Source organism: Gallinula chloropus, assembly GCF_964237585.1.
Source record: "Gallinula chloropus genome assembly, chromosome: 1".
In the NCBI taxonomy this organism is placed as follows: domain Eukaryota; kingdom Metazoa; phylum Chordata; class Aves; order Gruiformes; family Rallidae; genus Gallinula; species Gallinula chloropus.
The window spans coordinates 28381800-28525978 of NC_140085.1; the positions used below are offsets into that span (position 1 = coordinate 28381800).

The 144179-nt window shown below is 39.0% G+C and overlaps 1 protein-coding gene across 1 annotated transcript; it reads right to left on the minus strand.

The window, feature by feature from the left end:
* Window positions 1-10457: 10457 nt before the first annotated feature.
* On the minus strand, window positions 10458-100159 carry LGR5 (leucine rich repeat containing G protein-coupled receptor 5; the record flags this gene model as incomplete). Its single annotated transcript, XM_084279566.1, has 18 exons — window positions 10458-11548; window positions 13074-13157; window positions 14837-14982; window positions 19813-19938; window positions 21898-21969; window positions 22873-22944; window positions 23173-23238; window positions 26558-26629; window positions 26778-26846; window positions 26953-27024; window positions 27759-27830; window positions 30796-30864; window positions 33353-33424; window positions 36166-36381; window positions 47078-47149; window positions 48838-48909; window positions 63204-63275; window positions 99948-100159. 18 exons carry the CDS (start codon window positions 100157-100159, stop codon window positions 10458-10460), a joined length of 2727 nt encoding a protein of 908 aa, XP_084135692.1.
* Between the last annotated feature and the right edge of the window lie 44020 nt (window positions 100160-144179).

Consider the following 144179-nt stretch of genomic DNA (forward strand, 5'->3'; position numbering starts at 1 on the left):
TTAAATTATGAAAAGTGATTGTTTGAATGGAGCAATGAAAAATGGCTTTCTTTCACCGAGTATGTAGATGGGTAGAGAATACAGAGGTACAAAGCTGGGACCTGAGCCCACCCCTGTATTGTACACACCCTGATTTCTGATGTGGTGGAAGTCCTAAATCGTGCTTGGGACAAATGGCTGCATACAGAATCATCCATAGAAACTTGTAGTCAAGAAGGCTTGGTCCAGTCACAAAGCACCTGCTGATGGACCAAAAAATATCCAGAATTGGTTTTTTGTGTTTTCTAGATCGCAGGAAATTGGATAACAGAGCGGACTGTGAAGTTTCTAAGCAAAATCAGAAATCAGCCTCATTGCCTGGGATGTATATCATTTACAGGTGTGCTGGACACACTGATAGGATGCTAAGCCTAAACCCTGGACCCTGTCCCTCCAAAAATTTTGCTGTATTAGTGTGATTGGGCAAGATACGGACTTGAGCACAGGCTAGCAGTTCCACATGCAGGCTGTCTGGCATGGTTTTGGCCCCTGCAGCGTGTCATAGGTATTCTGTGGTGAATTAAGGTGGACCAGACACTGCTCTTCATATGATTAATGAACAAGATCACTCTATTTTGAGGGAAAGAGGGATTGGAGGGACTGCAAGTGTGTAGATCTGTATTATGCTATGGAGGCAGAGAATAGCCCCAGGCTGTTTAATTCACAGTGCACATGTAACCACTGCAACTAGAGGCATGAGTCAGGCTGTGTGCTGGTACTGTAGAACCAGAGGAGCTCCTAGAGCCAAGAACACTGAGGAATGTCCTGGCTTTTTGATTGATGGAGCTGGGGTCCTAGAAGTCCTCTATGCCCAAACTGCCAAAGATGGGATCACGGTGCCTTTTCCTGGAGGCAGTGAGAGGTAGCAGCTAGGCTGCTGGCACTGCCTGAGTGCCCTTCCAGCTGAGGCCCTCCAGTGCATCTCATGTCTTTTCCTGCAGGTCCTTGAGCCAGCATGAAATGTCAATCTTCTCAGGGCCGTAGTCATTAAAGAACAAGTATGTAAACAGTTACTTAGGGTGATAGAGGAGATACTTTCATAACAAAGTGATTGTTTTTCAATATGGTTTATAGAAACTGTGGTGGTGGCAATACAGATCCCAATTTGACTGAGCAGTCAAGTATGTGCAGCTTGTGGCACATTCCAGGGCATTTTCACTTTTGAGGAGTGTTTAAGTGTCTTTTTATACATCCCTGCCGTAATTTGCCCACCTGTATACTTACTTGGGTTCAGCAGTTAGATTGTCCATGTGGTTTGGGAGACCACTGTCAAAGTGGGCTGCAGTATTGACTGTTTTCTTGGCTTCTCCAGCACATTTTCTAATGTCCCACCTGCTTAAGATTTTGGAATTGGGATCTGTAACACCAACAGATTCAGTACATCCCGCTCCCATGTCCAGCCTTGCAATACTTTGGATTTAAAGTTTACCTTTTTAGATAGCTGAAGCAAATAGGAACATGTGCTTTGTATAGAATAATAAATGCACAGCAAAAGTAAGTCCCATTACACTAAGTTTCTTTGATTTCCTGACTACACTTCTGTACAGACATGAGAGACCTCTCTGCATGATTTCCTAGTCCTCATTTTCCCTTAACTGCTTGGTTGGCATCTTTTTTCTATGCCTTTGGCTCTCCTGCTGTTGTTTTCCTTCAGTGTGGCTGATGAGATTCTTTTCATTTATAATGCTGGAGCTCTTGATCAGTTTTATCAGTTGGTTTCTTTATTGGTTATTTCCTTTCTGCAGTTCAGAGTGTTTTGTCATGACTGGCAACCATCTTGCTGATCAAGGATGCCATGTTTTGGATGGAAAACCATTGAAACCTAAGGGCTGCCATTGCCAGCCTTGTACCATCTCCATGACCACTAATGGTGGGAGAGCCTGGGAACATCCCTTTCACCAGAATTCCCAAAATCTGCACAAGGAGTTTCCTCAGATTGTCCTTATGAGCTTTCTGAAATAGAGAGAACTCACTGACCCAGAAAAAGTTTTTCACAACAGCTGTGAGGTCAAAACAAGGCGAACTTTCTTCAGATGACCCTGACTGCCTCTGATGTCAGACCTATGTCTCTGATGGAAGAGAGAAAAGCCCAAATGTCACACAGCAAGACCAAGTAAGAAACCTAAGTTTCCAATAAGATGTCTGGGAATACTCTCTTAGCAAGTGTCTTCCCCCGTCTGTCATCTGCTATATGGATTCTGCTTCTGGTCATATTACACCCACAAATCCCTTGGGGCAAGTTTTTCCTGCGATGTTTTCTCATGCTTCCCTTGCAAATAAACCCAGGACACATTTCTGCTACCTTATTAAAAGATCTATGACATAGGTATCTAAAATCTCCATCTCACTAAAAAACCCCTAGTTTTTTAAAAGGTGATGGCTTAATTTTCAGTCTTTTAATGGTTGGTTAACATCACATTGGCAGCCTAAACTTCTGAGCCATAAATGTGAAACTTTTAAATTTTTTCCTTATGGCAGAGGTATTTGGAGTAGAAAATCTGAATGACACGAAGGGAGAAATTTGCCAGGGAGCTCTAAGGGGGAAATAGAGACGAACAATCTTTTTCTAATTATCCTAATAGAGTGCCATTATCAGGAATGCTCTGTGCTCCATTGGGAAAGAAAGTTATGCTAATAGGAAACACAGATATTTGATCCTTCGTAGATCAAAGCACTTTTATGATGCTGCTGTCATTATGAAAGACTCTTGGTGTAAGAATGGTACTTGGTGGACAACGGCTCCATTGTTTGTCACTTATTTATCTTAAAAAAAATTGACTTAGTGTATCATTTATGAGGTCCTAGATTTGATGAGAAATGCCTCACTATCGCAAAGAAACAGCTTTTAGGACTATTCTGTTTTTAGAACACTGCCTACTAACATTAAAAGTTCAACTATGCAAAAAGGAATATTTGGTATGGCCTGGCTCTCTTTCCTAGTATACTCCTCCAGTAAGAGACTAATGAGGAATAACTCTTCACAAAGGATTGAGACAATGTATTAGTTGCAGTTACTTTGTTATCTGACTTAGTCCCTGGTTCTGATAACCCATCTCCCTTTCAAAGTAATCAGTTTTGCGTACTAGAGTTATTTCCCAAGTAACACTTATATCCAGCCAGTTAGGATCAGTTTACCACCATTGTGTTCCATGACATCCCCTGCAGATTGATTCTTTAACCGTGCAGTTTGCAGATTATTTCAAGGCAGGGGTGTTTGACCTGTGCTGGCGACTGCCCCGTTTCTGGGAGATTTGACCCTACGCTGTGCATTTGAGCAGGCTCTCCTGAGCTGATCCCTGCTTGTGCACTCCTTTTTCCTATTAAGATGCTTTTTTTTTTCAACTGCAATAGTCTGTGCTAGTGAGCAAGAAAATTTAAGCTGTTATGACTGGTCTTCTTTATATTTTAATTTACTTGAAACTAAGAGGTGATCTAGAGCCCCCTTCATCTGGATTAATGCAAGCAAGAGCTCATGTCCCTCAAACTGCAAAGCCTTCTGGAATCTAAGCGGGTGATCCAGAGGCACATCTTGGGTGTTAACCAGAAGTGTGTGGGGAGTGGGACAGAGAGGCAGGTACAGGTGACAGTGAGGCTGCACCAGCATCACCCAGAGAAGCTGATTTTTTGCAAACAGGAAGGTAACAGAGATTTTTGGTGAAATGGATTGAGTTTTCTTCAAGGTGATGACATTTTGGAGTGTGTGGTAAACGAATGGGACAGCCCCAAAAAGGTATCTGGCATCTTTATTCTCTGAGGATGTCACTGTTTGAGCTTCCTCACTGGGCTTACACAATCAGGGCATTCTATGAAATCAGATGTGTGGGAGTTCCTGAAGAGGCATGTGGGGATTCCTATTCTCCTAACAGGATGCCTCCATTGACTTCAGACTGCTGGAGTTAGACTGTGCCGTAAATCAAGTGCCTAAACGCTGCTCAAGGTGGGCAGAACTAGGCCCTAGCACTAAGAAATTCATACCGAAGGGGAATGAAATTAAATGGACTGTAATGAATTTAGTCTTATTTTTGCAGACTTCATCCTGATTTATACCCTAGAATTAATTCCCTGGCTGCTCAAAACTTTCATTTTCTTGGTTAACCAGAAAGAGGCCTAGGAGGATTTCACAGAAGGTTGTGGTACTTCCTACAGGAGTCAAAACTTCTGCTTTTAGTAGAACAGTCTCCCCAATTACTTTTTTTCTTAGACAGTCAGGAGAACTCCTTCCTGCTGGAAAAGGTCAGTTCATAAACTGGAAATTCTAATAATAACCACAATGACATCTATAGATAGTCCTGAGAAGCTGATGTTATGCGTGGAATGAAATTAATAACTGCAGACACCTGTCAAAACATTGATTACGTATCAAGAATGACACTAGATGAAAAAGGAGATGTTCAGAACTTCCCTCAAATATTAGTTTTGGAGTACTGAGACTTTCAAGGAAAGTTGGAGAGGACTCTTGGTATGCACATTCATAATGCTTAGTGGAAGTCTTTAGACTCACAGATGGACTGCTTTTTTCCCTTGTTAATGAAGCATAGTTTTTGCTTGACAAGTGGAAAATGTTGCCACCTGTGAAAAGATTAAATGGGAATTTTGAGTGGACTCTTTGTCTGTGACTGTGTTTTTCAGAAATCCTGGCTGTGAGCCAGGTCTCAGGAGAAATGCTCTTAGTGTTTGTTTTTTCCTATGACTGAGATTGGATCCTTAGATAATTTTGACAATGCCACAACAAGTTTTTTTTTTGGAGGGAACGTACTCATATTTCCTATGTCTCCAGAGTCACTGGAGCACAAGTCTGTGATTCTCATTATGCGAACAGCATGTTCTTAATGTTGATACTGCCTTTTCTTTCCAGCATGCTTCTAAGTGTTAGGTGTAACACATGGAATTCCTCCTACTTTATTTAGCATGGGTAAAGTTGCATTTTTCTTTACAATGTCTAATCTCATGTAACTGCGACTCTTAAAGCAAAGACAGATAAATGGTTGAATCAATTTCCTAGGCTTAGTTTAGATAATATACAATACTCACATTATTTTTTACAGTAATATTGTTGGAGAATGACAGATTTTGTCCCTTGATTGGCACGTGTTCTTGAAAGAAAGAGAATAAGAAGTGCTTGTTGCATTTGGTGGAGATTCTGGTCCACCCTTTGCTGGTGGAAGAAGTGTAGCTCTGTGGAGGTTTGAGCCATGTTCTTGTTTAGCACCTGAGCACGTGCACAATTACGGTGCTTCATGGGTCTGGAAAGGATTTTCTAACTCTATTTTTGTGTCTGCTGTGGTCCTAGTTCTGGTCTTTTATTGTTAGCTTTCCTGTATTCATGTCCACTTCCTTGACTTCCAATGCTTTCCTGAAGAAAGACCAGTAACTTTGCTATAAGAATTTTTAATTTTTTTGAGCCCTTCTTAGGTGGTTGAGTAATGAAGTTTTCAGCAAGACCTTGACTTTCATACAAGACCTGTATAGTGTATGTGGGCATCTAAGGTGGAAAGCAAATGTGGAGCAGCAGAAACAGCAAGTGGTTGGTCTCAACACAACAAGTTTGACTAGCAGATTACCCAGGGATGTTCTCTCCCATTTTGGGAACCAGGTATGATGACACATGCCCTTCTGATGCATTTCTTCTGCAACACCATTCTCTGTGCTTCTCTGCTAGTGTCTGCTAAGGCTTGGCCTTATCCCTAGGTACTTGTATTACAGGTGATTCCATCTTCTTTATGGCTTTGACTTACACCTCTGATGAGAACTTTTTACTTGGCCGTTCAAATATTGGCAAATTCCCTGAGGCCCGAGTTCCCAGGTAAACCTCCATAATGTATCTAATGAGCAGGTGGTGTGCTCTGTCTGCCTTACCTACATGACTCATCACATAAGCCTGCAGTAAATTTTCCTTTAGCTCTTATTGCAGATAACATTGCAAGTCCGTGGTGTGAGTGCTTTAAGGGAGTGGTCACCTGTATTTATGTATGATAGCACATTGTCCAGGACACCAAAGTTGTGACCACAGGCACTACTGCTCACTATTCGGTACATAAATTAATAAAAATCTTGCTTTCACATACCAAGACGTATAACCTTGATGTCTCTTTTTCCCTTCTGCACTGAGGCTTTCACTAAGCAGCCCATTCTTTGCAGTTACTCTCTTTCCCATCTATAGTCAAGCTGTAGTACTCTCCTCCTCAAATAATGCAATTTCATTTGTCTCCATTATGGCTCGAATACTGCTTACACTGCCTGGTGCAAATCATTGCCTGCTTTCTTACCATTTCAGTCTCCTCACCCATTACACCGCTACCATCCTTTTGTATCCACTCTAGGCTCTTCATCCTTCACAAAACTCCACCACCCTTCTTAATATCCCATAAAAGTCCCCTGTTTTGCATCCTGTCTCTTGAAGCCCTCTCTCCTCCCTGGTTTAATGCACTCCACTATGCTATCTTTGTCATAGTTCTACTTTTTTACAGTTAATTAATGCCTTTCTCACCCCCATTCACTGCTGGTTCTGTCCCTCCTCAGGAAGACTATTCTGAAAGTCACCCACCAAAATTACTTTTTCTAGGTAGTCTCTTGTCTCTAGCTTCCTTATCTACACTGAGAACCTGCACACTCCTTGCAAAAATCAATTTACATATAGGATGGTTTTGCTTTCTTTTTTTTATTTTTAATCATTGTAATTTTTTACTTACTGTATGGAGTGAATTCCTGACTAAACAATTGCTTTCTTGGAGTTTTTACTTCGTTGGTATTTTGGTGGTTTCTTTCACGTGCTGCACAGAAATGACCCACAAATCACAGCCTCTGGAAAAACACTCGCAAGTAACTATCCTATGCTACAGTCCCTCCTAAAAAGAATGCATCCACTGTCTTGCCTTTCCTCAGTGCCTAGATGATGACAGGACTGCTGCTACCTGTCTTTAAAATTCAACTGAGCTGTAACTTCCAGCCCAGCCTGAGCAAGCAGACTCTTGCCAAGCCCAACGTTTTGGGCCCCACCTTTCATTTGCCCTTAGCATCTGCATCCTAGGCATTTCATATGTGATGCTGCTGCCTCTCTGCCGTGTATCAGATGAACTTTCCCAGCTCTTCAGTAATCCTGTTTGCTTTGTCTGCCACATAAGGGATTGGAGAGAAAATAAGGAAGCATGTGGGAGAATTTGCTCTCTTGCCAGAAGCAGCAGGTTAGTGCAGCAGTCTCCTCTCTCATGTGGTCTACTATGGTGTGAAGCCTGCTGGTAACTCCTGCATGTTCATCACCTGACACGATGCAAGTCTTTGTTGCGTGGTCAGAGATACAACTGTGAGACGTCATCACTGAGACACGGACAGCGTGCACAGGGAGCAGGATCAGTCCATTGGGGTCTGTGAGTGAAGTTTGGGTAAAAGACTTAGCCTGTGTTGAAATTAAACACTATTCTTTTTTTTTTTTTTTCTTTCTTTCTTGGCACCTAATGAGTTCACACAACCTGTAATTTATACTTTGCCAAGGGTTTCAGACATCTGGGGAGGTTAGTGTAAGTATTACAATAACTTGGGAAGGATTAATTAAGGACGCACGCGATTTTGTGAGGTGTTAGGTCCTGATTAAATGCTCTTTACTGTTTAGTCACATTTTATTACAACTTACATATGTTTGGAACACTGATAGAAAAGAAAGCATGTAATCTATTTACAGTCACTACACATTTACATTATATTATTTACAGATAATGAATTTAGTAATATATATGAGCAGAAAATATAGCAAATATCAATATGAAACTGTACAGGGCTTAATCTCATGTCCTTTACTGTGGTTGCATTTCACTGTAATAATAAATACAGTTCTATATTTACACATTTTACTTTAAAAATCTATTAAATGAATTTTAACAATTTCAAGTTTAAAATATCTGATCAAAATATTTCAAACATGCTTATAAAAATAAGACACAAAGCCTTTAGGACTTTCTGGAAGCTAAAAACATTCTGATAAAAGAAGCTTTCTTTAACTGCTCTTTAGAATTATAACATTATTTTGCTTCTCAAATCACTTTACAAACTTCTTAAATATAGCGAGCTGAAAGGAATTTCACTGACATTAAGCAGTGCAGCACAGATGGACGCCGGTTAAATTAAAGCTAAGTAAACATGGTAATAGGTATTGTGCAATGGTTGACTGATCCTCTGTTTAATCCAAAGTGGTTTCAGGCATCGTTCTCCAGCTGTAGGCTGCACTGCTTCAAAAGCCACAAGAGATAAAGGATTAAGATAAGTACTCAGCTGACTTTATCATGCATAATTTCGGCATTGGTTCATTTTTTTTTCCTGAAGGATGAACATGTCAGCCAAAGTCAACTGATGCCATCTGTAACTGCAAAACTGAAAATATGCCAGTGTGAATGGACAAGAAAATCAAGGCATAGCCACTGCTGGCAACAAATTCTTCCTTGTGAGAATCTGTTCTTTGAGTCTCAGGAAGTTTTATATAGTAACAGATGAACAACAGAGATCATCTGTAACTGATTACTTTAATTACTGGGCTAGCCTAACCATGGTAATGTTAAAAAGTAGTCTCATTCACCTGGAGGTTCAGTGGCCATTAACTGAGCAGTGAGTACTGGGCCTTTAATGTTACTCCTCAGGGAGCTATTTTTAACAACTAAAAACGTAAATCTGTCCACTTTTGTGTCTTAAATGATCAGGACACTCGAGGAAAAAGTGCCAGCTCTGAGGAAAGAATATGGGAATATTCTCTGATTGCCAAGGTCAAAGACTGCTGTCCTGGGGAAGTGATGGTGACTTTCTTGTCTGAGAGATTTTGCAATGGACTTGGCAAAGACCTGAAGTCTCTTCTCTCTAACTGGGATGTTTCTGATGTGTAAACATACATATCTTGACTCAGCAGAGTACTAGCAGATTTAAAGCCAGAGAGGAACTCTGTGTTAATGTAATCTAATCTAATCTATCCTTGATCTAAACTAAAGCCATTGGAAGTCCCTGAATTCCAATAGCTGCTCCAGTAGCTTTTTTGGCAATATATCCAATTTGAATTTAACCATTTTTGGTGACAGATAGTTCCGGTAGCTAATGACCACCACTGCCAACAACTTGTAACTTTATTTCTGTGCTGCATATTCCTGATCTCAGCTTCCTTGACTTTAGGAGATTCTTCTCTTGACAGAGGGCTCCTCTACTTTCACACTTCTGTTTCCTAGAAGTAGCTACTTAGAAACTGTGACCAAATTAATTTTTAGATTTCACAATGTTCTTTACAGCATGTCAATGCAGGAACAGTTTGAAATATCCTGGTAGCACCTACATCAGTGCTAAGCACACAGATCACGAAAACTCCTCACTCCTACTTGATACCGCCTTAGCTAAGGTTATTGCCTGTCCTTTGCCCAAAGGACACAGTGGCCTCTGACTCTTCAACTGACTAGTGACCACGGGACAGACATCATGCCGTGAGGAAGACTACACCTTTTGTTCCTAGACAAATGACCTTAAATGAATGTTTCTATGCTAGTGTCTTTGGTGTCCTTTAATTGCCTTCAGCATGCCAGTCCTCTTGTATTGATGACTTCTATGTAGTATTTTCCACCCTCAAATTATATGAGTGATCTGCTAATTTTATCAGCAGGTACTTTATTCTGGGTGTAATTCTACTGGTATGGTAGCAATTCAAGACCAAACTGTGCAGAACCTCAATAGAATAATATCCATGTGATAATGCCTTGCTATTTACAGTTATACTTTAAGCACTTAACAGGATCTTGAGTAACATCTTTCATACCATGTTAATTTTGGGGGTTTAGCTGACAATTAAAAATGCTTTGTCAAGCCAAATGACTTCTGAAAACCAACTCAATGCCAGTTAAGCTATTAAGCTTTACTATATATGGAATGTCCATCAAAGTCTATTCTGCATAAACTTTTAGGACTTCAACAGGACTAGTCGACCATTTAGGTACCTTGCTGAATGAGGGTCATATGTAGACATTTCCAAAAACAATTACAGGACCAAAAAACCCTATTATTATAACAAAACGAAAATAAATGGGGAAAAAACCCAACCCCTGAAAACAAACTGTACCAGGTGATGCTTAAAAAAAAAAAAGTAGTGATTTAAGACGGTGTTTTTGCACTTAACCAACTGATGCCCTTTCTGAGAAGTGCTACTTTAAAAGAGAGCAGCTGACACAACTGCAGAGACTGCAGTAGGTTTCAGTTTCTCTCTTCATCCCAGCATATCGGAAGCAGGCTGAGAAGGCTCAAGTATTGAATTTTCAGCCTGTTGCAGGATTTGTCATTGTCTGCTTTCTGATGTGTGTAACAATAATTCAGAGGCACTCCCTGGCTTGTATACACACGCCCATACTTAGTTTTGGGATTAACAAAATTTGTAAACATAGGTATTTTCTGTATTGTCACTGAAACTAGCGACATGGAACAAATGCAACTGATGAAAGATTGCAGCTTTCTGTCATTTGATAAGACGATGGCATTAGTGAATTGCTGGTAGGCATGTCATATGATATGCTGGCACTTGTGAAGGTTACCAATGCTTGTGTTGAGTCACAAGACTGCTTTTCTATGTCTTCTGAATTCACAGAGATCAGGCTAGCATGTTTTGATGTCCTCCATAACAAGGTTTGCTTTCGCAGACTTCCCAAGTCCTCCTTAAAGTGTGGATTGAAAAGGATATAAAGGAGTGGGTTTAGACATGCAGGCAGTGGGACGATCACCAGCAGTATTGACTTAATCACTTCTGGGCTGATAAAAGTGAGGTTTAGTAAGGAGGAGAAAGATAAGAAGGCCACAGGGCAATAAAGAATGCAATTAGTAAAAAGTAACAAGGCTATATGTTTGACCATAGAGCAATCCCAAATGCTGTCTAGTTCTCCCTTTTCTAAACTACAGTAGAGCTTTGTATAAGCAATAGTCATTACCAGAAAACAAAGGGAGTTCAGCAACACCAGTGCTACCATGTAGCCCATAGCAGTGGGCTCTCCAAATGGCAGTGGTAAACAAAGCGGGGAAACACCATACTCACTCCCAGTGAGGAGTGGTATCACTGCAATGATTAGTGCCAACACAAAGCAAAAGAAAATGGCAATTTTGACGCCAGCGATGGAGGATTTTGTCTCAAACTTTGTAGCGTGCTTTACGGAGAACGCGCGCTCCAGCGCAGCTAAGGTGAGGAGGAAAATGGAAGCCTCTGAAGCAAAAATGGAGAGAAGCCCAGTGATTTGACAGCCGATCCCACTTTCCCACTGTGCTCCATACTGAGCGAAGCTACCAAAAGTTGATGCATCCACGCCAGCCAGCACTCCGCTGGCCAGACCCATCAAGGCATTTACAATGGCTATTAAACTGATCAAAAGTTTTATGGAGGACATGTACAATGGAGATCGGAAAACTGTAGCAGACACCAGTGCATTGCAAGTAAAGGTCAAACCCACTATGGTCCACACTCCAATTCTGATCAGCCAGCTACCAAACAGATGGTCACATGGTTTGAAGGGACCTGAAATGACAAAATAAAAAGCATGTTGCATGATTGGTACACAAGTCCTTGTCCCTCAAACCGAATAGTCCAGAAGTACAGCACAATGTGAATGTCCTGTCTGTAGTTTCAAGAAATGCTGTGATGTTTGTCACTCTGTGAAAAAAGCTGAAAAACATGCCTCTCACTAAACTAGGACAGGTTGCTAATGAGTCCTGGTGAAGTGCAATCTGACACGTATTGACAGATGCACTTTGGATACCTTATAACACAGTCCAAAAAAATTAAGGCTGTCTTTGCTTTTGGAAGTGCTGCCTATTTGGAGGGGCTGAATTTGGGTCATTATGATTGAAACCTGCTGTGTACACTCACAGAATTGAGGTTCATATGCTGAAGCTGAATGCTCTGCTGTCTGAGAAACATTATTTATCTTGGTATGAGCCAGCTATGCTCTCTCAAAGCAAGTCCTTCACAGTGATCTGTGCTTTTCCATGAAGACACAAACCCGGCAACTGAGATATGCTCCATATGACTACAGCTGTTGCCATCAAGTTGGCATAAGCATCTATTGTGTTAGCTTGAAAGTTTTTCTAAGGTACCATTTGGAAGATCAACAAGGAAACTAAATTTTCTCATGGGTCTGATGATAACTGACCTTGACGACACCAGTGTTTTCATGAATGTGGTAATTATAGTAAGGCCATAGAAGAGTATGTGATGGTCAAGTGGTTCATTTGCTGGCTTCCTGTCTTTTCTATTCCTCTTCACTTAACTTTAAAAAAATTATTATTTGCTGTTGCAAACAAGAATCTTGACTTGGAATGAGTGTTGAAGTACTAGCTGTGATGTGAGTCTTTTGTTCATGTTTCACAATGAAAGAATGGCTAGGGAAAATGTTTGCGGAATCAAGCAGAACTTCGGGCCATAGCTGCTAAATCTAGCGGCAGCCTACAGAAGTAATTTCTTTCCTTGCCTTAAAAGAAACTTTTAGTGAAATTGGTGGCCTGTAGCATGTCTTTAATCAGTGTATTTCTTTTTCCTTTCTGCCACAATGAGAAGCCAGGAATGCACTATTCTATAAAGAAAATGATAGTACTGGGGGGGATCTTTTGGATTGGATTGTATTCCTAAACACTGAAGCAAACTGTGTGGTGTTCAAGAAGCTCAAGTCTGGAATAACTCAGTGAAGTTTGGAAGAATCACTTGAGCAAGCAAAGATTCTGCTCTCCTTTATCATCTGTCAATTGGTAGAGCAGTCTTTGCTTTCTCATTCCCTTGGTAGAGGGATCAGTTTCTGTGAAAAGAGACTGGGAGCAAGGATCTGCCTGACGACTGGGTAAAACTCTAGTTGCACTCATAGATGAGTTTAGTAGCTGAATAGTTTTCTGGACTTCAATGTAAATTTTTATATTATTGCACAATGTATTTGTATTACATTTTTGAAAACATCATGTTACTTGTGTAGTTTCAGATTCAGAGCTTGTTCTGCATCTAGAATGCCTGGTGGTACTATGCATGAATTCCTATCTGGCTGGCAGTTTCATACCTGGAGAAGGTGAGCATTGCACTGAATGATGAGCTTTCAAATCTTCTTCAAAGTCAAGGAAAAAATCTTCAAAGTCACGCTCATCTGTGGAGGAGAAAATGCCCAGATCTGATTCTGCAATTTTCAGGAAAACTTCTTTTTGAACAAATTGCAAAAATGTCTGTGGCATTTTAGGCCTGGTCTTGTCCCTGCCAAACCATGAGCAGAAGCAGACTTGCCTACTTGGTTTTGAATTACTGTACTCAGGATTATTTAAAATGTTGGCACCATCACTTCTCTAAAAGTAATGACTTACAGGTACATTCCCCATTATGTAATTCGTAGTTTGATGATTGCCTAGGAAAGAGTTTAAAATAAGGCTCTTGGTATTGTACCAGGCTACTAAGAATTTTTTTGCATTTCACAATTCATCACTCTACCATGTATTCTTGGCATTATCCTTGCTGGGGCTAGCCCTGAACTATAAAACTTACTGGTCTGCAGGAGCGGAGATAGCACAGAAAGCAGCAGGATGGTATAATATCTATGTGTGCATCTACGTAACGGTTTACAGGTCAAGTAACACACCTTTTAGAATCATAGAATGTTTACGTTGGAGTCTTAAGTCCAACCATTACCCTAACACTGCCAAGTCCACCACTGGACCATGTCCCTAAGCACCACATCTATGCTTATTTCAAATACCTCCATGGATGATGTCTCAACCGTTTCCCTGGGCAGACTCTTATAGGTCTTGACAGCCCTTGTCAAGAAGAAATTTTTCCTAATAGCCAATCTAAACCTCCCCTGGCACAACTTGAGGCCATTTCCTCTCATCTTATCGTTTGTTATTTGGGAGAAGACACCAACCCCCACCTGGCTACATCCTTTCAGGTAGCTGTAGAGAGCAATAAGGTCTCCTTCCCTCAGCACCCTTTTCTGCAGGCTAAAAAAAACCCTGTTTCCTCTGCCACTCCTCAGATAACTTGTTCTCCAGACCCTTCACCAACTTCGTTACCCTTCTTTGGACATGCTCCTGTGCCTCAAATGTCCTTCTTGTAGTGAAGGGCCTAAAACTGAACACAGTACTCAAAGTGTGGCCTCACAAATGTTGAGTACAAGGGGATGATCACTTCCCTAGTCCTGCTGACCACACTGTTTCTGATACAAGCCAGGAAGTCACTGTCTTTCTTGGCCACCTGGGAACACTGCTGGCTCATGTTCAGCTGGCTATTGACCAACGCCTTCAAGTTCTTTTCTGCTGGGCAGCTTTCCACCTAGTGCTGAAAGGGAATAAAAATACACTAGTTGTCTATCCTGGAGAGCAGATGCACTCTGGTACCCAGGAAATGTCAGGAAAAAATATTGGTAGCCTTGCCAAAGTAGCCACATAAGCTCTGTGACTCCTCCTGAAGCATGTGGACAGCAGGAGAGCCAAGGATGCATTGCTACTTCCGAGGTTGGCATGAAACTGGATCTCTTCTGGCCTGCTCTTGTATGGGGTTACATACCAGCACTAATTCCCTGTCTCTCAAATAAAGGGATGATTTCCCTTCCCACATCATTATATTTGTTATTTGGACAGAAAGATGAGCGAGTGAGATTTTTTGAAAGGCAGACCTGAAAAAATGAGTTTGCTAAGCATAGGAATGCTTAAATAACACATTTTCGGGCAGGAGAGAGGGAGAGGCTGTCTCTGTGATGGTAAAAGAGCATTGGATTTGTTTAACATTAGTTTGCTTACTAGCCTTCAGGTAGGTTTAAAATGCAAAGGTGCTGATTACCTTGAATTTGTAACAAGCCGGCATCCTTCCTGTGAAAATCCTCAATGCTGCTATTCTCATCTTTGCTCCACTGGCTGGAGATTTTGTAGTGGCTCTCACAAGCCCCAAAGGCACAGCACTGATAGGCGTAGGGCATTTCCATGACCCTGTGGCAAAAGAAAGAGGCATGCCATCATACCGGTTTAGCACCAGCCTTACTGCATTGTACTGCTCCTCTACTCTGAACACAAAGGAACTGGTTTAAATAACCATGACTGAAAGTAAAAATGCATCTGGGTAAAAATCACTCATGATAATACAAAATGAAGGCTCACAAATAAAATTCCACATCAGAAATGCAGAGGATGTCTAGGCTAATTCTGGTAAAGGCACAATGAAGTCTTCTCATGTATTTTCATGGGAGATATGATAGTGGGAGATAGGTGCCTTGTGGTTGACTGAATGTTACTCTTACATCTGTATTTCTATTATATTATTTTGAATGATTTTACAGTGTAACTCAACAGTTTCTCCACGTTACTTTCTTAACTTGTTCTTTCGAAAAACAGATCCAATAGATCACATCTGCATCTTCCCACCTACACAGGCAAAACCAACACATCACTTCCCAGTTTGGGGAGAATGGGACCTTTTGGGATTCAAACTTTATGTCCACATCCAACTCTTTTCACAGTAAGATGGCAAAAAGGAGATTGCCTTTCATGCACAGATCAGAAAAGTAGTGTCCTAAACCAAAAGGTGAATGAACTAGAAGGGCAATGTGCATGAAAATAGATGTCACTGCGGAAAAGGTTTTACTTTATTAATTGTCTTAGAAAGGAGCACTGTCATTGCAGGACACTGAGTGCTCATTCAGAACTCAAAAGATCATTGGTATTCCTAACACCTAACGAGTATAGGTCAGTGAGTTTCAATGATTTTGAGGTTTTTTTTTTTTGTCAGAAAATTGCTCATTTCCGGTATGTTTTGAATTTAACACCTTTGGGGATGTGCAAATTCTGGGGTTACATGGGAGAACTACATATATTCAGGCTCTATAGACTATTTCTATTAATTAGAAATATTTTATGTTAATTTAATTTAATTCGCCAATAGTACGTAGTAAAACCTAACAACTCACCTTAATTCCAAAAGTGCAATAAACCAAAAACTTCAAAGATAAAGAGGTGATTTAACTTAAAAGGAATAAAATAGAACTATATCCTCCTATCAGATTACTTTCAACAGGTTAATCATGTAAATTAACATAATGAGCCTTTCCAAGCAACCTCTAACCCCCTGGGAAATCTGCAGAGAAGTCAATCTGAATCAGGCCCAGTGCCAACAGGACTTAAACTTGTGCGCTAGCCAAAAGCTTGGTGCAAAGGGGAACAAATGGAACTCTAAGCTCTGAAGTGATTTATTAATTAGTGCATTTTGGGGTACTTAGATTCTGTATACTTACATTTCTGTTGGGAATTAGCAATGATAATCTCTACCCTTGCACCCAACATGAAAATCTACATGAGGTATTTTTAAGATACTCCAATAAAAGTTCAATGGAACCAAGATCTAACTAGCAAGCAACCTCATGCCAGCAGATTCAAATGTTTAATTTCTAACTCATTTCTGTGCATGCCATCCTTTAAAATAAGATTATCTTGATTAAATATTTTTGAACACATTTCCCAGAAGGTCTTCTTAAATAAATTATTATTAAACAGATACATTACTAGACTAGTTACCTGGTCTAACACCTAACCCAATCCCCAGATAGAAATTCTCATTATTTGAAAACTGACCGCACAAACAACAACAAAAACTTAGCAAAAGAAACACTGATGGTTCTGCAAGGTGGTCACTGCAGATTGTGGCTTCAGATCTTTTTGAAGACACTGATACAGCTGTGGAAATGAACGACTAGTGGATATTTTAGGCTCAAGGGACTAAATGAAATGTATTCTCTGGATATTCAAACAGATCTATGTGCTTAGTAATGACAGATTTCCAGATGCTGTCGGGCTTCTAGCAGCCTCCTGACCTGTCATATAGCAGAAATATGGACCTCTTACATCGTGCTGGTCCACTGGTTTGATGCAGCAGCCAAAAAAGCCCCAGCACATTTTAATGATCTTTAATGAGCAAGACTCCCATTACATACCCTCTCTGTAGGTCTTGCATCCTTTGTTAGACCTGCACTGATTTTGTTTTTGTGGATTTGTGTTTTTTAGCTGTTTGGTTGGGGTTTTTTTCCCTGGGTTACAGGACACACATATAGACCTCAAATTGGCAAATGCTTCTGACTCTGTGTGCAAAGTGTAATTGTGCAGAGTGATTGAGCACCAGAACACAGAGGACAAAACACACTTTTAAATGCAGAGAAATCAGTATCAGCTCTTCTTGGTGATGGAAGAATTTCTTTCTTGCAAAAGCAACTTTTATTCCCCCACCCCCCCAAAAAAAAAGGCAGTAACTCTCAGCCACACAGTGCTGGAAGCAGTCCTCTTTATGGCTGGTGCTTATTTGATGTGGATGATTAGATTTGGACTTTGCCAAATTAAACTCTTTCAGAAATGCTGGCTAAATTTATTTTTATATACTCCTTATCTTACTGATGATACCTGTATCTTTGATAATACTTTTTTTTTTTTTCCTGCAGCAATGAATGCCTCCTTTTTCTGCTTTTAGATTAAGCAGCAGAGAAGACAAAGTTGTTTTCTACCTCACAAAGGAATGGAGTTGATGGTGATTGGAAAGGTACAGTTACGATGGATGGAGCAAATCACTGAGCTCTTTGGAGCAAATCACTGAGCTTTTTGCAGCGTTAAATCAAAGCATCAGATAAAGAAGGAAGGAGTGGCTGGCAGCCTGACTTGACTTCCTCATAGCTTGCCACAGCAGGCTGGGCTCGGCTCTGTAGAATGGTGTTGTGCCATTGCTGAAGGTGGGGCAGAGGATGCTCAGCTCTTTGAAGTGTCTGCGTATTGAACAGCAACGACCCATTTAGATGAGCAGGAAGCTTTTAAGTAGGAATTTGTCTTTAATGTTGTAACCAGGTTCTAGTTCCAACAATTACAAAGGGTGAAATTTCATTTTGTTTTAGATCTCTGTTCAAGTTTGGTGCTTCATTCATTGTCTGTGCAGTGATCTTGTGTGAAGTCCTGGACTCATTTTGATTTATGGTGAAAGTCCTGCAGACTCCAGGTCAGGATCTGACCCCATTCTCTCCTGACTGCATATAACTTATTCTTACAGCTGTTAATCAGTACTAGACATATTAATCATTATTTTTATACCTTTTTGTAAGATTCAAGCTACTGCCTGACATATCCTTGTTAACTATTTACCCATAATAAATGCACTGTAGCTGGAGTTGAGCAATGTACATCATTTTACTGGTGGGAAAATCATATAAAGTATAATTTTGGCCAAAGAATTAAAAAAATTAGCTGTATATAATTCAGTTGAATAGTCAATTATTCTAGGACTATTTGAGAACCTCTTGTGCCTCTAAGCTATGGTATATCATTGGATATTTGCTAGATTGGAATAATCCATTTTCCTGCATTCACATTGTTTTAAGGAACCTTCAGGTACTTCAGAATTGTCACCTGCCTCAAGACATGGGCAAAGTCAATCAGAGAAGAAAAACTGTGGCAGTTCAACCTCAACCCTTCACAATTTCTTATAGTACTTGCTTCTTGACCTCTGAGACCCATCTAAAAGTCTTTAGTGTGGGAGAGGTGTAATGCCTCCAGTACTTTGAATGTTTATATTTCATATAATGTTATGTATTACTGTGTACTATTTATGTCATGCATATGCTGTGATGAAGTCACTGCCCAAGTTCCTCTGTGAAAAACTACAATTTTGGGGTTTACGAAGTCTTTTAAGACACTGTTTCCTAACCTTGGAAACATTTTGTACAGCTCTCTTTTTTCTTTCTATCTGTTGCACAGATAGTGCAATCTAGTGGATTCCTCCAGTGCTGTATGCAGAGGTTTAATAATTTTCACATTCTACTCATGACTCCCTTATTGATAGCTCCAAACACTCCAGTCCTTTTCATTAATGGTAACATGTCCTTGAGCTGACTTCCTGCTAAGACCAATGAGAATTTTACAGTGCAATCTAGTGAGGACATAAGGATGGAGTCTCCATCCTTGGCGATACTCAATAGCCATGTGGATATGGTCCTGGGAAACCTGCTGTAGGTGATTTTTCTTGAGCAGAGGAGGTTGGACAAGATGGCCTCTACAGGCCTCTTCTAACCACAGTCATTCTGTGACTCTGTTTAATTGTTTCAAATTTTACAGTAAAACATGGGAAAATGTATGTTGCACTTAATATCCTCTAATTAAACTATAAGCACAAAAGGAGAGTTAGGGGACACTCCCAAATACCCTGAAGTAAAAGGCAAAACTCTTTTTACTGTGATTTCTTTACAGTTATCCTGAAAATGATCCTTAGTGAACATTTCCTTCCTGTAACACAGAGTATCCAGCAGTACATTCCTAGCATCAAAATGTTTTAGAGATGATGGCAAAGTATTATTTGAATATTAATCAAAAGATTACACAAAAAACATGTTCAAACAAAAGAGGGCAAATATTTTGGTACTTCAAGAGTATATTCTTCCCTTGATATTTGCTGTGTTCTCATTAAATATAATGGAGGTTTTGTAAACACAGTTAAGTAGAAGAACATATCGCTAAACTTCTAGCAATATTGTTTTAACAGCTTTTGAAACATATCACCAGGAAGCAGATGTGGCTTGTATTTAGCAAGTACTGGGGTTAATATTTCAAAACACTTCATAGTTTCTTCAGTTAAAAGTGAGCATAATAAAAGAAGTCTATCATTTTTATCATATTTGCTTAAGTTTTAATAGCACAGATCAAAGACTGACAATATGAAGGAGCATGCGTTACACACTGACACACCTTCCATTGCACATGAACACAAATGTGGCTTATTAGTTTTAATGACATACTCACTTGAGCTCTGGAAAATTTTCAGATGATATCAAACTTTGTAGGGCATGATTTCCTGTTAATTTTAAATGAGTTAAACCATGTAGCCCCGTCACAGGAAAAGAAGACAAAAGGTTGGATGACACATCCCTGCATAACAGCAAATAAAAATCAGTTTATGGATTTTCTTTTTTTTTTTTTTCTTCAGCACTAGAAGTGTCATGTTGGAAAAACAGGTTAGATATTTCTAACTCAATCAAAAATGACTGCATTAAACAGAGGCCCTGGTCAGCAAAGCAAAGCTGCAGCACTATTCAGAAGCATGCACCTCTGAGCCTAGCAGAAAGCTAACAGCAGTACCTTAGAAGTTAGCTAAGTCTCCATTGTAAAATTTTGCCTCCAAACATTCATTGTACTGGTTTTGAGACTAGCAAAAGAATTTAAAATCTGTTCATTGGATTGTTTTAAATAAAGGGAGGCAGTACCAGAACAGCTTCCCACATTTTAAACAGTTTGGTGGGATGCTAGAGGGCATGGCTGCCCTGAGAGCTCTGCAGGTCAGGTGCATGGGGAAGACGTGTGTTTCAGGGTAGGACTGGTCTGGACTGCAGCAGATAAAGGTGCCAGCTCTAAGATGAGGTTTGTCAGGGGAACTGAAGAAAGACATTGATATTAACAGGGAAAGAAAACCAGTGAATCTAAAAGTGACTGTGATCAAGGAGAAATGGTGAAGCAATCGAAGTGGGGGATGTCCAGAGGGTTTCTGTTCTCTAATTCTCCCTCTCTTCTTTATTCTTGAAAAAAGTCTTTTCAGCACATTTCATTTATCTACATGCTTAAGACAGTGAACAGTCAAGAAGGAGGAAGAAGGGGAATCTGATACTGCTGAAAGGCTTTTATGCCCAAGGGTTAACAGCAAAGTTCCCATCTCTTGGACTATCTACTGCGATCTGAGGGTCTAGATGTAGCACAAGAGGTATGTTAATGGACTGGTCTTCTGCCTTTTCTGGTCTAGTGTGTGCACGTGTGTGCCCTGCTCACAACAGAGTTAAATACCATAGGTGACACTCTGCTCCTACTGAAGAGTAAAACCAGTCATTGCCTGCAGTCTCATTTCAGGAGACACTGGTGAGGGGAGAGGTCTGTGTGTGTGTGAACATGTACATGTGTGTGTGAAAAGTGTTTTTTTTTCTTTAACCCTCTCTGACTGTTGTGTGCTATTGATCATAGCTACAATGTCCTGCTGGCAGCATGATGTGCCCTTACATGTTCTTCTGTAGGAAAGTCCTGAGGATGACCCCCAGAAAGGGATGTTATAGGCAATATTCACCTCGTGGACATTTTTCAGTGCAGCATTCAGAGGGAAGGCTTTGCACATCCACAAAAATGAATACCCCTTTCCACATGTATGTTTCCCTGCAGCTACTAGATTATCTGTGAGCAGATACACCCAGCAGTGTATCTTTGTGGATGGGGCAGAATGTCTCCAGAGAAATTTTCTTTCACGTCTTTCCCATACACCCAATACCTCAGGGATTCACCCAACCCAAAGCATTCTATGATTCTATGAATACAATGACAGTGGGGAACAGGAATAAATTAATAAGGACTGAGAAGTCCTTGTGAACAAGGCCTGCAAAATTGGACTGCCAATGCTCTGACCACTAAATACTCTGGCTGAGGATGCTACAGATAAAAAAAACCTATTCCATCAAATGAGGAAGGATGAAATAAAGAAGCTCACTGGAAAATGTTTCTTATTTATTTTTGAATCCAGTTCCTTAGTGCTGATACACAACAGGAAATATTCCCCACTGCTGAGGGAGACTAATCTGCTAACAAATTGAATGAAGAAAGGCAGATACATTTATATGCTTCATGGACCCCAAATCACTCCGGCTACACAGCATTATAAGCAGATTTGCCCTAATACCTATGGGAGCTGAACTACAAGCAACCAGGCATTTAAATATGGATTCAACAGACCAGAAGATCAGGACAGAGGAAGCCTCAATTTCTGCTGAGCAGGGCACTACATTATTGAACTGTTTGTATGCTCTTGCAAGAAAAATGTGAAAATTTGAATGTAGAAGGTATACAAATACTTACAGTTTGATCAAAGATGGTAAAGAGGAGAAGGCATTGGGGTGAATAATTTTAATTTTGTTCCAAGCTAAATCCCTACAAGAAAAGTGAGTGGAAAATTACATACCCACTGAGTGAATATGGAAGTTTTCATACACTTGATTAGGAGGCCTAAATATGAAAAAGGTATTAATTACATGCAAATACTTTCAATAAGCTTCTGTATATCTCATAATGCAAAATATTTTTCAGTTTTGAAATTATATTAGTCAGTTAATGATGTTAGTTACTAAACCAACAACTTTCTGTAGAACTTTTTAATGCTTTCTGTAGTCTAACAGTTATTTTTCAGCCTGTTCCACATGTCCTCAAGGCAACAGAAAGAAGGGTAGGGCATATGGACTAGAGGTCCTCATGATGTGACTAAGAACAGCTAATGCTTTGTCAATAGGCTTAATTTCCTAATCTCAATCTTCACTGGCTCTGAAAAGCAAAAAAAAACAAACCCTGAAAGGAACTCTTAAAAAAAATGCATGTTTTTTTCTGTTTCTGCACAAAATCACTCTGCTGGCATATGCATCTGCGTGAAAACTATAAACTGACACACGATCAGAATCTGTTTCTTATGACACTGCTCTCTATAAAAAGATTTCATACTCCCCAGAGCTGATTATTACCTAAAGCTGCCAGCAGATACTAGCTTCAGCTCAGTATGTCTCAGCAGAGGAAGCAGAATAGAATAGTTCGGTTGGACGGGACCCCAAACAATCATCTAGTCCAAACTACATTTAAATGTAACAGCTTTTATAGCCCTAAGTTTACATCTTCAGATTCACTGCTGGGGACACTGAACTTCACGGCTTTGTTCTGCACTTGCAGTTACAACCTAATGGGTGAAAGATCAAAGAAAACCAGAAACAAGCATGTTTTGGGGCAGAAAGGGAGCAGAGAGCGCATAGCCCGTGTGTATTGAGAAGCTGGGTGAAGGGCTGTACTCACAGAGACCGAAGAGCAGCCAGCTGCCGAAACGTGTCCGCTTTGATTTCACTGATTTCATTGTGGTGCAAGTCACTGAAATAGCAATAACAATCTCTTCAGTTTCAAAGGCCCCTAAAGGAGGACACTTTGTGGTGTTTTAGACTGTGTAGAATGAAGGTGTGTATTTGGGATATGACAAACTTACTAGCAATAACCAAGTTAGTGATGCTCAAAAAAATCTGTGTATATATATATATATATATATATATATATATATATATACACCTCTTTTTAGGCTTTTTAGGATAGTTTGACTCTTACATTTTTTGGAGCTTTTTACATGCAGTAAAGCAGGGTAAATCTTCCAGCAGGTTGTAAGAGAGGTCCCTGTAATATACAAGGGGAAGAAAAAAAAGAAGAAAGTTTAACATAAAAGTAATGTTCTTTCATTGTCTACCTTCACGGTCAATTTAAAATAACTTCTTTTTATTTACATTCACAGAACAGAAATATGAAATCTCATCTACCGTCTCTCATCTGTCATATTTTGATTTCTAACTGAGGAGGGGAGAGGAGGAGAAAAAGCAAGATGTATTAACTCATTGTCCTATGTTTGGAAATTCCTTGCATTGTCTGAAAATTTCCTGCCTAAAGTGTAGAATTCTGAGTATTCTACAGTAACAGTATTTGCCATCTGCTCTAGGGAATACTGGATTTGCATCACAGACTTCATATTCATCATGTTTAATTTCTGAAAAATATTTAAACCATTTAATAATCTACATATCACGGAATTGTAGGGGTTGGAAGGGACCTCCAGAGACTATCCAGTCCAACCCCCCTGCCAAAGCAGGTTCCCTAGAACAGGTCGCACAGGTAGGCGAACAGACAGGTCTTAAATATCTCCAGAGAAGGAGACTCCACAACACCCCTGGGCAGCCTGTGCCAGTGCTCTGTCACCCTCAGGGAGAAGTTCTTCCACATATTGGTGTGGAACTTCCTGTGCTCCAGTTTGTGGCCATTGCCCCTTGTTCTGTCCCCACAGACCACTGAAAAGAGGCTGGCCATTTCCCTTTGTCTCCCACACATCAGATATTTATAAACATTAAACAGATTCCCTCTCAGGAATATGAATATATATGAGAATATATATGAATATAAATATATATTCATATTTTCCATATATATATATATATATTTTTTTTTTTAGAAAAGATCCTGTGTTTTTCTGGTAATGATAACAATGGACTGTAATCAGCTTTTCATTCTACACTTTTAATTAATCAATCAGTATTGCCTCTGATCCTTAGACTGTTATATCTTATAACTGAGGGAAGTGGTTAAAAAAACTGTTGGAACTAACTTCGAAATCAATCACTACATGGAGGAAAAAAAATTTAAAAAGACTTGAGCCAAAACTCAACAAATTACAGAATAAGTGAAACATCTGGACTGATTTATAGTATAACATAACTAATCAAAACCAAACCCAGGCAATTTGTAGAAACTGGAGGGGAAAAAAAAAAAAGGGAACCAAACAACCGCCCCCACCACTCAGCAGTCTCATCCTAAATATATATGTACATCTTGCTCAGGGAAAACTGAGTGGGAAATTTTATAATGAGAAGAATATAGAAAAAAAGCTTGTGCCTATTATTAGGAAATATGTCCTTTCACAGTTATCCAATATTATCAGGTAAAAGAGTAACCTCTTTTCAATCCTGTTTCAAATGTTGTAAAAGTAGTTCATCTCCACCCGTTTACTTCCTCCGAGGAAATTTATTTTCACTGTTACTATTCCAACAGGGGCATTTAGAATATTGCATATGTGATTTGTGGAAGTGGTGCAAGTAACAACCATGTGCATTTTTAAGGCATTCCACTCAGCTTTTAATATGCATGAAGGCTACCATCAATATTTGTGTCTTTTTTGTTACAGCAGGAAACATTACAGCCTCTGGTTTTGTATTTTTCACAGGTACTCTGTGTTCCAAATCAGAAATGACAGAGGAGACCTGAAGTGAGCTGCGGGCTTTTAGGCCAAGGTAAAAGATGTTTGGTGTGTCTGGTGGAGTGTGGCTATACTGTCATGCACAGGTTTATAACTTTAGTCTTCTTAAAATATATTATCAGCTTGAAGTTCGTACAGACTGACAGTCACTCTTCATACTTGGGGAAAAAAAATAGCGCAACAAAACCCAAAACCAAAACCCTCCTTCCCTGTTTCTCTTAGAGCTCCAGGAAATATTTTACTTCTTTATTTTTAAGGCCCTTTTCCCCCATTTTGCTAACACATGAGGCTCTTCTAGCAGCGCAAGTAGTTTTGCTTCCTGTTTTGAGGTGCACACCCAACCATGCTGAGGGTAGTCTCTTGAAGACTGCTGTGACCTTTGCCAAGGGTGTGCAGACACCCAGGGAGCCTCTGTGTACATTAATTCAGGTTTGAAAGCATGAGTGGCTAGATAGGATGCACAAATTGCCTTTTCAATGTGGTGTTTGCACTTGTGTTCGTGCCCATATCTGAGCCAGAAAGCCCCTTCCAGATCGCAGTGTCCAAGTACCTTGTGAGGTTCAGCACACCGTTAGATATCATTGGCACAGGGAAAACTGATGTGCAAACCTAAATGTGGGTTTGGTGGGCTCCGTCCAATCTGATGGGAATGGGGAAAGTGTAGCTCTGAGTACATGAAACTGCTGCCAAATTGGTTCCCCACCCTTTTAAATTTCAGATCAAATAATACAAGGTGATACTCAAAAATAAAGAATGTGAATTTCCAATGGAAGTCCTATGCTACTATGAACTGTACAAGTTATTAATTACTACACTATTTATTTGTCTTCTGTTTTCAGATTATTAATTGGGTTTGAATAATACAGGACATATTTAAACTGAAGTCTGTGTGCAGACTTTCTTCTGGCAACAGACTCTGTTTCTGTCTTTTATCATCCTGGAAACGATTATTCTGAGTCCATCAACTAAAACTTATTTTTTTCTGGAAATGTTCATGACATCCACGCTGGTATTCAAACAATGTGTTATAATTAGTGCTATTTCAATGCTGGCCAGAGAACTAATACCAAATACATTCCTAGTGATGTAATACATAGAAGAAAGTGCTGTTGGCTCATTCTTAAAGAAGCAGACACAATGATTACTTTCATTAGTGATTAAGCAAAATCCAAGGAAATTTCGAAGCTAAAATAATATTGATACTTATTACAAAAACTATGCCCCGACTATGCCAAGAAATAGTCTATTAAAACTTCAGTCATCTACTTATAACTGGTTGGAGAAGAAACTGAAAAAGGACCATAACAAGTACTGAAAACCTCACTCGGTTATATTTTCCATTCACTTCACTGAATTATCTGCCTCAGTGAGGAAAAAAACACCCTAAACTACTGTAGAATGAATGAATGTAAGGCAGTTCTGTTGGGTTTTTTTAAAACAAAATAAAGAACCATTTCACCCTTTCCTAAAAATATGCAAAGCAATTATCTTTTTCTGCAATGTATAGGAAATCCTGACTGATAAGCGGGTTGTGAACCTTTTGAGTAACATGGGGGCCTGCTCCCTGAGCTGAATTCCTAAGTAACATGATACATAGAAATAGCAGTTAATTGGATAATTTTGAAATCATAATGATTTAATTTGTCCATTAATCTCTTGCATTAATGTAATATTAATAATCTTACTGAAACGTACAGCACTTGGAGATTAGGTAACTGGTCACAAGCTGATTTGGGGAGAGAGGTGATCTGTGCTCCTGTGAGTGTCCTGTTGAAAGTATGTATTTAAAAAAAAAAGAAAAAAAAGACCATTTTTTAAAGATTGCAATACAAATATATTTTTAGGACATTTTTTAGAAAAAGTCAGTACGTAAATAAAAAACCCAACAAAGCAAAAATATTTCTCTAACACTTACAAACTCTCCAGACTTGTAGTCCCTGTCAGATCAGGAAACTCTGTTATCTGTGAAGCACCATTTAAGGTCCTAGAATTTAAAAACATCATTTCAATACAACTGCGGTGAGGGAAGCATGCAACAACTCTAATACTGCAATATATACCCAATTCAAATAAAAAAAGTAAACACATACAGAGTTCTGAGTTCTGGCAAGTGTTGAAAAGCAGATTTTCCAACAAGTTGAATAGGGTTATCATAAAAACGTCTGCAAAAAGAGGATAAAAAGGCATTATAGGGAAAAAAAATTAAATATTATAAATACATCACATGATTATGTTAAAAGTAAATGAGTAAATTCCCTATAACAAATCACAGACTGTGCTCCTTTGGTTGTAGCAGTGGTATACTTCTGGGTCTTTCTCACCCTCTAATTGATATCCATCAACCACATTTTACTTTTTGAATATTCAAGTAGTCATTGTTTTCTAGGTTTTAAAGCCAGAAGTCAGTCAACAAAGTATTACCTCTTCCTCCCATTTCTGCAAAGGTAGAAATCCAACTTTGTTTTGACCTGAGACAAATTTAAGGTTAGCAGGTGAAGAAGTCAGAACATCACACAGTCAGAAGAGGTTCCCTTGCGTTTTTGAAGCCATGTGGCTTTTGCTCATAGAATAATATTGCTCAAGATGAGTCACTGTTTTTCTTAAATTTACAGTTTAAGCCTGGAATCCATCAAGAGTAATTTTTGCTAGCTTCTACATTGCCAGTACTGCCAAGAGACTTAGAAGGAATAGTTCAAATCAAAAGCCAAAGGCCAGAGACCACTACTTGCTTCCCTTAAACAGGCCACGCAAACAAAGTTGGAAAGATATGACCCTGTTTGCTGGGATAACGATGTGTTAGACAGTATGCTGACAAGACCTATTTGACAATTAGGCACAAATACAAGACTCAGTTCCATGTTTTCTAAGAGTCACTGAAAAGACTATTAGCACTTACATTGTAATAAGGGATGGATTACCCACAAATGCACGCTCAGGTATTGACTTGATGTTATTGCTGTGAAATCCCCTACAAAAGGGAAAACAGGTTACATAGTAAGAAAAAGAGTGAAGGCACACACTGTATTCACAATGCACAGCATTTGGGGGGATTTTTGTTTGTAACAAGGGCAGTGTCTGTATGTAAAGGTATGAATTTTTTTTGTGGAAAAAGACAGAACTGAAAAGAAAACCCCAAGAAAAAGAAAAAAAGCAGTTAAATAGCTGGAATTCTGCCCTTTTCTAAAAGGGCAAAACGATTCAGATGAAGCAAACTGCAAAACAGCATTTTAAAATTTCGATGCCCTCAGTAGGAATCTGCTTTGTAGCTCTATGTCATGTATCTATGAATCTGTATGTGTATGTATATAATGTAAATTTACACACACACACACATGAACTAATAACATTATTAGTTAATTATCAATAATTAAATGAAAAACAATAAAATAGTAAAATACATATATTTCCCCCTGTGTTCATTAAACTGCAACTATTTCTTTTGCTGGGATAATAAGGGATTGCACAAGTTTATCAAGTAAGTCATTTTATACATTACACTGTGATATGCTGAGCTTCCCACAACCACCTTTTTGTTGAAATATTTTAAAAGTGGACATGAACAAGCTATCCCATGTATTTGTGCCTGCTGGATAGAGGGCCAAATCTTTGTCTCATCATTAATTACTGGATTTTATTCATATGAGTAATTCTCCATTGTGAAAAACAAAAGAAACAACTAAGATTTCAAAAGAACAATGATGATTTGTGTGGGAAACTCCCATTAGTTCAGTCGGGTATGAAAAAGGCTTCCCAGCTTAAATTTATGCATTTAGAAAGCCTCAAATTGTTCACTGATGCAAGCACACTTGGCCATTACTTGAACAGGTCCCACATTATTGGTTTTACTTGTTTAGGCATTTTGCTACTGCTGATGAGCTACAGAGCAAGGGTCTAAATCCCTAGTTCATTTGCATGCAATAAAAACTGCACCCATGCAGATGCCGACTCTAAGCATTACGGGCATCCCATTTAACCCAGCACAAGTAAACAGAGTCTTTGTGGTTGAATTGCATGTGACTCCATGGTAAAAAGGCTGTGGAAATGGCATGAGTACTTCCCAGGGCAGTACCCGGCCCCTCATCATCATTCTGACTTGAGTTAGAGAGAGGGAGCAGTCCCATCACCAGCCAAGAGCAAACTCCAGTACATTTATGCTAAGAAGAGCCTGAAGCACATCTGAGCTGGTTGGAAGAGGGTGTGCTCATGGGTGCAGCCTGTGTCCTGGGGCACTGTGCCCAAGTGATGCACCCCATCTGAACTAAAAGCACACAGTTCACATACTGAGAAAAAGAGCAGCAAAATCGATCTGCACCCCTGGGCAAAAAGACTATATTAAGGCCACACTGGGAAAAATGCTTCAAAGGTATCTTCAAAATCCAGTCTGGGAAATATTATGTATGCATTAACTTTGGGTAATAGCTATATCCACTTTGGAGAGATAACTACTCCTACAGCTGAGACCTTGAAGTGCAGAGCATCTGGGACAATGATGTTTGTCCCTGTAGCATCAAGCAGATATGGCCTTGACTCACTGGCCACTTGCCAGAAGATCTCTAGCTCTGACTGTCTTTCTTGGATGCCTCCAAGCTGTAGACAAAAAGTCAGAGCCTGTGTTTTTCAGCCCAGGCACAGATGAGATCCCCCCCCTTCCTAAGGTGGCCCTGCAATGAGCTGAACCTCTGTGGGCCAGGAGTCCCACTTGGGTGAGAAGGGCAAGGCTCCTAAAACCTCACGGGGGCCAGTCTGTGCATACAAGATCAGCTTCCAGAGCCCAAACAAAGCACTGAAGCACATGGTCTCATGGTCTGTGCTGGATTTGGGACGTCAGGATGCAATATCACCCTCCAAAGATTTCTTGCACTGAGGACCTTATCTGAAACAACAACATTGAGTTGAAGCCCTACAGGGCCAGTAAGTTATCTCAAGCACATTAAGCAGTTTGTTGGACTGGACAAGGTGCATTTACTGCCAACCTGGGTTATCCATGTTTGGCTAATGACTCCAGAGGTCAGCAAAGAGGCAATCCTTCGAGGCCACTGGTTTCATATGAATTAATTTAGCTGACGGATGACATAACGACAGCTGAGAACAGTTGGGCTGAGAAACCCATAGCCCCACTCCCTCCTCCAGAGCCACACTTTTTGCCAGCACTGGAGGTGCTGAATTGCAGTCAACACTGCCTGGGGATCCCTGTTTTGGAAAAAATCCCAAATAGTTATTTAAAGGAGCTTTAGGATCAGTTTATGATATAGCAGGGGCACAACCACGTCCAATTACTGCATCATTACCTAGTTTTTTCTAAAATTTATGCTGATGGTTCCAGTAACATGGCAAGTAATTTGGATGGAAAGAATTCTGAACATTTGCACTGATGTGTACATTGTGTGTGAGATGTGTGAATGTCATTTCATTCACTTTTTTATAATACAGCTGTTTCTTACAATAAACTTGGCTGATTTCTCTTTCACTGTTGATTTTTTAAATGCAAACTATGCCTGTGTATAGAGAAGAGCTTTATTTACAGCATTACCAAGGATTATTTGTACTGAAAAGAAACTGCTTTAGTTTAAAGGGGGAAAGGGAGGGAAGAAGTCATTTAAACCTGAATGGATTAATAATGTTGCCACACCTTTTCTTAGACTGTGTTACACTGGATTGTTTGCAAAATCCAACTGTGTTCAATATTTACTGTATTCCATGGATGAAGTTCCTGGAAAACCTCACTGCACAATGCCATAGAAAAAAGTAAAAGTTTCAGAACTAGAATACTGTAAACTGAATGTTGAAAGTGATATTTTACACATGTTGGCATGTTTATTAGTTGTTCCTAGGATATCAGTTTTTAAGGATTATTGATAAAATCACCAGCATTAAAAGAAATAATTACACACTAGACAAAACATCCTCCTTCCTAATGTGAGCTCCGTACTTACAGTTCTTTTAGGTTTGTTAGTGTCCTGATAGCAGTGGGGAACTCGTCCAGATTGTTGTAATTTAAATCTCTGTGTGAAAATATATGTTATTATTTAGGTTATGCACTGCATAACGGATAACATTGCTGGCATTTGTAATGAAATATCATCTCCCATGCACTGAATAAATACATACAGTCAAAAGCCAGGAAATCCTCAGAAGTGTATGGATGTTTTCCAACAAACTCTATTTAGGGCACATTATCATTCCTGTTTTTTTATCAGCATCATGTTTTTAGTTATATCTTAGCTATTCTGCAATAAAAAACCCATAAGTGGATTCAGATACTACTAAGGGACTTGCTGTTTTGTAAATTACCCATCCTTTTCATAACCTGAAAGTATTAACGGGGAAAAAAAAAATCTTTCAAACAGAATATTCAACAACTTTGTATGGTGAGATGCATTTTACATGGATAATAAATCTCACTATAAAGGTTACAATTGCCTCTAACTCACTATCCAGTTGTATTAGTCTTTGTCTTTTCTGATAAAAATATCTCTTCAGATATTTTTGCCTATTGTTAAGTAGTAAAAATAAGAGATACTGGAGTTTGGAGGATAAGAATGATTGGGGGAAATCTTACTCTACTTAAAGTAGTGGGAAGAGACAGAAAGTATTTGACAGTATTTACATGGAGAACATTTCAAATCACACATTGTAAAAACAGTAGTTTAGCTTGGGTAGTGATCTCTGCTTTAAGAACTGCTTATGCTGCAGCAGTAATTAAACTTAATTCTGGTAGGCTGAATGGACAATAAGCCTGTTTCTGCCCTCAGCATGACATGTGCATCCTTTAGCATTCAGGAGGCACTTGAAACTAAAATTGAGACATGACAGTTTACTGTGATGCTTTCTGGCACTGCTTTGTGAAGAACATAGTCTGAAAAACTTCAGCAAAAGCTTTTTTGGACAGGGAAAACACAAATCACAGTTTACAATAGATTGAAATTGAAATAGTATCGGGCTGAAGTAATGCAGGCAGGAAACTGCTGTCTGAACTCAACAAGGCTTTCCTTCCTGCTTGTAAATCTCTCTCTCCTGCTTATTGACAAAAAGAGATTACAGGCATGTACAGTTTGGTTTTGCCCTCCAGTGCTATGTGATTTCCAGACCTATGCATGGATGCAAACAAATGTTCTTAAAGCCGGTGTCCATCACTGACACAGAGATCTCTTTAGGTTATCTTGAAACCGGTCTGCACAGAATGCAATCTCTGCTCCGGGCAACGCTACATCCTCCTACTGCAGTGATGTGACTGCACTTATTCCCAGGTTCATGACTGTCCTCTGTGTTTTCACCTCTCTCATGCCAGGTGGCTGCAACTGGGTTTGCAATTACTTATTCCATTGTTCTGTTTTTCCCAATTTTTGACCAAGTGCCACGTGAATCTCACTTGAAAAAACAAAACGAATGATTACATTTTCCTTCTCCCTTTCCCGTCCCCCTTTCCGGTGCTACACTAAGGGACTTCCTCTCAACTCACAGCCAGCTAAAAGTCAAAATTATAAAACTGCAACTCAGTGCCAAGGGATCAATGTAATCAAGGCTAGTGATTCTGATCGTAATGAAACACGAAAGTGGGCAGTGTATAGTTTTGTGGATGAGAAAGAAAATAGTCACCTATTAATCTTTCAAACTTTGTTCTTCATGACAGGCCTTTTAGCCTCTGTCCCACTTGGGGAAAATATCTAAAATCTCTGAAAATGATGCAGCCGATTCTCCGGGTGACAGGGGGAAGGATATGCAAGGTTTTAATGTCCCTTAATACATTTTGGGGGTCTGTACTCTAGGAGACAACATCTTCATGTGATTACTCTCTAGCAAAACACTTTGCTAACTATCAGCACTGTGTTCCTGTTTGGCATTCTTCTGTAGGATTTTTTTTTGTTAGGAAATTTGAGAAAAGTTGAATTTGTCTTAATAGTACTACAGTGAAAATTTTACCAGTGCCATTCTTTATCTTTAAAGATAAAAACTCAGATACAACTGAAATGTTCCTCTTCCCCCCTCGTAAAAAACACGCATCATTTGGCTAACTGGCACTTTTGCTTTTTCCAGAGACAAAAAAAAAGAAACCCACTTAATTTTATAAAGTTCCTCTATGACAAGACAGTTTCTTAATGTTAAAGCTTTTCATTGTGACAATTTCCCAATCTAGCTATTAGCTTTAGTAATTAAATAAGACAAATAAATTGTACTAAACTAGGCAAACGTAACTGTTCATGAATACCCACTTCTTTTTCAATGCTCAGTACAACTTTTAACTGTCCTTCAAACAATTTATCCCCTGACAATGCTTATTAAAAAGGCAAACTGATTTTATAGTCCAAAATAGGATTTGCTACATAGAGTCATTGTAAATCATCACTTAGATCCTGTAGCGATTAGGCAAGCCAAAACCCACATTTGGCTTTTACGCCATTTTTATTCTTTCAGAATATTAATGCAAACACAGGGGAAAAAAAAAAGAAAAAGAAAAAAAAAGAAAAGGAAACAAATAAGAGGTCAACTCACAAAGTCTCTAGGCTGTGGAGCCCATCAAAGCATTTCTTTCCCAGGGAGTAGATTCTATTGTTATGGAGATGTCTGCAGGGGAACATTAAGGACACAGTCAGGAAAACACAGTGTGCACAGTGGACTTAAGCAAAACATTTTGATGGTTTAATCAAAAGGAACTTATTTTCAGGCATGCACTGATTATATGCAAGTCATGCTTTTGCAAAAGCACATACAGGCGGCACCTCCACCGCCCTCAATTTTTTCCCCCAATACCTCTCCAGCAATGCAGGCTTCCATTTGGTCTCATAGAGGGGATTTGTTTTAAAACCACCTAGATTGTTTAAAAGGGGTGTATGCTGGAGTTCCAGGTTGGGGTTATCATACTGGGGAATTGTAGACATACCCTTAGTGGTAGTTAAGTTAACAAGCAGGCTTAAAAAGTGGGCACGGGGTGTGAGGTGTGTTTTGGGAAGATGTATATTCAGAGGGTGTTAGAGAGTATTTGCACAGAATAGGAGCAGGAGAGGAGATGGGTAATACAGCAGAAACGAAAGGGGCATAGGGTTTGGGGAATGAAAGAAAACATGGTCATAGGACAAAAAAGTCATAGCTTCACTGAGATAAGTAAACATCTTAAAACTGCTGTAGCTTGCCTTCCTTTGAAACTATAAAAATCAGCAACTATTTTCTCAAACATTTGGCAATTGAAAGTATTTTTTTGTTTCGTATTTCAACCAACCGCTCTGCGCGAAGGCTCACAGTGCTGCCCATTTCTCTAAGTCTTTTAGACCAACATGGAAAAAAACCCACTTTGTGTGAAGCTCATTAACGAGAGTAGATACAACTTGGAGCCACTTCAGGGTATTTTTGAAGAAGAATGGCCTTTTCCCCAGATTTTTCTTTTATTTTATTCTTGACCCTCTAGCATTATAGTGGAGAGAAACTACAGGAGTAGCACTTTAAAAGAAAAGAAGGGCTGTGAATGAGGGGCTGCCAGGCACTTCCCCTTCAATGCTTCATTCTGCTTTGAAAATAATGTAAAGGTTAGAGGCTCTCTGAATGCTCTGCAGAACTGCAGAACCTACAGAACTCGAGTCTACCTGTCCATAAAAGGCAGGGATACTAATGGCAAAATGCAAAGGTTCCGGGTGGTTTTCCTTTCCTAGGGAGAAAACTAATCAACATTTTTATTTTCTCTTAATGACCTTTAATGCTTTTGTTAGCATGAAGAGTGCATCTCCAAATTCCAATCATGTTTGATCTTTAATGATATAGCTTCAAACCTCCTGCAACTGACCATGAGTTTCTGCACTGAGTTGAAAATTTGCCAGACTGAATAGCATAGCAAACACAAGAAAGCAGAACCACACACAACGTTTTTGATGAGTCAAACACATCAGATGTTATATATCATGATGAATGATTCAATTATTAATCAATATGAAGCCTGGAAGATTAGAAATAAACAAGCCAGATCTAAAATAAGGGAAGCTAAGCAAGCAGATGCAATCAGGGCATGAAAAGAAATACTTCCCTCCTGCATTTCTTAACTGTCCTCTTGTTGCTACATTCTTGGTAAGGATCTAGAGAATGACATTCAAGACAGTCTCTTGCCTTTACCGTTACTGAGTTAAGTCTAGAAGCTCAGTCAAATGACAAGCACCTCCGCTCTAACTCGAATGGGATTGATACTTAGTATAAAGAGAAGGCAAAGGTTTTGTGTCACAAGGCAGCTCTTACCCTCCAATTTTGGTCCCTATACGTTAATATTAAGCAGTAGGCAGAGTTGGTGATTGTAACTGTCAGTGGTGAACCCTGGCATGTGCCAGGTCCAATGCTTACACTGGGGTAAGAATATGCTCAAATATTACAAGTGACTTACGAACTGTGCTTTCAGACACCTTGTAAAGCTTGGATACATTGTTCTCTCTTTAATAATACTAACATTTTTCTAAGCATACTGGAATAACTTCACCTCAGTTCTCCTCCACAATTTATCCAGCCAGTCTAGTGCTTTTTCCACTTGGTACATTCCCAGAAGATAAAAAGCTGAAACTGCACTCCATAGTATTCCTTCCAGGTTTTGGTGCGAGCTACGCATGTTTCATTTAGTTGAACCAGTATGTAAAAACAACAAAATACAAAACTACATACAGTTTCTATGAAGGGAAATACTTCTTCTGCTGGACGGCATTCTTTCCAAGCCACCTAGACAGCTTTCAGTTAATTTCCTTTTTCTAATCTCACTCAGTACACACTGCCTTAGAGTCTTATAGGGCACACGAGTCATCTTTTCCTGTTTGTTTTGCTGACCAGGTAGGATGATTTTTTTTCAATTCCCTGATGTAGTTCTTTACTGGAGATGGAAACTTTTACGCTAGATCAAAAAAAGTGATTTAGCAAATGCTATTTTAACTGTAGGAAGATGTTAAAAATCTGTTTAGCCAAGATAATTTTTAAAATGTTGGGCTGTACTACATATACAATCCCCAAAATTTATTATTCAAAACCAAAATTCGTGCAACAAGTGAAATTGACTTCTTGGTAAAGCAGTATCACTACGCCTAGTGCAAATGTAGAAGGGAAACAGTAGATTTATAGCCCCAAGTTATCAATACTAAAAATGCAAGACAAAACAGACATTTAATTAACCCGCATATATATCTCTTTACGTATTTTGCCAGCTGGGATGGGATTAGGGGAATACTTAATTAAGTAAAGGTTGTCTCAGGCAATGTTTAAATTAAACATTGCATCTTCAGGTAATTCATCACAAAGTCCTGCAAAGAAGCAGAGATTGTGGCTAAAAAATAATCAGCAAAACTTACAGAACTACCAAACTAGAGAGGTTTCCAAAAGCATAGTCCGGTATGTAATGAATTTTATTCAGTGCCAATGTCATTGCCTGAAGTGCTGGTAAACTTCTAAAAGCTTGGACAGGAATTTCTGTCAAAGAATTATCGTCTAGCCACAGATGTCTAAGGGAGACCAAGCCATTGAAGCAGTTGGGGGGCACATAGTTGATGTGGTTGGCATCCAAACGTCTAGGAGAAAAAGAAATAGAGAAAATTGACTCTGAGAAAATAACAGTGGACTTACACAATGGATATCAGAAGTTATCACCAAGAACACAACCCCGAGGATGAACATGATTTGCCACATCCATTTTTCATTTCCTGGAGAGTCTACATTTCCACCTTTTTTTTCAACCTCACCCCTGAGTCTTCACAATGTGTTTACTAGCATCCTTGGTAGCTGGCTCTCTGAAGACAGCTCTCCGTTGGAGCCACCACATCACTGAGAGGGCACATTGATCATTTCTGAGCAGAGCCTCTCTACGGACAGGGTATGAATTTGTTTCTTTTCCCAATTATTTGACAGTATGGAATAAAAACGTGTAAATAACTCAGCCAGAGGTTCTTGTTCAGAGCCTATAAATCTGCTACAAGCTGATTCAGGTTTCCACAGACAACCACTCTAAGAGCCAAAAATAAAGCTCACCTCTGAGTCTCTGCTCCCATTTTACTTTTTCTTACATATTGCTTGTTCCAATGGTTCTATGAGCACTGAGGTTCACATTTTTTTAGCAGCAGAGCAAAAAGTGTTTTTTAAATAGAGATTAGTATTGATAACGAGATGCATGTATGCTGAAAGAGAAGTTAGTAAACACTCCTCAGGTGCTACAGAGCCAACAGAGGGAGCTCAGCTGCGCATCCTGCCTCCTCAGGGTTTGCAGGTGACATCTCACTCTCATACTCGTGCTAAGAAGGTTTAAATCTGCTGAACCTTCTGCAGATGTGGCGCTAGAAATATGATGTCATATATTCATTGGCTTGTGCTTTATTTTTCTTTCCCATTCTGATCCTTCCAGGGAAATATTTAGAAGCGTACTTCAGATTTCTGAAACTTTGTGAAAAATCCAGACGGTGATCTGTACCCCAATAGGTTTTTTTCTGCCTTTAATGTGCCGTAGTGACTCATACCTTGTTCAGAACATGAAAGTCACGCTCTAAAACTTCTCTTGAAGATGTCTCTACAAAGGAGTAATTAAGTGAATGGTGAAACAGAAATAAATTTAAATAGATGTTTGAAAACATTACAGAACAAACAGACACACCCAGGGTACAAAGAAGTAATTCTGTACAACCTAAATTCGGTCCGTTTGAGAGAAATGCAATACTCTTTGTGGCGGGCACACTAATCTCTTTATTTAAAGCTGCTTCTTCATTTACAATCATGTAAAATGTCAGGTCCATTCTATGTCCTGCTCCATTCTGCTCCTACCTACTGCATGAGAACACATAATGACTGCTAAGGCTCCGTGCCAGGCTGGCAAATAACTGAGACAAGGTCAGTTGGAACAAATTTATAAAGTTCAGTGTCAAAGCCCTTGTACAATTAAATTTTCAATATAATAACTGACATGGCAGGCATTGGAGACACAGCTTCCAAAATAACTCAAGGGTCTGTCAACAAATGGGTGAGGCTGGAAATGTTTAGAAATACCCATGCTGTACCTCCCCCATTCCCCAGGCAACAACCATGCTGCGCCTGTTTTCAAATAAGGTATAATTTGAATGAGTAGATGAGGTTTCTTTGCATTCAGTCAGAAGTAAATTTCTTCCCTGGGTGATGCTGGTATGTAAACTAAGAAGTTACAGTTGCCTTAGTTTGACAGTTACACTGATTAAAGAATGGAGGCTTTATTCAGCCTAAATGTGTTACTGTATTGCAGCTAACATCTTGCTCAGTACAAAGCTTGCCTGTGCAGCTCCAACGCCCCCATCGACTCCACGGGAGTTACTCACAGGATGCCTGCCTGCGTGGCGAAGCCAAGAGCCGGTTGTTTATATGTGACCCTGTGGCTGACATGGCAATACTTCTGCTGTCCTCAGCGAGACCAGGATTTTTGCCTTACCACTATTTGATAGCCAATCAAGGAACTGATTTTGTTTATAGCTGAAGTTTCCAGATATAAACCCACCACTGGCTATGTAAACAAAATACACAACATAGAAAGCAAAACGGGACTGCTGCAATACAAATGAGATTCCAGGTAGTTGGATTATTGCTTGGATAAACTTTGGAAGAAATCAAGACGCTACGATGATTTGTGCTGCGGTCCTGTAATTGGATTACATATCCTGCAAGTGCTCCTAAGAAGCACTGCCTCAAGTGCTCAGTTGTTATCTAATCTTTATAAAATTTCCAAGTACCGTTTTCCCCCTTGCAGATATTAAAAGGTTCCAGCAGCGGTTATGTTTCCTGTCATGCTGTAGGTAATACACACTGATGTATAAAGCATTGATCAAAATCGCCGTTTTCAGCCAATTGTTTTACATGCGTTGATCAAAGTTTTGGCACTTCCAGAACTAAACCCATTAACTCGCAAACATGACCCTATTTATAATTGAAATTATATAGATAACACGTGGCGAGTTTGAAAGCTGCTATTATATTCCAGAGAGAGCCAATTTAGGGAAACAGAAATGCTTGATCTCTTCTGATAGGCAGCATGTAAATAAAGCAGCCAGTATGAAATTCACCATGAGCTCACTTTAAATGTCCAAAGCTTTCAAAGGAAATGCTTGAGCTCTGTGGACTGTATCCCACCGGTGCTTCCTGTGACTTACTGTGACTGCTGCAACCATGTGCATAAATTATGAGCAGATATAGAATTGTAAGCAGGACTCATTCATCAGTATTCTGGAACGAGTGAACGTAGGTGTTTGAAAAATACTTGATTTGCATTTGTTCTTTTCAATTCAGTATGACTGGATACTTGGTTTTACACCACTGGCAGGTTTCTAAGGGAATATGTTTTTTTTTTTGCTCTTTCTGAGTCTCATCTCAAGAGCAAGCCCAACTATGACCTGCATGTACTTGTGGTCAAGAAACTCCTTAATGTTTTGTTGGTATGTCTTGCTCACGCATTCAGGGTTAAATCAAACACTAGATATGAGATCAGGAAGGAGATTTCTCCCAGATCATTCTCCCCTCTGAAATAAACAGCTTCTACACAGATAGCTCCTTCTTGCAAAGGATGAGGGTCTCAGTACAACAAAGGGACTGGAGGAGAGCAAAGCCACAAAGTCAAGGGCAAAATATTTCTTCTGACATTTAAGTTTAAAATATGAGAGGAAAACCCAAATGAAAAGGAGCTCTATTTAAGACCCAGGGGAGGCAGAGAAGTGAGACCACATGGCAGATTAGAGAAGAGGTGCTCTCCTCCCTTTCATACCACCTCACTCCTTTCCTGACCTGGCTCTGTTATGCAGGAAGCCACAGCCAAGCCTCTCCATGAGGTAAGGAGCAATGATGGACAGAGGCTGGGGTCAAGGGCTGTCTTGGGAAGGTACAACAGCAAGGAGGGGGTCACCTGCACCCCCCCATCTTTGCTAGCCTCTGGTGACATGGACTCTCTCAAGGGTTTGTTCACTGGAGTTAGGCTAAAGACTGAATGAAGTAATGGCAAGTGACATCAGAACTGTCTCTGAAAAGTGGATGTAATGAAAATACAGCTGCCTGTGACCTATGTTTTTCAAACATGGCCTTTTACACAGGATATCCCCTTCAGTGCTGGGGAAAATGCTAGGACTATTGTAAAAGCTTAATTACAACACACCAACACAGCAGTTCCCACAGCTCATGTTCAGCTCCGCCTTTGCCTGGGCTTCTACAGGACAGATAACAGAGAGCCCTGTGTGGCAGCAGCAAGTGTGAAAGTCACAAGTTTAGGAGCATTTACTTCTGTCCCAGTGCTCAGTTTTACATGTGGAGGTCTCTGCAGCTCTGTGCATTTCAATCCTTAGTGTTTCTCTTCATAGCCAAACATGCTGCTCAGGGGGTTTGGTAAACCTGCATCCAAGATGGTGAGACAGGATGTAGCCCATTACATCAAGCACAAACAGGCAGTTAGCTGCAATGCAGTTTCTATACAAAGAGTGGCTCTGATATTGGCTCAATCCCCACAGGTGGGAAAAAGTGGGAGCCAGCAGGAGCAGTTGCGTTATGCTCAGATCAGGAGTCCACAGCTAGACCAGCACATTTGGTGTGACTGGGAACGCTCCCAGAGCCTGCAGCCAACTGGCTCAGAGCGCGCCATGCCATGCTAGTGACCTCTCCTAGCCTCCCAAAAGAGGTGGCTGCATGCAGAGTGCTAACTGGGGATGGTCCCAGCAGTGCATTAACGTCCCGATGGCCCCAGGGAACAGTTCAGGCAAACATTAGTTGGCATTGGTCAAAAGTGTACCAAGGACCCTGTTAACTGCAGGAGGACAGACAGTCATGGCCAGTGCCTGGTAGTACTCTGGAGCACTGCTTGCTTTGCTAGGCTGGCTGTGGCAACAGGCTACAGCTGTATGGGGCTCGGGATAATCCTGTCAGAAATAGAGTGTGAGCTCCCACACTGATAACCACTCCAGCAGCAGATTCTTGTCTTCCTCGTGTATATGGTGTATGTCCTGGTGGGCTTCTGCCATGCAGGATGTTTTTTAGCTAGCCAGCCCGAGGTTGAGGAACCACAGAGTATCCTGAGTTGGTAGGGACTCGTAAGGATCATAGAGTCCAACCTCTGTCTCTACACAAAATGTATCTGCCCCCTCTTTTGAGATTGCTTAGAAGGCAGAAAAGAGTCAGATTCCTAATGAAACAAATCACCCAGTGGACTGGAACTGCCGCTCGAGGTCAGCCTAACAGCTGGTTGAGTTAGGGACTGCACCCAAATAAAATACTTAGCAGATGCATTTCAGGAAGCCTTGCACCCCAATCTTCCTTCAAACTGCTTATGAAGCTAGAAAAGTGTCTGTATCTGAGAGGGGTGGTCTGGTATTGTACTGGTGCTCCGTGATTCAGTCTTCTGTTATCTAATGCACCCCAGGGCTCTAGTAGCTTAGATGGCTAAGATGTGCAATATAATGAGGGGACTGCAATGGTGATTTTTGAGACATCTTTGTGTATGTGTACAGACACCTGCATTGGTACATACAAACTTGATTTAAGCTGTGGGAAATCCCTCCTCAGGGAGTTTGTGGGTACCTGTTGAGGTACTGGGTTTCCTAAGAAGGAAAATGCCTTCTGTAGGCTTCATTATCATGGGGTGTGACATAGGAAACCACAACTAAAGCTTCTGTCTTTTCATGAAATCAGTTCTCTTGGGAGAATGTGATTTCATCAGGTTTTTTGTCTTTTAGCTAAAAATCAGGATTGTTAACACAATCATATAAATGTAAAAAAAAAAAACCCAAACAAATAAAAAAAGTTTAAAGTTAATATTTTCCAAAAATGGGGGGTTTAAATTGAAGCCAGAACTGGGAGCATTTCAGAACTCTGGGCTCTCAAAGTTTTCAACATTTTGTTTGGATTTAGGATGGAAACTCCTCTTGAAATGTGAAATATTTAGAGGAGTAGGGAGAAGATGAAAAATCCATTTGCTGACCTGTTGTAGCTAGGCAATTACTAAGAACATCTGGGGAGATTTATAGAGAATCTTTTATGTAAAACTTGGTGTCACCATCAAGTCCTCTGCAAATACCGAAATATCCTAAAAATAACCTTCAAGGGATTTACAAATTCTGTTAGGAAATCTAACCCAAATTTCATTGATACTACTTTCTTATCTTGTTACTTGTCAAGACCATTGAATTTGCTTTGCTAAATTCCAACTTTGCAGGTTGTCAAGGGAGAAAAGGTGGTTTATTTTTCCCCTCTATCAATTGTTTCCAGCACTGTGGAAGATGAGCTGTGTTGTATTCTGCCCTATTTTGTACTATTAATGTAATAGTCCTCTTAAATTTTACATGAATGAAAGCAGGTAATACAGTAAATGATGCTTGTTTTTGAACGTCCTTCATGACTGGTTTGGTGTGGGCAGTGAGATAGCAACCAATCCTTTTCTTGATTTTGACTATTTCTGAGTCTGAAAACACAGCAGTAAAAGCTGTTCATTAACACTGATTTTTAAAGAAGAAAATGAACAGGGAGGGAAGTTTCATCCGTAGCATTCTCTGTGAAGGGTTGTGTTACAATAGTCCCAATAAACAAAGAGCAGAAGCTTTGTTTTGCTGTCAGCAATGCCAATTAAATTTTCCTCTGTTGCAGCTTATTGGTTGCTAGTAATATAAAGTTTGCGTTAAAATATTCAGGGGAAAAATAAAAAGAAATTATTGATATGTCATTGCCTACTTTACCAATAACTTTGTGTTCAAAATACTTCAATTATATGCTAATTCTGATACATAAGAGATGTCGTTAGAAGTGACAAGGCTTGTATTAGAGAAAAAAAAAGATACCTATTTAAATAAATACATACATGAAATGAAAAACAGTTGGACAGAAAATAAGCTGTTAATTAACTGTGATATTTGAAAAACAAATCAATATACATATGTAAAAGTTTTTCGGACTACACAGGTATATTCAAAATCACTAAAAGGCTTTTTGATTTAAAAGCAGAATGGAAATACTGATGCTGTGGGAAACACAAAATCCAGAGACCAATCTGTTTGTAGATGGTTCTAAATAAATACACTTTCTCCAGGTGAGTAACAGGGAAGACAGCATTCAAGTGACACTTCATACCATGCTGCCCAGATCTAAGTCATGACACATCAGTGTTCATCTCTTTCAATCATGAAACCTATGAACGTATGTTCCTCTTTTTGGCTTAACAGAAAAAAATGCCATTTGAATTGTCAGAACTAGTAATCTGGGCAATTTGTATCCACACTAGATTTCAGGGGAAAATTATAGCCCATATAACAAACTGAAGATATCCTTTTGCTGAACCACTTCTCAACATCAATGTGTTTGGGTTACTTCCCTAAATCCTCCTGCCATAAAGGGAACTGGAGTCTTATGAAATCATTGTTCAGGATCTGGTAGGTGAACTCATTTATTAATCAAAGTAGCACCTTGCTGCTGTTGACTACTGAACTACAAAGACTTATAAAATTGGAAAATATTCTCATGTTAATTTTATTTCTGCTTCACTGACAGAACAAGGGATATTGTTTGTATTTTTCTCATAGATTTTTGCTTTTGAAAATGCAATTCACAACTTGTAGGGATTTTGTTTGTTAACTTTTTGTGTCCATTTCTCATTTCATCACATTTATAAAATATTGTCTGCTGCCTGAAGAAGACTGATCTATTCTAGACATAGGTCAAAAACTCAGTCTATTTTGCATGCCAGCAATACTGCAACTTAGGCAAGAAAGTGGAAGAAATTTTTGCTAGTTCCTACACTACATCACTATTTGTTCTGTGTGCCACAGGCCACTTAAGATCAATTAATGTATCTATCATGTACCTACACTGCCATTTTGTGCCTGGAACTACACAATAAGGAAAGCATATAATCCAGAAACACCTTTGTGTGCAAAAATTTGCAATGAATTTGCATTACGAGTGGACATGGGCAATGCATGTGTATATACATATATAGCCATATGTTGTGTATGTATAGAGACAATAATGTAATCTGCTTCACGCTGATTAAGGCAGCAAGGTACTGCAGCATGGCTTGTCCCTCTACATGACTGCCTTTCATGAGTAAAACCACAAACGGCAGAGATTTGAGTCCTGTCACCTGTTTTCAGTTTATAACATCTACAGTAACCTAAAGCAAAGGGTTAACAAGGCTTCCAGAAAGCATGCCACCTGCACAGTTAAACATAATAAATACAAGAAGTTGCTATCTTGCAGGAATTGCCTTTGTGAAGGCTTTTAACCTCTTAATTGCACTCTTGAAAAGACTCCTGCTATTTCAAAGGGTTCAAGAAATAATTCCTATTGTAAATCAGAAACCAATTCAAGAACCACCTTGTGAACAGAAAATTCCTGGACCGTACAAAACAAGAAACCGAATCTGTGCACACCTTTATCAGACAGGCACAGCCCCGTTTAAGCAAACAAAAGAATAATAGTTTTCTTTTCCTCAAAGAGGTCTCTTTTGCTGGTGATCGTCTTTCAGGTGATAGTAGCTTTTCTGTACAAACCCATATCATTCCATCTTGCGTCTGCTACACAGCTGTCTAAAGGTTTCCACTGATCACTCCTACTCTCCCTCTGTTTTAATTCTGTCATGAAATATCAGTCCCTTTACATAGGTTGCACAAACTGTGTTTGGTTTTCTTCTTCAACTTTTTCACCCAAGGAAAAAAATATTTGCGACAAAGCCTGAGTGAGACTGTCATTTTGTTTAGAAATCGGGCTGAAAATTCAACAGTCTCTTTCAAAGCAACAAAGGAACTCTTGTTTGCTTGGCTTATCGTGTTTTGGTCCAGAATGTGTATAGAGTGATGTGATCTCAGCAAGATTTTTTTTTGTTTATTTAGCAGAAAGAAAATCTAATATAGTCACTAGACCAGCATTTTCTCATGACTTTTTCAAAGATCAAAGGAAAGAACTGTAACCTCAAAAGTATACGGCTGAGATATTTCAGTCTGTGTCTGGTCAATAAAGAAAAAAGGCACTGACCAAATAACAATTATAAGATAATTAATTCTTAGGTCTGTTTCACCTTTAGAAACCTTAACAAATGCTTTGTATATTAAGGAGGTTGTTCAAGACGGACACAAGAACCTGGGAGCCAGTAGAGTAAAATGTGTGTCTGTGTAGTGGTAAGCTATACACAGATGACGTAGCTTTGCTGAAAATCAATTAATTTCATTAATTCTGTTTGTCACATTTTGGCTGAACTGCATGTATTCCAAAGGTGTTAAACTTCTGGTGGAACTCTATACACAAAAAGAAGAGTATGTTCAACGCAGCACATTTCTCAAGCAATACATCTTAACTTTATCCAGACTGGTTAGCCAGGTACAGATATTCACTCTGTCCTTGTCATCGTTAGACTTTTACCAGTGACACCGGTGATCAGTGAATGGAACAACATTTTTTGTGATAGTTATTTGAACTTCCACATTTACATCTGCATTTGGATCTTGGAACTTTTTTAAAAAGAATTTTATTTGAAAGTAATTCTGTGAAAATATAAGATGGCCAACTGACACGCAAGGGAGAGGCAGTTGACATTTCCCTCTGTCTGAAGAATCTGCCTGCCTATTAAGATATCTTATGCTGCACATTCAAAATCAGTAGATACTGTAACAAAATAAAAAAGACTACAGTTTTTAATCAGGTGACAATGGAATTATGTGGATAATTCAGAAATATACTCTATTTACTGCATCCTGCATTGAGACAGCAGTTGCAAAATGTGAACTGCAAGCTCAGCAGGAGGAGCTCATTATATTCAACTGACTGATCAAGAACATGGCAGATGAATTTTGCTGTAGATAGGTGTCATGAGGCACTTATAGCAAAAGCAATTCAGACCCTTGAGTAGCTAGAAAGAAGCTCTGCAGTTGTAATAAGTATGAAAAATAGCAGCTCAGTGTTCAGTAAAGGTTAAAAAAGAAATTAAGCAAAACAAAGTCTGGGGTGTTAGTAGGAATGCAAAGAAAAAAGCATCCATAATTCCCCTTTATAGACCCATCACGTGTAAACACTTTAACCGTGCTGTGCAGGTCTGAGCCTTCCCTGAGTTGTCTCAAATCAAATACATGAAAGCTGTAAAAAGTTCAGTAGGAGCGACAAGGATGACCAGAGGAAGGGAATAGCTTCCACATGAGAAACAATCCTAACAGTCTACATTTAAAAACATGACTAATGGAGATACAGCAAAGGTCTGTAAAATCTGGCATAATAAGGAGCTGCTATTTCTTCTTTCTCTTGATGCTGCACTTTGATGATATCAAATGCGGTGGGAAGCACCAAGTAAATAACAGTAGGTATCTCACCATGCAACACAGGGCTAGCTGATCAGCAGGTAGGCTGCCACAAGGAATCCTGACTGGTACATTGGCTCAAAAAGCAACTATAGAAACTCATAGAAGAAAATTCTTTAGGAGCTATTAAATTCAAAGAAGCCACAATAGGCTCAGAGAGTCCCTGTGTGCAAACCTCAGGCAGCTGGGACAGTTTACCAAAAGACAAGTATATATTCTCTGCCTGACCTTCTAGTTTTTCTTTGGCATCTGCTGTTTAAGATTGGATACCAGGCTAGGTCAGCTTTCAACATGACCTGGAACAACCATTCTTATGTTATGGGCAGAAGCACATTAAAAATAATTTCATTCATAGCACAAAGCAGCCAATCCTCACTCTTGGTCTAGCAGTTCTGGCAGGAGTTCTATTAAAACTTAAGCTCATGGACTGAGTCAGCTCAGCACAGTCAAGAGCTACAAATACAGAGACCTGCCTGAAGCACAGAATATAATTAAGCATCCTCTGGTACACTTTGTTTCATGACTTAATAGTGTTTTCCATACTGCTTTAAAAGAAAAAAACTTACACTAAGTGAAAAAAAATACCAACGAGGGAATTTGGGATTCTTTCTTTTTCCCTGTAAAGAATCTTTACAAGAAACCATGCAAAAGACCAGTGCTCAGGGGACCATATTCTTGACATATGAAAAGCATTGCAGGGCAAGGAGTGTCTTCTCAGAAGATGAACCAGTTTATAACACTGCAAAGAAGCTGCTGGTGTCATGAAATTATTGGAATTAAATCAGTCACCTTTAATGTATAATTGAGAGTACAATGCTTGAAAAGCAACTCAGAGTTAAAAGGAAAATGTGATTCAGCACATTATTAAGTGATATTAATAGGCAATTAATAGGTTATCATACAGTTTTCTTCATGCAAGGTTACAAATCAATTTATCAAGTATACTCACAGAGACTGCAGGCTGCGCAGGTTCTGGAGTGCTTCAGTAGGAACCTGGCGTAGTTGGTTATTCTGCAGCATCCTACATTTTGAGTAGCACAAAAACCAGAATCAACAGAGTAAAGATAATTTATTTCTATTTTACATGTTATTCCAAACTTACCTCCTTTGTATTGGTTCTACTTCAAGGTTACAGAGGAAAGCTACACAAATACTCCATTCCCCTGTCCCTGTCAAATGCCAGTTCTCTTCAAAGCAAACAAATACCTGTAGCACATTTGCTTTGTTAATAGCTACACCTCAGCTTTGAGCCAGATTTTCAAAGCAGCTGAGGAAGTTGTAGGAATAAATCCCACTTGCTTTCAATAGGGCTTGAGCTCCTAATTGCCTCCAGTGATTCTATACTCTTCATGTATTGATTTTGTTTTCTTTCTGAGGTGCTTCAGATTCTTATTCTGATAAAGCTGTGAAGGATTGACTCTTGAGATCCTTACTTTGCTACTATGGCAAACAGAACTGTTAACTATGAGAAGTTTGTGATTTGGTTTGAATGAAATTGTACTGCTGTAAAAACTTGTCCTGGTTCTGGCCAGTCCAGAGTTAACCTCCCCAAGCAGCCAGCACAGGCGAGCTGAGTTAGCCCGGGCTGTTTTCAACAACACCTGACATCACTCCCCCATAAAAGGTAATCATGGTAGCAGTAGAGCATAGGTCTCTACATCCTAAGTTTGTGAATTTGAGCCCTGAGTTGGGCACTAGAAAGTGGACTGTTGTGCTAGAGCTGCATGGAATTGCCTCTCTCTGACAAGCCCCTTTTATGGGGTTTTTCATTCCAAAACTACATTTTCATCCCATTGAATACAGCCCAATATCCTTCTTTGGACTAACTCCTACATATATAAAAGGATTCCATGTGGGTAAAACTGAAGTAGTACACACTGCCTTTGAAGTGAGGCCCACTCAGTGTGACATTGTAAATGAAATAATTTTTGGCAGGCCTAAATCTGCTCAGGCCAACAAGAGCTAAAGCTGTCCAATTTAAGAGTAGATGAGTCTTCATACTTCGTTCCCACTTGTACATCTTTTAAGTAGAGCTTTGTATACTCTTACAGTAGCATCTAGCTTGGCTTGATGCTGCCTAGGAGGTTGGCATCCTTGCTAATAATAGTTTCTGTGAACTTTACACAGGCCAAGTTCCCGTGCAGTATAAATATTGCTATATGTGGCCTTCTAATAATTTTAGGAACACTAAGTACCAGTTACTCTAAATAATAGAGCATTTTGTAATATTTTTTGTAATTCATCTTATAGTAATTACATCACAAAGAACAAGATATGAAATATGAAATATATTTTAAATGACATGGTGTTCTAAAATATTTTTTTTCCCTGGCTCTCAAGAAAAGGAGAAGGAAATTCTCCCCTAATTTTGTGTGATCATGAAAAGTTCAATATGAGTTTTAGCCTTGAAATCAGAACTTTCGAGAAAATTAAATAAACTATTAACCAATTTTTACCTTTGATATTGTACAGAGACATCTACTTGATGAGCAAGATATTTTTAGAATGGCATTAGCGTTTCCCAACCTTTGTGTTTAGGATATTTTCTAAAGTTTTAATGATGTTCATATGTATCTTCACTTCTGTTGAATTGTTCAGAATGAGCCAATCAAAATATGTAATTTACTTGATCAAAACTTCACTGGTTAATTAGTTCCCTGGAGCATTTAGGAAATCAGAAATATATCAAACAACACACAGTTTACTTACAGCACTTTAAGACTGAAAAGGCCAGCAAACGCTCCCTTAGGAATGTATGTCAAGCCATTTCCTGCAAGACGTCTGCAAAGTTTGAAAAAGGAAAAGAAAGAGAGTGAATACTTTTTCTCTTCATGTGGAATTAATTTGGTTGTTAAAAAGTGCAATACAACCATGTTTGAGCGACTGATGCCAGAGGCAGTAGTTTAAGAGCCTTGTTTTGTCATTAATACACTTTTAAAAGAAAAAAAAAAAAGAGCCCTTAACTGTACAGTTGATTTACTGACAGCTGGACTGCAGAGACAAAAATGCCATTTCATTGCAAACTGAGCCTATGGTTTAGAAGGCACATCTTATTCTTCATGCTCTTTTTAAGCATTAGACCAATCTCAGCAACTAAAATACAGATCTACTCACAACAATTACAATAATTACATTTACAGACATGGGCTTCTGGAATTGCACGTGTAGGATATCTCTGCACATTTGACTCAGTTGCACTAATATCAAAATATATACATGTAGCAAAGACCATAGTTCTTTTTAAAGTAACTAGACATAAAAGTGCTGCACTGGTGCAGCCATATTTTTCCCTGTGAGCAGATATGTAATAAGTGGGCATAAAGTATATTTGTTAAAATTTGTAGTGCTTTTTTCCCTGGTTTTGTTGCATCCTCCTGCCTGCAAGTATTTTACAGAGGTAGGTAAGTGCAGCAAATGCCTCTGTAAAAGCTCTGAGAAGAAAAGCTTGCATTCTGTATGGTGTGTGCCTAGGAAAAAGATCATGCATTTGATGTGAAACCACGTTTCAGGTACTTGCAGTCAGTGGAAAAGGCTCTCCCCTGTACACACATACCTGCTGAACGATGAGATCTGTAACTCTGAGCAAGTGCCTCTTCCCTGCTTTGATCAATCCATTTAATTGTGCTCTGCAGAGGTGCTCAGCTTCAGCCAGAGCTGCTGAGCTTGTCTCACTTTGGAGTACACTGCAGAGGGATGTTCAGACACTTGAGAATCAGGCCCATCCACCTGAATTCCTGCAGGCAGAGGAGTGAACCAAACCTGGCTCACTTGCTCCAAGGTGAGGCACTCACAGGCTGAGCCTATTTTTAATTTTTTTCCCAGATGTGTGAGGGGCTTCTCCAGCTTCAGCTTTCCTTCTGAACAGAAATGGCAATGACTTCTGGTTTGTTGATGGCTCAGGCAGCTGTGCAGTAGGTTAGGCACACCAGGCTGGGTCCCTGAAAGTCAATGCCACTTGGGGATCACTGACTAGTAGAGACTCAGGACCTGTCTAATGTTGATCTCAGTTCATGATAGCTCGTGATCTCTTTAGAAAGACCAAATTCATGCCCCAGCACCTTTTTGCTCGGTTATTTTAATGACGTGATTGGCCATGAGTCTGGACATGAGCCTGGAAATGAAGGGTCTCCAAAACTTTACTGGGAAAGAAGTAGGTACAGGAATCTAGATTTTCACTCACAGCTGTAAGTCACTGATTTGAGTGTCATATGGCAAGCCTGAAAAAGAGCAGAGGACTAAACCCACATGCCTAAAGACTCAAGGTGGTGCTCTGTCAGGCCACCATCCCTTCTTAAGAGTGTCTGTGTGGCAGCAATTTTCATAATTGTTGCAGTGCAAATTGCCAAGCACACTAAATGTTCATGCCGCCTGTCTGAACTGGAATACTCTTCATAAAATGGGCTAGCAGAGACAATCAGGCCAGTTTAAGAGCTCCTGGAGAAAGTCTCTGGCAACTACCAACCATGCTCCTCCCTGTTCCAAATGCAGAACTGAGGTAATTTAACTGGGACACGATGCAGCTTTAAAGCTTTGTTTTAATGTGTAATACTCGCTTTTCCCAGCTTCAGAGCGTTGTTATGGCTTTCTGTGGTAGCCTCAGTGCTTGGCATTTTTTGAAAATGGACTGTCATCATTTTAAAGATATTTTTATGGTACCTGTAATGTGTATCTAATATATTTAGAAAGAGATATCTAAGCACAGAGACATACTTACACAGGTACATGCTGCACGTCAATGACTTTCAGGATGGTTTTAGTGAGACTGTACTGCATTGGACTGTATTTGAGCTGGTCTCTGATGGCTAAAACTTCTCCATGCTGCTTTTTCCCCTATTTCCTTTTTTTGCCAGTTTTTCTGTCAAACTATTCAGAAGATTTTTTGGTCATTTTGACTGTAAAGTACATTTGGATCATCTGGCCATCCACAATATTCCACCCTAAGAACCTGACCCCTCCACATAGCCCCAGCTCTAGCACCTTTTAGAGGAATATCCGAAAGCAATAGACAGCTGTAAATGAGGGATGCTGAGCCCTGTTCTTGAGATGTTTTGAGCAATAGTTACCTGCACTGTTAGAGAGAGATGTAATTTTTTCATCTTATTTGTTTCAGATTCTAACCCTTGTCTCAGATCCTGCTTCTTTTCCCTTTAGAACACCACATCTCAATTATTAAATGTCTTGTCTAAACACTTTAGATAGATGAAACCACATGCTAATCTTCTTTTTGGTATGCATAGCTTCAGCATTTACTCCTAATGAATTCTTCAAGCCTCATTCTTGAAGTTCTGCTTTGAATATTTTTCAGTTTGGAACAAGCTCTTGATAATTCTGCACAAAGCAATGAATGCTATCTTATACGATACCCCCCTGCTTATGCAGCAGAAGGTCATGCTCATCAGGTAGAGCCCTACATATTTCAGTGGAGGCTTACAAAAATGTATCCTGAATGCCAAAATACATGCATGTTGTGTAGTTCTCTCACCAAGCAAACTGACAGTGTCAGAAGGTAGACATCTGGCAGCAATTATTTTCTATGCAATGATGCTGTCTGACCTTCAGTCACCATATTAAATTCTTTCTCATGACACCCTTTTCATGATTTGCTGTGGAACAGACTTCAAGCAAACCACCTATCTATTACCAAGATGCTCTATGAGCCTCCTTCTGAGCACTGGCACAGCAGTAGCACCTTGCCAGCCCTTTAGAATTCCCCGGGTTTTTACCATATCCTTTCAGAAATGATTAATTTGGATTTTTGTCTAATTCTTTCAATATTCTTGGATGAAAGTTAGCAATCCAGCTCTTTAAGGCATGCTGCAAAGCTCATTAAGTTTGGGCTCTTTGTTCCTGACCATTTTTAATGCCTTCCTTGCATGTTTTTCTTGCTATTACTGTGCTTCTACTCCCAGTCTTGGCATAGGGGAAAATTAATCCCCTTGTTGACACTACAGTACCTAACAAGTTATCAATCTAGGTTTACTGTTCTCCATTTGAGGGATTTTCTTTTCCATTACCCTAAATTATTTGAGGGAAGCTGCCCGGTATTTTATTGAACTTTGGATGGACTTTGGGTAGTGATTTCAGTCTGGATAGGTAAATATCACTTTCCCTGAACAGATGAAGATGGAGATACTATCTGTCTCTATAGTTCAGCATTTAGTTAATGATTTCTGAGAGCTGAAATGAATTAGCTTGTTTATAGTACTGTCCCGTTTTCAGCAGGAATAGAGTTGATTTTCTTTCTAGCAGCTGGTGCAGTGCTGGGTTTGGGAGTTAGGATGAGAGCAGGGCTGATAACACATGGATGTTTTAGTTGTTGTCAAGCAGTAAAAGACTTTTCATCTTTTCATGCTGCACTGCTAACAAGAAGGCGGGGGGCACCCAAGAAGCTGGGAGGGGACACAGCCAAGACAGCTGACCCAAACTGGCCAAAGGGATATTCTGCACCACATGATGTCATGCTCCTTACAAAAATGGTGGAGTGGGCTGGGAGGTTGGTCAGATTGGGGCCTTGTAGAGTATCCTGGTCTCAAATGTATGACATGTCCTCAATGAGAAAACTATCAAAAGTACACAGCATTACTGATTTTGGATCATATTTTTTGAGCTATGTTATTTTAGAGCCAGATTTTACTTAAACTGCTGTGTATAGCCTGCAAATTAATGAATAAGTGGAAAACTTTATGAGTAGGTGCTATCGCCTGCTTCCCTCAGTCCCTGCTACTTGCCACTATCGGAGTCAAGATACCAGGATACTCTTGGCTTAAGCATAAGCTAAGTTTTTGTATCCATTCATGTTTCTTTCAAAAAGGTGTAAAATGAACAGGCTAACAGAAAAACATGTTGCCTTCAGCCTTTCAAACAGCAGCAATTTGTAAAGTATCTTTTGATGCAGTTCAGCCCATCTGTCAATGTCTGCTCACCATTGGTCTAGCTGCAGTGCTGCAGGTCAGGTTCATGGTCCATGGTCAGACCTAAGGAAAGGTGTGTCTGGGCTCTTCTTTGAGTGTAACCCATCTGTTTACCCCTTTGATGTGTTCTGACATCTCCTGCAGTGTCACGGTTCTGAGAAATGCGGGTCACTATGTCAGGAGAACATTCCCAAAGACAACACAATGAGACACACAGAGAAAGCTCTGAAAATTATTGTTCCTTCTGTCTGCAAAGAAAAACTTCATTCCCCAGAAAGAGGCAAATAAACATGAAGGCGTGACTGAGCACAATTAACTATCTCCTTTACGTTTCTAGTACAGTAATTTTTCTTTGCCAACTCAAAACTGCTTTCTGTGTGGATGTTTTCTGCCTTGGGACAAGCATTGGCTGTTACCAAGCATCTCCTCATTACTTGCCAGGATGGAAGGTGAACTTGAAATTAAAGACTCTTCTCTCTACAGCTATCAAAATGTGGCATTTAATAAAGAAAACATCTCTTCACTAACTGTGGAAAGAAGCTGTGGCAAATCTAACCCACCTATTCCTTATTGTTTGCAGTGGACCATGACAGCATGGGAGAGGTAGTGGCATTTCTCTTCTTTGCTTGAGTATATATTAAAGCTATATTAATTAATTGTCTCTTAAGCTACATCTATATCAATCTACTCAGCATTATTACATATCATTGAATCAAGATGTCACCCAGCAATTGCTGAATAAGCATCTCTATAGTGTATTTCAAAACCCAGTAGTATCGAGCCTATAGCAAGAACACAAGAAGAAAATAGTCTCCTTGGGAAAAAGCTTACGTTTACATGAATTCATATCCATGCTGTGTTCTAACAGGATCTGAACAATGGAATTTTCTGGAACAAGTTACTGATCAAATCTTGCAAGGCACTGATGTGTAGGCAAACAGGTGACACTCTGGATCTTGGTGTGGCTCAACATATGACAGGAGTATGCAGTGTAAAAGGACTCAAGCTCCACTTTTAAGAAGTGAAAATCCAGCAATATCTGTTGCAATTCTATTTCAGAACAGACACAATTAAGAAGAACTTCATGACATTCAAATTTCTGATAAATATATTTGACTTTTTATGACAGTAAACTATCATGGCAATACCAGACTGAGTCACTGTTTCTAGACTAGTGCCAGTGCATGCCCTTTAATACGGATTAGGTTATATAGCATTGCATCACTTGTGTTGCGTTATATATTTAATCACTCCACATGCCCTGCAATATCCTGTGCAGAATGTAATTGTGAGTGCAATCTGAGATCATCCTTCAACTGCAAAAATACACTGGGATTTCTACAAAAATAATTCCGCGAAATACTATCTTGCCCTGATGTCCCTTTGACTCTGCATTTTACTTCTGTTCAGTAACTGGTTTACTGATTTTATTTAAGGAATGAGAGCAAAGATTGCACAGGCTGATAGAATGCTATCATAAATTTGTTTTCATATATGTATATACATACACACACATACATGCTTAAAGATGTGTATGTTAACATCAATGACATCCCAATTCCATTACTTTTATATTTGCCCGTTGCATTCCTTATTTGCTGCATTGCATACTACAAGTAACGAACTCTCCAGATAGAAAATAATTTACACAGAACCTAGAGACTTGGGAAAAAAAATAACCCTTTGTCTTTGTGAACGGAAATTGAAAGTACAGAGGGCCTGAGACAACAAAAAACCCCAAGAGCTGGGACAGCTTTGCTGCAATGTGGTGCTCACCACCCAAATTTGACGTTAAAACACTAGTATGCCACATAGAAAATTCCATTAAAAGTCACGTAATCGTGGATTGTGTCTTTTATACCTGGGGTACAGATAAGAAACTCTCTTTTGTAATTTGAAACTTCTTTCTTAAAAGCCTGATCCGCCTCTCCAACTGCCATAATTGTTCTGAATAACTGATAAAGATCCGTGCTGAAATCCTAGTCTCATTGATGTCTGTGGAAAAATTTGTGCTGACACAAGTAGAAATAGGACTCTCATTTGCATCCTCCTTCAGTATCGCATTTGCCAGTAATTTACTCTTCTCTGTGGAGTTGTACCAAGAGCACTAGTACCAGTCCTAAAAATATTATCTCAATGTCTAAGAAAGGAAATAGCTGATTGTGGAGGAACAATCTGGAAGTAAAAGAGTAAAACATAAATTTCCAAATCTTCTTCTAAAACAACTTTGTACTGGATATAAAATAATTGAATCTGTTCAAAGAATAATTACCAATCTCGAAACTTTTGCTTCAGTTTTGTTTCCTGTCAAACTGAGCAAAAGATACACAAGTGCACAACTACACATATATTTAGTCCAACTATATAAATATACAGTCACAACATAATTTATATATTTCCATGACTGCCATTTTCTACAGCTTATGTATACATCTGTAATAGGTAAAAAGATTCTTACATCAAAAAGGCTTTGAAAATATGGATACTGATCAAGCACTTAGCTGAAGTTAACTGAAAATTTGAGATAAGAGTTTAATTTTATATTTATTAGCAATTATTCTTGGCCCAATGCATTAGAAATTTATGAATTAATGGGTGATTAATTATTGTGTTGATTAATAATTAATGGATTATATAAACATACATATTTCAAAATGGTTTTGAGGAATTACTTTGTTAGATTGGGATATTTAAATATTACTCTGTATTTTAATTACCTTTTTATATTTCAATCTGTCATGTTAATTAAAACTGTAATCATTTTAGTAATATAAAAAGAAATGTGGGTCAAATGATATATTAAAAATATCTGATGCTCAGAGAGATCAAAGAAGAAAATGTAAAGATATTCTCCTTTCTTTAAAAAAGGGGAGGGGAGTGTGCTCATCGTAATTGTACTGTATATTATATTTATTGCTACTTACAGTTTAGTTGGAAATTCAAATATAACACAGTCTGCTCTTGCTTTAGGGCCTAATTGCCTCTTAAAATGCATGTGCCAAATTCTCATAGGGTGTAAACTGGAATAACTCCAAATGACCTCAAGCAGTTGGAATGAAATCAGTGTGTATTTGATCTCGAGCTGGCTTTGATAAAGCAGATCACAGATTTTTGTCAGTTAAGGATATGGTCTAAAATGTACTATTTCTTTCTCCACTTATGAAAGGCAGAGACTCGCTGCACCTGGCACAAGTGTGATCCAATAACTGCTAAAGACAACCGATCTCTCCTTTTGTGAAGCTGCCGACAGCCAGCACGCAGAACAAGCCGAAGGCAGTGCCCTTCAAGAGGGCTCCAACAGTGCACTTCCTCCTGCCAAAGGGGCAGCCAGGTACCTGCCTTCTGATGGCAGCAAGGCCCACTCTAGAGAGCTACTTCAACATCAGCTAGGAAATTGCACACTGATTCCCAGCAGTGGATCCCAAAGATACATCCAGTAAGAGAAATCACTTCCGTGTCTGAAGAGCTCTGTCACCAAATTGCTACTCCCAGACCTTTCTTAAAGGTCTTGTTAAAAGTCCTTTCTCAGTTTTTAAAAGTAACGGGAAGATGGAATACCAAATGGTGGATCCTAGGCTGGGTCTTCCACAAGTCATTTATACTTTTGATGCTGGTTTTGGTTTAATACCAGTAGTGCCAGTATCATCAGAAAAGGTAAGAAATAATAATAATAATAATCATTAATTACAGGAACTGGCTGAACTATACCACTGGGCAACACACCATGATCAAACTATTGGTAATGAAAAATGCATTAACTGCTTTGTCATTCCTGTGTGATAGGCAAAGGACACAAATTGTGTAGATCCAAGTTTCAAGATTCCTACTGTTCTCCACGTGGTCCAGTAAAGCAACACCAAAGAATTACTGGAGAAATTACTGATACTCCTGTTTGGAAATTTGAAAAAAACCCAACAATTTGAAGAGAAGAATTTTTTTAATCTATGCTATTAGATACAAATATGATAATGGCCTTATTCATTACCCATAATCCTAAGCAAGTGGAAAATAGAATGGCGTAGACACCAGAAGTGTTCACTGTACTGAAGCCAAGCAGTCTACAAACAGGCTGAACTTCCACTGACAAAACAAAAGGAAATTATTTCTGCCTACCTGTTATTGCACACACACAGAATGTGTAAGACTTAAATTAAAATCCCGCCTCAGGATCTGTAGATATGTAGCACCCTTAATAAAGCATCGCTTCACCGTAGTTTAATTAAGTATAATTTCACTATCGGTATTGATCACAAAATAGAAAAAGCTCTTCCTATGACTTTTTTTGATATTCTAAACTAGTTCCTAATGAATATTGCTGGATAATAAATTACAAGTTTCAGAAAGTATTTACAAGCTACAAGCTAAAAATAATCCTCAACATGCACTGAGGAAGAGCAAAGCAGCAGCACTGAGAAGCTTTCTTGGATATCAACTTAGAACATCTATTGTTTCTGCTTGCATGCGTATCTCAGTATTTTCACTTCTCTTTCATCTTCTTCCTTCCCCCCACTCTCTTCTCCCCTTCTGCCCCTTTACACCACAGATGCACAGCGGTTCCAGTGTCAAGGCTGCTCCATGCAATTTGCGTTAACATTTCCAGAATAATTGTCTGTCATTACAGGACATTCAAATAGCAGCTCTAATTTAGGAAGGCATTTGTTCTGTTATTTCTTTCTTTCTTTTTTTTTGGTGCATTCCTCATCTTGTCATTCTTGATAAGACAGCAAAAAGGGCAGTTTGGAGGGTGCCAGGCTGACACATCCACATGGGAGAGTTCTTTGTTGTTACTTGCTTTGGAGGCATCAAAGGGACGGCAACAAAGCCAGTGACAGGTCCAGAACATCAGGGCCCTTGTTTTGTGAATGTAAAGGTTACAAGTGTACAGTAAGAATCTTCTGGATTTGCGTTTGTTCTTTTCTAGTAAATCAACCATGTATGCAAAAACTAGGGGAGGAATCTACCACAGTTGCTTCCAACTGATTAGCTAGATAAATATCTTCTCACTGTTTTTACCAACGTCTGGTTAACTTCAAGATGACCAGCACACTTGCCTCTGTCAGGCCACTTGAGTGCCTCCCTGGATGTACTACAGCGAAGTTGGGGACCCACAGCCCTAAGTTATCAACGAAGTCTGTCCTACAGCAACAGAATTTGAAGGCTGTAGAGAGACTGTTTACAAGGAGGTGGGGTAATGGTTTTAAACTTCAGGACCATAGATTTTGATTAGATATTAGGAAGAAATTCTTCACATACATTGCCAAGAGGGTGGTGAAGCCCTGGCACAGGTTGCCCAGAGAAGCTGTGGCTGCTCCCTCCCTGACAGCATCAAGGCCAGGCTGGATGGGGCTTTGGGCAATCTAGTCTAGAGGTGAGTGTCCCTGCCCATGGTAGGGGGTTGGGACTAGATGGTCTCTGAGGTCCCTCCCAACCCAAACCTTCTGTGATTCTATGAATTTACAATGTGCCATGGGCCACTTAGCTGGCTAGTGACAGGGAACTTTCACTGACAAACACCACGTGTCAAACACAGAGGCATAGTCTCTGTGGCATAGTCTCTCACATCATGTCTGCATGTCTGCATGTATGAACTGAAGAAATCAAACTCACAACTCAGTTTTAGTTTTGTTTTGTTTTGTTTTTTTTTTTGCCTTGGAGGTTTTAAAATCTATGCAGATTAATCTTTTGGAAAGATTTATTGTTTAAGCATCGTCCCCAAAGATTTTTGAAGTAAATTACAAGATTCCTCTACATTCTCCAAAAAGTTTTGGACTATGGCTGCAGCACTTTCTTGTTTTCTACTGGCTTGCATAACAGTAAAAAGTACAGAATCCATTTTCAGTGCTAGCCACAATGTGTCTGCCCTGAAATAAAGACTGTACAAGACCCCAGGAGCTAGTGCTCTCAGTTTTCAAAGATGTAAATGACCAGAGAGCTCAGTCCCACTCCTCTAAGTCAGTGGGGAAAAGAACACCTAATTCCTATTAACAGCTTTGAAAACATCTCTATAGAAGGAAGAAGCAAACAGAGAGAAAAGTAAGAGGAAAACAGTAAATGAAAGCGGATGGCAATATATTGTGCCTGTTAATTTAGGGCTTCATTTTAACACATACAGTGGCCTCAACCACTTCAGCAGTGTAAAGGGATTTCCACACAAATCATGGAGAGATTCATATAATATGTCTGGTTTGCATTGTATCAGTAATTCTGCACTGTAGTAAAATGCACTTTTAAAGGCACTTCTGCCTGAGCAACCGCTGTAATGATACCATGGTCAGTCTGATAAACTCTGTATATACATTAAATTCTCTTTGAGATTATTTTAAGAAATATCATGGGTGTCTATAAGCTTTCTTGCACCTGTATGTAGGCTGTAATTAATTTAAGGTGGCTTTATTGCTTGACTTTATGAAATGGATGTTGCTGTCTTACTCTGTAGGTAAAATATTTGTAATAAAACAGGCTTTTGTTGCTCTTTTACTAAAACACCTATTTTAAGTTGCTGGAAAATTGCAATGTATTTAAAAATTAAAAATCACTTGGAATTTTGCTTATCTGTGGAATGTTCCTGTGTTTGAAATAAAAGCTTTGCATATGTGCATGCGTGGGGGTGTGTGCATATATTTATGCATTTACATATGTATGAATGTGTGGAGACATATCCAGTTAGAGTTATTTGTAGTTAGGCCTGATTCAAATAGTTCAAAACTTCTATTGGCTTTCTTCCTCACTCTTCATAGAGACATTAATTTATAAAATAAAACCGTTTTAGTCGCTGCTTTGAAGTGTTGGTAATCACATGATAAACCTACACTCAGATGTAGTTGCCACTTAAACTCTTAGGAGTACCACCCTCGGTAATTCACACTTTTTAAAAAACACTTTTTTTTATACACCACTCATTTACTGCTCCATTAATATGGGGTTCTACACATAATATAGAATGACTTAAATTTAGAAATACTCCACATGAGATTGACTCTCGGACTCAGCCATACTGATAAATATCTGCAGTTATTTTGAATTTATAATGAAGAATTTGGCTTAATGGTGTTGTACAAGTTCATGCAGAGACACTTGCTGATAATCAAGCAGTTGAAGCATTTTTATTTCTTGGTGGGAGTTCCATCAAATGCACTTTATGAGGAAATTAGGCCTGAGAGGCTCATCATTTTCACAAACAAAAGATCTTGCCCAAAACTAAACTTTTTAAGGGCTACAACAGTTTTCAAAGAACCACAACCTTTTCCAAATATTTTCAGAGGAACAGGAACCTCAAAAATACAGCACAGTTTCAATATGTTGTATTTCAGTTATCAAAGCCCTTGTTTAAGGATAAATACCAGGCACGATCATCAGGACTGTGAGAATGCTGCTTACAGAGCCATCTAACCTTGGCTGGAAGGGTGGATTGGATTCAGCCTAGAAGGTCAGAACAGGCTGAGCAGACCTGGCTTATACATTCCTGCTTTGGAGTCAAAACAGTTGGTTTAACTGTCTTAATACATTCTCAGTTCTTTTGGGATAATGACTTACCAGTATTGCCAAACCACACATCTAGGTCATAACATCTAAGCTAAAACTCAGTGGATCAATTGTTAGCCTTTATCAGATTTTAAACCTGCCTTCTAATAAAGGGATTGGTGAGACATTTTCAACACTACAAAACCCTAAAAAGTGCATTTTAAGCTGTTTCATTTCAAAGAGCAAATAGACATTTCTAAGATGCATTATTTTAATTTTATGGAAACATTGCTTTGTCCTAAAGATCTCATAAACCCTTATTTTTACAATGTCTGTGTTACAACTTCAGTTATATTTTGCAATAACCCCCTTTAACTGAGCCACATAAACAAAACACAGAATTTCCAGGAAAGCTGGGAAAAAAATAATCATGTGTCAATGCCTAGATGGGCAAAATAATTTTCAAATATACAGTCACTGCTCTTGCATGAGCATAAGATGAGCATGGGAACTACAATGTCTGGTACCCCTGACTTCAAAATTCAATAGCCAGTTCCCTTTCCATTGTCTATACCTTTATCTATGTAATACTAGACTGAATTGTATTACATGCCTCTGAACACCAAAGAGTATCTCAGTACAATGGCTTTGAATCTGCATTAAGAAGAAGCAATCAGTTGCCTCACCTCTCCAAAGGTTTCAATTTTCTATGTTTATTTGAAAAGTGAATACCAGATGGAAGGGTTTCACAGAACAGCATCAGAATTAATGAGAAATGGAAATGATTGGCTTGTGTGAAACAAATGGAGGAGCTGACTGTGTGTACACAGAGAAAAACATAATACAGATATCAATATTTTTCTGGTACTACCAGCAGTGAAGAACTGGAACGATTTAATTTGGAACAGAGGGTTATAGTGATAATGGTTTCATATTTCCAGTGGAAAAAGTAGGTCCAACACAAGAATAAAGTAAGAATACTTTCAAAGGTCTTGATCAGCAGACTGAAGTAGTGGCTGAAGAGTTTCTCAAGCAACTACGTAAGTGTCACTAATTGGGTCATCTAACTTAGGACTGTAAAATGATAAGAGTGAATGGAAGTTGCCTCTTAAACTCTCAATGTATTAGAATTTCCTTTCAAGAAAAGGTCTAACTTTTGCTTTTCCTGTTTTTCTTGAATGGCTGGAGAGAAAGCATTGGGTTGGATGCTTTTAGCAGGGTTATTACAGTTGACAGGAGATTGGACAAGCAAACATGAACACAATATAAATATCCACAAACAAGGTCTTTGTGGCATGATTCAATTCGTATGCAGTTGATACTGTTAACACTCTGTGTGTGACAACTCCCCCCGCTATGCCCACATCTGTACATTATTTGAAAGTTGCACCAAGAGCGATACAGATAATGGTAACTAAAGAAAAGGAATAACTAAATGAAGAGAGAGAATTAAAAGAAATAATGCTTTCTAGATACAAATGCTGCCAGTAATAAAAATAAGACAGGAAAGATAAAATCTGAGACCAAATAGGGCAAGGTTAGCAATACCAAAATTATTTTAATTTATCTTCTTTTTTATTTTTTCATAGATGCCAGGTGGAAAGACTGGGTAGGAAAATTCAAATAAACATTAGCAAGGACCCCAAAAGTTGTCAGTGAAATATCCACCTCAACTGCAGACAACTTCATATCTTTATTTACACACTTCATAGCTTAAAATAGACTCTGTCTTTGCAAGAAGGGTAGCACCATGACTTTGCATATCTTCTATAGCTTTTATGGTGTGTTAGACGCTAAACTTGCTGCAATAAAAGGAGGCTTTCACTTTTAAAAGCTTATAAACCATGTTTTGTAAGAGCCTGGATGCCTAGACAATTATTTTAATCAACTTTTAGAGATACTAACAGGTGCCAGCTTTTTCCCACAAGATCTACGGTGCATCAGTTACAGAGTCTCCATCACTCCTCAGGAGCCTAAATTTTCTTTTAAGCCTGGGCCATTATAACCAGGGTCACTGCCAAATCCAGGTTTCATGAATGCACAATACTTTTCACTTCTAGTTAGTCACCATCACTTCAAACCAGCATTCCTCTTTTGATGTTGTGCTTGATTAGCTAGTTTTCGCAGTGTACTTTTTCCCCTCAGTGAATGTACTAGATAGCGTAACTAAGCTTTTTGCAGGATTCTGCATGTTACAGTCAGCCTTCAGGGATGCTAAATTTAAGAGTAAGGAAACGGTAATTAAAAGCGATTAGGACAAGAAGCCTTGATACTATGAAATGTGGACTCAATTGTCCTTGACACAGGCAGAATGAGGCAGCAGGTTTTGGTTTTGATTATAGCTTTACTTGTGATTTTAATAAACATGAGCCAGTATTCAAACTTTTAATATCCTGCTGCTTAACTATTTCCAAAAAGCAATCCAGTTCTTTTAAACAGCCCTTGTTTAAAAATTTTAATTTGTTTGGCTCTGTCTCTGCTTAGAGAAGTTGTAGCCTCATGGTAACTCTTTTATAAGTTCATTTCCAGAATCACAAGCAATTGGGTTGTTTTTTTTCAAGTAAGTGTTTCCGCATGTGCCAAAAGTGTCAGGCTGACAGCTTTCCTGCACCGTTTTATCTGGTTCCCACAGTAAGTATGAGAGACAAACGCAGGAATGTGTCTAGTGCTGACTATGCCCATCAAGGATACAATGATACTTACAGCTCTTCCAGGAAGCGGAGATTGTGCACAGGGTTTGAGGGCAGCTTAGTAATGTTGTTCATACTGAGATCACTGTAGGGGAAAACAGACAGAGACTTAATATGGCATGCCACAACCGCGGCATCCAGCTGTTCATTCCACACATTTTTAAGTACTACATTAACAAAAATTAGTTCCTCTGCCAGAACTGATGAATCATTATCTAGTCTGCGCATTAAACATTTTCTTTCGTATGAGCACAGCTTTGTCAAACCACGTACAGGCTGTAGCATGTTCCTTGTTTTCAAAGATTTTGGAATGTTTTATCACGCTCTATAAATCAGCTGGAACACTGAACAACCCTTTTAGTCTACATAATTTTACTAAATCACTGTACTATATTAAAATTTACTTGGGGTAGTAAAGGAAAAGTACTATGATCTTAGTTGCTCTTGTTGCACTGTAGCACGCTCTTGGTTTACTGAAATAGACAAGAAAAAGTGTACAGAAATAAACTATCATCTGCATATTTTTTTTTTTTACATTTCAGGAATATGGACACATTTTGCTTTCACCATACAACCTGCTGCATGGCTGTACTGATTTGCCTTGCCTTACATCAGGCACATTAGGTGTCCCCAAAACCAAACTTTACTTGAGTCAAAGAAATGACATATTTTCAAACAATAAACATCGCCTTTTTAGAGTGCTCTTTTTTTGCAGGTTCTCAAATTGCATTAAATAAGTGAAATGAACCATAAAACAAGAGCGTAATGTGATCCTGCTCTGTAGCACACTTCCTGGTGGGGTTCCACGGTAGTTCCTGGCACAGGAAACAACCAGACATATCAGCTCCGTCAAGCTCACTCAAGATTTTTTTTAGACTAAATTTCATATAATACCTTTTTATTCTTAACATGCTTTTTCATTGTTTCCTGTTGTCTCCCCCGTGGCACACAGTATCTTTATAATTGCTTTCCATTAAGTATAAAAACCATAAACAGGCTTCATAATAAAGTTCTGTGTGGAAGATATGACTTACACAACTATACCAAAATTCCTGTAGAATGTTAAAAGGAAACTATGAGAGACCATATTTTCTGCAAACCTGATGTGATAATTTAAAACTCCCCAGAACTCAAAGATAGATATATATATGTATATATATATGCAGTAGAGATTATAGTTTCCAGCTACTTTGGGCTGTAGTATTTATTTAGATAACTTTATTTCTTCCAGCTGTTGAGAGCTTACAAGGTAAATAAGTTATCTGTACTTCGGTGGGTAGACGTTCTGTTCCTATTCCGCCTATTTCTTATTACTCATGGTCTGCTTCACATTACAGAATATATGCTTTTAGTCAGCAAAGTTAATTTTGATGTTTGATCTTTTGCTGAGTTTTAAAATGTATAATTTAAAATCGTACTACATATAGAGATTTTGAAATCAAGGAAATGTGTTAATGCTTTACAACAATTATCAAATCACTGTTGGGTAAGGCCCCTCTGCATTCACTTCAAAATCAAGGTATAATTTGAGAACTGTGCACTTATTAAATTCAGTCTTTACTGTAAGACTTTATCACCTAATTCCTTCATAGAGTTTAGCAGGTTATTACCCCTTCACTTTGATAAAGGCTCAAAGGATTTATTCTGGCAAAGGAACAAAAACATGGATTTATTTGGCAAAAGAAACACTCATCCAGATAGTGAATCATATACTACTGAATATTAAGATAAACCTAATATTTTAACAATATCATTTTGATCGTGAGGTTTTTCAAAGCATGTCTTAATGAGTTTTTGTAAACATACCAAATCATATTTTAGACATAAAAAGTCAGCTTTGGTGGAAGATGGGAGTGATTCACCTTCAGATAGACATGTATTTAGGCCATTCTACAAACCCAGCATTAATCAGTGCTCTGGCTGTCCACGGAAACCTGAAGCCTATTTTTTGAGTATATTAATTTCTGTCAATAGTAGGCAGTACTCGTCTGCTTGTATCACACCCCCGGAACCCATGATAACACAAGTAACATGCAATCTACAGACTAGGCCCTAATATCTTAAGAGGATAAGAATAAGAGAAAGTGGCTTTCATTAAGTGCTTTGATCGTTAACAATTTGTGCACATTAAAAAAAAAAAATTTGGATGCCAGCAGTAGATTCACCAACAATGAACTCCAGTGCCTGGTCTCCTTTTTGGACTCCACTCATGCAGTAAAGTATGTGCTCCACATTGTCTTTTTTTTTCCCAGAGTACACTACAATAATTGTTTGCTCTTTTTAAACCTCCAGTGAAATAACCTCACTTTGTTAGTTTGGTTCCTTTTTTCCCAGATTATACTTTTCTTGGAACATCAAAACCAAAGATGGTTTGTGCAACAGAACTACTAAACATACCTATGCATATTTGATAGAACATTTAGGTTGGAAAAGATCTTTAAGATCATAAAGTACAACTGTTAACCTAACACTATCAAGTCCACCACGAAACCATGCCCCTGTATGTCTTTCAAATACCTCCAGGATGGTAGACATAATAGAAATTGTTTCCAAATCTGCTTAATAATGTCTTTCCAAATTAGTTTCTAACACGCTAATAACTAATACACAGGCAATTCCAGTCTATGTTGGCAATATAAGAGATGCTATCGTAGGGAGTGGTAGCTTCTTTGATTAGGCTACCTCATGGAGCTGGAAAAACTGAGAAACTTTCAGGCACAAAAATCAAAACGCTCTACTACTTCTAACCATACCAGTTGGCTGAATAGGTGGCATTATTTCTGTCTAAAAAAAACCTTACATTGCTTACACTGGCAAAGCAGTAATTCATCTCTGCTTACAGTTTTCAGATGCAGAATACTCTTGGGTCAGAATCACCATATCTGCACTTAATCTGATTTTTGTTTACTGAAGGAACTAAGGAACTTATGAGAGAAGTCTCATCACCCAGAGCTACTTTGGGGCAGATGGTTGGAGAAGCGAGATTGATGAAAAAGAGTTAATGTAATGCAGTCAGTCACTGGGTCTCATGTGAGTCATCTCTGGGCTGCTGAGTAGAAACCCCTCATACAGCTCCAGAGTCAAATAAAGCAGGATCTCAGAAAACATGGCAGCCTTCGGACTGTACAGCCAAGAAGACATAGCTAGGGTGAGATTTATGGCCATTAACTAGATCAAGCACAGCTAATAGCCAGAAAGAGCTATATGGTCAATTGTAGGCTTAGATATATTATTACTATGAAAACCAGTAACAATTGTAACGAGTATGTCTTATGTCCTGCACCTGCAATGATTTCTGACCAAAATGTTCGTTAAAAGTATTTTCTGATTTCTCCTTCCAGTGCTAGCCTGCCAAAATCAGTAATTTGCTCTCTCTAGAAAAGCAAAGAGGAAGAAAGATGGCTTGCACATTGGGATTTACAGTACAATGCTGAAAAATACTAAAATCAAGGTACTAGATCTTTAATATCCTCAGTGGAACAGTTCTGATTCAATATCAGACCCATTCCCCAATTTCCTTTGTGTGTGCATGCATACTCAGAACCAAAGCCATGGAAACTGCAAACACCTCTTGTCAAATTCAGGGGGACTCTTACAAGCTACAGTTAGAATACTGAAAATCTTTAAATAAATTGTTGTACTAAACCCATGCTTTATCCCGACATGAAAGAATATGCAAACCCCACCAATGTCAGTAGCATAGTAAGAGTACACTCTTTGAGTTTTAAAATGCTCCTAATGTGAACAGCAACAGTACCAGATCTAGCTTGATGGAAACTACCTGTACCATGAGCCAGTGTTCTGCACTGCAAAGGCAATCGGGTATTTTAAACACTCACATGAACGCATTGTCTGTTCTCACATCAGCATTCCCACAGCCCGTTTCCACGTGCTGACTATAAAGCAACATACCAGCAAACTCAACTATTTTATCTTTTCAAAAGATAAAAAGATTTGCTTCAATGGCTGCATTGGCAACACAGCTCACTATAATGATATCTCAATTACACTCTGGGCAAATCAATCACCACGCTGTGTCTCTGGCGACTTGCAAAAGGAATCCTACCTGTGATGAAATCTTGGAAGACTGGAAAATATTGCAAACTCCACCATGCATCTATCTGTTCTTTTCTTAGTGACTATCTGGACAAATTCTGAGCATTTGCAAAACAGAGTCCAGGAAGGCAAAAAAAAAAAAATCCAGTTACCATCTTCATAGTAAGTAGTTCACAATCAGTTCCCAAAAGGCAGTAAAACAGTTAATTGAACTAGTTCTTAGCTTATATTTGAGTCTGGAGGCCAAGTTACTACTGTTATTAGCTGTCATTACAAGAGATGTTTCACCAGCTATTCTTCTTGGAAGATCAGTTTTCCACATTATCTTTTAAAGAAGAACAATAATCTGTCTTCAGATATATACAAAGCTTCTATTGGCTTTGACCAACCTGGTAATTTACTACTAGGCTAAACTTGTGTTATACTGAATGATAAAACTTCACCTACTGATTGCAGGGCTAAAACAATAATCCAATATTAACGATAATAAATTCTGTAGCTTGTAGGTTTTTTAATGGTTGCAATATGGTTGACTTTTTAGAAAATTATCAGGATTTATTATTAGGATTATTAATTACATTTCTTCTATGCCTGCCTTAGCCAAAGAATTTTTTTTATGGATATCTTCAAAAGATAAAGCATTGACATCAAAATACTGACAATGGACTGAATGTACTCCCTGAGCTCTTAACACCTGAGAACAGCTCCCATACTAAGGCAACTTCCTCAATCCATTTACAGCTAAATTGGATACTACCTTATACGAATTAATGAAAAGGGTCAGAATTACTACTGCTCTTCTATTTCTATGCCTTTTTAATGCAACTCTTGTTTCTGCTATTGGCAGAATAATTTACTACCCCCGCTGTACGATGGAAGATTATGCCAACTAATAAGTGTGCACCATCTACTAGTGCAAATGCTTCACTATAGGTATTAAAAATAATTTCATCTGCTACAGCTACTTAAAGCAGATAAATCTACTTCATAGAATCATAGAATCATAGGGGTTGGAAGGGACCTTGAGACATCATCAGGTCCAATCCCCCTGCCAAAGCAGTCTCCCTAGCACAGACTGCACAGATAGGCATCCAGACGGGTCTTGAATGTCTCCAGAGATGGAGACTCCACCACCTCCCTGGGCAGCCTGTCCCAGGGCTCTGTCACCCTCACTGTGAAAAAGTTCTTCCGCATGTTGGTGTGGAACTTCCTGTGCTCCAACTTGCAGCCATTGCCCCTTGTCCTGTCCCCACAGACCTCTGAAAAGGGGCTGGCCATTTCCCCCTGCATCCTATACTTAAGATATTTATAAACATTAATGAGGTCCCCCCTTAGTCTTCTTTTCTCTAAGCTGAACAGTCCCAGCTCACACAGCCTTTCCTCATAGGGGAGATGCTCCAGGCCCTTAATCATCTTTGTAGTCCTTCTCTGGACTCTCTCCAGGAGATACTTGCCAACACTGTGGTGGTAGTAGTAGTAGTAGTAGTAGTAGTTCTTACTACATACAAATAAATTCCTATAGCATATTTTCAACTACTTCCCCATAAATAAATAGAATCATAACTATTTACCAGAAGGAAAGCTAAGATACCTGATGACAAAGTGACATGCTCACAGACAAAGAGCAGGTCATGCACCATGAAGGAACCAAACACTGATGATTTGTCCAGAACCCCTTTCATTAGATTCCTGTCCACCCCATGGCATTCATACCAGTTTTCCAAACGGTGATATATATAAGCTGTCAATAACCTCAGAAAACAATGACCGTATTTTCATTTTAATGGTCCTTGATTACATTCTTTTCTAAAATCAACATGAAAATTGGTAGTCATGTATTTGCATGTTTAATACACTTATGCAGAGCAGCACAGGGCAGAGTATGAGCTGGTGTAAATAAACATCGTGCTTCCTGACAATTAAATCACAGCATTTCTTCTCACACCTAACTTCAAATTGTTTCTGTGGTTCTTTTAAGGACTCTGTAGTAAACTATGATTAAGATGTGAATTTCCACTATATGATTCACATTTGAAGCAGTAGATCTTTATATTTTGAAAAAATCTTAAAAAAGAGTGGCAGATTTTCAGGGAGAAGCACTAAAGAGAGGGAGTTACAGAAGAAACCACACAGACCAGGCAATCTCCTGCGTGTGGCATTAGCATGGATATTTCTGCCGTTCTGCATGTTGACAATGACACAAGCTAAAATTAAGGATTTAAAAATTAATTTTTGCATGTAGTATTATTTGTAATAGAAAATTATTAGAAACCAATCTCATTCTATACTTTCAAAAGTGACGCACAGCTAAAATGGGATTGCTTGTTACTCATTTTTTTTACAGAAAATTTTGGTGACTTGACAAAGAAATTACAAGTTTCCAGAGACCCAACACCTTTGTATTAAAACTCTCCCCGCAAACAGCAACTGATGTTGCGTGGTCACATGAGAATGGACCCTGCAGTGAGAGTACATGTGTGGGCACACCACATGAAGAGCTTTATGGACATTACTTCCACTGTCCCCTTCTCACTGTCCCTCCCCACCGTGGCACACCAGTGGTCCTTGTTCCAGCACTGCACTTCGCTAACAAAAGACAAAACCACTGCAGTCATTAACAGATACATCCTTGGGAAGGATCAGGTGCCTTGAACTTAGGGAAGCCTCAATGGTGATCCAGCAAGGTCTGGATTCAACACAAAGTAACAAAGTGCTTTGGCCAAAATTCTGTCCTCCCACTACCTGTCAGTGAGCTCCTCTAATGTCACAGGCATCAAAATTTGGCTTATCTCTGCAGCAGCTCTGTAACGCATTCATTTTGAACTGCGTGCATTATTCCCGCACGTAGTAGGCAATCCTGTCATATAAACAGCCATCAAAGACTTACTTAAATCTAGACTGCAGAACATTTGTAAGGCAAACAGTATGTGCATGATTAATCTTTTCAGGAAACAATTTTGCCATTCAGTTTATCCAAGACTCCAGCAGAGGGAGCAGGGCAGAGCAAACAATTAGGGTCAAAAAGAAAGTAAAGATCAAAGATCAGATCAAACACACACAGTGCTGAATTAATCTGACAAGCACCTGACATTTCATTTTAGGCACAACGATTCTGTATCTCTGGTTGGGTTTTTATTCTGTATATAAAATTCATGATGCTACCTAGATGAAATTATCCATTTACATTCAGAGCTGATTCATGACAGTTCATTTGGCGCTAAAGAGTCGGTTTGCTAAGTAATAATTACCAGGGTAAGTTAACAAAAACATTCCAACATGTCAATCATTTACTGTACTTAACTCACATATTTTAAAGCTTAAATAACTAAAGGAATATTTTATAATACAGCAGCCAGCAGAAACAATTAAAAGAGGACTCAATGGAATGCCTCTTCCTCCCATGCCCACAGACTGCATTAGTATTATTTTACTTTGTGAGTTATTACTTGTTTCTGCTGCACTAATTCAAACAGATTATACGAGTGCTGCATACATGATTCATCTTGTTCAAATACTGAAACAATACACAACAGGAAAATATATCAGGTTTTATTGTAATTTATGACGACAACTACTAGAATGTTTGTTCTGTTTTTCATCATTACCTGTTTGTTGATCAGGTACTGTTTATCTTATTTTTGATGAAGAACAGTACAGTTAAATTGAGAAAAGATATTTACTAGAAGTTACCAAGTCTGGAAAAAAACCACCATTGGTCTTTCTGAGTTTCACAATATTTTCTAAAACTCTGGAAGTTGATTATTTTTGCAACTATTTGCTACGAAAAAAAAAATGGCAAAAATATAGGTGAACATTATTAATCTTTTTTTTTCCTGAATGAATGAACATATTCATCCATTTTAGAAACTGGGGGTCCAGTTTTCTTTTTGTTCCATGTCTATAATTTCATCCTTCTGCATTGAATAAAGCTGTTCCTAAATTATGGTTATTCACATAAGATGAGAGCATCTACAAGAAATACAGTATATTTTGCTTATTAGCATACCACACCTTGACTATAGCAGAAGTTAATTCAAAATATATCTGAGTGTAGACGAAGTCTCCAAGTATAAGCTTAAAGTCATAAAGTACAACAATCAAGTATTATGGGCCACACAGCCAATTGGGCTCAATACCAAACTGGAAGTTATGCACAGATTATATGTTACAGAGACCAGTTTTAAAACCCTACTTCACCAAAAGACCCCATATAATTTCAGGGAGACTGCTGAGAGTGGAAATGAAGCAGGATTAGCCTGATTTCATTTGTAGCAGGATACGCTGTAAATTATTTATTCTGCTGGTTTTAATTTACCTCAATTCCACAGCATAGAATGGAAGATTAAAAATCAAAGAGTTTTGAGAGCATCTGCTACAAACACATTCAAACAGTGATGGTGTAATTTTGTGTATCTGGAAATCTATGCACCACACACCTGCACTTGGAGCAGGAAATATCTATCCTACATTGCACAGTGCAGGGGTCCCCAAGGTGAACTGGGTCTGGAGCTGGAAGTTACATGACCATGATAGGTGCCCTCAGAAAGGCTAATTATCCAGGTACAGCAGGATTCTCCTATGACTCACTGATTTCACAATGCTACTTTGTGTGATGTGATGTAACATACAGCTGTTGTATATACAAAGTTTGTATTCCCAAAACAGGTCACTGCAAAATATACATACTCCAGATCGGGTGAAATTCTGGTTTGGTAAAGGAAATGGCAAAAATGTCATTCTGCAAAGACAATAGTCCACCTCTTTGATCCCAGTGGATCTTTTTATCTCTGAGGAGTTTTCAATAAAATTCCGGTTAGTTTTCTTCACTACTCCTGTAGGTACTCATTTTCCTATGAGAAATGGTATACTGAATGCTTTGGCTTGTTTTAACATAGCACTTTTACTTCTGCTTTTATGATTGTTTAGTTGTACCTTGTATTGTTAAAGAGTAATTGAAGAGTTCCAGCAGAGAAAATGATGCTATGCTTTATCACAAGTAGTAGAGTTCTACTCTGAATTACTAGTTTGATAATTTTTGTTTTGTTGCTTAGCTGAAATCATTCCTTACAGATTCTTCTCGTTATGGTGTGGACAACACAACTGATGTCATACTATCAGCATACTCAATTCCATCCAATGTTGCTACCAAAAGAATTACTCTTGATCCCTCAACTCCAGCACTGCCCATTCCGTTTGAGGATGGTGTTGAACCAGAGTTGGCAACTGATCTGGATTAAAACAAATCTAGCAGGAAAAAAAAATCATTTTAATCCAAATCAATTCCCTGAGTTGGTTCATTGTGTTGCTTTTTGTGTTGCCACAAGCTAAAGTGTAAAGGAGAAACAAATACAGAAGGTGAAACTGAATGGCTTTTTTCAGTTGACAGTGTTGGCTTAGTGTAATGCAGGGTGATCCTCTTCCCAGGATGTAAATAATGTATATTTTCTTCAGATACACAAAGTTGTTTTGTTTGTTTTTTTTAATATACACATCTTCCCTTTATGTCTGACAGGGCTTGTTCACTGAAATACAATGGGCCTCCACATCTGCCAGCTCCTGGCTGGCTGACAGCCTCTTCCAACACCTCCTACGGAGCTCAGAAGAATAACAGAGCTGTCAGATTTTTCACTGACAGATTGAACACCCAAACTTCTGCAATAGTAAGAGCCAGGAGCCAGAAAATATGTATAGTTTGATTCTTGCAAAGATAATGCACTTAAAAACATTGCATTTCTCCATCAGGGAATGTTATTTTTCTTTTTTTCTCAAGTGTTCAAAATGCACTTTCATCATGGCATACCTTCACATGGGCTAGTATAATATAGTGTCAATATACACAAACAACAGGTCCTTAATCTTACACTGACATCACATACACCTGGTCTCCATGGATTTTGCTTGCTTGCAACTGAACAGCTGTCCTTCAGATAGGCCGTGTACTGAAATACCTGAGCCAGATTTAAGCAATTCAGGTCAAGGAGCAGGGTCGTGATGCACTAACTTACCCTACCAAGGAGAAATCTTCAGTAGACACCTCGTGTTGGATCAAGCTGGCGTGTATTTTCCATATGGCTGTACCAGCACAGTCTTCAGGGACTGTTCTCCTTCTCGTATTAAAGTGTCTTCCCTTTGGATAAATTATTTCCCTTTCTGATAACTTAAATGACTGGGATCAAAGCCATACAATTAATACATGGAGGCAAAACACTTCAGGATAATTTAATCTGGGCTGTTCAGAGTATAAACTAGTATTTAGTATGAGTAGAGGGAGTAGACTCTGATCCAGAATAAAAGATCCTTGTTTCCTTCCTTTTATCCACAGTGTTTACATAATCCACGGTTTGGCAACCTCATTTTGAGGCCAGTGACCCACCACTTATTGTGATTGTTACGATGATCAACAGAAAATCTCTTCAGGGCGAGCAATCAACTGGTGCTGTTCATTCAAATACACTGCTGTGTCTCAGTTTCAGGTTTCAAATGCCACTTTTGGGTCTTCCTGGAGACATCATTGAGCAATACTTAAAACATCAGCAGCCAAAACAAACCTTTAACAAATGAAAGCTGTTCCTGCCAAGTCTATTGCACCTGTGTGCATAGGTGAAATAAGCGTGTCCCCTACACCGCACCTGTCTCCTCTGCTTTTTTTTCAGATGAAATGAACTTTCCAAGATCTCTTTTCTTTAGCTATTCCAAATGCTATAAAAATGCTGGAAAGAATCAGGCGCCCCATTATTTACATGTCTTAAAACTTATAACACAGCAAGTCGATGTCAGCACCAGAGCAGTGCCTGGGGGTAAACACCTGGCTCCAGTGATGCTGGTAGCAAAACTCTCATTGACTCCCATGGGACCAGGACGTCATCCCCGGCCTCCGAGTGCCTAATCCCAGGTTCTACCCCATAGGCAGCACTTCACAGTTGTGGGAATTACGCAACAGCACATCGCTCTGACTGGAGTAGGGAATGTAGTACTGCTGGGCTCACTGGGAAGATTTCTACCTACTTTTTCCAGCCCTTTCATTGTTTCTAAAGTTTGCTGAGTTGAAGGCGAGATGCTGTTGGTTTGGATCACTAAGGGAAGGAAAATGTGACATTTTCTGCTGACAAAATCATTCACCTTTTTTTCAAGTTAGGAGGTTCAAAAATCCAAGGGAGCATTTTATTTCAGTTTCTTTTACTTCTGCATTGTTCACTGTTAAATCCTTTCTTTTTTGTCTGCTCGGCTGTCATGCCTGCTACAAGTATTTGGTTACTTTTAATTTCTGGTGTTCTGCTTCCAAAGCAGTGTGCTGATTAAGCTATTTTTTCCTTCCTCACCCTCTCTTTTCTATAGCTTTTGCTCAATTTTTCCCTCATGTGAAGTTCAGCTTTCCAGTCAGCTCCATCAGGAAACCAGAAGGATTACTCAAAATAAGCTGCATTGTGATGGTTCTTCCCAGGTGAAGATGGATCAACATCTTGGAAATAGAAGGCTCAGACACTCTAGGAGATCCCTTATGAGCTTAATTTGCCTTCTGATGAATGAGGAGCACAAACAAATACAGCAACGCTCTCCTCCTACATGATAGCAACTGCAGATGACCACTGGTCTCACACCAAGTTTGCACAAAGCAGTACCTGCCACATATTGCTGTCACTGTGCTCCTCCTCTAAATGGTGACAACAGAGATGCCACCTTGAAAATACTGCAGGTGGAGATTAAATACAGGTCAGAAATAAAGCCAAGGCACTCACTAAGCAGAAGCAGGTCTTCTGCTGAGAGGTGTTATCCTATTTTCTACACTCTGCAGAATCCAGGTGGCTTTGCTGTCCCATCATGACCAGTTTGGAGCTGATGGGATGCAGATTGGTGCTCCTCTTCACACCATATTAAAGAGACAACCTCAGCCCATAAGCTGCCTTCATTCTCCTGTCCCATCCTGTGTGGAGAGTGTGTAAAGATAAGAGTGGTGAAGGATTCCCCTCCCAGTCATGGTCTTGGCATGTGGACCTCTACATTAATATTGATGTACTAAAAGGACCACAAAGAGGCTGTTGTGGGCATCGGTTCTGACTGAATAACACAAACCCATTGGAAAGACCCAAAATATCCTTGCATGATCCACCAGATTCCAGAGAGAGATCCTTTCTCCAGAAATGTCCAACAGGTTCTGACACTTTTTTGTTTGCACATTTTTATTAAACTCTTCAGCATCCTGCAGATTCAGCACAGCACAGGAAAAAACCCAAGGATTTCAAGCCATCCTGATCCTGAATTAAAACATAACTTGATCATCAAACATACCTTTTTTTCCTACCTAATCCCATAACAGACATTTTTTAATGAAGGCATGTGGTTTGAGAATGAGATTTTAAATAACCAGAGAGAAGAAAGAACATGGGTTTTAAAATGTCTGTGGAAAAAGACAGGGCATTATTTTAAATAATTAAACTCAAAGCTCAGGTGATTTGTCTTGTCACATGTATAATGTATGAGGTAACTTTTCTTTAAAAGCTAGTGTTAAAGAAGGAAATGGTACCATCATTAACAAATGCTATAGGGCAGAGAGCTTTTTCTGGGCAATTTTTCAATTCAATAAAATTTTCAAATTTGTATTTCGCCATTTCCAGCTCCCGTATTAAAAATCTATTAGCAGAAAGCCTATTGAAGAGCTGACCATGAGCACAAGAGACTTTTTCTGGAAACAGTTCTATTCAGTTCTCATGCCTAAACAAAAGCAGATTGGCACATTCAGTTACATACAAACGCCTTTGAAAGGGACCTCCCCCCCCTTTCCCATAGCCACGCGTTTCAGGGCTCTATATGCTGAAGGAAGCCAGTGAAAGGTTTGGAGGGGTGGGGAGACCAAGGGCTTCCACCGAGATCCTTCAAAGTCCTCGTCTTCTATAGTGGGAGGATTTCCCTCTAAATCCCTTTCAATAGCATATTGATGGCTTTGAAAGCTTAAATGGCATTTGTCAACCATCAGTAAATCTTGAAAACTGTTTCTGCAAATAGCTCAACTCTGAGTCTCAGCTTTTCCCATTAATCTGTACGTAAGGCCACTGAAGACTTTTTCAGAGCCCAGATAATGCCTGGATTAAAAGGTCCATTCAGAAGGGAAAACTTTAGCATTCACCTTGTGTACATAGCCATTTCACCAGTGGTATTCATGGGTTGTTATTTCAACTCTGCATTTGTCCTGCAAACAAGACATTTTACCACAAAGACTTGGTAGAGACATTCTTCAGTGAATTACTGAAACCTAGCCCCGCTATTTGTCATGGCTTGTTATTTTTATCAAGTGTAATCAGTTCAAATAGGAACTCTAGACTGACAACTTTACAATTATGTTACTATTTAAAGAGTGGAAGGTATGTTTCTTCTAATTCAACAATGAAAATGATTAAAGCACAACCTGATTGCGTTATCTAATGAAACAGTCTAAAATTACCCTTAATCAGATGACAGGAGACTTTTTGTTTGTTTTACATCAAAAGTAAGGACAAGAACTTTATCAAAATCATTATTCAACATTTTTACTTGATTATATTTTATAAAAACATTATACATTTACAAGGCTTAATAATTTATAATACGTTACATACTGCCTTGTGTTCGTATTTTAAGGTGGTATTGTATTAATTTACCTTTCTCCAAATAAAGCAAATGGGCAGACTTTTAACACTCTGTCCTTTATATACACAAACATTTTTTAGGCTGTTCTTACATCCTAATATTGTTTGTGTTCTCTCCTCTTTTCTTCTCTTTTTTTTTTCTTTTTGCATTCAATAAGTTGTACCAAAGCCAAGGTGTGAGTTATTTTGAAAGGCACAAGGCATGTCATTATTATCACTCTTGAAAAAATCTGGTCAAAATGTTTGTGCATCATGGAAAAGAAGGAAAAAAAGAAGATCCCACTCTGGAGACTCCAGGCAAATGTTGAAATGACAGTGACGCAATGCTAGGAATTTTTTTTAATATTTTAAAAAATATATATATTAAAATCAGACCCCTTTCAAATTTCTCCCATTCCAGATAGATCTCATTGTTCAAAGAAATCGACCTTTTCATCACACTGAACAATTTACTGTGAACATCAAGAACACCAAGCTGGGTATCAGTGAAGTTCACTGGCCATCCCTCAAAAGGATACACTAAGATCATCTCTCCCTGTAGTACTGTTGAAAGAGAGCAGCTTAGTGAAGGACTTACACATGTGAAACCACATGAACTATGGGTCTAGGCCACAACTTGCACCTGCTTCTTTCATTTACATTATTTTCCACCTGTGGGGACGTGTCCAACCCATTTTTTGCTATTGAAGGAAGAGACCTCATAATTTAAATGTGAAAACCCTCTACGACTTGGATATGGCATAATGGATCATCCATGCCCTGTAAAACCAATATGAAGCCTATCACACAAGTTTAAGCAGAAGGATTTTGCTACTCCAAAGCTGCTTCTTCCTTCCACCTCATGTCACCAGGTTAGTGATATGGCAATTCTCCATGAGTCTGGGAGATGTCTAGGGGGACTATGCCATGGGTCTCTTGGCTGATTAAAAGTAAACTAAGCCAGATTTTTTTATCTGTGTGTCACTTTTTGGAATGACTTAGGGTATGCTGCCTGGTTTCCAACCAACACTCTCCATACAGTAGTGGGTACACTTCCTATAGAGGCCATATCATACATACTCCATGAAGACCCCACAGATAACCTGGAATACCTTCGATGGCATAAGACAGGTATGTGTAAGCATCTAAATGAAGCTCTCACTGCATTAAAGAATGGAGACTCAATTCAGTCTGCTAAACACAGGCATCTAGAGTAATTCGAGATATCCTTGGTTACCTGAGACATTTCTTTTAATGAAAGACACTAGTTTTTTTTTATGTGGGAAAGTAAGAAGTTGTCTTTACTTTTGTCAGTACATGTTAAGACTTGTGACTTGACCATTGGGTTTTGTTTTATAAAAACTACTAGTTAAGCCTTCTTAGAAATACAGAACACTTAGTACGGATTATTTAATAAAAAATAGTAAAACACTAATGGAAGTGAATGCATATTAGGCTGTAACAAGACTTAAAGAATTCTGAAATATTTCTTCTCTGTAATTCAGTATGTGTTTCCTGAAAACAGAGCTTAGGGAGCCCAGCTTCACCTGAGTTTCTATCTTGCAGACAGCCTCCTCTAGGTTCAATGAGGTGGGGCAGGTTTCTCTTCCATGCAGATCCTTAGGTGTCACTAGATAAAAACCATCCTTTTTGGTAAGGTTAGTGCACAGGTAAGGTCAGGCTCAGTGCTTTGCTTATGGTTTCCAGATGGCTCAGAACATGGGCAGAGCTCACACACATCTTCCTAAAAAATTCTATGAAGATGTGACTTTACATGTACGTTGGATCCTTTGGGACTAGAAATGAATAGTATCACAGAAGTGTGAAGTATTTCTTGTAAAACTACTTCTCTGCAACATTTTGAGAGTTGTGTTTTTACATTTTACCAGGAGAATTTTATTTTAAACCTCCCCTGTCTTGCAATGAACTATGGAAGTAGGAGGACAACTTTCCTCAGTGTTTTCCTCCTTTAAGAGTCACGGATCCTCTGTTTTCCTCATGGTTTTCATTCTGAAAAACGCTAAGGATTTAGGAAACTAATTTCTATGCAATTCAAAAAGAGGGACAAAAGCAATCTCCTCTCCTTCCTTCAGTTTTTAAATAACAGCTGTAGGAATCTGCACTCCAGCTCACATCCTACAGAAAATGTGATGCAATCCAAAGGTCTGAAACAGAATTGCTGTCTCTTCTCTTGGGAGTGCCAGTGGATCAACTTCTACCCACCTCTGTCCAAGAAAGATATGTACTACCAGGGGGTGAGGGGAGAATTTTCAGAGTCAAAGGAGTTACGTGCTTGATGGCTTTTCCCTCATGCACTTTTTGTACAGCAATATTCAATTATGTGATATTTTTCAAACTCAACACAAATAAAGAGTTAACTGCTATTTAGGAGTTGAGGAGACTGTAGAGTGGGAGATGAACTAGTTGTGCTGTGACACTAAGCAATGCAATAAGTAGATGGAATAAAATACAGGTCTGTATCTCAGATCAGTCCTTTATCTATAAGGTGGTGCTGCTTCCTCAAGCAAAACCAATAAATATTCCCAGGCTAACTGCAACTCTCAGTGGTATTTCAATGACTGTTTCTACTTTCCTTTATAACTTTTGTGTCAATTTTGGGTTTTGTGACCATGTTCTCACATTCAAACAAACATAGCTTTTGCAGCTGACATCACATGGGTTGGAATATAAATACTGCAGATGTTCACAATACCAACATATTTTAGGACACAGAAAGACAACTGAAAAATCTGTTATCTACTTCACTTTAAGAGTGCTATCACATGAGAACATAGGTTTTCCAACCCCCTCCAAATACTATTCAATGCATCTTGCTGGCAGGGGAAATTAATTTTCCAAACTCAGTCTTTAACGGATATTATTTTTTTAATAGGAGCGTCTTTGAGATAGAACATATGCCCCTGTTTCTCTATCCACACCATAAAATGGTTTTCTCATTCATCACAAATAGCTGGGTTTTTTTCCTATGAAAGCTTTTATAGAGCCTGCCTCTGTATTTTAACTGTTCCTGACACAGTGGATCCACAATCCCAATTATGGCTACGTACTGCAATACAACCATAACACAAATGATAAACATAGCCCTTATTCTTATCTGACTTTTTAAATATAACTTTTAAAATACAAAGAGGTAGGTGGACAGAATTATTAAGCAGGCTGGCTCTATCTGCCTGCTGAACTCCTCAGTTCATATAAAAGATGGGGAAAATGAGGAGAAGATGTAATCCTTAACCTTCATTTAGTACAGCCTAAAGTTACATGATTCCTCCATGCACTATTACTGCATAGCACAGAAGTATGTACAAATGTGAGGCCCTAATGTTTATGAAAGGTCTGTCTGGCCTCCCCTCCTCAAGGAAAGGATGTTTTAGGCCTCTAATGCCCCCTCCCCCAAATATCTTCTGTATCCTTGTAAGCCAAGTCTGTGAAAGTGAGATAGCTCCAAGCTGAACAACATGGTACAGTAATTTCTTCTAAATCATGTGTGATGGGCAGTTTAGAGATGTTTGCTTATGATAATAGGCATGTTACTGACAGAGTACCAGGCTGCTGATCAGCAGCAGTCAAACATAAAAAATTACAGGAACACATATCCTTTGAAAGCTTCTTAGCTTAATACTAGTTAAGATGGCTAATAAATATTTCCAAAACAGTCTTAGTTTTAAAGACAGGGATTAAAAATGAGGGATTCTGTAGCCTACAGACTTCAGTAAGATTATCTGAATGAGTGCTGTTTGGCTGGGTCAAGATGGCAGTTCAGTGTCCTGGCATTTCATCATGTCTGCATATTAAGGCTTTTATAGTGAAACTTTCTATCTTTCAAGACATCTTGATTTATATCTAAATAGAATGTCCAAAGCCCATGAGAAGTGAAGTAACAGCTCCCAGAAAACTTAGCTGAGGCATACTGCACCATACTGCATCTGTCAGGCTCACAATCACAGTTTGGACCCTCAGAACCACAGTTATTACCTAATCAGGAGATGGAGATATACAGTAATTCGGCTTTGGGTATGGCTATGGCTGTGGTGTTTTTGATTTCATTATGTGGCCTTGGAAGCCCTCAACTTAAAGCCTTATGGTAGCAGTGGATCCAGACTTTAATTAACCACTGAATTATTCTAATGTAATTGTGGAGAAAGATACCAAAATGCCTTGGGAAATGAAACAGCATCCTTAGAGAACAGCAGATGTGCTGTTTACATGGGATATGTTTTTTTCCATAAAGGAGAACAGAACCTAAATATACTAAAACTCATGTGAAATTAATCTTCAGAATCACTTAGCTGTACAGCATTATAGATCGTGGTGTACAATGACACCCCAGCCCATAAAGCCACCTTAATCGGGGCCTCTCTTCTAGGGCACCATCCTATTTTCAGCTAACAGTGCTTTCAGATGAGCCGAAAAGGGGTACTTTGCTCCCACCATTGCAATTTCTGCTCTTCTTTTCTTTACCCTTTTCAAAAACATGAAAGCATTGGATTGCTAATTACTTTCATCCAGCCTATAGGAAAATTAGTTTATCTTCTTGATCAAAGCAAATTAGGCAGATCATGGCTGATTAGAATGCAACAGTAAAATCTCCATACTTTCTATTCCACCCCCTTTTCTCTCAGAAATGGGGCCTGTGTCAAATATGTAGGTATTTCCCACGGCCAGTCTGGACTCTGTTTCCAACGGGCTCTGGGGCTGGGACAATGGTTCTTACACAGACACTGAAGTTCTTTAGTTCAGTCATTGTGCAAGCAAAGAACTGGTAACCCCTTAGCTAGCATTTGATGAAACATCTAGATTTACATATTTCCCTAATTGCATTTTTTGAATGTGAGTGAGATTTATCTGACCAGAGTTAAATGCCTCCTTTATTCTACTACCCAAAATACAAACCTATGCTCTCCAAGCAGAGTTGCATCTGGTTCTGAACCCAGTATTAAAATTTTGGTTTTCACTACAGTGGGACAAAGCAACGTCTACCTCGACTTCTCAAAGAACAACCTAAAGAATGGTTCAGCTAGTTGCTTCCAAGGTGACTGCTGCATTACATTGCAAAACTGAATACCGTTACTGCTTTAAGCAGCATTTTCTATCGCTCTAGTATTTCACTATTCACTTTTTACCCTTCATAACTCATTTCCCTTCAATTTGTATTCTGTGGCTTTAATAGATGAAAGCCAAGCTATACCGCTACTTTATTTATAACCAATTACTATAAATTAACAGTAAATCTCACATTTAGCTCCATTTAAACATCACTATGCAGCTGCCCATTTGAAAATAAAATGGTTGCCTTCTTTCACTTCAGTGGGCACAATACAAAACATCCATTGAGCTTTTCCTTTATCGCAGCTGCCAATGCCCAGCCGGCTTTTAACAAACCAACCAAGCGGAATAACAATGCAGCTGCAACATTTTATGGTATTTCTGTTAGTTCTCTTTTGAGACCAAAGGTGTTAATTAGGAATCAAAGAATACAATCCTGCCAGCTTTCTTTCACAAACTATACATAGGCCACTGCAGTTTTCAGAAGAAAAATAAATCTAATAAAGGGACAAAAATGTTGTTTGTCACACCAGTAACGTGTATTTAAGACCCTTTGATCACAAGCTTTTTATATAGTCTTGTCAGACAGGCTGAAAATATTTTTTCCTCTCTTTTCTCCTTTCTTTAGGCTTTTCTGAATACTGATTCTAGGGTTGTCTGGAGGGCTGAAAAAACTGATAGAAACTGCAATGCTTTGCAGGTTAAAATGGCTTTCCTAAGCAAGCCAGCTTTAAATCAAATCAAATCAAGTCAAATCAAATCCTAATTGTTCACTTTTCTGATTCAAGTTGTTTTGAAATACAAATGATCTGTTCATGATATGGAGTTTACTAATTCTGTGTATCATTTAATCTTTCAATCATTTAAATATACGCAGGTGTTTAAATATTAATGCATTAATTGGTTCATGGAATCTCATTTTTAGCCATCAAAAATGACAGTTTACAGGATGTTGTAAAATATCCATGACATATTTTTACATGTGTACCATACAACATGTATTTGATATTTTATTTGCACATATTAACCATAATCGTATTAGAGTATCATATATTCAAGCGTAGCAGTGTGAAGACATTACCTTTAATCTTTAGTCGAAGTTAAAACCTTAAAATAGGTTTATGAAGTGAGCACAACTGAGAATTAGTCAAGGTTGCTAGCTTACCCAGCAAGAGCTTTCACCGTTAAAAACACAAATCATGCCAAAATCCATTAATCCTGCCAGGGAACTGCAGAAAGAAGCTCAAGTTGTTGATTTAATGATAATGAATTCAACGGGCCCTTAAGGCTACCTGCAGAGTTTTCTAAACTGTAAAACAAATAAAGTCAATTTTAAGAAACACTTTTTGCAGAAGTACATATAACAGTGTTCTTTGCTTTAAACACTATGTAGGAGATGCAAGATCTTAAAATATACTTCTATTATTTATCTTGTTATATTTTTATCATAATTCTTTATAATGTTACGTATATTGAATGTGATTATAAAGCATATTTGGAGGGAATTGCTATTTGGTAATGAGGAAATACAAAACCGACTTGAAAATGTCAAAACACAAACCTTAGTAACAAAACCAAAAAGGTTTGATCAACTTTTTCATGTTTCACATGTCCTGTAAAGTGGAGTATCTGGCTACTGTAAGAGACACACAATGAGATGATTCATAGTTATGAAGGTACATTTTCTTTAGTGCCACAAGTGTACCATTTCTGACATTCCAGAATTTTAGAAAAGTGAAACATAAAATTTATTTTTAAGGTTTCTAGAAACACAAACATGACTAACTTTTGGGGGTTTTTTTTTTTGGTAAAGTGATATATGAGATGACTGCTGCATTGTTACCTGGTTTACTTGTTGAGCATTGGTTGTGAATGCAGAATTTTCCTTGATTTTCCAAGCAGGCAGTGGCAGCTGGAAGGCAGAAGAGAATATTCCACTTCTGCATATGAAATAAGGTAAACCCAGAAAAAATATTTGAAATTGACTGCTGCAATCACTTCTTATAATGCTTTTTTTTTTCTCTAATTGCATCATAATAGTGCCACAGAGTCTAAAGGAATGAAAGTATTCTTGTGAAAAGATATCCAGTATACACACAGAACATACTGCTCTACATAGAGTTAATAATAATTGGGAGTTAAAGTCTTGTTGCTAATAATTCTGCTCTGGATTATATATTTCATAGCTATTTCAGAGTTAAATGGCATTTTTAACCAAGATCATAACTGATAAGCCTTCTTTCACTCTCCTAAACGTGGTCTCATGTGGTCTGTAGGCTAGTGGTATCTGTATCTTGGGTAAAGTTTGCCATCAAGCAGAAAAAAGGTTTTACCTGAGGATACTTCAGTATGGAATGAAGGGAATATTTTCCCCCTATTTTTAAAAATATTTGTACCCAGTCATTATTTGGTGTGTAAATTTCATAATTGACTCTAAAATTCAAGAACTGGTCTGCATTGTTTTTCTAGAGCTATGTCTGGGTGAAAAGTTTTCTCCCAGCTGACTAGTACTAGAGTTGAACTCAAGTAAAGGAACTCAAGTTCCCTGAGACGTTTATCTGATCAGTTTTGCTGAATTATAACTCATCTAGAACAGTCTGAAGAATTTATATTGTTCCTATTAGAAACACCTCCAATGGAATTTTTAAAAAATGCTACGTTTATCAGCCAAACTTAATCAAGACTTTTACTAATGAGCACATGACTACAACTAAATCAAAGATAAGGAAATCCCATCCCCATGGTTTTCTATATGCTAATTTCTGTATTGGAAATTAGAACAGTAGAAGAGTACTCAAAAAGTTTTCCACTCCCCTTCAGTTGCTCATTGTACTCTCACGCACTTGTCCCCGTCCCTTCAGCTGCTGTGCTGGTTCAGCTGCTTCTGAAGCTACATCCTAAAACAGAACAGTGAAGCGAGACGTATCTTTTGCAAAGACCAGAAATGTGTTTCTCTTTAAACTGGATTATTTCACAGATCTGCTTAGGAGCACAGCCCAATAAACAGCTGAGTTGGCACAGCCAAAAGAGACAAAGCCTAGAGCAGGAGGATGGGAACAACTGGATGTGAGGGGAGAAAGCCAACATGAACATCTTAAACTGTCTCTGTTGCAGAGGGACTTTTAATGTGGAAGTACATTTTTTCTGAGTTTCCAATTCCAAATCCAATCTTCCAGAAAATTCTGAGCACTATCTTCCTCCACTTGTGTGAATTCAGAAACTTAACTAGCAAAGACAAGCAGCTCCTACTCAAGGAATTCAGCAGCAAAAAGCAAGTTCTCCTCCCTGTGCTTTGCCCTGCGAAGTGAAACTGGGAACTGTTCTCTGGGCAGGAGCGTTGGGAGTCAGTGCACATGCTGGCACTGTGGAAGTTCACTTTTGGTTGTCTACCTCTCACAAACTGATTGTCCTCACAGGTCCAGAAAGTCCTAAATCTGTTACCCTTCACAGCCTGGACAAAATAATGTTTTTGGTTTCTTATTTCCCATGAGGAGATTCTGTGCTGACAGGACCAGAAGTGAAAGTGTAGAGATAAACATATAAGAAAATTTTAAAAAAACCCAAACGACATATAAATCAGGCTTTCACTGCCCAATTCCTCATCTTTTTCACTAAATTATCCATGTTGTAAGATTTCATGACTTACCCTCAAGCAAAATCTTTGGACTGAACAAAACATACCCACTATATCCTCATTCTGTTGCCCTTTCAGGCACAATAATTATTGAAAAGAACAAAATTGGCTCTCAAAGTTGGCTTCTGCAATGGTAGTGATTTTGGGTTATTTTGTTTTTTACTTTGGTAAGCAAAGAATTGGAAAAAAAAAAAAGGATTTGCCGAACATTCATTAATTATTTTAAGAACTCTAATTTAAAGGAATTTTTAAAAGCTTACCATAAGAGCATATTAAAAAGACTGTTTTGTTTAGAGAGAAGATGAATACAAAGGTTAGACTACACATACACCTCCTTTTCAAAATGAGAAACAATCCTTTTCATAATAGAGATTCCTGTAGTAATAAAACTTGATATTTACTATGCCAAAAAGCATTCAATATGTATCTTTAAAAACTGTTTTCTTTTTCTTGAGGCAGCTGAAATTAGTATTTTCACAGCATTTACAATGGGTCACTGTGCTCTCAGGAATTAGAATATTGACAATATATTAAAATGCTGAGAATGGAACACAGGGATTTGGTTTCATATAGGAGGTAGCAGTTAAATATCCTCCAAAGCAGCAAGGTGTGGATGCTGTCAGGATGAGATACAGATTTAATCACCTTGGTCTGATCCATTATGCATTCTCTTGTTTTGCCCTTCACAAAACAGGTTGCTTAATAATTCAGTCTCTGGTTTTCCCCAATTTAATTGCTTTACAATTTGTTAAACTCTTCCATAATTTTCTTCTTTTCTATCACAGCTTATGCAGTTCACTGTGATAACAAGATCACTAAATTTTCCAATTCATTTGACAACAACTCCTTCCACCAAAAGGACAGGTGTAGGAACATGACAGAAATCTAGTTGGTGATCTGAGGATCAAATTTAGGCAGCTGTCTTATTCTCTACTGCAGTCATACCCTTCTTGTTAATTAATGTAGTTGAATAGGTTTGCAGATTTCCAAAGTGACTGTCAGGCACATTTAAATGACATAGCATATAAAAAATAATGTAAAAATAAATACTCTGACTCTAAATATTTGCCAGAAGCTCTTTCCCAGCTTGTACACAGGCACACACAATATCTGCATGTGTTATACCAACTGCAACTTGGAAACAAAATAATCTTCATCTTTATCAGTTAATGTCTTAAAATGTGATATGTAATTCAGACTCAACAGATAAAAAAATCTTACAAAAAACTTCTTCCGATATCTGAAATAGTAAGTTGAGAAGCTTGAAAAAAAAGCTTTGTTTTCTTGCATAAGATGTCTCTTTCCTACTTTAACAGCTTAAAGATGGTAAGGTTAGCTGTCTTAAAGCTGTATAGGCACTTAAGAGATGCAAATGGGAAACACAGCCTTATTGGGAAGAGACCAGACCTTGAGTAGATAACGTGGGGGCAATAGTCCCCCCCACAGCTGGATTGCCTGATGTCACAAGTCACGCCATGATCTGTCTTTCCTTCCAAACACAAAACAGATAGGTCTGCATCTGTATCCAAAAGTAGGTAACTGCCAAACTCTCATGAATATAGGGTATCTTGGTATCCAAGGAAAACTTTCATGTGTAATAGAATTTCAAAAGTATTTCTATTTTGAGATTCACACAGAGAAAACATGCCATAATTTATATATTTTAATACATTTTACACTTTAAGGGCAATTCTGCACTATACAGAAGGACTGCAGCTGAAATCATCCACCGGGAGATCCACACATTTGCATTAGTCTACATTTGTTTATGTCTCCTGAAAATATAGTACATACAATAAATCCAATCATTTTACCCTACCTCGAACTAGCAAAGCTTTTAGTTACACTGTCAGATCTTCTAAATGTGAACATTTAAGAACATACATAACATGTATTTTACGACCCAAGAAAAGCCAATGATTTCAGCTGCTAAACTAAGTTGATGGCTCATCCTTTTTTTGCAGAATGGGGGAATGATGCTTCACTGACCCAGCTGCGGACCAGTCCAAATGGGGCTCGCTTGCCTCTAAGAAGCCTCATTGGGATGAGGGCAACAGTGGAGCATGCCAAACATCCTCAGAAGCAGAGAAGGACACTGACATCCTTTGTGTGACAGATGTGCTAGTGTAATGCTACCCAAGCTATCTATGAGCTGACTGCCTTTCTAAAAAGCAATCTTAGGCCTTTTCTACTTCCTCTGTGAGCTATGTTGCCATCCTACGTAACCTACAAAGGAAAGTAAGGTACCACTAGCCACCACTGCCAGCCCTGAATTTTAGAAACAGTATAAACTCTACTACAATACCCCTTACTGAATTCTTATTCATCAGTATCTTTCAAGTGTCAATTGCATCATGTTACTTTGTGAAATACTGAAAGTGTAGCACAAGGTACAGAACTGGTAATAAAATCAACCTTTTGTTTATATTAATATCATCCAGCCTTATGCATTTACTTACATGGTGACGTCTCAAACTTCTTTCTCTACAGAGGAAAGCTTAAGTGTTATTTATTCATGCAGAGAAAATTCCAGGTCTATTCCATGTCATGTGTTTGAAGACATTATTTTGTGGTCTAGCATGTACTCTCACTTGTACAGTTTGAATTTTTACCCATCAATATTGTTTCTTAGGTTAATGTGCTGATACTCAATACATTACCTTAATGTAATCTTTGCTCTGAGAGCTTTACAATTTTAAAAGTAATTTATGCTCTCACACCAGCAGTAAATCTAACCATCATGGCCATCAGAACATTTACTTACTTATTTTTACTAAATCTAGGAGAGACAACCTTGTCAATGAGGTTGTTATGAATAGGAAAGAAATACAAATATATTAATATAAAATAAATATCTTGATTTTACATGAGCTGCATTGTACATTCTGATAGACAGTGACCTAAAAGGGAAGATAAATATCTATATGTTGTTGGGGTTTCATTCTCCACATTTAAATCCCTGTGCACTGAGATCAATCTCTCTGTACAGTTATTTGTTTATACTCACCCTGATACATGACAGAATATTAAAAACCTGTCTTTTTTACTAGAAGTAAAAAACCATACATATGTAGCATCATTAAAATACTTATTCAAGAATGGTATGTTCTGGAGCAACACTGTAGATTCTTTTTACGATGCAACTTCAAAGCCTCTTACTCATTGGTAACTACTGAGAAATTTCACCTCATATTTCATCTTCATTAATCATGATGCTGCAGCGCATAAAGAAAAAAATTGAGCTCCCTTTGTTCTGTGTCATCCTTCCCACCTGCTGCAGCCTTGGGCTGCTTCCTTCAGGTCAGCTTACACAGTCCCGAACCCTGCGTTCCCCAAGCACACCTGAGGTGAGTAGCAGTAGTAGCAGCCTGCTCTCATTGCACACAAGTGGACCGACTCGGACGTCTGCCTGTAACGCTGCTTGAAGACCTCAGCTTCCCTAGTAAGCCAGGAGCTGCTCCCTGAGCTACACAACATGCAGTAACACTAGTTGCTTCCAAAATCTTCTGAAGATTTGCATTGGCTAGTACTGGTCCAAGGCATTTCATTGGGAACGGACTTGAGAGGGCAGAGGAACGCCCTGCTAACACACATTAGATTGCCACATTTAATCACTGGAGTTGTTTCTGATAAACAAGATCATTTTACAGATAGAGAACAAAAAAAGGCTAATTTCAGGTCTGATTTTGTTTCATGCCATTACAGCTGCACTAGCTGATTAATTTATCTTTGATGTTGGCAGTGATACTACTGACTGAAAGAACATAGACATAATGCTTTGCTGCTAAGGTGTATTTTTTTATTCCTTTATGGCTTTCTGTTACTGTTCTCCTGCGGCTAGGACATCCATCCATTTACCAAATTCATACTGTTACATGATGATACATGTGTGCTTATTTTGATTTGGCCTAATCTTGATCAGTACGTGTTTATTGAAAACCACCTTAATCCTGCCCTAAAATTGCTCTGAACACTCCATACTGAGATAACCAAAACCACTAATTAATGTAATTCAGAACTAATTGCTAACATTGTGTACTTAGGTAATTATTCATTCACCAAAATATGAAAACCAAATCTGTTTGTGTACTCAACATGTGGTGATATTTGGATAAAGAGTAATTTCCTTTATATTGGACTCACCATGACCCTCTGCAGTAAAAACTGACTGACATACCAGGACCTCACTCCGTTTCATCAAAAGGAGTTTCAGTTCTAGGTTCACTGGGAACCAAACTGGCTTATAATTAGCTTCCACAAACCCTTATCAGAATAGACTAAACTAGCAGCATGTTGAATGCATGCAGCATTTCCCTATATCCTTCTCACACAACGATACAACACTGTAAATAATCCCATCCAGTGAATCTCGGTATTACAAGTTCCTTGTGAAATCTGATGCTCTTATAGCACTGCTCTATGGTCAGGCAGGCACATACAGCTACATGACTGCAAGATGCTGCACCCATGATTGATGATAAATGCAGAGAACAGACCACATCTGGCTTCATGTTTAAGGGATTCTTCACAGACTGACTGGAGACAGCCATTGAAGGCAGAACAGCCGAGGCACTAATATGCACAGAAACGTGATTTTGATAACTCTATTTGGTATGACAGTTCTTTCTGTCTGTGATAATGGAATGAATGTATCACAGTGCTGTGTAAGCATCCTCAAAAAAATAATAATAAAAAAATCTGCTTTTTTTCCCACTGAATGCTATCAACAATGACAACAAAAAGAGTGAAAAGCAAAAGAAAATCCCTCCTTCCTCAGACTACTTAAATCTGCACAGATGACCACAGCTCCCTGACACAACACAACTCTCCTGGTATCTACATCCTGACACAAACAATGCAATAATGATTGCTTGGCTGTATACTAAAAATCCCTTTTTCTAAAAAATAAAATGACAACTTTTTCTCTTATTTATTTCAGAACAACAGACACCAGGCCCAGTAGTGACATATCAGAAGCTTTTCTGCGAAGAGTTGGCACCGTAAAACTGAATGCTTCATTTTAATTACATTAATTAATGCTTTTCTTCACATTTTTCAAATCAAATTTATTTAAGCAGTACCAATTCCACAGAATTAAGTTAACTCCATTAGTATAAGCACAGCAAAAGCTACCTGAAATCTTTCTTGGCATAAGTCTACGAAATTACACACGTGGAATGACATGCAGAGATCAATCTGGCACTTGGCCTTTTTCTTCTATTCCCAATAATGATTTATTTTAAATACTCCATCCAAATAACCTACAAAATACTTTGCTATAATATTCTTCCACATATATCTGTTTCTACACAATGCCTTTTTCTATTCCAGATGAAAGGAGGTTTTTTGACTTATCGGAAGCATTTGCTTTATTCTAAAAACGTGTACTTTGAGATTTCAAGAATGTGCTCCACCGTGTTTTGTACTGTGTCTGGCCATCAGGCAGGTAGGATGTTCATTCCAAGATGCTTTTCCTGCCCTTTCTTTTCACATCTTCTGTCTTGGCCAGAAAGAAGTAAAGTTCTGGCACTCAGCAGTTCACACTACTCTACATATGTACAGGCAATAGGTAAGGGGCAATGTGAAGCTCCCATATGCTGAGGAACTTCTTAGAGCCTTCCCAGATGCTGTTCTCAGATCATGAGCTTTCAGATTGTCCTCATCCAGTGCTAGGGCTAAACACCACCATGTGAACCCCCTGTTCTGCTACCAATTACTCTTCCACAGTGCCCCAAACTCAATTTTTATATACACTGGGCAGCAGTACTGCAAACCTTTACTCTTCCACAACTACATAATTAGAGCTATCTTCAGTAAGGCGAGCTAGTCACAAACGTTTCTATAGTAACTATGTCAAGGTAACTGTACCCTGCAAAGCCTTGTTGCAGACACATGGCACCAATGTAAACTGTGATTTGCATTGCTGCAACTTCTCCTGAGGGTTTAAAATTGGTTGATCTGCCTGATGAGAGCCACATTTACTCTACAGCACCGATACAGAGAGATTCCCAAGCTACCTGCTGCTTCTTTCTTTACAATGCACTTCTTGCTTCTCTGTTAATCTTCCTGTAACCGTGTGTGCCTCTTGCAGGTTAAAGTCAGTATGGTGAAGCTTTTCCAAGGACACCGTAGGACTGGAATTTGCTCCCCAAGACCCTTGTCAGGTCACAAGTTTTAACCTGGACTTCTTTTGGCCCTCTTCCAAATCCTTGTCTTTGCACAACCTCAGCACGAGTGCAGGCACCAGTTCCATATTGCACCAAGCATATGGATGCTGTATTTTCTTGTCAGCAGCTCAAATATTGCTTTCAGACGCCCTCATGGACTTCACTTGCTCCAATACAAATCTTACAGAGTTCAGCTCACATAGACAGCCATGAACAAAACTGAAAGGCAGATATACATCCTTATGAAGAGAAGAAAATCCTTTAGGATTTCACCTTATTTTACCATGTCATACTCATAATTAGGACTTCATAAAGTGGTTTTAGTCTGCAGATCTCCAGCATTTATCAGCCATTATCAAATTCTTCAAATTCAGATGTAGGTAGTTGTCTCAGCCATCACATATATAGAGTAAGGTTACAGAAAAGTTGCAGGATTTGCTTAAATTTGTAAACTACTTAATTACTGCATCCAGCAGCACAACTCAAAGGTCTTGTGACCTAGATCATAGTTACAGCTATCTGATCATACTTCCTATTCACAGAAGCAGCTCCTGCCCCTTCCTCTTGCTTCCAAAATGTTTAAGAAACTTTGGTTTCTATGCCTTCATAAGGATGAATCTAATTTCTAGACACTGGACAACTTGGACTGTCCACCATCCCAAACATAACTGCAACCTCATCATGTGCAAGACCAACAGGAGTAGGATTTAATTTCTGAGGCAGTCTCTGGGCCCAGCTCATCAAGGATAAAAGGCCCAGGAGCAAATTACTCATCAAGGTGGTTCAGAACCGGCAACTTCCACTGATGGGTAAGGGAGAAGTTTGTCTTATCTTACTTGCTTCCTTTGCCAGCTATGACCTACTTCTCCCCTCAGGGTACAGAGAGACTCATTTACAAACTCAGTGAATGGCAAATCAGTGCAGTTACACTACCCTTGATGCTGACATCATCTTGCATCTGTTCTCATTTACTTAGACTAGCATTAATATTATCACAGGATCCAGAAGACATGGTATAACTGGCGCTGTAAGATGCCTACTGCTGCAGAAACAAGAGCTAGGAAAGTTTTATTTCTGTGTAATAACAGTGTTGTAACTATTCTATCCTCAAGCAAAGCAGATTTAAATGTTTGGTAAGGGAATGGACAGCAAAGATTTAAAAAAGAAAAGAAGAAAAGAAAAAAACAAGTAGTACTAAACACCATCTTTACTTTTCTGTCTTCTACCTTCCCTTCATAAATACCAGCATCAAACTATTGTACACTTTTCATGGGAAAGGTCGTAGGACACAAGCACACAAAAAAATCTTAAGACTTCAAAGCTTGAGGCTATACACAGTCGTTACACAAATTAAGTCCCAATCCAGCAAATATTTCTGAATTTGTTAGTACTAAATGCTTATGTTTGGTAACATCAGCAAGCATGGTTGCTCTCAATAAAAAAGAAAACATTTATTTGAGTGTCTGCAAAAGAGGGGAGAGATTTTTTGTGGTGGGAGCTGTAGTTGCTGGTACTGCTTTAGGCTGATAGGTACTTCTTTTAATTGCCCAAAGCCTGTCCATACACATGCATCCCCACACATGTATATCATAAGTCCCGTTCTAAAGGAATATGGTTTTATACTATAATAAAAACAGTTTAGTATTTTTTATCAAAAAATGTCCTTAAAATTACTTAATTGCAATTATATAACTTAATATTGCTGGAAAAAGCCCCAAAACTAAATATTGCTTTTCAATAAGATTTAAAAAAAAAATTTGAAAGGCTTGGAAATTATTTATGATATACATAATGCTTTAGGCTGTGTAAGGAGACAATGAAGCATAACATCTTAGTGGAACTATTCCAGAAAAATGAATTGCTAATTGGGGAAGGGGGTAATTGTTTTAGAATTATTCAAGGCCTTGATCTAACAAACATTTGCACATGTGATTTCAGTGGAACCATTCCTGACACTGAAGTTAAGTATCTGGGTAAGTATTTGCAGGACTGGAGCCAAATCATACAATTGGGCCCAAACTAAGAGCCCATTTGTTACCAATAAAATCTTAATTTGGGAATGGCTGATTATTATAATTATCACTGTTGGATAACACTACACTCCAGAATAATTATTTTTTGTAGCACTCTTTTGCCATGAAAATACAGCTTGTCCTTTCTGGGATGGACCTTAGTGCTGTGGCCAATGTCCCCAAATCCAGAGGTCATAGCTAAAGCTTATTAAAAAATATCAAAATAACAACACTTTAAGGGGATACAGAATGCACAGTCTTAGCAAAGCCCTCACCAAGGCTGGCACACACTCTACCAGCTCCTGGGGATCTGCACTGTTAATCCATTTCATCCCATATCAACTTGGAGTTCCAGGTATTGATGGTACCTAGGATAACACTAACTGCCTTGTGTGTTCTCTGCTTGAGTGATCACACCTCACAGAGCAGCAGCTTACAGGGTTGTTTTTTTTTCATCTAAACTGCAAAGACACTCCAGGATGGTATTTCCACGTGGGTGCTGCTGCTTTGATACTCATTCCAAGGGCTCCAATTCAAAAGTTCCAAACTGTTGTCCCTAGGTTTTTAGGGGAAAAAAAGCATGCTTCTTATGACTGAAACCAAGGGAACCAGGAGTTACTATCATATACAGTCAAAGTTGTTCATGGTCTTAAGTTTTGCGTGGTTTTCACTTAGACATTGATCCTAATGCAGAGAAGAGGCTAGCACTCCTTCAAGGAGTAGAAGTAACATAATTTCAGGCACTGTCCCTCCAGCTGCATTTATTTTTTATATAATTCTCCAGGTAAAATCAGTAAAATTGTACAGAATTTTCTCAGGTCTTCTCAGTAAACAGTACAGAGCACGTAGCACAGAGATTTCCTAAATCTCTGAGAGCTAGGCATGCTTTGATTGCTTCCCATTCTTTTTAAAGATATTAGGATATTGTTTTTCTAACTGGAGTCTAAAGCTGTTTTGGTAAATCAAAACCACGGCATCGTGTTCAGCCCTCCGTGAGTTTATTGGAAGCCAAAAGAACCGCATCTTATTTGCCATGATTTTTACTGGGGAAAGAATCAGATCTGCTGGACAGTTCAAGGAAGGAAGTCAGGGAAAACACCATAAATTGTATTAATCAAGACCTTTTAAATGGTCAGTAGAGAATTAAGAAAGCAGTGCATGCAGATGAAATATTATCTTGGCCAACAACCAGAAGAAAGGAAAGCAATCTGGGCTGCTGCAAAATCGGTAGCGTTTTTAAGCGTTTGAAAGACAAATGACAGCAGAGAAAAGACTGAGTTAACAAGGGAGCACTTGAGGAAAGTCTAATCTCTGCTGGCATGCTGACTGGGAAGGTCAGCCCAGTGCACGCGTTCTCAGCTGGAGTCAGGCTCCCTCTGCCCAGCCAATTGTCCTATGCACTTCAGATACCAAACCAAATTGAAGGTGCCTTCACCCTGCCAGCTCCTTATATTCTGCCAGCTTAAAGACGGCTTCCTTTTCCCTGTCAATTTATGCTGTGTGTCCACCGAGCAAATGCTACAAAGGAGAGAGGCGGCGTGTGAGTGCCCTTTTATTTATTTTTTCCCCGCCCCCCCTTTCCAAGGAGCACAAGGCTTTTCAGGAAGCAGTGGAAAGAGTTATTTGCAGCACCGTGTCCTCAAGTGGGAAGAGCGACATTCTCTTCTTTAAGGCATTTTTAATACTAAATATTTTAATACCTTGGTGTACCTGCTGTGTAGAGAGGAAATGCCCTGTTTTCTGTTCAAAAGGGGGATTTAACACTAAATTCTAAATCCAGAACCTGGATTCTCCTTCATCCTCAACCACGACAAGACCCAGATTATTAACTGAAACCACATGGCAATAATATATTTCAACTAGAAGGCATAAAAATGGTTTATAAATTTTGTAGTTATGTAAAGAAGTACTTTCTAAGAAAAAGCAGACATTTTACTAACTACCTGACACCTAAACCTTGTCAAGGGATCTGGAATGACTTTATGAAGCTTACTTCTTCATAAGAAGACAGCTTGCTCTTTGATCTCCTTGAAAAACTATGATTATTCCCATGAGTAGATTAAGTCAAAATTTGAGATTACACTGTGAGATCAGAATCACTAAAATTTACCTTAAAGGGTTGGTCATAATGTTTTGGGGTATTCCTGACACAGAAACAACTATGTGTCATATTTCAGAAGTGTAGTTAACTTCTGGCAGTGTAATTTTTAACCTCCAAAAAGTAAACTATTTTTTCTTCCAAATTATTTGCCATCTTTTTTCTGTTTAGCAATCTTTAACAGTTTCATACACCTTATAGAGTTCTGACCGTGCTCTATGAGAATATTTATCATCAAATACAGTATTATGGCAGTGAGTGAAGCAGAAAGCCAAAAATTCTGTGAAGACAAACATGGTAGGAACCTTATAATATGTATTGATTTCTTCTTCATAGGTTTTACTGTAATACTGTGAACGTTATCCTAGTTTTGAAAAATAATTTCTTCTTAATCAATTATAGCCATGGAGAATTAACGTTATGTGAACTAGATTTTCCCTAATTTTACTATGCATATTTACAATGTACTCAAAAGTAAACATTTTAATAAAGTAACACTTACCCCAAAATAACTCATTAAGTAAACTGTAATGTAAAAGGCAACATACCATGTGCTGCAACATTTGTTCATGTACGCATGCATGTCTAGGTCAATCTAAGATGGTATCATTATGAAAATATTCCTCTTAATATTCTGCTTAAAGTATACTGCTAAGTTTATCATTGGGAGGTTTTGATTTCAAGGAACACAGCATCTAAGCTGTTAGACAGCCCTGGCATTTATAATCACTTTATTTTTCTGTGCTATAACAGAAGCACATAACAGAGACCCTCAAAATCTCTAAGAGCTATCGTCTGTGTTGTCATCACATGAGAGATGAAAACGGGTATTTTTTAAATACTCATCATACTAAATATTCTTGAACAGGAATTGACAGGCTTTGCACTATTTTTAACGATTAGTTGTTTAGGAGAAGTAGGGTGAGCCTGTGGTTGAAGAATGGGGTTAAGATAAGGCATTCTGGCTTTAATTACTGACTTTGTCATAAACTTTACCTCTAACTTTGAGCAAGCCCCTCCTTGCCTCAGTTTTCCACCTCACAGTAAATGCTAGCAATATTTCACTAACTCACAGACTTGGTTTGAGAATTAATGAGGGTCCCATGTGCAAAAGACCTGTAGATCCTGACTTCTTCTTTTCCCGGTTTACTGATGGGAAAGTGACATGTTCTTAATTTGAAACAGAGATTCAGTGCTGCCCTTCATCACCACATGGAATTCACATTTATGTCAACCGGAATGGCATCAAATACATTGAGTACATTATTTAGCCTAAAAGTAAATGAAGAAAAAGGGATGGAAAGAAACTCCTGGATTCTCCTTGTCTGCTCTTAAGAGGTCTAGAAGTTTGTGGCAGCAAACGTATAACCATAAAGAAAAAGGGTTTTGATGGGAGGCAAGAATTGCTACCTGGGAATATAAATGAGAATGCAGAAATGTGTAGCAGGTCCATCTGTAGACTACATTCATCTCTGCTGCAAGAGCATCATAAAAAAACATGCAAAATTGAGCCACCATAATATAACATGCTCTGTTCACCTTTTCATGCAGTTTCTATTGCACACCCAGAAAACATTTACTTTTATTTTCCTATGCAAGTTTCCAAATAAGATAAAAATGACAGAAATTTACAAAAAAAAAAAACCCTTTAAAAGCCTAAACTTAACACTAGGTAGTACCACAGACCGTTTTTGGCCAGATATGTCTGCTGTGCATGAACAGAATTGCCTAAAGGAGATGGGTTTTTTTTCTGGAAATGGAATTAATAGGAGTATGTAGTCTTAATCTCCTCCTTTGATCTGAAGTAAAAACCATCACAACACAAAAAGACATCTCTTTTTTTCTAGGGGAAAAACCCCCAAAACAATAAAAATGAAGGAACATCTGGTTGGCTACTACCAAGCTCAGGGAGGCAAACATCTCTGTAACAAGCAGGCGTGTTTTAAAATTTGCCATTGCTTAGCCATCTACAGAAAATGAGACTTGACAGTTCTTTACAGACGGCATGCAGGAGTTACAACTCTGCATAATTAGGCAATAATTAATCAGTCCAAGGATAACGGCCTGGTAAATTTACAAAAGGGTAAGTGTAGCTGCCTGTGTATGAACCAGTCTTTTATACTGCTACACTACCTGAATCAGACATGGTCATTTAAAAGTCCTCCTGTCCCACTGTGGGTTTTTTTTTTTTTTACTTTGGGGTGTACTCTACAGAGCAGCACCGAGTTCTTGATAGGAAAAAGACATTCCCTTCCTGAAGGGCAAAAGGATTTAAAAACAAAATTGTGGACCAGATCACAGTCCTACCGAGAAGCAGGTTCCTGGAGGTGTGTATCTTTTCAACAGCAGAAGACAGCAGCAGCGGTGTTTTGACATCATCATGCATGTTTATGCTCCCTTTTTCTTCATAGAAGTCAGACAGTGGGTTCTTAAGTTTTTTTTTCCAGTTTTAGCATTCCTCCAAGCATCCATAAAGTTAGGGCATCTACTTCTTTACACAGGGTATGTGAAGCTGAAGTATGCCTTCATACCGTCATTATCTATCTTTCTGCTTACGACTTCCCAAAGCACTGGGATGTGTCTTGAGTATATCCAAAATCCTGACCTCCGACTTTCGAAACCGGAGGCAGACTTTGTACGTATCTTAAAGACCGTATCCTTATTACATATAGCCAAAGTCCTGCTAATGGTCGTTCACTAAAGCTGTCTCCTGCCTCTTAACATTACTAATAGCTTTGACTTTAAAATGTTTATGATAAAATAAGATTAAAATAACCTTATTAAGATAAATCTCAGAACAGTATTTACATGCATAATGTTTAGAAAAGTCTTTCAGCTGCACATCCCCTTGCTAAACCAACGCTATTTTCACTAAACTAAGCTCTCTCCTAACGTGTACTTAGTACTTGGCTTTTATTGGTTGTACTTCATTTTAACCTTGCCTATACTGTCATGTTTTTACTTCTGTTAGGCCATTTCTAGTTTAGTTTCATCTGCTCTCTCAGATGCAGCATACGTTTCATGTCCTTTCGGTACAGGATTAACACAGAAGTGAGTTCACTTCAGTGCCCCAGGCGCACAACACTGTGAAAGCATCGTTACAGTAACCATAGTAGCAAGCATGTCAACATCATGTCAAAACGTACAGATGGACAAACGCATTCAGAAACTGGCATACTGCATGCTGGACACGGAGGGCGAGTATCGAATCAACAAGCTATTGGCCATGCACCTACGCAGAACTGTACGAACTCAGTAAGGAGGGCACCAAAATAACGCTTCTAGTGCACCAGCACTTTAGACACACAAAAGGGAGACAGGCTAAACGATCACCCTTCTGCCCAAAAAGAAACAAAGAAAAAGCTTTTCCCGCACCGGTTTTGGGTGGGTGGAAGGTTTGTTAATACAAAGTTTCTCCGTGCTCGCCGGACCCGTCCCTACAGATACATCAGCGGGCCCGAGATGCGGAGGGGTTTCGAATGCCGCTGCCCGGCCTGGCGGGGATGCCCCGCACGGCGGGTGCTTTGAGGCAGAAGGGAAGGCTCCGGCAGGGTCGGGAGCGCGGGGCCGGGCTCCGGGCACAGCCACCTGCCCGCCGCGGCGGCAGCACGGGGCCGCCCGAGCACCGCACCGGTGTCCGAGCGCTGCCCGCCTCCTCCTGGGAGCTCGCTTTAATTTATTGCCTTTCCTCAACCCGAGGAGAGATCTGTTAAAGATTAAATCGGCAGCAACCGCAGTTCAAAGCCCTATCCCGGGAAGCAAAGGTGAAGATAACGTCCCTGCAGATCTAATCGAGTTTCTGCTGTTGCAATCTCTTTTAATTACCCTCTAAACGGCACATCACACAGCGATCCTCCAGACGCCGGACCGGGCATCGAGATAGCGAGGTGCCCATAAATGCTTTACTGCCCGCCCGCTGATTAAAAAGCGATTAGAAACTTATTTGAAGTCGGGCGTTTTCTATAGGCAGCGGCGCTGCAACGCACCGACCCTGCCCGCCTCCTGTCACCGCCGGGGTATCGGCCCGGGACCTCCCTCGGGGCCGCCCGCCGATGCCGGTTCGGTGGCGGCCGCCGGTGCCCCCCCGCCCGCCCTCCCTCCCGCCCGCCGGGGGTGCCCGCACTTACAGGTAGGAGGTGAAGACGCTGAGGTTGGCGGGCACGGCAGTGAGCCCCAGGTCGGAGCAGTCGGCGCGGATGAGCATACCCTCCTGCTCGCAGCGGCACGGCGCCGGGCAGCCCCGCGGGCGCTGCCCGCTGCCCCGCGCCCCCCGCCGCAGTCCCGGCAGGCAAAAAAGGAAGAGAAGGAGGAGGGAGCGGGTAGCGCGGGACGTCGCCATGGAACCCGGGGGGTACCTAGAACCACGGGGCGGCCGCTCTCATGCCCCGCGGCGCGGCGGGGGCGAAAGGCGGGCGCCCGTCTGGGCTCGGGGAGCTGCTGCGGCCGCCGCCGCCGCGCCGCTGTCTGTGGTAGCATCTCAGCTTACACGCTGCTTTAAAGCCCTGGAGCCGGCACTGCGCGCCCGCTGACGCCGCCCCAGCCTTGCCCGTCGTAGCGCGGCGGGCCCTGCCCGCGTCGCCGTACGAACGGGCGGGTGGGGGCGGCCGCGGGCCCGGCGGGCGGGCGGGCGGGCGGGGAGGCGGGAGGCGGCGAAGGAGGGGGGGTATCCCCCGCCGCCGCCTCCTGCCTCCCCGCCCGCGGCGCCTGGGAGCTCCCTTCTGGGAGGTGATCTCCCCTCTGAGCAGCGGTGGACGCTGGGGCAGGCTGCAGAACCACCTTCGCACCCCCCAAATCCCCCTCCCCAAACCACAACACCATAACCCAGTTATATTAATTACATTTGAAATCAGAGCGTTGGTCCTGAGGCAGTGGGGTTAGCGGAGGATCTCTAGGGTGGTGGGACACACAATCCTGGGTGCTCCTTTAGGCTGGAATGGAGGTCTAACCCGGGTCTTAATTGCAGTCAGGAAATCTATTTGTTGGTGAGTGGTCCCAATGGCAGAGCTGTGGGCCTGTTCAGAGATGGGGATCCACTCGGTTAAACCGCGGACTGGCTGCCAAGGACACTGAGTTTGAAGTGAGGCAGCTTCTTGAGCTGCCCCTCACCCAGCTTCTTGTCAGTGGTTTCCACTCCTCAAGTGATGGGGAAAGTGGCCTTTGCACTACTTGTCTCTGACAGCATGTGCCAAGGCCATCGGTGAGGGAAAGATGAGGATGACAATTTTTTCAAACCTTTTTTTTCACCTCCTCCAAATCAGTTTTCAGTGCAACCAAGCTCCAGACTTGAGACTAGCTACCAGTTTAATAACCCACTCCCAAACCCAATTCCTGCTTAAACTGATGACTAAATGGTTGGTCAGGCTACTTGGTATGCACTGGAGAGCATTAGTAAAAGGTTTTCTGCTACACTGTCTTCGAATCTACAATTAAGTCTGAAATGAGAGCCTAATGAAAAGTCTGGCAAAATACATGCTTTTATAGTCTACCTAGTTTATAATCCCTATTCCCACCTCTGGTCCATCATTTGATGTAATTTGAGCTCCAGAAGTATCTTACACTGGAGCTCAAGTGCTTTATTTAAAATAATAAAAAAGGAATCTGCTGTCTGGCTGGTTATACAGGCCAGAATGTTTTATAAATCTGGGCCTATGTGGCTGCTGGGAAGTTTTTCCCCAAGCATCACCTTTTCCTAAGCTAATAAAAACAATGGTTGAAAGCATAGATTGTCTGGAAGAAATGGCTGAAGAGAAAAATTCTGCAGGAAGCTGAGTTTTCATTATGTGCTATGTTATCTGTCTAGGAGACCCCTTTTCCCCAAATCTTCTGAATGTTTCTTACCCATGTCCAATATCTCTGCGAAGCGGCAATACTTTTGTCACTGAATTTCATGTTTTTTAAGAAGTTTCATGCTGTGCTGAATAGGTACATGCTGCAGGCATGATAAATTGTGAATACTTTCTTTCTAGGGTGAAATAGTTTCTATTAGGCAACTGTACCACAAGATATAAAAGTCCTTAATGTGCATTGCCAAAAGGCATCAGAGTAGTTGTAGTTAGCAAATAAGTAAATATTTTTCATAACTGTAGCGAAATAGTATTTATATAGCCTGAGGCTATTACACACATATTTTCTTTGTTCTAGAAAGCTAAGTGTATAGTGTTTGTTCATTTTCTGTTGAGGATTTGATCAGCTTGCGCAAGATATCTGAAGTTAGACATACATTAATTTGTAGTAAGGGATTAACTGTAAAAATCCTCCTTTGAATGTTGTTTATTTTCCATGAATACATTTGTTCAGCTAGTGACTTTCTTTGAAATATTTAATGCACTTCTATTCAGTTTTACTTCAAGACTTTCTGGAAGAAGTCTGGCTTGAAGATTAAAAGAAGGATTTGATAGGAATGGGTATGGATAATTCCTATCTTTGTGCATTTAAATTAGGCGGTACAGTTACTTCCATTTAATGGTTCTCATAGGTCTCTGGTTCTCCATAAAGAGTAAAGGAAAAACATCTGTCAGATTGGTAACGTCTCTGGGAGGTGCTGTTTCTGTTCCAAAAGGCCATTGGGACCATAAGATTTCCTGCAGGTTCTGAGATCTCAGCATAATGTCCTGGTCACTTGGAGTGACATCCGTGGTGCAGCCGTCAATAGTCTTCAGCTTTCATCAAGGTAGTAAACAAACCCCTTGGGGATCTCAGCAGAATGCTCTCTTGAATCTCTTCCTGTCTTTCTGATATTCAGGCCAAAAAACCTGTTTTCTAGATGTGACATGTAATGTGACAACACTCCTCCAGCCTAAGGTTCCTCAGTATAAAAGATACCTTCATGGAAAGTAATGTCCGAATAAACAAAACGATGGCCGTGTATTGTCAGCACATATTCAACATGCATGCTTTAGATCGTTACTTACAGCACAACAGATTTTAGATTCTATGGGACATCTGATTGTAAAACATAGGACTGTAAAAAAAAAAAAAAAAGGTATACAAAATACTTACTGTTCCTGTTTTGTGAACTTCAACTGGGTAAATTGATTTTTAAAAAGTGTGTGGCTGAAGCCTTTAATGACGGAAATTTATGCTGAATGCTGATCAATTGTCCAAGCCTAAATGGAGTTTAAAGCAGAAATGGCAATAGATCCTGTGCCAGCAAAAGTGTGCTAGTGCTAAATATTGAAACTAGTGCTTAAATATTAAGGCAACTCCAATACAGTGCCAAACTAAAAAGCTCAGCAGAAGGGACAAGTTAGCTTACAGTTGAATGTTCTTGTTTTTCCCTTTCCCCTCTACAGATGGGGAAGTTTCCAGAAGGCAGCACAGCCGTGGATTAGGCTGTGGAGAATATAAAGCTCTTGTGCCAGGTGGGTTTTCTTTTTCTGTCCATTGTGGAAGAAATTCTTCATTCGGTGTGTTGAAGTCATTACACTGAAAGGGTTCACTAGGCGAGCATGAAGCCCTGGTAATCTTCAGGCTGTGCTACTGTGGAGCAGTACAGCAACTGCCCAGCGATCACGTTTTTGTGCCATTTAAGGCATTCGGTGTCACTCATTTTTAGAAATCGTGTTTTTATATTGATTCATTTGTTTGGCACACTGCCACCTAGCTGCACTCTTCCCTCAACAGTTCTGTCATTACTGTGCTGGTAGGACCAAGATCAAACATTTGACAGGGAAGATTTACTTGAGTTTGCATGAAATATTCATCAATAGTCAAGTTGCTGATGGGAAGAAGGGACTAAAATAGAAAAACAAGTGACAGTTGACTGATCCATGTAATTCTGAAGCAAATTAACATTATTTTTAGTCTGAAAATATCTGATTGTAAAGCATGCAAATTTAGTGGAAAAATCAGGATTACCCAGGCACATTTGGGAAAAGAAAAAATAAAAATGTAAATACATAGGATGCAGATTTACTGGATGTTTGTTTAGAGGGAATGAAAGCTGATCATCACAGCAATTCTGTTTAGGAAATAAAATCCATGTGTTAGAATGAAGATGTGGAAATAAGCTATATGAAGAGAACCTTCTATTATTTTGAGTTGAGGTGGGTGTGACATCATTTAGGGAATTACAGCCAGGCTGAAAAAGCATTAAGTGGATATTTCACTAACATCAGAACTGTGTGCTTTAAACAACACTATTAACGATGCTTTTTAACTCTGACATTTACTGGTCTGTTATCATATCAAGAGCTACGTTGAAGTTTCTTAAGAACTGTGGCACATGGGAGTGTGGCAGCAAGGCAGGTCAAATCAACTGTAGCCTTCCTCTAGTCAAGTGTTTATATTGTGGCCTTATCTGTGCCTTCTGACAGTCGGTAAATCCTTGCAACAGGTTTGTGAAAAGATTTGCCCCGTTTTTACATGCACAGACCACAAATGGCAAGTGGGCTCACATCTTTCTCTGAGCAGACTTAAAGTTTTAAAAGAACACGTTGCGATGGGTGAATCCTTTCAGCTGTTTCCTGCATTGCACAATCGTGAAACTCTACTTATCCAATAAGTAGCCAATAGCTACTTGTTCCATATAATAGCAGGTGTCAGAGTGTAGCATTTAAAAATACATTTCTGTACCTTATAGCCCAGGAGTAAGCCCAGAGTTCTGCATTCTGTGGTGCTTGTCAGTGGGGCCTTCGGGAAGGACTCCAATAGAGAGTTCACTTCAACAAAAGTTCAGCACTCCCATGGAAAGTCAGTACCCCCACATCTGTGAGGGAGTTAACTCCAGTTCATAGAGGGCTGCAGGCTTTTTTTCCCTAACACTTGTAAAACATAAAACCTTTGAATATGTGTGCGTGTGGAGATGCATAATGTATTTCTGTGTCCTCTACGTGCTGCGGTGATCTGCATTCTTCTCTGGGTAAAAGACAAGAGCTGATACATACCATGTGCATGCATAGAGTCATTTCTTAATTTAGCAGCTCATATAGAAATTCTGTCCAAATCTTTTCATCCTTCTCTCACTGTGTCTGTGTGGCAAACGCTCTGGGGTTCCTGTTGGTTTTGAAGTGGATTTGCATTATATTGTATAATGAGTGATTACATTGTTTTGTAGTTGTTTGAAAGAGGTCACAATAATATTTTTATTTTCTTTTTTTTCCTAGATTTTTTGCGGTGGTTTTAATAGTTTTAGTCATCTTGGGATCAGCTGCCATGCAAATGGAAGAAATTCATCTAAGAAAGAAACACCTAATTGTGACAAACTGTCAGAAGGCTTTAGATGTGGTCTAATACATAATTTTCCTGTAAATGCCTCTCTAGAAGGGGAGGAGAGGACTGTATTTTTATTTCTGCCTCTGTGTATTTGGCTTCCGAGGTGTAAGCACAGAAAAAAACAAATTTCTTTGCAAAGCAGAAGTCAATAATTTTTCATTACTAAGACAGACCAAAAGATTTCAAACATCTTATTATCATGAAAGCAGTGTTTTTCCTATCATTCTCTAGGACTTTGGGAAAGGCAAGGGGGAAATACCTCACATGACTTCATTTTTCAAGAAGTTTTAAAAAAACTATTTGTGTATTGCCCAGTGCAAAATTAACCAACAAAGCTTTTTAGGAAATACTTAAACAGACCAGATGTTGAAGTGTCCGTGTTTCTGTGGCTCATGTTCTTCGTCCTCGCTTTGTACCATGGTGATAAACTGGCAGGATATGTTACCCACCTTTGTCTTCTCTTTGAAATTGATGCAGTCCCATCTGCAGTAACCCAAATCAAAACAACAGGAGGGAAGCAGCAAAGTGGGCCTGTGACCTTCAACACGTGCACAACGCCTCCACCAGACCCGGCCAGTGACATAGGTCACGTAGAATGCTTACATGGATGTAGAAGAAATGCTATTTATTTTGCATGGCTGGCAATCATGCAGGGCCTCTGCTATACATGGAGGAAGGGAACAGGTTGAGAATTTGAACAGTGCAATGAGCAGGAAAGGAAAAGTGAGACTGTGTGCCTACAGCTGCCCAGTAGCTGATCCCCTGATTCTGCAGGGGATCATGGAGCAAAGGAATGAGGAACGACTGCAGCAGGCATTTTTACAGGAAGATGAGAGTGGGTGGGTTGAAGGATACCTTGTATTTGAAAAAAAAGATGATCAGGACACTCAGACCTAATAGGAGATTTACTTCCAACTTCCCCCATGGCAGGGGGCTTGGAACTAAGTATGATGTCCCTTCCAACCCAGGCCATTCTGTGATACTATTCTATTCAATGACTCAGAGCAGGGAAGTGTAAGGGAGGTGTTCACATAGAAGAGGAAGAAAGATGGGCCACAAAAAGTTTGCAGGAGAAAGAGGAAATAATTCTTAGTACCTGCAATAAACAGCCTGTTGAAACACACAAGTCTGAAGTTTCTATGCCTTTCTAGGCAACAAACACCACCCCGATAGTGTTAATACTTTGTGAAGTGCTATGTATTTGCATTAAATGATTTTGAAAGATAAAGAGATGTTTTTCTGGACTGAATTTCAGAATCAGGGTCTTATGTAACATGAACATGTTTATAACATGCGTTGGGTTGCCTGTCTGTTCCTTGGCAAGACTGGTTACCTGACTTTAAGGCAGGCACATTCATTTGGGGATGTGTTTGCCTTTGAGGCAAACTTTATTTGAAAGATCTTTATATTTATAAACCCTTCCTTAACAGAGTGGCAGTATAGACCCATGACATTTAACATCTTCACAAAGGCAGGGCAGGCTGTTGCATCATTTAGCTTCATCTGTCATCACTGAAGATAAAGAAGGCACTTGCTGGCCCCTGGCTTCAAGCTGAGAATGCTTATCTGTGTCCATTGATCACTCATGGAACCTTAGAGCCTCTTACATAGCTAGTACAGTTGCCCATGCTGGATGCTTTAAATATCCCTCCAATTGCTGTCATTAGCATTGAAATCGAAAAATGTGTGGTTCTTGCAGGACTTTCCTTTTACAAGAGTGTCTGAAGTTCAAAGTTACAGTTTATAGACCTGGTTCAGATCTTGTCAATCTAGAGTAAGGTTAATTTTGTTGTATTAGATGAAAAGGCAAGATTCCCAGCAATATGAAATTAGTACAGTTTCACAGAAGCCAGCGTATTTGTTTCTGTTAATAATTCAGGGCTCTGAGGGTTTGGCTACTCCTCTTTAGTAATTAACGGAGACAGTAGGAGATGAGGAGAGAGTAATCATACCACCCAAATTTAATCTCCCAGGCATCTCTCTGAAGCTGATTAAGAGTAATAAGACTCCTCCAGAAGGTGGTTCAAAGCACCTATATTGATTATTTTATGTATTTGTGGATAGGTAAATCAAGATTACTGTGCAAAAGTATCCATGCACTGATTATGATTAGAGTTGCTGAAAAGTTATATGCATGAAATAGGAAACTTTGGTAAACAAGGACTAGTATGGAAATCACAGACTTAATATATTCTGTTTATGTACAATTTTTGGTCTACATTTGGCTCAATATATGAGCCCCTGAGATAGGTGAAACAGAAGATTGAATGTAAATCAGTACTAATTGTTTTGGTCTAATGCCTCTTGGAATCTGTCAGAAGCAGCAGCAGTACAGAAAGCAGCATTTGGTGAAATTTAATTTTTCTCTGAAATATTTCTGTCAGTTATGGTAAAAAGAGATGGAATTGAAATCATACAGAGAAAAAAATGACAGAAGGAGAAAGTACTGCATCGTACCGAAAAGTAATTACTTTGAAGTTTGATCACTTGGAATGGATTTCAGAAGGACCAATTCAAAAGCAATGTATTTGCTCTTTTTCATTTTCATTATAGTTTTTGCTCTTCATGGAACACATCTTCATCTGTAGAATAAATGTGCACTTAATATTAAGAATAATAACAATCACTCAGAATTTTAGAAAATACTATTCACAGGTGAATTTCAGTCAAATCGGACATTGCACTTCACATTTGTGCCTAGAAATCTTCAGAATGGACTATTTCTATCTATTTACTCTTCATGTAAATGTAACTGCTAATTTTGAGGCACTGGTAGGTTTTTCTGTCTTAACTTGGGACAACTTAATTACAAATTGAGAACAACTTAAATACGGGTTGAAAAGTTAGGCTAAGCAAGCTATTTTGAAATCCTATATTCATATTTACTGTGATGATCAAAGATTATTTATGGTATATTTTACTTTGGAGCTTTAATATTTAGAATTTCCCCCCAGTTTTACAGCTGTCCAGCAGTGCATCGGTAAAGGTTTTCTCACTGCAATTTTAAGAGAATATTTTTCCATGCAGTGGGATCTCTGTGTTTCTTGAGAATGCTGACCTGAGAGACAACCTGAAATGAAACATTAACCTGACTATCATTAAATTATTTTGAGGTGTAGAAATTCGGAGTAATCTGGTGAGAGTTATTTCAACTCTTACTGTTGCTGTGGTGACAGATACAAAGAAAATGCATTATCAGGTGCGTAGATGTTTCTCAAATACAGTTTATTATTTACTGTGGCTGTCCAAGTAATAGAGGGTTTTATGGTAGTTCCATTGCATTTAGCATGCAAGGGTCTTCCTCCCATTTCTATCTCGGTACCTCACCAGAGTAAAACCAGTTTAGAACTGTGTTCAGGTGAATTGCAACTGTCCAGAGAAATTTCTGGAGTAACGTACACTTAAAACTTGAAAAATAGCACCTTTTAATAATGCTTTCACACCAAGAGCAATTAACATGAGTTATTACAGACTTATTTGAAAAAAAAAAAAACAAACCAAACAAAACCCAAACAACTCTAAGTAATTACATTTCATTAAGACAGTAAAAGGACAAACTGGTCTTCGGTATATATAATGAATTCGTTGCTTGTACATTGCACAGTTCTTTCAGACTCCTCATATGGACAAAGTTAAGTGTGTGTGTATTTGTTTGCACGGCTGGAGCCTAAAGCAGTGGTTGAAGTGAACAAGATAAAGTAGTAGATGAAGACATTATTTTGACTTTTGAAAAAGTAGTGACAGAGAAAAAGGCATATGAGGCCAAGGGTTAATTAAAAGATTCCAACCGTATCTACAAGTTGATCTGGGAAGAATTTGAATGGATTCCCATGTGTTTGTATATTCACCTCGAATGATTTTTTTACTTTTTTTTAACCTCTTATTACTGGAAGGCGTGTTTTTTGGGGGTTGGTTTTTTTTTTATTGTTTTGCCAAAAGCGTGCACAGCCAAGAGGTAGATACTTCTGCTTGAATTAAAAGGTAGCTTGGCTGCCATCCCTCATCAACACTCGAGTTTATCTGTGTGAAAGCTACACACTTGCAATTACGTTGAACACCGGTTTCATTAAGCAGGGACCAAGCTAAAAGCATGGGCTCCCTCTTCTGGCTGCTGGTGCAGCTCGGAGCCTCCGGGTAATAGAGAAGACGAATTGCAATTTATTTTAAACAATTACACTTTGAGGCAGAAGTATAATCAAGTGGCTATTGAAATAGACTTAATCTAGCATTTAAATACACAGTAATATAAAACTCGTATTTCAAATGCCCAGCCACTCTGAAGTAATAAGAGTTTTACGGTGAAAGAGAATCAGACATACTGGAAAAGACACGAGGCAGAAAGTTCTTACTTTCTGTGGTTTTGGGTACTAAAAGACATGGGGGGGAGTGGAGAAGTGAGGATTCAGTCTAACAGATCCTAACTACTGTGCAATACATAAAAGAAAACTAATATTCCACCTGTCATGTTTTTTTAGCCATACACAGACTCTGGAGTATCATTTATGCCAAGATCCTTTGACTTCTTTCTACAGACAAGGTCTTAAGGAACCTGATCTGACATTGGTCCTTGAGCTGGAGGTTGAACCAGGTAACCTCTGTGAGCTCCTTCCAGCATACATTGTTCTATGTTTCTTTCCTAAACGTGAGAGAAAGGTTAAGCTTACCAAAAAAGAGTTTGTATAACCTCGTGTTCATCTTGAAAGGCCTTTTATATTCCACAGTAGAAAATGTCATTCTCCCTGTGTAAAGGGAGGGGCCTGCATCCCCTTTCTGAACTTTCACTCTTTGCATACCAGCAGGCCTTTGCAAGAGGAGAGGTGTAATACAGGTGCAGAGTACAGGGCTGCAGATCATGCTTTATGCTCCTCGGCCATTAAGGAGAATGGCTGCATCTCCCCTGTACCAACTAAGAGCCATTAGTAAAGCTGTGGAAAACCACATACAACTCATTTCAAAAGGCATTCTGGACACTATCTCTTAGACTGAGGGCTCAGGTGAATCTCTGACACAGACTACATGAAAATGAGGGAACTTCATGTTATGACCAACAGTACAGAACTGCTTGATATAGCCATTCACCACATGTGAGGGAGAGTGAATGACCAGGAACTCTTCAGAAGATCGTTCAGAGCAGAAGCCATGATGTAGGCATTCAGCACAGTTTATCTCCCTCTGTGAAAGTAGACTAGCAAGTCTGGTCTTTGAAGGTTAAACCTAGCCTCTGTGAACAGTTCCTTCCTTCCCCTCACTCCACTGTGCAGTGTGATTTTCTCAGTTTTGTAGGCCATGGGTGGATATAGAGTTTGACTTTGATCCGATGAGTGAATTATATGTGAAAATGTTTTTTTGGGCCTGTGTTGTGATTTCAGTTAAGGGTACCTGTCAGAAAAAGGACTATGCTTTTTTCTACTAATCTTCTGGGAAACTGCCTTTACAAACATGATAACAGAATTATTATTAGATTAATTTCAAGATTTTTTTTTTTAATTACTAAAACCCAATTGATAAAGGGCAGTGCTGAAAGAACACTCTGAAATTTTTAAGAAACAAGGTGACCAAATCAGCCACCTTGATCATCAGATCAACCCAGCTACCACATAAGTACTACATAAGTAGTACAAGGAGGAAGGTTAAAAAACACCCTGGCAGTTCTTCCTGATGAAGAGACTATCCCCAGCTAGTCCTCCCAGGTAAAAATATCCAGGTTTTACTAGACTCTTTTCACAGTTCAGCGATATTTGCTGGAAATGCTGAATCTACAATGTAGTCCAAGCTATTAATGGTAGTAGTGGCACATGCCTCTAATTGTGCCTGTCAGATGGGTGAAGGAAGATGTGTGGCTGATATTACCATTCTTTCCAGGTGGAGTTGTAACACCTTCTAGGTGTTTTCTACAAAGAAGTTGGAATTACTCCTTGATTTGCTTTGTAGCATGATATACATTTATTTAAAATAATTTTAGTTCTAGTATCGCATATTAACTATTTTATCATTTTGATATTTTAATGGGCTTGATCATAGTAGTGCACAGAAACAAGGTAATATTCTTTCAGGTTTGTGAATCATCTGCATGACTGTTTCAGCAGTCACCCAGATGTTGCCAGGACAACAATATGCAGATAAAGTTAGATTTTGTATGATACATACATAGATTTAGTAAACTGGAGATGTTTAGAACTCACTGCTTTTATGTGATCACTTTAGAAGTACCCCATATAAATGGCATTGATTAGATAGCTGTGCAGAATTCACTTGCATTCAATCCATCAAGGCGTTGTCAGACCACTCATAACTGTATGCAGGCAAATGAATGGAGCAAACAACCTGCTTTGAAAGTATCCTCACATTAGGAACATCTCTCTACTTTATACCTACAATAGTGGCTTTGAGGGGTGAGGTTTTAAGACTTGTGTTTTCTTGTCTACTGAATGAGCTGGGATGTAGCTGTGAACAGTAGAGGGGCCAGTGCACATTGAGCCAAATCTAAGTTCGGGGACTTACTTCCTTTGACTTATCTTGTTGGCCCCACTGAGGGGCCAGGCTTTCAGTTCATACTCTATTTTCCTAATTTTGATCAAAGTCAGTGGACATTTTGACTCACAAGGGGCTGTATCATAACACAAAACAACAGTATTGGCATACCTCTGTGTATCTGTATTGATTTACCTGAGCTGGTTTATGAGAGAGCCAATACATCCTTCAGGACAAATACATAGCTGAGCTAGCTCTAATCACATGACTAGCCAAGTGGCTGCATTAAATAGAACAATCAAGGCCATTGCTAAATAGAATTGGCTTCCTGAAAACTAAAAAGGGGCATGGCTTTAGGCATCAGATTTATACACACTGTTTATTTTCTAGCATATTTTCAATACACTGGAAAACAGATTATTTTATCCTATGAAAAATGCAAGAGAAAAATAGTCTTCCCTATGCTGCCTAAAAAATCCTGGGAGAAGCATGCATTATTCATTAAAATACAGAGTGTATTCTATGATTTTTTTTTCCCCTGAACTTAATTTTATAGTAAGTATATCTATTTTCTAGTAGGTATATCTGCTTTACAAGCATAAAATCCTATAAAATCCTTTCTTTTGCACATTGTTTTTGCTTGCTGTGATAATAAAAGGGGAGAATGTTTGCTGAAATGTACTGAATTGCATCCTGTAGCTTGCACATTTACAGCCATCAAGTAGGCGTTCCAGTTTATGAATAATAGGTTTTATGGAAGCAACACCACTGGCTTGCCTCAGTAACTTCAAAGGGAAACCTTTTTTTTTTTCAGAAGAGACAAAGATCACATTTGGGGGTTGAAAGGGTGCACTGCACCCGTTAGCCAAGACAAGGAAAATCAGCCAGTGTCTGAGAGAACTCTTTGTCAAATTATTTCAATAGAAATACAAAGAAAATGTTCTTTAAGTTCTAAGTAGCATGGATAAAGTTAACTTATAGGCAAAGTGGCTTTATTATTGTTTCCAGATGTCAGTTTTGAGATGCATAAAGGGCATTTAGCATTTGGGTCCATTAAAAGCAGTACAAATCGGGAGTCATTCAGCCTCATAGACTCTTGGATGAGAAAGTGAAGACAGGAATGAGAACCTATTGCAGTTGAAGGCACTAGACATGGATGGGGCCATAACGTGGAGTTTGGGTAGGATGTGTTACTTGAAAAGCAGCATCTGGACTCATGGACTCACTAGCACAAATAACTCACGATTTTGTTCTATGACCAAAAAGAAAAAAATAATTCCTTCAATCTGTTTTTTTTTTTTTCTTGGAGTATCAAAACTAACACATAGCAAGCCAGTTTCAAAGGAGACAGAGACACAGCTTCCCATTTCCCACTGAAATTCAGAGACTACTCCTCCTCACCTTGCAGTCATCTCTGAGGACAACTACTGTGAATAAAGTGAATGTACCCACTAAAAATTATACATTTCCCCTCTTATTGTTTGCTCCCACTGCGTGCTGAGTTTTGCCAACTTACTGTGCTGACTATAGGAATGAATGTAATCCCTAGACAGGGCCACAGGACTCATGGTCTACAGTCATGGGCTCCTTCAGGGTTCATGAGGGCATTCAAGCACAGGGTAAGGAACCCTGAAGCATAAAATCAGACGGAAAGCAAAGCCAGTGCAGGCTCAGATACAAACCGATGTACCACCAGCCAGGTTAGTAAGCAGCCTGCAGCCTGTCCTTCAACAGTTCTGTGTGAGAAGCAGGCAGAGAGGAGCTGGAGCACACAGTGCTTACAGCTCTTCCAGAGGTGGCATAGCCCCTGCCAGGATGTTTTAGCTGCTTTTCTCTTTCTGGAGAGAAAAAAAAAAATGTAGTGAGAGTGATTTGGTTTATTGTCAGTCTTGCACAATAGCATTTCTAACAGAGCTCCTGCTGAGCAACCTCTTTTACTGGTGATGCTGTTGAGAAAACCTACCTTGACTTTTACATTTCAGGCCTAGTTTGGAGGGCTGGCATTTACAAAAGGAAGCACAAGCATATTTTAACTTGTAAACAGAACGAAATTGATACAAAATCTATGGTGAATAAAAATACTGAAAGTCCACAGTTTTACAGAGGAACACTTCAGTACACAACTGCATAATGCTTTATCCTCTGGATTCCTCCAGGACACTGACTGCTTATATCTTTCTTACTAAGGAACATAGGACCCAATTCTTCTGTGACTGCACACTCACAGTTGCTGTAGATTTCAAGGGTGTGCCACATGTAGAACTGAGTAACTCAGATGCCAGGACCCTTGTAAAAATATCTCTACTGAAGCATTCCAGCATTTAAAGTTTGCCCCTTGTTTCTGTACATAAATTTCTGTGAAGGGAGATTTTGTCTGTACATGGATGAAGCCAAATGTGTAGATGATGCATATACATTACTTAACCAAAATAAATTTTTCATGTGTAGAATTTATTTTGGCTTTTCTTTATCCTGACTGTTACTTTTTTTTTAAAACACTTAACCAAAAAGTACAAACTGCACTTCAACATAAAACCCTCAGGAAGTGTAATAATATACCACAGGAGAAGAGAATAAAAGTCATCAATTCATAATTCATAGCATTTCAGTAGCTATAGTGGTATCTGCAAACATGTTATTAGAACAAGCAACTTTACAAAAAACATAACAAAGATTATACCAGCTCTCACAAGTCATTCTTTCTTGGATGACCTTCAGTGTGGGATTTTCATGAAGTAAGCCAGAGGTCATGATGTATCTGACTTCATCACCTTTCTGATGTTTGCTTATGCAGCTATCTACAGAAACCTTTCATTTCTTAATAAAAATATGATTCTACCGTTAACATAAATCCTACTGAAGTTGGTGGAAAGGTTCACATTGAATTAGTAAGACCTCAATGGTCCCTGAGTCATCCAAATATCCATCTGTTTTCTTGAAATTAAGTTGTGTTTGATGATACAATTGCAATGCTTGCTGGTGCGAAAGTTAGGGTTAAAATATATGGCTGTCAGGCTCCACCTTATGAAAATCTGGCTGACAATGCAAAGAAATAGGGAAACTTAAAGGCACTTCATACTCTTCTGATTTAAAGATGACCATGTATAGCTCATTTGTTGCTTTTCTTCAATCAACACCCTGCACTTTTGTGCATAAAGTCATCCAAGAGTCACAACTAAAAGGGGCACATTCTAGGGACCGCAATTCCTTTGACACCTCTTTAAATTTGGATGATAAATATAAAACGCAACTGAAGAGAATCTGGTAAAGCTGATGCAAAAATATGTGGACTGCTGTGCTCTACTAACTACCTTCAGATGGCAATAGGCATTTCTGGAATTAAATCTTTCTAAACTAAGCTATTTTGCATCACCACCACTTAGCTCCCTAAGCTGAAATTGAAGATTGCTGAAACTGCATTGAAATAAGGTACCTAATAACTAAAGCAACCAGAAAAGCTATTTTTCACCATTACCACATCTGAAGCCACCTAAAATTCCTTCACTGTGACCCTGATTGCCCTTGAAGTTGCCCCCAAGGCCATGCAAAAGTGCCTCCAGGGCGGGTAAGAGGTCCCTCTTCTCCCACCTGGGTTCTACTGGGTTGCAGGTGTTTGAAAGCCTCCCCCATCCAAAGCCAGCCTTGTATTTGCTCTCAGTCATCAGGCGGGCCTAGACCACTCACCTTCTAGAGCAATGGCAATGCTACTGTCCTTTTGGCATCGCAACATTCAGTCAGGAAGGAAGAAGGGATCTTGACAGGATGAGGGTTAACCTAATGAGATTCCATACCACAAAGTGTAAGGCCTTGCACTTGGGACAGAGGAATAGCAGATATATATACAGACTGGGAGAACTGCTCCTTGAGAGTAGCCCTGCTGAGAAGGACCTGGGGGTTCTCCTGTATGAGAAACTTAACATGAGCCAGCAGTGTGCTCTTGCAGCTCCAAAAGCCAATGCTATCCTGGGCTCCATCAGAAGAAGGGTGGCCAGCAGGGACAGGGAAATGATTGTCCCTCTCTACTCTGCCCTTGTGAGGCTCCATCTGGAGTACTGTGTCCAGATCTGGGACCCCCAATACAAGAAAGATGTAGAACTGTTGGAGAGGGTTCAGAGGAGGCCACAAAGAAGATCAGAAGGCTGGAGCACCTCCCCTACAAAGAGAGGCTGAGGGAGCTGGGCTTGTTCAGTCTAGAGAAGTGAAGGCTGTGGGGAGACCTCATTGCAGCCTTTCAGTACCTGAAGGGAGCATATAAACAGAAAGGAAATCAACTTTTTGAAGGGGTAGACAATGGCAGGACAAGGGGGAATGGATTAAAGCTAAAGAAGGGAAAGTTTAAATTAGATATTGGGGGGAGTTCTTTACCGAGAGAGTGGTGAGGTGCTGGAACAGGCTGCCCAGAGAGGTGATGGATGCCCCATCCCTGGAGGTGTTCAAGGCCAGGTTGGATGGGGCCCTGAGCTACTTTGTCTAGATCCAGGCCTGGAGGTTGGTGGCCCTGCCTGTGGCAGGGGAGTTGGAGCTCTATGATCCTTGAGGTCCCTTCCAACCCAGACCATTCTATGTTTCTATAATTTTATGAAGGGGGAACTCCAGGCGCCCTGGAGTCATGGCTGTCACTTCCCTAGAGAGTGCATGCCAAGAGGATAATCCCTTGGTTAAACCCAGATTGCTGTGCCACTGGGAACCCAAGAGACTGCTTTCAACAGAACACTATGAAATTTGACTTTGCAGGATACAAACTCAGGGAGACCAGGGCTCCAGGATCAGGTGAGCACACACCTATGTCTGTTAATGCTGGCTGCACATCTAGCCTTGGAGTAACTTCTCTCTTCGATGAAAGGCAGAATATTATCAAATTACATGAGAGTCGTGTATCCTTTCTTCAGGAAAGTGCAGGTACACGATAAGCAAAAATGTTTTGTGAGGGAAATAAGAATACTTCTGTATACTATAAAGTATCCTGTTAATTCAAATACTGTTTGGATTTAAGAGAACAAGTACAAGGCTGGTTGTATATAGACAGGGTTTCCTTCTAGACATATTATACTGCATGTAAATTAACTATCAAGATTTGGATTATTCTACCCATCCTTTGTCAGGGCAATATATTGAAACTTCAGAAGGGTTGTGAACTTAACTATTGCTTTGACATTAATTGTTCTTTTTTGATTGTCTCTAAATTTTTTCAAGGTGATTTTTTCAACTATTACTGCCTTAGATTTTGAGATTAAAGCTTTGAAAGAAAAGCTGATCAAACAGAAAATTAGCTAGAAAATCATGTCAATACTTTTGAAATGTTTCATTTTTTTCTTTTTTAAAAGACGTTCAGTGCAGATGGTTGATCTTCCCCAAACAATTTCACTTTAAATAATTTTATATCATGTGGAAAAAGTGGATTTCTTAATATTTTCTGTTCAGCAACATTCCTAATTCTGGAGGAGTAGGGACTCATTATTATTTCTTTCAATGTGATGATTGATAGGCCGTCTGCTTTTTCACTTTTAAAGTGTTATCTGATGGTTGGAAACATAAACATAATACAGTATCTTAGAACCCACAAATGCTTTAGTTATTTAATAGAAGAATGAAACAAAAAACACCATTATGTTTTTTCCCAGGATTGAGACCAGGCAGTCACATTATAATGATTACATAGGATTTTTGTTGGTGACACCACACAACTATTTTATCATGTGTAACAGTATTAGTTTCCAAAAACGTTGATTTTTGGGGTTCCTTTTAATCATCAGAGGTCTATTAGTGTCAGTCTTCTAACAGAAAATGTACAGGAATTCACTGGGTGAAAAAAAGGCTTATAATGAGATGAAATACGTTCAGGTTTAGGTTTGCAGAGAACGCTTCAAGCATTTTGTATTTTACAAACATTGTTAAAATCCCATCTGGTGTTTGTGAAGTACTTTACTATCTCCTGCTGGGCCAGGCAGACATTGGTTCTTATGTCTGTATGTTTCCAAAACATTAGGAAAAAAATTGAATGGATCTGGACCAAGCACAGCAAAATGATAGAATACTGTATTTCCATTCTTCTGCACTTGGGAACGGAGACAAATGTCCTGATTACAGAAAAGATTCATCAGTTCCCGTAATGGAACTTCTTGTGAAAAATGCAAAGGAGTAAATTTCTCTTTAGTTCAACATTCAACATCTTGCACATGCTAGATTTTTATGAGCAATAAATATATAATTTCTGCTTCAATTATATCCTTTATTTTCAAAGGAATTAGTTTAGAAAATATAAAAGCCAGATCAAAATGTGTTCCATTTTGATATACACATTTTTCCTTTATGCAGTTGACTTTATATATTAATAGTAAAATAATCAGAAAAGCGAACTCCTCCTAATTTTGCCCTACTGGAGCCAGTATCATGCATACCAATGACCCATGTTCTCTGCAGTCAATGGGAACAGACCCATTTCTGGTCTTACATTGTATCTTGTCGCAGTTTTGCTTTTATTTTATTTGATTACTGAAGCAATAAAAGATGAAAAATGAGAATCAGTTCAGAGGGGGGAGGGTCAGTGGGTCTGCATTAGCTGTTGTTTGTAGAAGGGAGATAATTATCTGAAAGGACACAGCAGTGATAGCATAGCTACAGCATACAACTGCATCTCAATGACTTAAGAAATACGTATTTCCAAACACATTTTTTGCACTGAAGATCCTTGAAAACCTTTCCTACAGTCACTGATAATTCGTAGAAAATGTAGATACATTGCCAAGACAAATGAAAAAGTCTTAGAGGAACAGAAGCATAAAAATAGACTGATTGCTTTTTAAGATGCAGTGGTCATACCATTGGAATACAGGATGGAATTTTCCATAGACACTTTTGTGCCTTTGACCTGATAAATGGCTGGCACTACATCGAAAACCTTTTCTGTGTGGTTTTGATTGTGTATGTGCTATTTTCTTAAATGACAGACTTCTGATGAGAGTGTAATTCTTGCTGCATTTGTTCACGCTTCGTTCCTCCCCAAGTGATTTGGACACACGGGGGACCATCTTCCTGCCAGGGGAGGTGAGGAGCAGGTACACGTGCAGACACAGATTTCACATGTGAGCATTTCCAGAGACTGATTGCATGTATGGTCAGTAGGTACACCCCCACTTCCATACAGTCTTGGCTTCTGTGAAACACGTTGTCCCTCTCATGCCGAGCCCTCAGTTTTCTCTCATTGCTGGGGTCATGCCCATTTGTAGAGCTAAAGAACAAAGCAGAGAATGTGAAGTCAACAGATCATCTCATGCATATATAAACCCCATGGAAATTAGATTGCTCTCTGCTTCCCATTTTCTCTGACCATTGTAAAAAACGCACTTCCTTTGCTATTTAAAATGGTATTTTCAAATATTGATCTACATAAAGATTGTTACAGCAGTCTTCAATGTCATGATAACCATCATCCTGGATAAATGGCGTTTATTTCTATTTGAGGCACTTTGCTGAGTCTGCAAAAAGTTTAGTAACAGCTTTATGCTTAGCAGCCAATGTGAACTGTTAACTCTCTGGGAAACAGGGTGGAGGGGTGGAGGAGCTCAGATGAGCTACTTGCTGTCTCCTCCATAAAGCAGATGTGAAATACAGGTATTTGTTCCATGAAGATCTGAATGTCTAATAAACTGGAACTGGAGGAGGACTTAGAAAAAGGTAAGTAGCTGAAGGGGGGTTAGGAATTACTGACATCTGTAACAGCAAGGAGACAATTGCCTCTCCCAGTCCCTTTATACTTTTTTAGGGGATATGGTGGTCAGTAGCGAACTGGTGACCAGCTGTGGAGGGGAACATGGAGGCGCAGGGAGGAGTGATGGGAGAAAGGAGGCCAACTGCAGCTCTCCAGCAGGTGGGAATGATTATGGAAAGAATGACGACCTGTACCGTACAAGTTATTGATGGTAGTTCCCAGAGGAGTTGAGTTAATAAAGCTGCAGCCCTAAATAAACCACATCCCTTGCATCTTGTCTTTCTTCCTGTATGTCCAGAACAACACAGTGAAAGTCTATTGCCTCCCCTTCCCCCTGGGCCTCCCCCAAGATGCTGAAGTTTTCTTCTACTCTGTTCTACTCAGCTGTTATGGAAGTATTTAACTTTGGTTTTCTGTTAAAAGTACAAAATTATGAACATTGATTAGATTCCGATTCTACTTTTCTAAGAGGAGGTAGAAAATTAGAAAAGGAGTGGAAAGCGAACAAGAAGAAATATTACCTGCTTGATGTGACAGCACGTTGGGTTTGCCTTTAATGTCTGTTCCTAGGTCTGTGCTAAGGTGCATTTCTCCCGACTGGGCAGAAATTACTGTGTTTGCATTATACTGTCCATGAGGGGAGTGAATGCCCAGCCGTCAGGTGATGGTCTTCTGAAGTCATTGTTCTTTTTAATGGTATGAACTTGTAGAAAAGGAGTTGTTCTGAGCAAGAATTGCAGGATAGAACTCACCTAAGAGCTGAATTCCTAGAATCCAAATTTCTGCCTTTTCCATGCTTGTTGTTGATCTAGAGCTATTTTATTCTATTAATTTAGTGAGAGTATGTATATTGTCCATTTTAGAGACAGTTACTTTCTAGGTATTTTCCACAAGACACAACACATGGCAGCCCTGATCCTACATTATGATTTCACATTTGCTCTTACAATTCCAGTTCATTATGTTCATCACTGATTCTAAATGACATTATTCAGTACAACTTTGGACAACTTCAGTTCCAGGTCCTGTCAGACTGGAAGAACATTTGAGCTAGTGGGGACTGAACAACTAGCTTCAACACCATGTCTATTATTTAATATCTTTGGCTTGTTATTCCCTTGAATATTGATATGCCTGATTCCAAGTCTATCATAGGAGAAGTGAGTGCCAGAGCGCTGCTTTATGTAGGCTTTAAACACTGGGGCTGTTGCTCTGGATATGATTCTTTCCTCAATTACTTGTACAGTCCATCTAGTAATGGTACAATATAGAACCTGCTTTCGCAGGGAGGTTGGACCCGATGATCTCTGGAGGTCCATTCCAACCCCTACAATTCTGTGAAACTGGCCCATTACCAAAGTATCAAAGTTCTTTCTGAGTATCTAAAAATAGAAATATCTGTAACAATATAAGCTGCTCTCTTTTTTTCTTTTTCTTTGTCCAGTATGTAAGAAACTTCATTAGTTTATAGCTTGCTTGGATGGCCATTTGTGTACCTTTGCATGTGATTGAGTGTGAGAGCTCTGTATTTATACTAACTCATCGAGAAAGGTACAATAACTATACATTCATTTCTGAAGGTGGTGCCATTTCTGTTCATTCTCCTGTGAGTCCTACAATCCAGGTCAAGGTTTCCCAGGCAGGGAAGCTGCATCATTGATGTGGAGGTCATCAGCCAGAAGTGGGGTTGTGGTCCTGAAACTAGATGCACTGATATAAAAGCTTGGGAGCAGCTCATCCGGGTTAAACTATTGGTAAATGGCAATTGAATGAAGATAATGTATGAAGGAACATTTATTAGTTTATCAGCTAAGAATCTTCTTTTAAGCCCAAGAGGAAAGAAAATGAAAATTGAAATTTTAGAATGATGGGCATGGGTTGCACATCTGTTTACTAGCAAGTTGGGCATTTTGTGTGCAGTGGTTTGTTGCTATTTGGGTATCTGCTGTTTTTGTAAAATCATTACTTCTTCCTGTAACAGTACTTCTCAGACTTTTAAAAGCTGAGCCCACTTTCAAAATGAAATCAAACTCACTGCTTTTCCATGAGCTTTTAAGGTCAAACATTTTAGCAAATGTTTATTATAGTTTATTGCATACAGGATTTTACTGCTTACTCTCAGAAACACTGGGGTAAGGATTCCTACTAATGTGCTTTTTCCTTTGTACATGAATTAGTAGTGAAACAGTGATCAGTTTTGGCATTAACACCTCTTGCAATCAGTGGATCAGCGTTAATTGCAGTCAGACCCTTCTGAACTAATTGCTCCATTTTTTGCAGGCACACCTTTCACATGCACAAAAGCTGTAGATTTAATTTCTAATAATGGCAGCTCAGTCTCTGTTAGGATTGTTGCACACTAAAGTTAGTCCATATTTCAATAAATGTATTGAGAAATGTTATTCTATAATTACCAGATCAAGAGCAGGCAAGTGGAAATCTCTTTTCACACATCAGGACTAGACCTTTTATAAAGCTAAAACATTTTGCAGACTGCAGAATTTTTGCAGTCATGGTTATGATCTTGGGTAAAGTTAAAATGAGGGTATTTACTTCCATTGACTGAATTCCAACACTAATTTAGACCTAATCATACTCATATCTAATCATCTTGATCTTTGTTTCCCAATGAGGGGTGAAAAATTTCCCTCAAATCCCTTTTGTTCCCTTGGGTTTTACTTGGTTTCAAATGTAAGAATCTATCCCTATAATTTTTCAGGTGCATTCAGATGTGAAAGCCTTTAGGGAGCAAATCACTTGACTATGAAGTGTTGTTCTGTGAAGTATGATTGTATTACCAAAGCTTTAGATATCAAATGTTTTGAATTTGTTGAAGTACAATGCTTCCTAATGGCTCCTGATGCTCAGTATGTAGGAAGTTTGGCTGGTGGATTCAGAGACCAGGGCTAAGTGAGTAGGCCAGATGAGTGTTCTTGCCACCCTGTCCCAACATCCAAATTTTCTTAGGAAAGAGTGAAATGCAGAGTGTGGATGCATACCTATAAAAGGTCTGTTGCTCTCTGGACACAGCCAGATGTGCCCCAGTGTTAATAACAATTGTAAAGACCAACATTCATTTAATCAACTCTTTTTAAGCAACTGGGTCAATGATACTTTTGACAATGTGAATGGTGAGCATTTAAATCGCTTTCACAAAAGTGGCTAACACATTGTACCACTAATTATGTGATTACAAAGGAGCTATTTATCAATTTACTTTTACAGGAACTGTTTATTTTGGATTTAACCTTTGAGTTTTGCTCTAGTTTGAAACAGAGCCTCTCACAGAAGGAAGCTGTTAGTAGTGGCTAGTTTATAAAGTTTGGGGCCCAACAAAAATACCTCAGAATCATCCAAGGCCAGACAAGAGGTTTTATGAAAGTCCCCTAATTCCACACATGAAACATGAGTTAAGTTTCAGTTAAAAATGGACCAGTTTTATTTATAATAAATTTATTTATAATAAATAATATCTTAAAATGTGGGTGTCAGCTCATGCAAGCATAGGTAACTGGTGACACATAGAAGAGGCAAGGCAACCTTTGCTGTATCTACCTTAGTTCACTCCCCTACTCTTTTAGCAATCCTACGTTTTGGTTTTTAGAAGGTATAAGAAATAAAGATAGTCAGCTTTGTTCATGATCTCTGGCATTTACTGACTTTAAGTGGAAATATTTTGCTGGGAACAAAGTAATAAACTGATCTGCCTTTTTTTAGCGTTACAGGAGCTGCAATGTCTTTAGATCTCCTGATAGGTCTCCCTAGAGATGAGGAATTTTTCATGATCAATGGAATATGAATGTTGCACCAAAGGTGAGCATGCACACTGCTCAAGTGGAGTAAAAATGTGGAGCAATGAGACTATTATAGGGAACAATGTGTACTAAACCCGTAACCAGAATGGTATTAACCAACACAGGCTGTCCTTTTAAAAAGTTAATTCAGGTATATGGAATGGACTGTTCTCAAACCTGGGAATTTATGCTCTGTGCTCCCTTTGGAGGACTCTGGATTTGCAGAATAAATGCAGGGCAGCACGCCCTGAGCTTTGCCTGCAGAAGCAAGTTGCACTGGTTTAACTTAAATTTTTAAATAGATTTCAGTTAAACACTCTGTGAAGACGTGGATTGCTTAGTTGAAGTATTAGATAGGTTTCAGACTAACTGACCTGAAATAGCAATGTTTGCAGTGCTTTTTATACAAGAAGCCTCAGAGAGTACTGCAGACATTGCAAGGTTGAGCCTAAAACAGAAGGAAAACAGAATTTATACACATACTGTTATTTAAAAAGTGTCTTTGAACTTGCAAAGTTTCAAAACACTTGTGTTTTCATAAGAGTTGGACAATCTGACCAGTTCAAAGCCCAATGACTAGCCCTATCAAAGACTGTTTAAAAATTAGGCACCATGTCCCTAGACTGGGTCTGATATCTTGTGCTGTGTGCTAGTGTTAGCTGTGCTGAGTATGGGGAGAGGGAATGAACCAAAAATATCTGCAAGACTCCTGTACAGGGCACTTTCTACAGAGGGACAGAAGGATGTGTTGGGAACCATGATTCTCCGCTGAGGGACTGAATCTGGCTTGCAGCTTCAAAAAGTGTGCTTTTCTAACTTTGGATGTCTGGCCAAGAATCTTTTTCCTGGGGGATCCTCAAAGTTCGGTATATTTCTTTGATTACATGTTTTCTGTTAGTGCAACAGCCATTCACTTCTCTTAATAGATAGACAGGAACTAACAGTCTCAGGACCTGGGAGAACTGGGATCACAACCATTGGCTTGAGGGGCAGGCAAGTGAACCTTGCGGACTTAGTCTCTTGAAGATCACATCAGGTAATTGGCTCTCACACATTGAGGCTTCTAGTTCATATTTTATTCTCCCAGGGTGCCAGTATGTCAATTGTGCAGACCTGCATGTTGTTCCACATTGAGATGTGATATGATGTAGCAGGAACACTTATGAGATTCAGGAGTCCCATATAACCAAGGTAGAAAATGCTCACTTCTTACTTCCCAAAAGATGCTTTTAAATTACACCCTGCCCATATTAATTGAAGTTAGGACACCATCTAGAAAAGCATTCAAAATTCACTGATCCAGAAAGGCCAAGAACCCTGTTTCTGTACTTCCTATTTAGGACACAGACCTCACAGTGATAGTTCTTGATTTTTGTCTCTGTTCCAGCCTCAGGAGTAAACATCAGGACCCAGAATACCCCACCTGGTTGATAAATGGTCTCTATAGCTACCACTCAGAAACATACTCTCTGCTGTAAATTGCTGTAATGCAACTGATCTTTTCTACACAATAGACTCCATATGAGCCAACAGATCCAGAGGCAGAATTTGAGTCCTCTCAAAATATGTCCTTAAGATGTTGAATTTGAATTTCGCACTTTCTGGGTAAATGCTGTAAGATCTCCAGTTAAAAGGGTGCTCCTACCTCTGGGTATTAAAAAACTAAATTTGATGGGTCATAACTGCTGCTTCTAGAATGTCAAGTTCCATGAGTATGTGTTAAATGTCCCTAGGAATGTCTGTTACCGGAGATTTTAAGCCAGTGGAATATATGCTTCCTGGATCTGGACCTTATCTAGGCTGTCAATGGCAGAGAAAGCACCAAATTAAATATATATACACACTGGGAAAATTTATGCAATTTCAAGATTAGGCAACAGCTGATGAGCCTTATTTGAATCCCAATTTTGGTATCAGATCCTCAGTTCCAACTTCAGACCAACTTTAAATGCCTACATCCTTGCTGGATATAGCACAAATGCTTTAGAGAATGCTAGTTCAAGAAGGCTTTTTCATGGAGCTCCTGAAGAAAAGATGATACTCTTTAGTCTTCTTAAGTCTCCATACTGCGGCAAGTATTGTCTCTTTTTCACTATTGAATAAACAAAACTTGCAGGTTCATGCTGATCTGTAGAGATCTCAAATGTAACGTTTTTCCTCTTTCCCTAGTTTCAGGGATCAGATACTCCAAACAAAGAGTTTGGGGGGGTTTGGTATGACTTTGTTAAGGTCTCATTATTGCTTTTGTGAAGTACGGTGAAAGTTAGATTGTAACATATGTGTTTCTGAGCATGTTAATTACATTTTGCAAAGCTAATTAATCTAATCCCGAACACCACAAAATCCCCTCTTCTTAGCACATAATAATCACAGATTTGTAGTGGGAATGGAATGGAAAGAAAGGGCAGTTGTTCCAGAAATACAGAGGGACTTTTTCCTGAAGAATGTTGACCTAGAAGCTGTGTACACATATTGCTTTTGTTACAAGAAGTGTTCTAAAAGGTGAATACAATAGTTCTATATTTTCTCGGGGGAAACTTCAAGTACCAATTGTATTACTACTATACAAAATTACATATATTACATACATTACATATATTAAAATGGAAAAAGTGTTACATTCAGTAACTTGAAAATATTATTCTTGATCTTAAAGCTTCTTATAAGTCTCTTCCTGCTTTAAAAACAGAGAACCTACAGTTAATCTGTCAAGAGTATTAAAGCATTAAACAGTGATTATTGACCTTTTCGGTTGCTCTCAGATGCGAAGAAGTAGAAAACATGGAAGTAGCATATTTGGGGTGTAAGAGTTTAGAGCTCAGATTCATTTTATAAGACTAATGCCCCGAGAAAATAAAAAAGTAGATGTTGCCTGTTGATAAATATTCAATTAATAATTTTAGCCTGTAAAATAGCAGTGGTAGGGAAACAGACATGTGAGACATAGAAAAGACTGCAGATAGATAGCTGGCTTGTTTTTCGTGACTCAGATTGAGAGGAACATGTCTGTTACTTACACTGTTTACCATCCATTAATTTCTAACCCAAAATTAGAATTCACTGAAATGTGGAGACCAGTGCATCAAGGGGATTCCTCAGACAGACATCCATGAAACCATGTGCCAGAGTGGTCAGGTTTGATGGAGCTTTTCAGCAGAGTACAGGGGTGATCTAAGCAGATAGAAATCCTGTGACTGGCAATCCTTTTGTTGGAAGGACTACCCCCCGACTTGCAACACTAATGGCAGAGAAGCTGCTGTTGGTGCACTGCTCTTGATAGCCTGGCCAGTGGTCTTGATGGCAACTCAGGGAATTGGATTCCCAGGCCCCCAGCAGCATCATGCATAGTGCCTCTTTTCTTCATTTTTAGAGAAGTAAAGGAAGAATTAATTTTAGCCCAACATGCAAAACTTTTCTTTTTGTGTGGTGCACGAAGCATGAACTCAGTGGGAGGTCCATGAAACGAAGCCTGACTGCTCCATTAGTGTTTTTGGTCCTATTTTAGGACAACTTAAGGAGGCTTACAGCATTTAGAAATGTTTTGCTCTCATCTCAATCTGCCCCACAGCTGAGTTCTGTGTAGAGAAGGGGTGTTGTCCCATGCCAAGGCTGGGGTATTCCAATTTCCCAGCTGTGTATTTTTTATATAATTATTCTTTCTCCCCTCCCCCACCCTGATAGTTTTTCAAAATCAATGAGAAAAATTAAAGGCAATTAATTCAGCTCAAGATTTACTTGTACCAAGTCATTCCCTACCCTGTGCTCATCTTTATGATTTTATTTCTAAAAAAAGAAAATGAACACTGCTACTAGTAGCTTGAAAAATTGTGGGCTTAGTGTCTGATCATGAACAAAGTGAGGGGAAACTTCACTGACCTCCCCTTGTTTCCTCTGCAGGAAGAAGAGCTGTGCCTGTTATTTCCATCACCACAAGTTTAAACAAGCCGTGGTGTCTTCGCAGCAGCTTGGCCATCTGCCCAGGTGAGTTCTGTGTCTGGCAGAGCCAGGGTCCATCAGCAGGCAAGGGCACGCTTTAGAGAAACTCTTCTAGTGGAATTCATGTGTCCTCAATAAAAACAACCCCCCACTGCAGGGTTTTTTAAAATTATGAATTATTTCTCATTTCTGTAGTGATGAAAGTCTTGTATTTTTTTCAGATTTTAGTTTCTGTATACTGCAGGAAATATATTGCAGTAGCTGAATTGATTGATTGACTTAAGAAACCAAAATGGATTTCTGCTCCTGTGATTAGAATATATGAAATAATGTGTATCATAGTAACAGTTCATTTTGTTTAATTCTTTCTGCAGCCAACTTGAACTAAGTTTTCAGGTTCCTTAGTTTTTTTTTTCTTTCAGGCTAAGCTATCGATGCATTTGGATTCGCACTAAGCAGAAAATAAACTGTTCAGAACTGCTTTGAGTTTATACCCTCCTAGAGCCGCAATTTTGTCTCTAAACATGAAATTGATTTTTAAACACACCAAAGGTTTTCATAATTCTCAATGATCCTTCAGGTTCCCATTCTGTGTAGGGAGTGTTGCAACTGATTTGCATCTCTTGGTTGAAGGCAGAAGTGTCTTAAATGTGGGTCAGAAATGGATCTGGCTGCAAATGCTGGCTCGGTACTTTCCCAAAGTTTGGGAGTATTTAGATCTTGGAACTTGATTTTGGTTAGGCTTGTTCTTTGATATCGTTGGATGAAAGGCAGCCTATTAATGCGAAGAGCAAATTTTTCAGCCTTGGTTACACCAGTGTTACCGAATTAATGACAATGTGGTCGCATGCTGTAACAGGGTGGAAAATTTGGCCCAGGGCGTTTATTGTAAGTAGCAATAAGGAAAAGAAACCTATTGAAGAGAAGAAACACAAAACTGTAAATGACCAGGCAGTTGGCCTCTCACTAACTTCACTTGCCAAACTGATGATTTACTCCAACTTTAACACTTTATGCAACCAAGCCAAATTCACTATATAAAACATTTTATTGCAACAACCCTGACTCTCCTGCCCTTTGCCTTTTCCAAGAGATTGAAGGGCACATATAAACTGCTAAAAGACCTATCTGTGTTCGGTATCCCTCCAGGCTTATTTGCTCCATAAAGAAAAACAGCTACATATTTTAAGAGGATAGAGAAGTTTTAATTGTGAATATCCAAGAGGCTTTATTGTAGGCTTATGGTTCTGCACTACAGATTTCTAATAGCAAACAATAGAAGTGAAAAATAATGGTTTTAATGCATTAGTTATGGGTTGGCAATGGACAGATATGTGGTGCTTATTCTCTGGCTGGCATGGCACAGCATCGGCACTGAGTCCTTACTAAAACAAAAAAACGGAAAGTCAAACAACAGTCATGTCAAATTAAACCTCTTTTTGTTTAATTTTTCAAAGTGATTCATTTAGCTGGTTGGCAGAGAGTCAAACTGATAGCTAACAATAGTTCATTTATTTAACGTCGCTTTCAGTACCCTGTAGCCACTCGACTGTATCAGAACTTATCTTCGGTAATTCTCTTTGAGCTGTGAAGATAGTCCAGGAAACTGGAGTAGGTCAGGTGTACATGAAGGTGCAGCTCACATTGTGGGGCAGTTTGTGCTTCATGAACCATAGAATTAGGGAGGGATTTTCAAGAACTGTTAAAGCTTACTTTTAATCTGAAAAATGAATAAAACTGATATCACTATGTTCCATGTTTGCTGAGTCTCAACAATGCAAAAACCAAAAGAGTTCAGTTTATGGAGAAAAAGATGCTTTGTGTAAACTGCCAATGCTGAAAGTACCCTGTGAGAGCAAGTAATGAAAATAAGATCTTTCCTGACTACATTTTCTCACCAGTTATAAAAGTTTGGGCATGGTAAGTTAGTCTCTTGATGATTTCCATGGAATTCTGTTTTCTTCAGTAGGATTGCAAAAACCCTGTCTTTATTTAGAATTAGCAAACAATTCTTCAGTTTTGCACAAACATGAGTAAAACTACTCATAAGCACTTTTTAGTAATGGTACTATGGGGCTTATAGAAATAAAGTTAAGCAAAGGTTATGATGTCAATAAAGTCAGTAGATACAAACCTAATAATCAAAGAGGAAGCAGATCAGTTGAGAAAGAACATAATATTTACAATAGCTGTGAGTGTTGATAGCGAAGTTTTTTCAGTTCTGTTTAATAGAATTTTGTGTGACTGTTGCATGGTGTTTGATCAAGCAGCTCTGGCATAGGTTGTTGACCTAATGAAAACAAGTGTAGTGTATGACAGTTCTTTGGCATTTTAAAATTGTGCATCATGGAGTATAACTGTATACAGAAACACTACAGTGAGTGGGGAAAATATGAGCAGCCTACACATGGAAGACATCTGTTTAAATCCCATGTATAGTGTGTGCGTGTTTGTTTGTTTGTTTGATTGATTGATTGTTTGTTTGTTTGTTATAAAGGGCTAGATCATTTTGATCTTCGGTTTCAGTTTTTACATTTTTTGTCTAAACTTTACCATATATTCATGCTCAGACAAGGTGATCTGTGGTAAAACATTTTTATACATAAGACACATGGATTCTGTATTAGATAAATCTCTCTATTATTCACCTGCGGTGAGGATTATATATAGTTACAAAGGACAAGCTCTTTTAAAAGCCAAGTAGTCCTTTCACCTCTGTTCCTGTAAGTATGCTCTGCCTATGCTGAAAGCTCTTGTGCCTGTGATTCACTTCTAGTTTTGTCTTCTCCCAAAGAAAGTTATTGTAGAATAACTTTCAAATGTCGATTTTCTTAAAGAAAACATAGTTATCTGTTATTCGACTTATATTTATGAATATAAATAATATTCTGATGGAATAAAACCACTTTTTCCATAAAATGTGTATAGCTGTTGCTAAGTAGAGTTTTCTATTAAAAAAAAAAAAAAAAAGACCAGGGAAAGTGCATTGGTCTATCATCCCCGGGGATTTCTTTATGTGATCCTTATGTTAAACTGCATTTAACATATAACTTTTATTATTTCTTGTGTTCCTGCATCTTTAATAGGTTGGGAAAGGTTTATGTCCTCCAACATCCTGGTGAGCCAAGCCAATGAGAATTTTTGGTAAGTTCTAGTCAGTCAAATCAAGAGTAGATTCTGATCAAGAGGAAGCCTTCAATCTAACAGAGTAAAGAAACAATCCATATTTCAAAGGAAATAACATGTTATAGAAATAATGCAACATCCATAAGAAATATTCTGCTTGTGGTATGTATTTTCTGGTGGATTTTAGAGTGATATGAAATACAATAGAGAAAAACTATTTCTAAATGTGTGTTTCTCACCACAGTATAGTAGATGTATTAAAAGTACTCTGGTAAGAGGGCTAGGAAGGATACTAGTATTGAGAATATGCCCATTATAATGAGAATTAAGAACCACTCTTGTGTAATAGAGGCCCAGATTGCTAAGGACTTTAAAATAGAAAAACATTCAAGAAATGCAAAATCAATACAGCATCAGTTAGGGTTCATATAAAAGCAATGTAAAAACCACACCAAGCATAATCTTATTGTTATTTATTAGGTGTTATTTATATTTTACCAGCAGTGATGTAGATGTTATGTAGGTGGATATATAAATAACATTTTAGTCCAAAATTTAAATCTAAATGCCTATGTACAGAAAAAGCAAAACCACAGGAAGGGAGGTGCCAGGATGTTCATGCCAATGCAAAAATGTCCTGCTATGTGTGGTGCTGGTGGTGTTGGCATGGGGCTTACAGCACATTTTAGACTGTTGAAATGTATACTTTGGAAGTATATACCACAGGGTAAAAATTCAGTCATGAAATTGAGTTTTGCTTTTGACATCAAAAGGTCCATGGTTTCACTCAGGTAGGTATTTCTGTCAAAGTACAAGAAAACATATGCCTGGGGAGAGTATTAGTCAATAACTGAGAGGCAAGTAATAAAATTTTATAGTTAATTTTCTTGAAAGCCCTTTTAGTTCTCGACAAAACCCCAGGAGTCAGTGTCAAGGTTACGCTTAAAAGTTACAGCCTAAAGTATGTGTTTCACCTTACACAGTCAGAAAGTGGAGAAAGTTTGGTCAACTTTTGGGCTGTGGCTTTGCTTAAATGAAAGGCAGAGACAGATCACATTAAGGCATCACATTAAGAGACAAGAATTTATTCCAAAACGTCTATGAGATTTGGATTCCACAGACTTCACACATAAGCACACAAAGGTGACAAAAGAGAGTGAGTGCTGAAAGGAGGCCACTTCTGTTGTACGGATTGAGCACATACCTCTTTACTCAGAGCAATGTGATACTTCCTGGACACTGCTGTGGTCAAAACATTTAGAAAACTAAATGTAAGTCAACCATCTCCCTAACAGCCTGAGGTTTTTTTCATATTTTCCAGTTTTAAATAAAAGTGCAAGGAATCATGTCGCAGAATATAATTGCTTGCTCAGACATTCTGGTTCATTGCTTATATTCGAGAATGAAGTATTGGTGGGAATATGTCACTATGATGGACTTCTATTTTGCAGCCATGGTTTAGGAAAGACCATTCTGAAGATAGCTAAATCTCTGTGATGTTACAGCACACGTATTTCTTCACCAACAGTTTCTGATGCAATTGGAGGGCACTGGAAAGTCTTGTAAGCTTTTAAATGGTTGGAGCAGTTTGTATTTAAGGGATACATTATAGAAAATGACCTTGAGCTGGGCCACTGGAAGTTCAGTTAGAAGGATGCAGAGATTCAGACCTGTAACTAGTTTTAGGATTTCAGCAGGCCAGAGTTTGCTAAGTTACATGTACAGGTACATGCCTTTGATGAGTCGCAACAGCTTTACAAGTGAACACCTGTTAGCTGACACACAGAAATTCTCTGTAAACACACTTCAATCACAAAAAAGCACATTAGCTCAAACCTCACCAAAAGTAATCAGCTGCCTTTTACTGTTTAACCACCGGCTGCACATAGATGACCACAGAGAAGCAGCTGACAAGCCACAGGTTAAAATGATGATTACTCTGCAGAAATTCATCACTGTGTTGATGCACTAAACACGAGGACAGAGATACCTAGGGATGAAGACAGAAGCTAAAGACCTAAAATAAGTAGCTGGATTGTAAAGACATTAAAGAAACCATAGGTTTAAGAGGCCACAAAAAAAGAAGAATTTAGACTGCTTTTCAGTAAGTAGACTAGAATCATAGAATCATAGAACGCTTTGGGTTGGAAGGGCCCTCAAAGATCATGTAGTTCCAACCCCCTTGCCATGGGTGGAGACACCTTCACTAGACCGGGTTGCCCAAAGTGCCATCTAACTTGGACTTAAACACTGCCAGGGATGGAATAGCTACAGAAGAACAATGAAGTGTAAATGGGAATGAAATAACAGAAAGAACAGAAGTGAAACCAAAATTACAGGTGATTTTATGAGAAGGGTAACACACTCAACAGCGGCCACCCTTTTTCAGAATTTATGCCAAAATACAGTTCTAATAGTAACTATTTCAAATCAAGCCTACTGAGTTAGTGATAGAGCTACCTCTGAAGACAAGCATCTTGCATATGTTTGTGTAAGGAGAGGAAACTGCTCTATGTCATGCAGACTTGTGAGTCTGACTCAGTTAATACATATTTTAAAACAATTTTTGAAGGGAAAGAACATTAAAGCTACAGATAAAAGGGAAGTTTACCAAAGTCAAATATACCAAACTAACTTGATCATTTTTTGTTGTTCTATTTTTCTTTTAAATAGGATGTCTTCATTTTCTAGAAGGAAAGAAAATAAAGAGGGCATATTCTGCCTGTCCTTCTGTAATGCAGTTGTTATGCTGCTGAAAATTAAAATACATACTTGCTTGGCAGGAGTGGAATTTAAGAAAGCAACTGTGAGATGACCATGACAGATGATTTAGGGCAATATTGAAAAAGGAACTATTATGCTGGGGGATAGGTAATTATGACTGATTCTTATGAAGTTATACTAGGAAAAATATTTTCATTGATAGCTTTACAAGAAGTGTAAGAACTTCCTGGGAGTACAGTATTGGGAAACTTAGCACATGAAAATAACTGCACTGCCTTGAGGTCCAGGGAACCAGAAGTGACATTCAGCAGTAAGGAACTGCAAAGCATTGTAGAAAGGTACAATAAAGAAAATATAAAATCATGTTATGAGTTGAGAACTCATCAGATGGAAATAGAGATCATGAGTGGCCTGATTTCTGCCTATCAGTCTAGTAGATGGCAAGAAAACTTGATTCATTGTTTTAAATATTACCCTTGGGTCTTATTATGCCTTCCTCTGCTGTGCTAAAGATCGATTTGTTATCAAAAGTTTCATCCCCACATGGATATTTGTAGAACATGATCCTGTCACTTTCTTAATCAACTAAATAAATAGAGCCTCTGACACCTCTCACGTTACAAAAGAATTATTCCCACACTACTAGCTATTCTTATAGCTCCCTCCTGAGTCTCTGCCATCAGGACTCCTTTAGAAGTGCAGACAACAGCGCATTTCAGCAGTGATCTCATTAATACCATATTACTAAGAAATTACCACTCCTGACACTGCTACGTATCCCTCTCTTCAGGGATTATGTTTTTGCCTACACCATATTGGAAATGCGTATTAGTAATCATGATTTTGACAAGTTCTCCAGTGATACTGTGGCTTAGGATACTCTCCCTGTTCTTCTGAATTTGACTTACTGTCTTCATTCCTAAGTATTTCTAACCTTGTGTTTAGTCATATTAAACAATACATTTATTTACCAGTCAACAAAGTTCAGCCTATATAGGTGGTTTTACATGTTATTGCCATAATATGTGGAAGGTTATCTGCAAGTATACAAGGTAAATAAGATCCCACCTTAGATACAGAGAGATTTTTCTAGGCTTTGTTAGAAATTGACCCTACCAGGGATGAAGTGAGGATCTCTATTTACAGAGCTTTTTTAAAAAAATCTATAAATTAAATAAGAAATTGTTAATATCTTTATGTAACAATTAACAATATACAAATGTCTTCATTATTTTAATGTATAGATAGCTATGTATTTATGTACTTTAATATATATTTATATTTAATATTTATATGTTTATATATTTACATTTAATATATACTTACATAATTTATAAATTCAGTATATATGTGTGCAAGTCTTCATACAGTTATCCCCCCATAAAGCATTAAGAGTATTTGATCTAGTTCATTAGAAAATTCCTAGTTCTATGAATAATAAACAAAAAATAAATTATTTATTAGTAAGGCAATTCTATGTGAACTGAAAAAATACAGTAGGGTACTATGAACTTATGTTAAGGCTAGAATAGCAAGAAACACATGCCATGTAGAAACAGAAATCTTGCCTTCAAAATTAAATCCTATATACTTAACACCATTGTAAAAGCTATTTTACTGTACAGCACTGCAACCTGAAGACATATCAAGCTGCTGCTCTCTGAACTCCACTTCTTTATAAACTGTAGCTGCAGACTAGCTCTATATAGGCAGGCACACTTAAACCAGCAGCCAAAAATAATCACAAATGAAAGGCTCTGGAGAGACATGAAATGGAAAATGAGAGGAAGCCAAAATGTAATTAACAGCATAGCAAAACAAGCATTGACTTGGAATACTTCTTGCCACACTGCCCAGGGTACCCCAGAAATGTAGACACCTTTGCTGTTTGGTGCTTCAAAGGGGAATGGAAGTGAACTGAGCCAGGTAACAATGGTAGGGCCATTGAGAGTTTACAGGTCTCCTTGCTGGCAGAGGAAAAAGGTAATTTTCTCTGCCCAGATGTTTCCCACTGCCCCAACTCCTACCAAGGATGTGGAGAAGGGAAACATTAAGTCTGGGGCTGCCCTACTACTCCCTCAAACTGATGCCATATACAGCAACCTGCCTGATCTGTGCCTAAACCCAATTTGTTTCCTAGGTAAATCAGAATCAACTGGTTTGGGTTGGAAGAGACCTCAAAGACCATCTAGGTCCAACCCCTCTGCCACGGGCAGGGACATCCTCTACTAGACCAGGCTGCTTAAAGTTCCATCAAATCTGGCCTTAAACACTGCCAGGGAGAGGACAGCCACAGCTTCTCTGGGCAGCCTGTGCCAGGGCCTCACTTCCCTCACAGTGAAGAATTTCTTCCTTTTATCTCATCTAAATCCTCCCTCTTTTTGTTTAAACTTGTTACCACTTGTCCTATCACCACACTCCCCGATAAACAGTCCCTCTCCATCTTTCCTGTAGACCCCCTCAGGTACCGGATAGCTAAAATAAGGTCTCCCTGGAGCCTTCTCTTTTCCAGGCTCAGGAAGTCCAACTTTCTTAGCCTGTCTTCAGAACAGAGGTGCTCCAGCCCCCTGATCACCATCATGGCTCTCTTCTGGACCCATTCCAACAACTCCATGTCTTTCTTGTACTATGGGCCCCAAAGCTGGAGGCAGTACTCCAAGTGGGGTCTCACCAGAGCAGAGGAGAGAAGAATCACCTTCCTTGACTTGCTGGTCAACTTTTGATGCAGCCCAGGATATGACTGGCTTTCTGGGCTCCAAGCATACATTACCAGCTCATGTTGAGCCTCTCATCCACCAACACCCCCAAGTCCTTCTTCTCAGTGACGATCTCAATCCATTCTCCATCCAGCCTGTAGTTGTGTTTGGGATTGTGCTGACCCATGTGCATGTGAACTTGACCTTGTTGAACATCATGTGGTTCACACAGGCCCCTTTCAAACCTGTCAGGTCCCCCTGGATGGCATATTTTCCCTCCAGTATTTTGACTGCACCACACAGCTTGATGTCATCAGCAAACTTTTGAGGGTGCACCCTATCTCGTTGTCCCTGTCTCCAACAAAGATGCTAAACATTTATACATTTCTCCCTAGAGATGTAATCACCATGAATGACAGTGGTAAGTTTAAAAAATAAAAGATGGTATTCTTTTGGACACAATACTGGAGTTATAAGATGTGACATGGCTTAGGCCCTCCACTTACAGACATGAAATGCATGATTGAAATAATCTCTTATTCCAAGCAACAGACCCAGTCTTCCCATGCAATTAAAATGGGAAACAGTCACAAGAAAGGCTTAACTTCTGAATAGCAGTTTTACTGGCATTAAACACTGTGAGAGTTATACATTAGTCAGTCAATTAAAATACTGGCTATACTTTTGAGCTAGTGTCCAAAAAGTACTTTGGAAATAATTTTCCATGTTAAATATAAAATTACTAAGCTGTTTATTACTGTCAAAGTCATTCAACACAGACATCCTTGACTCTAATGCAAATCTCCTGAGGGATGTATTTATGGCAGCATACACGTGAAGCATTCATTTCTGAGCATCCCTGTAAGCCGTCTGCGGCAGAAACACTTCATGGAACTTTCCACTGTGTATTGCTTTCCTACCCTCTCGGTGATTTCTTTTATGTCGTTATGGCTCGGTGGCTGTTAGGTGAGGGAACTGGATACAATGCTGTTGCTCTAATTAGAGTGTGGAGATCATTCAGTGGAAATTGCCTTGCTTTTCTTGCACTGCTTTGTTGACCTTCCTGTTTGAGCTTGTAAATCTTTTCTGTCAGTCTCAGTATTCCATCTTTCCATGCACTTTAAAAGTTGAGGTTGGGATGGGGATTACTATCTCCAAAACTGTCTGCATACACAAAGCTTTTTTTTTTCTTTTTTTTTTTTTAATTCAAAAATACCACATTTTCCTAAGAAAATATTGTGAGACATTCTTTGTATTTGGCTAAATCCTGATAGTATTACTGAGAATAACATGCACTAATGGTGATAAAATATCACACACTCATAAGATCCCTTGGCCCCAAATCATTTCCACTGCCATAATCCTTAGGAGTGAATGAGTATTTTGAGTTAACTGGGATTATGTGATCAAGACTCGATCAGATTAAACGGCTTTGCTGCTCAAAAGAGCTCGAATCTGCCCTTTTGATTATACTTGTAGTTTTGCATATACACTTCTTCCTCTGCCAACTTTTGATATTCCTGATTTTTTTCTCTCCATCTTTCTTACTGAAGCAAAATCCAACCAAACGGTTCAGAATATATCCTGGTATTTTCAAACTTCATGCTTGCACACACAAGAAGCACACTCTATCAAACAGAGCAGCTGGGCACGACACAAGCAGCTGCAGATCTGACTGAGGGTCAAATCAGCAGACCTGTTGGCATATAATTTCTGTCAACTAATTTTATGCAACAACATTTTTCAAGTCAGGAATGTTTGCATATTCAGTGTCTTTAAATACATAAATGAGAGGGAGAAGGTGAAAGAACCATTGAGCTCTTCTGTCTTTAAGTGATTTTTATGCTAAGTCCAGGTAGGATTAAGCCCTTTGGTAAAAGCCACTTCTACTGGCATAGTTTTGTTAAATATCAGCTATAAAACTATAAAGCATTTTAAAACAAAGAGTGTGGGGCTGATGTACAGTGTTTGTAAATCATATGTATCAAAGAAAAACCTGTCAAGCTGTGTTTAATAAGATGAACATGGAGATCATTCAAAGAGGGATATTTGTGGGTTTTAAATATTTAAAAAAAATATTCCAGTTTGTAACCAAAAAATGTGTATGACGAAAACTTTTCTTTAATATTCCTGGAACTAACAGGGAGTGCTATTTTTTTACTATAAATATTTCTTTAAAATCTTAAACAAGGCAATTTCAGCTGTTTGCTTTCTCCCACTGAATTCAACTTGTATTAACAGGCCCAGTAGCAAACAACTTTTTTCCACTCAGTTATTTGAATAGTGAAGAGCAGAGGTTCTATAGGCAACTTTTGTACATTTTTGCATGAGAAAGCCATTGTTGACTTACACTTAAAAATACAGAAAACAAAAGTAATGCTAGATTTTGTACCTGATTAGAAGTAAAATTGAACTTCAGACTTTTTACTTGAGACTATAGTGCAAAGGAATCATAGAATCATAGAACAATCTGGGTTGGAAGGGACCTCAAGGATCACAGAGTTCCAACTTCCCTGACACAGGCAGGGACACCAACCTCCAGGTCTGGATCTACAAAAGGTTGCCCAGGGCCCCAGCCACCTGGCCTTGAACACCTCCAGTGACGGGGCATCCAGCACCTCTCTGGGCAGCCTGTTCCAGCACCTCACCACTCTCTCTGTAAAAACTTACCCCAATATCTAATTTAAACCTTCCTTCCTTTAGCTTTAATTCTTTCCCCCTTGTCCTGCCATTGTCTACCCCTTCAAAAAGTTGATTCTCCTCCTGTTTCTCTGCTCCCTTCAGGTACTGGAAGGCTGTAATGAGGTCCCCCCAGCAGCCTTCTCTTCTCTAGGCTAAACAAGCCCAGCTCCTTCAGCCTCTCTTCATAGGGGAGGTTCTCCAGCCCTCTAATCATCTTCATGGCCCTCCTCTGAACCCTCTCCAATAGCTCCACGTCTTTCTTGTATTGGGGCCCCCAGATTTGGACACAGGACTCCAGCTGGGGCCTCACAAGGGCAGAGTAGAGAGGGACAATCACTTTCCTGTCCCCACTGGCCACCCCTCTTCTGATGGAGCCCAGGATACCATTGGCCTTTGGAGCTGCAAGAGGACACTGCTGGCTCATGTTAAGTTTCTCATCCACCACGACACCCAGACCCTTCTCAGCAGGGCTAAAAGCTTAAATGCAAATGATCACATGATGAAAACATTAGGGAAGTTACTGAAATATTCAGAAAAAAAGCAAAAAGTTACACAGCAAGTGGATACTATAAGATATTTCTTCCTCTCTGATGATTTCCCTTATGATTGTGATGAATTTATTTAAGTCTTGTATAGTGCTGACTGTCAACATTTTAATAGCTAATCCGGAAAGGAAGCCAGAGTGGTGATCATCCTACATAATTTCACTGCAAAGTGTTTTCTCAGTTATTAATGTTTCTAATCAAAGTTTGCAAGTGATACTGCCTGATAAAGTTGGGGAGAGCTCCCTATAATACTTGCACAACTATTCCATCTGTTACCTTTCACACCTCTCTTCAAAACTTGACCTTGATGATGTCTGCAAAAAACACTTCTGTGGGTAGACTGCTGGGGTGCAACCATATCTGCCTGGCAGAGATTTGTTTCAGTTTTTGTAACCATCTGAAATATTTTCTAGCCTTTTGTCATTTCTATCACTTTTCATCATTCTTTTGTAATGAGGTTTTTGGAAGAAAGACCATCTTTCTGCTCTGGATTCTACAGTCATGGTCCACGGCCAGGGCTTCTACTCACTAAACTAATGCAAGCGAATTAATAATAATCTTTCAGCCTTTCTGTACATTACATTCCCTGAGTAGGTACCGCCTTTCTCACATATATAAATAGCTTCTTTTTCTTTGCCAGTGATGCTTCAGGTGATATACCAAAATAGTATTTTATTTTCCCCAAAGATAAGTAAACGAGATTCGGCAAAGCATGTAAGCAGACTGCACTTCAAGCATGCAAACCGTATCACTGCTAGGAACCAGTCCAATAGGAGGCTTCAGTGCATAGTTATGTACTGTGCTAAGCAGTGATAACAGACGTTTGGTTAACTTTCAGCATGTACTTCAGGACTTTGCTTCCCTGGGGTCTTTCTATGCTTAAAAGCCACTAAAATCCTAGGATGTGAAAGCGTACTGTCAGTTCAGGCCCTTCACACACTAGACATTATGTAATAGGTATATTTTTCATTGGGCAAGATGGAGAATGACGACTCTGGTGTTTGGAGTCATGATAACAAAAGAAAATAAATATGTTAGTTAGGAGAATAAATCAAGACCAACCACCACCTAACTCCCATGTCTGTTTTCAGAGTCTACAGTGCATGGGAAAAAAATACAAACTCTGCTTCTTCTTTCTGAAACCCTATCTGAGTGCTACAGGGATGAAATCTACAAACCTGAGGGATCTTGAAAACAATTTGATTCTTCAAGCATTTCCCAGTGCAGGTCACCTGAGAGAGTAGTCAGGCAAGAGGCCGTCACACTTCACAAACTGTTGAAGACTTTTCTAAGCTGCCATTGTGAAGCTTTGTGGGCTTATGTTTTTGCCTTGTGCATGACACACAAGAAATTAAAGGGGCTGGAGCACTTTGCACACTTCATAAAATCTTTTAAAATCTGTCTTCTTTCTTTGCTGAGAACACAGTTCTGGTCCCTAAAGTAGAGTAAGGAAAAGCAAATATGAAACTATCCATCACACATATAAAACAGTGAGTTGTACTTCCAGTTTCTTTCAACACTTGGAGAAAAAAAAATAATCTCATAATAATGAAATCCTGAAGTGTGCATCACAAGACTGATTAGTCTTCCTGATTGCAAACCTCAACAGTAAAATTATGTCCTCAGGGAGGCAGTGAATGTCCTCATGCGGGGCATAATCCCAAATATCATTCATATGTAGTCAGATCTGATTAGCCTAGGTGAATGGTAAACTCATTTTATATTTAAATTACAGCACTAATAAAAAATGTATGAAGGCAAGAGACCGAGAAGAGAAGGCTTCAGGCAAATGAAAAGGGGAAAAAATACCATACTTCTAGTTTTTGAAGTGTATTTGGAGTGTGCAAAACACACCTGAACCCTTGTGCCAATCTGCCTTTAGAATCAAACATAAAAAAACTTTCCATTAGCAAAAAGAATTGCTTAAAAAGTATATAAACAATTGAATGCTGCCTTTGATTTAAAGAATGTATTGATACTTTTGCAAGTTTTGAAACTCTTAGTGATCATATATCATTGATGTGAAAGGAGTAAATAAGGGAAATGATGTGTTTATACAGATTTGAAGATACAGCTTTCAGTTGACCATAAAGTGTACTAATGCAAAGACAGTTCCCAAGGAGCCACAGTGCAGCATACAGATATGAAAGGAGGAATCATCCAGGAGAACCAGAGATGAGGGCTTGTTTTCTTATGTGAGGCTTCATTTCCATATTTGTTTCATTGCTTTGTACAGTATCATTGCAATTGTTTGGATTTTAAATGTTACCAGTCAAATCCTGCTGGTTTTATTTGGAAAAAACTCGGGGGGTGGGGGGAGAGAGTGGTGGTGTCATGGTTTGCTTTGGTCTATTCTGCTTCTCAGTATTAGAAAAGGGTGCAAAATGACCACTAGAAAACTGCTGCATAGTAATTTTGCAGCATGTTTCTAAGTGTTTATATTTCTCTTTCATCCTATTATTCATCATCAGTGTGTATTATTACATAAGAATACTTGAAGTTCATCCAAATATATGTTTACATAAGGTAGGCTTTGGTAAGACAAAAATCTCAACTAGTCTTAGCTCCAAAGAGAGGGTGTGAATGAAGAAGCATGTCTCCAAAATACAAAGGCATGGAAACTCTCTTAGGGGAATGTATAAATTTAGAGAACATTCTGGTCACCCTTGAAACTCTCACAGACCAACATACAGAAAAAGGCCAAGTAAAAAGATGTTGTATTTCTTCAGTGTTGAAAAGGTGAGACAGCAATCCATTCCTAGGGCACAGGTGCATGGGACCTGACTATGTACAGTACATATTCAGTCACTAAAAAGATAGCTCCAAGGCTCTGAATCCAGTTTGGCATAAATATTTCTGTGCAACCAGAGTTCAGCCTCTTACTGCATATCTCATTGCCTCAACATTTTCTTGGGAATTTAGACCTGAATTCGGAATACCAGTCAGAAAGTACTCAAAATTTAGTTCCTGCAGTACTTAGGGCATGTGTTGGATATAGGAAAGTCCATTCTGTTAATGGCACTTTCTCACTGTGGTAACTCTGTGGAGAATAAAAATGATGTAACTGTGTTCTAAATCAGGTCCATAGTTAGCACACGTAGTAGGCCTATTAGATGGTGTCTTTAAACAAATTTCACATTATTTTTATTAGTACTTTTTTTTTTATTCCTAATTTTATGGATGGCAATCCATGGAAGGCAGCTAAAGGTAATTTTAATTCTATTTCACATTTAAAGGCCTGCTTTTGCAGGAATTATGGCAAAAGAAATGTTGGCAAGCTGACAACAACTACAAGATTGGGCAATAAGGGAATTAAAAAGATTTGTAAAAACCCAGTGACTAAGTGCCTATTTCGTTGCCTGTTGTATCCTGTTATATCTAGAGAATGGAAAAAGGAAATTCCATATTGACTAGATTGAGCTGTACTTGCCATCTCAGTAATGAATCCATCATGCAGTTCCTTCAAATGAAACCTCAGTTAAACTGCACAACTGTTTCTTTTTACTTTCACACTGTAAAAATCCAGAACAGCAAGTGTCCAGGAAAATATATTCATTGGAAAGAAGCTACCAAAATCTGCATTTGACTGTCATCTGCAGCTTATTTCACACATCCCCCAAAAGCAAGAAGTCAAAAATGGAAACTGCATGGGTGGTTTATTACTCAGCACTGGGCTCCAAGCGAGTCTTCTTGATCCAATTGTCTTCGTGATACAAAACAGACAGATAATTTGTTTTCCAATTCCATAATTATCTGAACTCATTAGATTTCAGAAAATATGAAAACATTTCAAATTGTGTACACCCTCCTACATGTTCCTGCATTTACATTTTGGGCCTGGCCCCCCTCATCCTGGTAACCAATATATTAATTTACAGCTTTGCAGATATAAGAGGTGTAATAAATAAATGGATTCGGTGTTGCACAGAAATCAGATTTGCACAGAAATCAGAGAGTCTAATAAATAAACCGATTCTGATTTAACAGAAATGACACCTCCACACTTACATTTCCAATAAAGTCCTGAGAGCTGTCTGCTCAGCTGCTGTGTCACTACAGTTCTTGTGAGAAATGTTGTAACTGAGAGAGTGAAGTTATTCTATTCACACAATAGAATGATGGACAGGTTAAAACTATTGTGTAATATTCATATATTGGGCTATAGTCAGCACAAGTTCCTGATCATGGTTCTGGCACAAGAGCCTTGTGAAATAACATTTGCTACTCTTAGAATCTGGGAAAATAAAAGAGGAAAAAAAAGAAAAAATAATCTGGATATGCTAAGAAAAAAAGAGGCACTAAGGCAGGCAAGCAAAATAAAAAGGCACTTTTAACTTCTTTTCCATACCTTTCTCTAGAGATTTTATTTTAAGTGCGTTGTTTCATTTTACTAAAACATTAGCTTTAGACTGGAGTTTAGCAGCTCACATTAGAAGTCAGGACTCAATGACTGATGACTTGATGTTGAACATGACAAAAGACAGAGAGGATTGATTCTTACACTTAGATAGTCTTTCCTGGAGTTCTCTTGCTTCTGCATAGTTGCTTATCCCTCAATATTAGCAGTAAAGACTGTTCCAGCCTTCACAAAATATTGTCCAAATATCTGTTTCTGAGTAGGTCATTAATTTTCAGGGAGCTGCCAGCTATCCTACACAGTAGGTGGGAAAAAATGTTGTGCTGCTTGGGTGTGATGCCAACAATAACTAGCATTTCACAGCTATGATTTCTCAAGTAATTATAACTTTTACTTTACTAGGGGAAAGAAAATAATACTAAGAATGAATATTTTAATAACATTTACCCATTACCAAATCTTTCTTAAGTTTTCTTTGGGACAAGGAGCTAGGAGCCTTTCTTATTGGCTGGAAATTTCCACTAACTTTCTTGGGAATTCCACTCATATTAAAAATACAGTATCTTTATACCCATGTGGCAAAGTTCATCCATTTTTTTTCCTAGTAGGATGCATTCTTTATCCAACACACACATCTCATGTTGCATCATGGTGTTTACGAGGTTTTTGGCACAGGTTCTTTCCCAGTTCCATTCTGCAGAGTGCTTTGGGCATTCCTGAAAGCTGGGGTTCCAACATTCAGTTAACCTTCTCCTGAAAATTCACTGCTTCTTAATCTCATAGCCATGTACTGTTGAGATAATGTCATTTTTTTCAATTTAGCATCGTCACTTTTGTCTAGTCAATGGAAACCTAGAGCCAGCTCCAGAACCCGTGGGGAAAAGTCCTAGTCAGGTTTGTATAGTATTTCCTTTCCCTATGTAACTGCAATTTCAATTAGTGCTTGACCATGTAATTCATTTGCAGTTCTTGTAAGAGGCCATTGTATTTTATTTCATTGTGGAGAGACACATCACTTTCCAGATTAAATACAATTTCAGACTCAAATTAACTTGCAGATGTAATACTATGTGTACTCCAGAATATGCCCATCAATAGTAACTCAGT